We start from the raw sequence: 144,179 nt of genomic DNA, 5'->3' as shown, positions 1-144,179 counted from the left end.
TTTACTATAATTCTACAAGATGGCGCCACATTTTAACATTTGAAAATGATTTCTTTTATTCGTCGATTAAGTCGCACATACGAAACCTTTTTCCAAAGTTTTTTTACCTTCACATTTAATACTATTTTTATCTTTTAAACTTTTACGAATTTAAACGTTCAACATCATATAGAATACGTTAAAACAACCTGAATGTATGGCAGAAATATTCCATAAGAGCCTATTTCCTACAAGAGGAACACGGCGCACGAATCCCCCCCCCCCCCCCAAAAAAAAAAAGCTCAAAGACCTTCAGGCTCTAAAGAAGAGTAGAAAATACCCCCAAAAACATCCCCCCCCCCACCCAAATTTCCATTGCGCCGTCTGCACATAACGCCCTCCCTCCCTGGTGGGCACCCCTGAATAATGAATTTTCAGCTTTTTAGTATGGGATACAATTTTCCTAAATTTTTGAAGAAACCTTGCAAAAGCAATTAACAGTAGCGATGTTATTCTTTTTTTCCCAAAAGTAGAACTCCTTAAAAAATGGGAAGAAGAAAACGATATTTAGCTGAGAAAATTTTTAACTAAATTCTTTTTTTCACTTCCGTTAATTTTTCAAGCTGATTATAACACGCGCAAACGATGAAAAGGTAAACTCTAATTCGCAGATCCAACGAACTATAGGGGGCATTGCAGTCACTGTCTAATGGCGGACGAAAAAACTAAAACAAACGCACGTGGTAACGAAGAAAATGCTAATAAGCCTAGTAAATTTTGTTCGTATGCATGATTTTTTCGCTTCATTCTTTTTAAATTAATTTTCAAAGTCTTGTTGATATTCTGGCCCACGTAGAAAGAAATGAGAATTCAAGAAGCATTACTAAACGTCAAACTTTGATGCAAACTACGTAGTTCGTAGTTCTAAGCAGCCATCATTTTCACGATGTTGAATTCGATATTTATCAATTCTTGATAAAACTAAATAATAATTGTGGCCTGACAAGAATAACAAATAATGCTAGAAAATTTAATATGACATTACAAATTATTACCAAAAGAAGATGACACTTCTTTGCTTTGCTTGGCTAGCGCTTATTGTTTTGCATTTGTAGCTGAGTTATTTCTCTCGAATTCCCGAATCGGTTAATTTAAAATTTTTCTCTTTCGATGTTTCTAATTTCTGAGTTACGATTTAATTATGTCATGTTATGCAAATCATCTACAAAATTCTTACGGATATATGGTGATAGTTTTCTTTTCAGTTGATTGACCATTTTTTCTTTTTACTTATCGAATTCTGTAATCTTACTACCATTTTATTCCACTCATGATAAAAATTAAAAATGGTTTAACTAAAAACGCGAAATCTCGCCAAGGCTACTTTGCTCGCACAATACTAAAACTATAACCCTAAACAAATTTGGCGAAACCTTTCAGCTGAGAATAAAAGGAATAAAGTAAATTCTTTCTCGGTTAAACATTTTTCATTTTGTTCTACGATAATATATTCAAGAAAATATTTTGCATACTATCCATTCCAACTAAATGCTGCTGTAAAATATGGTTAGTTAAATTAATTTAAGATTAAAAAAAAATCATATTCTTACAAATTCATACAAAAGAATAAAACTTTTTAACTTGTATAACGTAATCCAAGTTTGTTAATCCAGAGTTTTCGCTTTCACCATTTCTCAATCAACTCATATTTTAGAAGGAAATAAGGAAAACTAACATTATTTTGAGAAGCTCGAGAATACTACTAAGGGACGAATTAATTTCTGTAGCTGAAAGCAAACTAAGACACATCGATTGCGTTAATAAATACTCAGAAAAAACTGCCTGCGTTTACGTCAACAGACACACGTGGAACGCAACGTGGCAATGTTTTAGTTTCTTCGGCAGTTTTGTAAATCACCGCAAGATAGCGTATTCGAGCGCTGGAGTTGCGAATTGTGTGAGGTGATTCGAGCTTCGTCACGCGAGGAAAAACTTAGTTTGAGAAATTTTTTAGGGGGTTCCCAATTATACCGAATTCGAAACGATGCTTGAACAGTAAGATCAATTTTATGCCATTCCTGTTTAAAATTGGAGAAAAGTAAGAACATTACCGGATTTTAGAAAACGCGCTTCTAGATACACATCTGCATGCTTCAAGCTTTGTTTTTGTCAAATTACATGAAAATCGATGGTTTTTAAAGGAATATGAAGTTGGTTAGAGAATCAGTAAAGTGGCATTTGGGAAGAGGCAAGAGAGGGATTTATCAGAACATTTTTATGTTGCGATAATCAATGCTAAAGTTGAGTTATAAGTCCGATTTCAAGCTCAATTCAAGATTAGAAACTTGTTGAAAATTCTTCAGTAATTGTGTATTTAAATGGATTGAAAATAAGTAAATACTCTCCTTCTTAGCTGCATGGATGGTAAGAGAAAGACCGTGAGACACGAAATGCAGCCACCTTCTCCTGGTAAATTCTGGGCTGTTAATGCAATAAAACATTGTTGTTTTACCAGCAAAGAGCTGCGCAATACACATTTATAGCTCAAAATGTTAAACTGGGCTATAAAAGAAGAAATACTGCTATGTCCAAAAAAAGCTTAACAGCCTTAGTGTTAAATCTGGTTGTTGTGTGTTTAGCGTTAAGGGAAGTTCCGCTGCTTAAGTTTAGCCTTGCTCTGAATTGAATGATAACGCAGACGATTTTAATCTGCAGACGAGTTTTATTTTGGCATGCATTTTTCATTCTGTTTTGTTTTAAGTCGCAATAAATGGTGGAACAAGGATGATGTGTGGTCAGTTGTCTTATTTTATTCATTATATCGCATAAATTTCATCACATCGCATAAATATGAACAACCCCGCATCTACCAGCACCTTTCCGCATAAAAATACAGTCCGCTATCGCAGCTATCGTACAAATTGGTCCGTCTTCGCAGCAGAACATTGATTATTTGCATCGCATTACAGAACTTCAAAACAGTTGTTCTCAGTAGAAAATGGCGAAAATAACTGCCTTAAACCGCCAAAAGGGCGCACTAAAAACGCAAGTAACTAAATTAGGACTATTCTTCGAGGACAAAGAATGGACATTTTCAAAAATTGAACTGGATATTAAACTTAAAGCCTTGAAAAGAATTCAAGAAAGTGCTTCAGAATTGCGTTCTCAGTATTATCAGCTAATTGAAAAAGATGAAGATTTGCCTCCAATTGAAAAGGATCTCGATGAATTAGAATTGAAAACTGAAGAATTAGAGGTAAGAATTTATACATTTCTTTCAACGCATGAAGAAAATAATTCTACCAATGAAAGTAAAAACAATGCATTAGTTAGATTACCGGAACTTTCGATTTCAAAGTTCGCAGGTAAAATTGAAGAATGGAACAATTTTAAAATGCAATTCAATAGTATAATTAATAGTAACAACCAATTATCAGATGTACACAAACTTCAATATTTACAATCTTGCTTAGTCGGTGAAGCAAAACATTTAATGTCAGCAGAAGACACTTACGACTCATTATTTAAAGCTTTAGAAGAAAGATATGAAAACGAAAGAATAATTGTAGAAACACACGTAAATTCTATTCTTAAGTATTCTAAAATTCAGCAACAATCTACTAAAGAACTTAGACATCTAATTGACACTATTAATAAAAATATTCGTGCCCTTCAAGTCCTCAAATATGAGAGAAATTATTTAAGTGATATTTTATTGATAAATATCATCTTAGAAAAACTAGACATAGAATCTCGCAAGCAATTTGAGCTAAACGCAAGCTCCAAAGAAGTTCCGAAATTGGAAGAGCTTCTATCATTTTTAGAAAAAAGGTGTCAAGTTTTGGACAATGTATCGAGGAATGTTTATCATAAAACCTCAAAAAATGTGTCAGAACAAAAATTTAACTCAAAATCGTTAATGATAAATAGTGATAAAAATTTGTGCATTTTATGTTCATCTCCCGATCATGCAATATTTAAATGTAAGCAGTTTTTACAGCTTAATATTCAAGAAAGATGGAACACAGTAAAGAGACATAATTTATGTACTAACTGTCTAAGCTATCAGCATCAACTTAATTCATGTAAATCCAAACATTTCTGTTTTACTTGTGGGAAAAGGCATAACAGCTTATTGCACAAAGTCAGAGAGACTACGAAACCCACACCTCCAGTCTTTGGATACAATTGAAAAATTGCAGTTCCCAGACAATGCCCCTGACAATGGTTCTCCCGCTGTCCAAGACGTTAGGACTTTCGCTGGCTATACTCCCTCAGCAGAGCGAAATGTGATTTTGTCAACTGCACTTGTTTCAGTTTTAGATGCTTCTGGAAATCCAGTTATTGGACGTGCTCTCCTAGATTGTGGTTCCCAAAGCAGCTTCACTACAGCTGCATTCGCTGATTTATTGAATTTAAGGAAAGAAAGGTTTCACGCGTCCGTTTCGGGCATCAATGGTAGTTCAGTGAAACTATTTTCAAAAATAAAAGCAGTAATTTCGAATGAAAATCGCACTTTTAATAGAAAATTAGATTTATTAATTCTTTCAAGAATTACTGATGTCATCCCATCCTATGTCATAAGTACAAAAAATATGACATTGCCTCCAGGCGTAATCCTAGCAGATCCGGGTTTTGGCACTCCAAATAAAATTGATTTATTAATTGGCGCAGAGTTGTTTTGGGAAATCATAAAAACTGGACAATTTCGAACCCCTTCACCGGATTTAAGATTTCAAGAGACAGTTTTTGGCTATATAGCTACTGGAACAAGCACAAGCGCATCCGAATTTAAATTTTGTGGTTTTGTTAAAGGTTTGGACTCTCTTGAACAAAGTATTCAGAAATTTTGGAACATTGAAAACGTGGAAGACGATAAACGCATCATTAGCGATGAAGCGAAATTTTGCGAAGAATATTTTACGTCAACGTATAATCGAGATAATGACGGTAGATTCATTGTTTCTATGCCTCTTAAAGAAGAACCTTCCTGCTTAGGAGATTCCAGAACAAATGCAGAACGAAGACTTGAAAGCCTTTGGAAGCAATTGAAAAACAAACCAACAATGATGCAATTATATCAAAACTTCATGCAAGAATACGAAGATTTAAATCACATGGAAGTTATCTCAGATGAAGATATCAAAGAAAAATCTTATTATCTGCCGCATCACGGAGTATATAAACCAGAAAATCAGACAACTCCATTACGTGTCGTCTTCAACGCATCGGCCGCAACAACTTCTGGAAAATCCCTTAACGATATTTTATTGAAAGGTGACGTCCGAGAAGATATTTTTGACATAATGGTCAGATTTCGCAAACATAAATACGCATTCATAGCCGATATTAAGAAGATGTACAGGCAAATTGGAATTCATCCATCTCAGCAAAATCTCCAAAGAATTTTGTGGAAAAAGACGGCAGAAGACCCTGTTCTCACATTTAAGTTAAAGACTGTAACATACGGGACATCAAGTGCCCCTTATTTAGCTATTAGAACACTTCAACAACTTGCATATGATGAAGCATCAAAATTTCCTCTTGCGTCTGCTGTAACTCTAAGTGATTTCTATATGGATGATGTGGTATCAGGAGCCTCAACCATTAAGGAATTTGAAGAGGTCCAAAAACAACTTTTGGAAATGTTTAAAACCAGTGGCATGTTTTTTCATAAATGGAGCTCAAATGTCAGCAATTCCATTTTTAATTCGGCTGGAGAAAATCATAGTTTTGACGAGAAATCGGAAAATGAGAAAAAAGCTTTAGGGATAAATTGGAACCCAACAGAAGACAAATTTTCCTTCAAGGTTTCCTTGAAACCCAGGATAAGTTACACCAAACGAGACGTTCTATCTGACATTGCAAAATTGTATGATCCTCTTGGCTTAATTGGCCCCATAATATGCAAGGCAAAAATCTTTATGCAAAGACTGTGGCTACTTAGACTAAAATGGGAAGACAAGTTACCAGATTCAATCGCAACCGAATGGCGTAATTTTGTGATATCCTTAAAGGAGATAGAAAATATTAAAGTGCAGCGTTACCTAGAAAATGAAGACGGTGACACATTAAAATTACACGGTTTCGCAGATGCTTCAGAAGCTGCTTACGGAGCAACTATTTATCTTCAGAGCATTTCTGAATCTCATGAAGTGTCCTCGCATCTAATATGTAGCAAATCTCGGGTAGCTCCACTGAAGAAAATGTCAATTGCCCGTTTAGAACTCTCCGCTTGTCACCTACTCGCAGAATTAACACAAAAAACCTTAAAATCTTTGAAAATGAATATCAAGGAAGTCATCTTGTGGTCAGATTCCACCATTGCACTTGCGTGGATCAAAACTCCTTCGCATCAATTAAAGACCTACGTTGGCAACAGAGTTTCTACCATTCAACAAATTACTGAAGCCTACCATTGGAAACATGTAGCATCCGAACAGAACCCTTCAGACTTGATCTCACGCGGAGCAAGCAGCTCTCAACTCTCATCTTTGTGGTTTAAGGGTCCAGAATTTCTACAACAAGACATGTCGGAAGAGAAAATGACAGAAACCTCTACAAATTATCTAGACTCTAACACCTATGAAATTGAACTCAAAAAGAATATTTGTTTGACATTAACGAAAGACACTTCGTTTATTGAGACAGTCCTAAATATTTCTAACAGTTTTTCTACAATTATTCGCACATTATGTTTTATTTTCAGATTTGCCAAGGGCCGAAGCAGCTCTAAGGGTCAGATAAGTATCCAAGAGTTGGAGCAGTCCACTAAATTCTTGATTAAATCTGTTCAAGAAGTGGAATTCACAGAAGAAATAGAACTGCTGAAGAAAAACGAATCAGTAGCTCGGAAAAGTAAACTTAAATTTTTAAATCCATTTCTAGATAAGGACTCAATTCTTAGAGTGGGAGGTAGGTTAAATAATTCCAACTTAAATTTTGATCATAAACATCCAATTATTTTACCTAAGAGCCATAAACTCACTTCAATAATTTTTGAATATTTCCATAAAAAGTACTTACATTTGGGTCCACAATCATTGCTGCATCATGTTCGCATGCAATATTGGCCAATTAATGGTAAAAGTACTGCACGAAAGATAGTTCATGAATGCATTACGTGTTTCAAAAATAAACCTGTTACTGCACAACAAATTATGGGTAATCTTCCATCTGAAAGGACCAACCCTAATTTTACATTTAATGTTGCGGGAGTTGACTTTTGTGGTCCGTTTGAAATTAAATACAAGAACCAAAGAAAGGGAATCTATTCCAAAATTTACTTAGCTTTATTTATTTGTTTGGCTACAAAAGCTATTCACATTGAATTAGTCACAGAGCTGACTTCAGAAGCTTTCATAGCTGCTCTAAAGCGTTTTTTTGCTCGCAGAGGGAAAAGTTCAACTATTATGTCAGATAATGCCGCTAATTTTAAAGGTGCAGATTCGGAGTTAAAAAGATGGTTATCACTTGTTACTAAGCAAAATAGCAGTTTTTCTAATTATTTAACTTCTGAATCAGTAATTTGGAAATTTATTCCTCCCAATTCCCCAAATTTTGGAGGTTTGTGGGAAGCTGGTGTTAAGTCGGTTAAATACCATTTGAAAAGAAATTTAAACAATGTTAGACTTACAATAGAAGAATTTTTGACTATCGTTATTCAAATAGAAGGCATATTAAATTCGCGTCCTTTAACTCCCTTGCCATCAGATTCTAATGAATACGAAGTTCTCACTCCAGACCATTTCTTAATCGGTCGTCCAATTAACGCAATTCCAGAGCCACAATTAATTGATACTAATGAAAACCACTTGTCAAGATGGCAAAAACTTACAAGGTACTCGCAATTGATATGGAAAAGTTGGCAAAGAGATTATCTAAATCATCTCCAAAACCGTACTAAGTGGTGTTTCAAACAAGGTAATATTCCTATTGGTACTATGGTTCTTCTTAAAGATGATAACTTACCCCCAGGTAAATGGACCTTGGGCAGAATTATACAGACTACACCTGGTTCAGATGGAAATATTAGGGTGGTCAAAGTAAAAACATCATCAAATATTTACACAAGAGGGATATCAAAGATATGTGTCCTGCCAGGACAAAAGGAGTGTTAACAATTTCTTTTGTGAAAAAACGCATCTCATATAATGTGACAATTATTGAAAATTCTTTCAATGCCGGGCGGAATGTTGTGTGTTTAGCGTTAAGGGAAGTTCCGCTGCTTAAGTTTAGCCTTGCTCTGAATTGAATGATAACGCAGACGATTTTAATCTGCAGACGAGTTTTATTTTGGCATGCATTTTTCATTCTGTTTTGTTTTAAGTCGCAATAAATGGTGGAACAAGGATGATGTGTGGTCAGTTGTCTTATTTTATTCATTATATCGCATAAATTTCATCACATCGCATAAATATGAACAACCCCGCATCTACCAGCACCTTTCCGCATAAAAATACAGTCCGCTATCGCAGCTATCGTACACTGGTATTCCAGAGGAGTTAGGATGACATAAATACATACACTGGTGTGCAAAAATTAAGGACGAAGTCGAAAAATTAGCATATCAGCTGAACGAAGAGGCAGAGCGGACAGAAAGACCAATCAGGAGATTAAGTAAGGTGATGTACGGTAGCACATGCGCAGATATGCAGGCAGACGTAATGGGGGAGTGTCTGAGTAGTATAAAGCATGTTGTCGGTGTAAGATCAGTATTTCTGGCGAAGAGATTGCACGCTGTATAGCAGTTAAAATCACACCGAGTTGCTTCCTCAGCGAGAAATGGCGAATAATCAATCTGTTAGACGACATCTGGATGCTTTTACACGAGGTCGAATCATTGGGAAGTTGGAGGAAGGCCGCAATGTGACAAGTGTGGCTGCAGAGTTCGGAATTGCTCACAGCATCGTTTCACGACTTTGGAGATAATTTCAAACTACAGGAACAGCTATCCGGGGGTTCAGTAGTGGTCGTCCACGAGGAACCACACCCGCATATGACCGGTATATTGTCTTACAGGCCAGAAGAAACAGACGGCAGACAGCGGGAGAAATCGCTAGACACACGACACAAGCGACTGGACGACCGATATCGCGTTTTACCGTGGCCAGAAGACTGCACGGTGGTGGTCTGTTTGCACGACGCCCTATACGGTGTGTACCCCTAACGCCTGCCCATCGGAGAAGGCGTTCTCTGTGGTGCCGGGAACACCGGAATTGGAGAGACAATGAATGGGGACGAGTACTCTTTACACATGAGAGCAGATTCAGTCTGAGTAGCGATTCTTATCGCATACTCATCTGGAGAGAGCGGAGAAGCGGCGATCATCCCTCAAACATCATTGAAAGGGACAGGTATGGAGGTCGCGGTGTTCTCGTTTGGGGAGGCATCATGCTTGGTAGTCGTACAGACCTTCACATCTTCGACGCAGGTTCAGTCAACGGAACCCGTTATTGTAACGAGAGTCTTCTTCCATATGTGCGTCTTTTTAGAGGCGCTATGGGTCCGCAGTTCCTTTTCATGGACGACAATGCACCATGTCATCGCACAGTAGCTGCCGAACAGCTCTTAGGGAGTGAGGATATTGAACGTATGGATTGGCCGGCACGATCTCCGGATCTCAATCCCATCGAGCATGTATGGTATTTTCTAGGCAGACGCTTAGCAGCTCATACCTTATTACCGCCAGTAACGATTCGGGAGCTTCGATTGGCGCTGCAAGACGAATGGGCAACAATGCCTCTACAACTCATTCACACCCTCATTCTCAGCATGGGCAGGGCCGGACTAACACTCCGTCAGTCCGTGCCCCGGCACGGAGCAAAAAATTTGAGGGGCGCAAAATTACCTAATCAAAGTAAGCAAGTATCGCAACTGAGTTTCTGTAAAAATAAAATTTAGGAAGGGGGGAAAAGAAAAAAAAATCAGCAAACAAAATCCTAAAAATGAAAATTATATAATTCATACATGACTAAACAGTTTTCAAAGTTTCTCCACAAAGTGAAGGGGGGAGCAGCGTTAAAAAAGGGTTGAAAAACGCTTCATAAAGCGATAGTGGGAAAACATCCATAAAAAAATCCATGTGCAAAACTGCTCATTTGTATTTATAAAAAATGTTTCTACAACATTTTTTTTTTAAATGCAAAAAAGAGTAACAGAAAGGCGCCTTTCATTCACAGATGAAGAGGGCGCACCGTAAAGCCTCCCGATCGTTTATTCTAAACTCAGTCGAATAATAATCAGTTGATCGGATCCTCGCTTGAAGGATTTTCGAAATTCAAAAGCGCAATTTCAATTTATCTTAAGAGGCACTAAGCAATAAGGGGCGGTTAGGGATCTCTCTCCAAAAATTTTCGAAATTGAAATCTAAAATTCACGATTTCAGAATTCAGACTATCTTTGGTAGTAACGCTAGGGAAAGAGGGGTGGTTCAGGGACTTTCATCGAGAATTGTTTCAAAATCGATTTCCTAAAAACGCCTTTCCTTAGACGTTTTTATATGATATCAATATCCCATTGTTACTCCAACGAATAATTAAACCTTCTTTTTAATTTCTTGCTGGGGAGGAGAGCTACAGGGCGCAACGATTTGAAGACTCTTATTTTCAGGCAGACGAGAAAAAAAAAAAAAAAAGAACGAGAGGGGAGCGTTGTTTGCTGCCCAATAAATTGTGCCTGTTGAAAGTTTTTGGTTCAAAGATTTTTTTTGAAATAAAGAAGATTTTCCCCACAACATTATTTGTTTTTTCTTAGTAACTTCGTTTTCCAAATACACGTTCTTTTCTTCTCTTGAGTAAGAGGCGCGGACCCCTGACACGTCAGGTTGTACCACTGCCTGGTGTCATCTAAAGTATTATTATCATCATTTATTTATTTTTTGGAGATACAAACATGGAAATTTTTTGTGTGTAAACTTAAACCAAATGACAATAACTACCCTTATTTAAATTTTTAAAAAGGAATTTGAGAGGGCCCAGGGTTCCTCTCTATTCTATACGCCCTTGGAATCATTCAAGAACGTCTAAATTTTTTTTAAATATAATTTCAATTTCAAAAAAGTCTTAGGGAAGCTCCTCTAGTCCCGTCATACTGGCATAAACAAAATTCGTCTAAAATTGGGTTTTTCGAGCTGAAATTTCCTGGGAGAGGATCCCCAAATCTCATCCCTTTACCTAACGTTGTCAAAGATGGCCCACAAACGCGTTTTTAGGCCTTCAATTTTGAATTTTTCCGGGATAGCCCTCTCAATAAAAATTTCGTTTTTTGAACTGAAATTTCGAATCGTCTAAAATTTTGCGTTCAGGATTTCAACTACGAAAAGTTCCAGGGAACAGTTTCCGAGCCCCTTTTCCTAACATCATCAATGCTAGTCTAAAATTACATTTTTGAAACTTCAAATTTCTAAGAGTTTTGTGGGAAAGTACCTGACTCCATTTCTCAGACAATCATAAATGATATGGCATACAACCGCATTTTAATGCTTCAATTTCTAAACATTTCCGGGGGAGTTTCCTAATATCATTGCACCCCAAAGATCGGCTAAAATTGCGTTTATGGAACGAATTAAAAAATTTCCGGGAAACAATCTCCGAACTCCCTATTTCCGTAAGAATAATTGCTCTTATGAGTGATATTGCTAGTTTTTTTTTTTCTGTATATATTAAGCAATTCACCTGATTTTTGTCCTTTATCAGATTAAGCTATATGATGAATATTAACTTGGTAACGCTTTAACTGTTTTTGAATAGTTGAAATATTCACAAAAAAATTTTTTCTAAATATTTTTTTTTAAATCCTCTTTACCAAACTTCTGTTAATCGTTTTTCGAAACGAAACATTTTCAGTCAAAATTATGATAAACATTTACATTTAATTATTCAGTTACCGCATACCATTTTTTGCATAGTTGTTAAAAAATGTAAAAATACTATCTCCATGTATTTGGGGGGGGAGGGGGGACAAAAGTCAATAGGGGCGCAGTTTTTCACCTTAGCACGGAGCAGTTCAAAAGCGAAATCCGGCCCTGGCATGGGCAGACGCTGTGAAACTTGCCTAGCAGTCGGGGGAGATCCTATCCCCTACTAAAGACCGGATGTTTCTTGCTGGACACCCATCACAGGGATATTTCTGCCTTCAGTCGCATTGCGCTCCATGCTACTTTTTCAATAAATCTCCTTTTTATCCCTCTGATTTCTCTTTTAGTAAGTGTTGCTTACATTACACATGTCCTTACGTATTGGGGATCTTACGGTATTAAATGTGTTGATTTGGAAAGCTTTTGTACAAAGTTATAACTGACGTTAAACTTGGTAATATCGTTATGAACATGTTTTTTTTGTGCATATAAATAAAAATGGCTAAGTAAAATGTTGTCAATGTCTAACAGGATCTTAGCAAGATATAACTGGTGTAAAAGTAGTAATTTCAATTTCTTCAAATTCGTTTTATTTAAGAATGTTCCAATTTCCACAATTTACGTGCTGTAAAAGTACTTATTTCCACGAGGTTTTAATTTTCGCTAATCCGGCGCAATCGCGAAAATTTGAACCTCACGAAATATGTTTTCTCCGTAGATTTTTCAACTTTCAGTTCTTTTCATAAAAAATTCTCGAAATATTCAGCTCGCAAAATCGCAGAACCTACATTTTCGAGAAAATTACAGTTCACAAAAATGTATTTTTACATTAGTAGGTGCCACAAGAGTTTTCTTGTCTTCTTATTTTTTGACTTTTTATTCTTTAGTATTCTTATTATTATTTTATTTATTATTAGAACACTTATTTATTATTAATTATAATTCTTATTATTATTGTTATTATTAATTATAATTCTTCGTCTTATTATTATTACTATTATTATCGTTACCATTTATAATTATTGTTTTTATTATTATTACTATTTATTATTGTTATTATCGTTGTGATTATTTTTATTTATTATTATGAATACAATTTTCCTTTTCCTGAAGAGTAGTTAGATTTGAGTAAGTTTATGTTCCCAGATTTTTTTTTTTTTTTTTTTTTCATTTACTTAAATATTATTATTTGAGACGCAATATTATTTCGTTTGCCAAATATAATCAAATGAACAATGGGGTCGCTTCCAAAATTTTAGAAGTATTTTTTTCTGAAAGAGCATGCTTAAAAACATAGTATCTGATCATTTTTTAAATAATTTATTTCAGTTTAATATTTAAAAAAAAATACTTAAATCGGTGCTCTTTTATTGTTTACACTTTTGTCGTGTGACATCACAAATGATGAAATGCCATTCAATGTTGCCATTCACAGAACAAAATATTCAATTCGCATCTTTACTCACGTGTATTAGCAACGACATGCTTGATAGAAAGCGTAGAGCGCAATTTTAATTCGCTTCTTGATTATCATAACGTGGAAACGCGATAGAAAGATGCGCCAAATTGCGTCATTTGTGACGTCAAAAGGCCACGCCTTGTTTGAATAATCGGACATTTTAAAAAATTAATTAAAAAAAAACTGTTGGGAAAATCAAAGTATTTCTGGGTCCATGTAATTTTTTTGTTTTTCTTATTCTATCCATTTCAATGACTAAAAATAGTACTTTTGACTGAAGGAAACCACCCCATTTAAAAATTATCTTGGTCCGGAGATCCGGAACTTTTACGATTTTTCTCATGGTATCCTAGTCGGCTATCTATAGTACGTATATTGATAGCAAGGACACTTCGGGGTTGCGCCTGTCTCCTGTGCACCCAAGAGTGCAGCCGCATTCCCTTAGGGAATGCCTTTTAAATTTTCATGGCAGAAATTTCCTCAAAATATAATTGCTGTTTTTTTTTTTTTTTTTTTTTTTGAAGCAGTTTTGGCAGTTTTGCTCTTGAAAAATGAACTGTATGAAGTAGTTGAAGCATATATGGATTTGAAAAACTCAGTAAGCAAGCGATTCTCAACCAATGGTCCGGCGGACCGGTACTGGTCCGTTGGAAGGTTTGACCGGCCATCGGAGGTTTTTGCTCGTTCAAGTTTTTTTTTTTTTTTTTAAAGTTATATTCAAAAAAAAGGTGGAGGACATAGTAATATTATCCTAATCTATCCGACACTTTCAACTTAAATTTTGTTATTACTTTATATGATTCTTTCGCTTCAAATCTTTATTTATTAATGTGTAACTGTAACAATAATTACTCATGTTTACATTTAAATATTGTTTTGTTACAGTTTTCCAATAACAAGAAAGATTCATTCTTTATTTGTTTAAGTATTTACTGTTTTTAAAAAAAATTCTCACTAGTCCACAACCTTTTTTACGTAGTTTTAATGTGTCACGATCTGTTTTTAATGCTTCACGAAAGAAAAGATGGGAGAAAACCTTACGGGTCTGTTTTTTAAGTTCGTAATGGTCCGCGAGTCGAAAATATGTTTTTTTCTTTTGCAAAAAAAGTAAAAATAAAAAACCAAATAAAAAAAATAAACAAGGAAGGAAGTTATAAAAAATATATATAACATATTTTGAAAAACCTCTCCGGCCCGCAAATTTTTTCAAAAAGTCTTGCCGGTCCGCGGGTAGAAAAAGGTTAGAAACGCTGCAATAAGAAACGGAAGAGTTTTGGTTGAAAAAATAAAAACGTATGTAAAAGGAGAAGAAGCTGAGAGAAAATAAGGAAAAGGAGCTAAAAACACTTAGATCTTTATCAAAACTGATAAACGGCACTTGAAAACGTAGTTGTGAACTCTGAGTGTTTATCCAGCAATGTGTGAAAACATGCAGAATGTATTCTGTCGTGGGGAAAAAAATTCCTTTTTACTCATTTTGGTGGAATTAAGAAAACTATTGTGAATCTTTCTTTTCATTCATAATTTTTATTTTATTTTTAATTTAATTTTATTTTTTATTGGCTGGTTCTTTTCAATAGCTAAGCGTATAGTTGCGGATGACAAGGAATCCGTTTGGGATACAACTCGACTACAGGCTGGGTGGCTATCCCTCCCTCAGAACGATGCTAACCTCCCTTCTCAAATGCTACGGAGCATTCCCACCGCCAAGAAAAAGCCTGTCCTTCCCAATGGGACCAAAAACCCTGTAAAATCAATCCTCAGTTGAATTTTCAATGACGCAGTCTGTAACATTACCTACCCTCCCCCCCCCCCCCCCACTCGTAGACACGTAGACACGCTTGACTAGAGGGGTATCCCAAAAGTACTGTCCGATCATCACTAGAAAAGCCACCGCCGTCAAGTCTGAGCCTGTCTATTACCATAGAAACGGACTTCATTTTCTAAAATAGTTAGCAGGAAGGCTTTTTGGCGCCATTTCGCCACTCGTCTGCTCGTTTTTGTGCAGTCGTTCGGGTTTTTTCCAACATTAAGCTTCCCTTGGGAAAATGAGACGTGCCTCGTTGCCATAGTAGTAGGCAGGCGCAGACATTTGGGCGGTGGCTTTTCTCGTGATGGTCGGACAGTACATACAACTCAGTTGAGGGGGGTACTAATCAAAACCACACTTGTCCAGTGTTAAAAAAACATGAGCTAGCAGTTGATTCAAATGTTACATGATACTTCTTGCAGGACAGTTAGTTAGTTAGTCTTGCAAGAGCTAGCTCACTTAAATTCTGTTTTAAAACTTAAGAGTCCAAAATCAAACGAAAACGCGTACATACGCTGGTTTCAATTAGAAAACATTATGTCCATTCAGCCAAAAGGAGGCCCCTATTTTGGAAACGTAACTTGGAGCTGATTTACGCTATCAAGCTTTGAACTTCTTGCTTTTGAGGTTACGGTGAAAGTGTAAATATTTTTATGTTCTTTATTCGTTCAAAAACAAGCATGTCCATTGAGATTTTAAATCAAAGAAAAACATGCCCATTAAATTCAAACAACTGAGGGCATGTCCTAATTTAAAAAAATAATTTATGGCTTTTCGGTCTTTTTATACCTGAAAGCATTCTCTTAAGAATATTAATGAGACTAAATCAATCTATATCCTCATAAAAATGATAGCCGATGATCGAGTAACCTGCGTGTTTCAGCAATGGAACTCGCGCCACGGCAAGATAATTTTGATAATATGTTTTGGTAGTGTTTAACATGCAGGGAAATGCTTTATTGCGACAAGGCTGAACTCGATCCGGTAACTTAACTGTTTTTCTTGTAAGACTATGTCATTTCAAAGGAATGAAGAAACGAAAAAATGGTTGAAAGTTAACGCTATCCACTGGAGTTGAGGGTTAATCCATTGGAGTTAGGGTTCAAATTTTAAGTATCAAAATATCACCAAACAGGCAATTGCTTCGTTGAAATGTAGAAGAGTAGAAGCAATATTCACTCGTCATACCTTGACGTGCGACTTTTTAGTTAATATATAAATACATTTTTCTATAAAATGCTATTCAGAAACACGTTTTTCTTGAATTCCTAAGACTCGTTTTAAATTAAAAATGTCCGGTTTTGATAGGTATCTCGTAAGTTCCCTTGAGCTAGAGTCTTGAACGGCAAGGAATCGTTTTGGTATACCACAACTCTATAGTGGAGTGGTATCCCCAACCAGTAGCGTAACGAGAAATTTTTTCGTGGGGGTACGGGGGATCATACAAAATTTTTCAAAATTAAAGGCCGAAAAGCACAATTTTAAACCATTGCATGTGTATTCAAACATAAAGTTTTTAGCCTCATGGAAGGCATGACCCCTATCCTCCCCTTGGCTACGCCACCATACCAAACGGATTTATTGCAACATAATGGCATAGGCTAGAGAATAAGGCCAGAATGGGGATGTTACAGTTCGATATACAGCATTTTTTGATCATTTCTTTCCCAATAAAACTTTGAGATTTGGCCGTCTTGCTATCCTTTTGCCGAAATAAAACTATCAAGAGATTCAATGATTGATGGACATTTTTATACAAAAAATAAGTCATTGAGCATAAAACAAACTTTTCAGTGGTTTCTGTTGTGCGTAAAGGAAGATTTTTTAAAAACATTTTAATCAAAAGTAAAATTTACAAAATTCATAATGCAATATATATTTAAACAACAAGATAAATATTTACAATACTTCTGGACTATACTCCAGCGCCGCCATGATTCCAGAACCCAATGTAATTGCACAAAATTTGCGAAAATGTCTTATGCCATCAGGACGATTATGACGTAATATTTCATAAAATACAATATACAACAATGAACCACAGGTCATGGCATTCAATGTCCCTGTAATGAGATATGGTATGTGTGTGACAGAATTTGAAGCGAACATTGAGATCAACACTCCAACTGGAGACATCATGGACAGAACTGCGACAAAAAGCACTATATGATGTAACTTTTCAGTGCCACCTAAAAGCTCGCAACCCACAACGAATGTAATTAAAAACTGCTGTGCGCATATCAGTAGCAGATCAATCCAACTTCGTGACGCTGAGGCAAAGAGTCCAGCTTTTATGCCTTGCATTATGGCTTGAAATGATAAAGAGAAAACAGTCACTACGCTGTCTCTAGGATACTTGTTATGAACAGGTACTCTTGTAGTTTTTACAACTGCAAGGGAACCGTCATTCGTAACTAATACAGTAGGTGGAATGATTGCGGCTTGGTTTGCAATAGCTTGGTCTGTAGCAGTCACGATGGTACCATAGTTTGGTAAGGGTTGAGCAATTATTGATGATCTAAGCAAGTCTTCTTTTGCAGCTAAAGTAGGATCAACTGATCTGAAAAGGAAAAAAATGCGCTCTTTATAGGGTCAGTCATTTAATTTCTGTATTTAAGAGTATATCAAACGAGTAAAAAAATAAACTTTCCTTTTATTTAATAAGAAATTTAATTAGAGAAAATGTTAATTCTTTTAAAAAATGTTTTGAAAAACTATTTCAATAAAAATTAAGAATGAAGTAAAAAAACAATAATAATTTCAGTAAAAAAATGCAATTTTTCTATCGAATCCGGAGTTTGGTTGTGGAATTACTCCGGTTTCATTTCCGGTTTATACCAAAAGAAACCAAACCCAGTGGCGCAACAGCAATGACATTCAAAGCCAACTAAGGAGTTTACTTTCAAAACGGATTATATCCAGTTTTATATTTTTTTTTGCAAAACATAAAAAACGTTTTACGCACAAACACTAACTGTTAGAATTTCGAATTTTTCACCATATTTTGGTTGAATAACAAGTGACTATTGCCATAAGTCTAGAAATGTTTCCTCAATTTTATCAGACTTAAATTGCCAATTTTATTCTGGATATATTCCTTTTTGGTGTAAAACAATGGATATCATCCCTTTTTCAAAAAAAAAAAAAAAAAAAAAACACGCATTTTCTAGTCTACTTTCAAAACGGATTGTATCCAGTTTTATATTTTTTTGGCAAAACGAAAAAACGTTTTACGCACAAACACTAACCGTTAGAATTTCAAATTTTTCACCATGATTTGGTAGAATAACAAGTACTATTGGCATAAGTCTAGGAGTTTTTACACAATTTTATCAGACCTAAATTGCCAATTTCATTTTGGATATATTCCTTGTTGGTGTAAAAGAGAGTATATCATCACTTCTGAAAAAAAAAAATAACACGCATTTTCTTCAGAAATAAACTTTAAAATTGGAACAAAATATTCAACAATCACAGTTTTTCAATTAATTACAATTTAATCATTAATTAATCACAATTTAATAGCAATATCATTTATTTAATATTAAATTAGTAATCCCAATTTGAGGCCGTTCAGACTTGCACAAGGCACAAGGTGCTGCGATCTCTTAATACGGACGGGTATCATGCTTGATTGGAAATGCTCAGTCAGTCCCCCGCTCCTTTATTTTATTTTTGAACTACTTTTGGAATAGAAGTGGCAAATTCAAATTTGGATATGTGCCCTTTTGACATGAAAGTGAATGAGTGGATACTGGCAAATAAGGGATAAGTTCCACTTTGCTGTAAAAGACCTGGCGAGAAATAAGGGGATAGATATACACCGTTTAGGTGGTAAAACCAATGTTTACGCATTTTTTAACAGTAGATATTAATTTCTTCGAGAAGAAAGAAATTCATGCGTCGATAGGGCTTATACTAGAAATTCTGAAAACGGGAAAAAAAAACGATTTTTTCCAAAAGTGGATATAATCCGTTTTGAAAGTAAACTCCTCAATGCCCGTCTCAGTTTTCCTCACCGAGGGCTCTGGGGTGCAAGGCAAATGTTCCGGTTAGATGGTCAGTCGAACGCAGAACCCCCAAGCTGTAGAAGTTTTTTATACAGGGTTTCTTATCTTAGGATGATTTTACTTATGTCCTTAAGTTTTCAATTCACGACTAAACTCTTAAACAAACTTGTTTGGTTGCACAATTTGAAAATTTAGACCCCAAACACCCACTGCTTGTGGATTCATTGCGAATAGCATTTGTTGTAGTTTACTGTTTTAAAATACTCTTCAGTTTTAACCCATCTTGAATGAGCTTAACATTTGAAAGCATATTAATGTCACAATGCTAGATTAAGAAAAAAAACTACAAATGATAGCAGAACATATCTTGAGCATGAATCTCTGAATGTTAGACTCAAAAAAATCAATATGTTAAACTTTTTATGTTCTGCAAGAAAAAAAAAATTTGCTTTGAATAATTGCGAAAAAACAAACCATCGTTCTCGAAGCTTTCCGTTCGTGATCATCAAAGAAGTCAAGTGATCCTTTCAGCAAGTCGTGTGCGTGTGGCTTTTTTTCGGGGGGGGGGGGGGGGGGAAGGAGAAAAGATCAACAAATAACATGATTCCTTTCCTTACGGATCGCACTCACTCGCCTTGTCCATCTCTTTATCGGTCGAGCTCCTTGTCCGGGATTACGAAGTATGTTTTGGGAAAGGGTATAAGGTCGCCACTAAGCTCTCACATTTTAACTGATATTTTGTAATGAAAGGGAAGAAATGATTTGTATAGTGTTGTCTTTCCTCCTACAGTAAGACAGAGTTACTGCATAAGTAAAAAATATTTAACAAAATTCTCTATCTTAAATTTCGCAGAGATAAGATCATCTTAAACCGACCCATGTATTTTAGATCAAATTTATATACCATATGCATTTATTTGCTTTTCTTTGTCGATATCATTCTTTTTTTTTTTCTTTCTCACATTATTTTGCTGTTTTTTTGCTTAGAGTCTCAGCTTCTTTTTATTCCAAAGATAAAATGATACTACGAATCTTAAAATATCCTTAAAGAAAACTTATCTTATATTCGATTACAAGATCAAGAACCGGATGCTTGAAAAAATATTTTTCACCGTTGGTTAGAATTCTAAAATAGAATTTACGTACATTTAGTGTTTATCACTGAATTTTTAAGAGCACTTTTCGAGAACTCTTTGTTTTTAAAAGGAGAAAAAACGATGATAAACGAGTGGTACAAAAATTTCTTAACGAAAAGTAAGCATCATTATTAATTGAAAAAGCAAATACCATGAATCATTACTTTTAAATAGAAAGGATACTTCAAATGAATGTCGGAGAAGTTACGTGTAGTTTCAATTACTTCTTAAGTGATACCACCGTCACAAGAGACATTCCAATGGTGTAGAAAGCAATTTCAAACTCATTACACATTTCTGCAGCAGTAACCAAGATTAACAACTTTAAAAAGCTAACGAACATAATGTTCAACGTCTTTGGCCGAGATATGTAACTCACCGCAAGACATGTTGCAGATTCCTGAATGAAAATTAACTAAGGAGATTAATAGAAATGCGTCTGTTGATGAACCTTGGATAGTTGTGGAATAGGAATGGCAAGCTATACCTCTGAAAATGTTTCGAAAAGCCCTTTAACTATGAAAGTACAAGGTAGACTTATAGATCAGGAACAAGGTTATCTGATTGAACGTTTAAAGAAGTAATCTTTACATTTTAAATAATCGAGAAATTGCTCTAAAATGCATAAACACCCTTTGTAACAAACATCTTGTAAGCATGGATAGAAGAGGAATTACAATTATCTTAAGCTCAAATGTTGCAGATGCAATGAATGAATTTTCGCGCTTCAACGAGACAGAACTCACATTTAATCAATTCAAACCAGTTTATTAATAATTGATTGAGTGGAGTTTTTGTTTTTGAATTGATGTTTCACCATTTATTCAACAACAAACAATAAAGATCAAATAATTCTTTAGATGTTGTTGCTGATGATAATACTGCTGTTGCTCATATAGCTTGATTAACCCAAGCTTCTTTCGTTTGGCGAAGTAAGAACTAAGGTTAAAGGCATCGGCTGCTCAGAACGTGAGGCACACATTTGGAAGGAGTCAGAGTTTTGACAGATAGCAGCACCACCTTCACAATTTAGGCATAGTTCTGAAGTAGACGCGGGAAGCGAAATTGACCACAGCACATTTTGACACACGGATTTAAAGAACATGTGCTTCTCACGTACTCGATTAAGTATTTGATGGCATCGAACTCTGAACCCGGAATATAATCGTTTAATATGGAAGGTTAATGATTGCAAGAATCAATTAAAAGTAGTGAGATCAATTAAGGGATATGATTAGGGTATTTTAAGTAAAAGACATTATGCGCATGTTTTCACGAGCTGTCCAGGACAAATATTAAAAGCTACTAAGATCAGTTGGGGTCTGGTAAAACATGGAGGGAATAAAGAAACCTTCCTAACCACACTTGTGTCGACTTTTCACAACTAAACTATTTGTGAATGACTGTTAAGCAACATAAAGAGACCATTCTGAGAGTTCTGGGCATTTCAGAACAACTTGGTAGATTCACCATTGTTTGACGGTAGCATTGGGAAAAAAGTTGTTTAGCAAAGTTTAGTGACCTTACATTTCACCCTCTAGCAGAAATACAAAAGTGAAATAAAAGTTCTTAACTACTACTTTAGTTTTAGCGTGTGAAGAGTTACTAAAAACATTGGTTTTAGTTTTCACTTTCTCGTCTATTTTCCTGTGCATGTTCACATGATTCCATACATGATGCTCTCTGTGTGTTCGAAACAACTAAGCTTGTCATACTTTCAGTATTTTTAAAATATCATGTACAAGTATGTTTGATTTTGATGCAAATTATACTTTTGTGGGAATTTAACCAATGTGGCGGTTGATTTAGTTTTTTATGAGGTTATCCCTTAAATGATTTTAGGTTACATTTAGCGAACGCATACGGTCCAAATGGGCCACAAATTGAATACCAGCTTATCAAGGCTTTTAAGCTTAGTGTGTGTGTCACGGTTTTCTAATTACATGTACTCGATAGAGAAAGAAACCACTGTTCCCATTTACGCCCTAGTCTATGGAATAAATGAAACTAAGCTAAGGCAAATGAAAATAGGATTTCCTGCGCTAACATGTATTCATAAAGTCAATCGTTCATGGAGTATAGTAGCCTTGGATGCATTTTACAATACTGTATCTCTCAATTCAACCAAGAGTTAGGCAAGGATCCAAAATTAAAACATTGAAAAATTTTTACCTGTTATCCAAACTGACAATAGAGAAGTTTAAAGCTGTTAGATGTCAAAGCTAAAAACATGGTTACCTGTGCATGCCTGACTGCTGAACAGCATCTATGACACCAGTTGGCTGTGCTTGTTCTTTTTCCATCCCGAACATTGTTTGCTCTGTTTTGACAGCTTTGTAAGTCTTACTACATTCCATATTTCTCTTGGTACAACTGCAAAATCTTTTGTGCAGAATACCCGCATGGAGACGTTTTGTGCTGCGAAAAGGGATGGTAAATTGCTGGAGGACTTCCATCACTACATATGCAGCAAAAAATCCGCAAAGCACAATGAATTCCGGCATCGGGAAATGTTCCTCGTGTTTATGATGATGCGAGAGTTTGATTGTTTCGTTTAGATTTGAATAGGAGATTTGACTTTCCTCTTGAACACCTGTAAGAATAGAAGTTGAAAGTTAACTTCTCAGCGGTAAATGAATACATTTCACACTTTGGAATGAGTCACTCAATTTCACTGGAAGAGTTTTCCAAAGTAAAGGAAATTCCGTTATTGAAGACGATTCTTTTATCGCTGGGTCAAAAACTGATGTTCAAAATTGACGAAAGTTTCGTCAATTTGACGAAACGTTTTCTCAAGCATTTTCAAGAGGTCATTTTGTCAAATACGGTGAAATTTTTATGCAATTTGAGCATATACGTTTCTGAGAGTGTTAGAACAAGATTTTAAATTCAAACATGGAAAAACTGCAGACACGTATTTTTGAGCTACAAGTTACCCGATTTTTAGTGTAAAAGATTTGAAGTTATGAGTAGAAAGACACACAGGAAAAATCTAAAGCTGAGATCTCAGACCTCTAGCGGGCAATGCTTAAAGGATTTGTTAAAAATAGTTCATTGAAAACAGAACGTAGTTTTTTTCTATATTTCTTTCCTTCATAAGCAGAAGTGCTTACGAATAAGGGATTTCTGGAACTCATTTTGGGGGACTTCGCATTTGGGAGGAGCTTTGTAGAAACTTATGGTATTGCGTTATAGTCCTTAAGGTGGGGGGACCCTTGTCATAAGTTCACATCTTCTGCATTAAGAAGGGGTTCCGTTCAAAATCAAATTACATGTTTGCAATTGAGCTTTACAACTTTATTATCGCCTTATTCCCAAAACATTTGAAGAATACTTTTATCAATTGCTGAAATTCAAAGAATAAAAAGACAAATTTATTCATCGACAATTTATTCAAAAAACTATGAATGTTCTAAGTTGAAAACAAAGAGTATTTATTCATTTTGTTAAAGCTTTAGGTACAACTTTTGAGTCAAAAATTTTTGCCAACATTCTTGTAAAATAATAATGATTTATAAACAACTGTCAACTTCTCACAATTCGGAAATGATTTGATCATGTCGAGTAAACTCAAAATTAAGATTAAAATAGTTGATTCTTTAAGGTTTTTGGATACATATTAAATTTTACCAAACTTTTTTTGAGTGCAACATTTTTATTGATTCAAAACTTTATGAAGGGAAATTGAACAGAAAGCACGATAATACTTGCATCAACTTTTGTTTTCCTTGCTTTTACAAATAATCTCGGATAATGTACGTGAGAAGTAACATGAGAAAATTACATCACATTCTTAAGAAATAATAAAATCATTCATAAAAAATATTTAAATGTCCTTAATAGATTTTAAAACTTGTGTAACAGCGCTTAAAATATAGAATGATTCGCTACTGTACTCACCATTGAAATCGTGAAAGAAAAAAGGTTTACGATAAATATTTTTAAACATTTGAATATACAGTTTTGTAAAGTTGAATAAACACTATTTTGCTTGAAAAATAAAATATGAAATAACAACAATTAATTGCGCAAAAATGCTGTTCTCTTTTGCTTTCTTCCTTCCCGTCTTACGTGTAGGTATCAAATTCATTCTTATTATGTTTATGCAAAATTTCGTTTTATTTTCGCGTTTATACTGAGTGAGTCACTCTACTGGCTAACAAAGCTAAACTACAATGCATCTGAAAGTAGCAAACTTCAACTCATTTAAGATTCCAAAGGCAAAATGGCTCATAATGCAATAGTAAAATCCTCAATATGTGACAGTAAAAGAAGATGGCTTCCTTCGAATGATCCCGATTACCTACCAACCTGTTTACTTCATTTGAGTTACCACATCAAATAATGGAGAAACACATTCAAACTTTTGATTGCGTTCGTCTACTTTCTGATAAGATACACTTTCTTTATAATGGTAGCTCAAACGGGTACTTTTTTGTAAGAATCGCTAATTATAAAAAGATGAAATCTTCACTGTCAAACAATAAGCATGTATTATATCCTAGCGTTCACGATGTTTTGCCTATACTGACTCACGCAATGTGTTCCTCCCCTTCCAAACGTGATCTCATATCGTACTACTTACTTTACCTCAACAAAACGCAAAATTACGTTTATTTATGTTTTGTTCAAGATTTTTAAATTATAGTACCTTCGATGAATAAGGTTTAATGAAAAATAAAGTGTAATTTTGCATTATCAAATCAGAGCTCATCAAATATCATATTAATTTAAGTTTACGAAAATTAAAATTTTTATAAAATTTGCAAACATAAATCTATCAAAATTACTTTTCCGGTTTTGGTTACTCTCAACAAAATTTTCCTTTATAAGTAAAGTTATACTTTTGTGCATTAAAGAAACGGGCATAAGCAATATTAATGAAGCATATAACTCGCATATAATATTTTTCATTTTTTGTGCTTCATTAATATGGTTAGTTCCTACTTAAAATTTCAATTGTAAATTTATGAAAGAGTGATGGTGTTCTGATGCAAATACTTGAAAAGAAAGGAAATTAAAAATATAAGTTATTGTTCCATCAACTGGGCTAACTTCGCACTTTGCGGGTAACATAGGCTTAGATGAAAGGAGATGAAAAGAGATTGTCTGTACTGTATTAGACATAGGAGAGTGATTATTAGTTATTCGTTTCAAGGTACTAATAGTCTAGTAACCTTATCGCCTGATGGGGCGACAAGGTTACTGGACCTTGCATCAAATCCGGTTGTTTTGACTTTTTGCTGACCTGTTTATGATGTTGGCCTAGTGATTAATCTTCGTTTGAGGTCTCGAGCGCCGAACGCAAACTTGTCATAAACCGAAAAGCTCATGAATTTTTCGACTTTACTTTAGTTTTTGACGATTTTAACCCGAAACGATTAATTTTCAATTACACTTACTTTTTAAAGAGACTTTGTTACTGTATGAATCTGGAGCTATCTAAGTAAAGTGTAGCCTAAAGTTTCGCGGTTTTTCCGATTTATGACAAGATTGCTTTCGGCACTCGAGGTCTCAAGGATTATTTATTGAACCAACATCATAAACAAATCAGTCAACAATCAAAACAACCATACTTGTTACAAAATCTGATGTATATCGTTATACTGAACTATAAGAGGGGGCGCGGAAGCACTGGCTTGACATTACTGGTATAGTTCTGATTTCGTTGTTGAGTCAATGTTCCCCGCAAAGGCCAAACTTACCCCAGTTGACGGTATCATTTGCAATAAGTCTCCGTTTGGTACGAATCGCTGATCAAGAAAATTACTTAATATTCTCACCGGCATGTTCCTCGAAAGAATATTCTTCATGCTGCTCAAAATCACGCCTCGACTTAGGCAAGAGATTCAAAAAACACGTAGAGATGAGAACTCCCCCTCCGAAATAGATGAGGAAGCTGACCACTCTGTATTTGCTTCCAGTGCTGTGTTGTTCGCAACCAGGAAAGCATCCGATTAGTCTCAGGCAAATTGAAGGAAGAGTCCCGAACAAAAGATTTCCAACCAATAAAACCAGAAGGATGATAGTTTGGACGGTGACAGTATCCATGTTTTCGATTCTGAGGCTGTAAAAAATAAATGAAAAGTCAATAAATAAACAAATTGTATTATCGCCAACCTCATTATTGTTGGCAATCGGAAAACTACAAAAATCAATTGTTTTAGATAAACAAGCCGCTAACAAAATTATAAACAAAAACAAACTTATTTTGACAACGCTTGATTTTAACAACCCTAATTTCTCTTGTTTTCAATCTGTTATTAAAAAGATGAGACCGTAGATGAATACAAACAATGGTGAAATGGACGACAAACTAAATTTAAAATAAAAATAAACGTTAAATGTGTTTGCTGTAAACAAAAAAAAAAACAAAAAAAACAAAAAACATAGCAGGGTCGATGCTAAGCTGGGTACATAATGATGTTCCTCGCTTACTTTGTAACATTCTTAATGCTGCCAAATTAGCTTTATTGAAACTGTTGGGCTCTAAAATAGCTACTAATTTTTTAAGCATTTTTACATAAATTATAATCCAATTTAAGAGTTTTTTCTGTTTCTGAAGATATACGGTTCACTGAAGCAACTGATGTTGCTTACTTTATTCATTTATTTTCAAATAATCTGACGTAATTTGAGGGAAACTTTCGTAAACTATATTTTTATTTCGCTTTTGTACCATTTGACAATTATTTGCTTATATTGGTTGCAAAATGTCATATTCTGAAGTTTTTGGATGTATCGTCGAGATTAACTGGATAAATCTCCGAGAGGGGACGTGTTTGAATTCGTGTCTTAAACGTGCAAGAGGTCAACGCGGAACCACTACGCCACCCATCAGACTCATTTTATGCCTTATTTTATTTATTTATTTATTTATTTATTTTTGCAATCAGCCGATACTCTCTATGAAGAAATAGGAAGTGTATCGAAACCTGAAAACAGGAACGTTTATCATTATGACATAATTCATTGCTCTTTTTTTTTTTTAAACGAAATGTGATTTTGCAGTTGATACATTATGTAATATATTGTGTAATAGGCATCCGTTCAGGGTCTGCGGAAGTTCTTGACTTATTTTAGGAATTCATAGAAAAGCAACAATAGCTATATGAATATGTGGTTTGCGAAAGATTAATTCACAGGTCCAAGAGTTTTTTATAACACGCTGAAGAGATCTTTAACTTGTCCCATGATCACGTTGTATGGCGGCTGAAAAGTTTTTGGATGTATCGTCGAGATTAACTGGATAAATCTCCGAGAGGGGACGTGTTTGAATTCGTGTCTTAAACGTGCAAGAGGTCAACGCGGAACCACTACGCCACCCATCAGACTCATTTTATGCCTTATTTTATTTATTTATTTATTTATTTATTTTTGCAATCAGCCGATACTCTCTATGAAGAAATAGGAAGTGTATCGAAACCTGAAAACAGGAACGTTTATCATTATGACATAATTCATTGCTCTTTTTTTTTTTAAACGAAATGTGATTTTGCAGTTGATACATTATGTAATATATTGTGTAATAGGCATCCGTTCAGGGTCTGCGGAAGTTCTTGACTTATTTTAGGAATTCATAGAAAAGCAACAATAGCTATATGAATATGTGGTTTGCGAAAGATTAATTCACAGGTCCAAGAGTTTTTTATAACACGCTGAAGAGATCTTTAACTTGTCCCATGATCACGTTGTATGGCGGCTGAAAAGTTTTTGGATGTATCGTCGAGATTAACTGGATAAATCTCCGAGAGGGGACGTGTTTGAATTCGTGTCTTAAACGTGCAAGAGGTCAACGCGGAACCACTACGCCACCCATCAGACTCATTTTATGCCTTATTTTATTTATTTATTTATTTATTTATTTTTGCAATCAGCCGATACTCTCTATGAAGAAATAGGAAGTGTATCGAAACCTGAAAACAGGAACGTTTATCATTATGACATAATTCATTGCTCTTTTTTTTTTTTTAAACGAAATGTGATTTTGCAGTTGATACATTATGTAATATATTGTGTAATAGGCATCCGTTCAGGGTCTGCGGAAGTTCTTGACTTATTTTAGGAATTCATAGAAAAGCAACAATAGCTATATGAATATGTGGTTTGCGAAAGATTAATTCACAGGTCCAAGAGTTTTTTATAACACGCTGAAGAGATCTTTAACTTGTCCCATGATCACGTTGTATGGCGGCTGAAAAGTTTTTGGATGTATCGTCGAGATTAACTGGATAAATCTCCGAGAGGGGACGTGTTTGAATTCGTGTCTTAAACGTGCAAGAGGTCAACGCGGAACCACTACGCCACCCATCAGACTCATTTTATGCCTTATTTTATTTATTTATTTATTTATTTATTTTTGCAATCAGCCGATACTCTCTATGAAGAAATAGGAAGTGTATCGAAACCTGAAAACAGGAACGTTTATCATTATGACATAATTCATTGCTCTTTTTTTTTTTTTAAACGAAATGTGATTTTGCAGTTGATACATTATGTAATATATTGTGTAATAGGCATCCGTTCAGGGTCTGCGGAAGTTCTTGACTTATTTTAGGAATTCATAGAAAAGCAACAATAGCTATATGAATATGTGGTTTGCGAAAGATTAATTCACAGGTCCAAGAGTTTTTTATAACACGCTGAAGAGATCTTTAACTTGTCCCATGATCACGTTGTATGGCGGCTGAAAAGTTTTTGGATGTATCGTCGAGATTAACTGGATAAATCTCCGAGAGGGGACGTGTTTGAATTCGTGTCTTAAACGTGCAAGAGGTCAACGCGGAACCACTACGCCACCCATCAGACTCATTTTATGCCTTATTTTATTTATTTATTTATTTATTTATTTTTGCAATCAGCCGATACTCTCTATGAAGAAATAGGAAGTGTATCGAAACCTGAAAACAGGAACGTTTATCATTATGACATAATTCATTGCTCTTTTTTTTTTTTTTTAAACGAAATGTGATTTTGCAGTTGATACATTATGTAATATATTGTGTAATAGGCATCCGTTCAGGGTCTGCGGAAGTTCTTGACTTATTTTAGGAATTCATAGAAAAGCAACAATAGCTATATGAATATGTGGTTTGCGAAAGATTAATTCACAGGTCCAAGAGTTTTTTATAACACGCTGAAGAGATCTTTAACTTGTCCCATGATCACGTTGTATGGCGGCTGAAAAGTTTTTGGATGTATCGTCGAGATTAACTGGATAAATCTCCGAGAGGGGACGTGTTTGAATTCGTGTCTTAAACGTGCAAGAGGTCAACGCGGAACCACTACGCCACCCATCAGACTCATTTTATGCCTTATTTTATTTATTTATTTATTTATTTATTTATTTTTGCAGCGTTTTGATTTTTAACACAAACGTTCTGTTCCTTGGTTTCATATAGATTTTACGACCATTCCACGGAAAATAATTATTTTGTCCCTCACGTGACTCTTCAAATATTTCATTAAAGTCATACCTTAAGAGAATAATGAACAAAATTGTGTTGTTTAACAAATTACAAATGTATGTGTAATTTTCTAAGCGAAAAATTTCATCATTACTTTTTGCAATTATCACTTTTTAATGAAATATATGAACCGTTAAGTGCGGGACAAAATGGCTGTTTTTTCGTGGAATGGCCCTTTAGCACGCTACAGGGTCATTCAAAAAGAACGGTGGGGTTTCATAAGGCTACAGATTTTGGAATATTGAACCTACAGCTCTCTCTAGTGGAGCTTGAATGAAAAAGCGATTTGTAAAGTTCCAATTGACTGCCACTAGATATCTCTGTGGATGTGTCCCGCCTGTCATTTGTTTTTAATTATTCAGTTGATCGAAATAGAGATATGGGGGGGGGACCCTGCTTGTCAAATCATTTAGCACTTTTCATATAGGCTCCCTAGGTCACCAGACCTGTCACTATGAGATTTATTTTCGTATGGGAATGTTTTAAGGATACTGTGTTCATAGCCCCTTTACGTGCTAATCTTGAAGAACTGAATAATTGGATCACAGCTGCGTTTGCTTCTGTCGCTACGTACCGTAAACGCGGGCTACTTTGGCCCTAGAGTCCTTCTTTGGCCCAAATTGAAAAAAAAAAGGTACATCGTTCTCTGTAAATCTTCAGGAAGCAATTTTGAAACTTATTTTCACGTTAGAGAAGAGCCTCAAAGACTCGGTAAAGTATACCAGCAGTTTGATGCTTCTAATCAAGGAACAACACTACCGTAAAACCGTACTATTTTAGACCAGTGTTGCAACTTTAGACCATTGAAGGAATCTAGTAGTATGTGCCATGTAGTGATTGTTGGAGCAAAGCTTAAATCTTTAAAAAATCTCAGTGGGTTTGCAAGTGTTATCCAGTGAAGTTCATGCTGTTTAACCCAAGCTCCAGTGTTATTATTCTCTTATCAACATTCATTTGTGTTGGGAGGTTTTTTGAAATTTTTGCTTCAACTCTCAAAATCTCCTTCGAAACCTATATTTGCCGATTGAATTCTCCGAAGGTAAGTTTATTATTTTATTACTTAGGTATCTAAGATGATTGAGCCTTATCGGCGAATACTGATATTGCTTTGTTTACTTGTCGTTTCGAAGTAAACAAAATACGGGAATTAGAGTTGCAACTTTAGACCACCCATTTTTACTATCGTTTGTCAATTTTTTATGAACAATTTTGTATTGTCTTGAACAGTTTTTTAGGTTTCGGGTTTTCTTTGGTTTTAGACATAAATCCAGGGAAAAGAAAGAAGATGGGCGCCGTCCTTAGATGAACTATTCGCATGAATTGATAAAAGAGGTGATCCAAGAAATCAGGAGCAACCAAATTTCAACAAAAAAGGCAAAAAAGGGCAAATTTTGGTGTTGGCCTCATTCCCCGATGTCATTTAGTACAAAAAAAAATATTGCGACAACGAAGAAACCTACCCAATTGGGAGAAAATTTGTATGAAGACCCTGTAAAACAATAAATAAATAAAATCCAGGAGTAGGTACCTACTATTTGCTTTTCATAGTATCTAACGTTTATACTCATATATCTGAATAAAATATTGCATTTTTCACAATTGATTTTATTTAAGATAACCTGAAATTGACTCAAAAAGTATAAAAAAATTTATAAATCGGAAAAAGTAAGTACATTTTTTAAATTAATTTTTGCAGTGTACAGTATTGGAACAGAACGATCTAAGCATCATAACTTTAGACCGGAGTGTTTTAGCGGTGCATATCAAGGAAAATATGAGTTGCTCAAAAGTTGTCACCACCATGTGCAAACTTTATACCGATATACAAAAAATTCCCCCTCCCTTTGTGTTTAATTTAGATTTTTTTTTTTCGAAGCATTACCCTACAACTAAGATGCATGGTAGTGTATGGTTAAATTCTCAACCTTTTTTGGCAAAGAATAATGAAAATATGAAGAAAAATACACATAAAGTGGTCTAAAGTTGTAAATTTTTACGGTACGGGTTTTGTGTTTTTTGTGCTAACATGTGTCTTTATAATCTCTCAGACTTTTATCTGTAAAGCAGTTCTATAACTGCTAAGAGTTTGTTAAATGCTTATTTATGAACACTATTTGATACTTTATGTAGCAGCATGGCTGTACTTCTCATTTCTGTTAAGGTTTTTATTTAAAGTTTCACAATAACAACATATCTCCTTAGCCTAAATATTACGACCTACTTTGGCCCAGCATAAAAACTTGAAAAACTCCGTCAGGGAGTTTTGGAAAAGTAAATAAAAACTAAAAGTAAAACTCTAAACAGGAAAAACACACAAAAAAAAAAACACACACACACACAAGAATTATCAACAGCAGATGAAGATATCGATTACAGACTCAAATACATAGGGCTCAGTTACATCGCTTTTACTATAGAAGATGAACAGGAAGTAAAAGTTACAGGAGTTTTAGAAAACGTTGACCCAGTTGTATCTACTTCTTACAAATTTCGTTAAATTTGTTGGAAAATTTACGAAATTTTATTATTGTAGAATCGAATAAGCTGATGCTTTTCCATGGATGTTTCCAGCTGTCCATGTGAGAAGAAGGAACTGATGTTAAGAGCACGGAAAGTACCAAAAAGTTTTGAAAGTGACCGGAAATTTAGGATACTTTGTTCTACAAAAACAAAAATGTGTGATTCAAATTGTCAACGAAATAAAAAAAATAGTATTTTTATTTCAAATAAACAGTTCTTCCTGTGAACACAAGCCTTTCTTTGGCTCTAGTTAGTTCTACAATAATTTTAAGTACGGAAAACCACTTTTGGCCAAAGTATCCAAAACGTAAGGGTAACATTGCTCCAAATTAAAAACAATTTAAAAGGGCAGTAATACTTTTAAACAAAGTGATGAGCATTAAAAAAAATTAATTAAACGAACTCTAGCTGTGTAAAACAGGTTTACACAGCTTGGAAATATGAATAATTACAAAATTATTGAGAATAAGATGAGAAAAGTAACAAAATGTGAGCCAAAGTAGCCCGCGTTTACGGTACATGTAACAACGTGTATGACCGGAGTTTGAATCTAAATGTGGGTGCCGGGAGTGGCATATAGGAGACTTTGTGAATGATTTCAGTAAAGTAAAAAGTTGTGTTTTATACTATGTTTATTCGTAAAAACATACACGTTTGAAACCAACACCATCATTTTTGAACCATTCTGTGCTTTTGTTAGGAGCAACGAGCTAAAGGTATTGCAGATGAGTTAAAAACGTTTATATTTTGAAAAGATTAATTTTTGTTTTTGGCGAAAGTGTTTTCTTGACCTTAGAAAAACACTTCAGCATGAAAAATCAACGAGTTTTTTATGCATAATGGGTGAAAAATTCAGTGATTTTTTTTTTTAAGTAAAATGTTAGATTAATCTAAATGGGTAAAAAAAAATTACAATTTCAACTAAATATGACCATTGCCATACAAAGAATTTAATTTGTTTGTCACAGAAATTAAAAAGTTTTAAGAGTTTGTCTACATAAATAAGGTTAGATGAACATCATTAAGACATTATAAAATGTGTTACAATTAGAAAAAAAACCTTTTAAAGTAGCAATTGCGGAAAAGATTTTAACGAACTACATGAAGAGAAAAAAAATCTTGTGGTTTTTTTCTCTTTTTTTTTTTTTTCTTTCTTTCCTTTTTTTTTTTTTTTTTTTTTTTTGAATTTACGGCAAGATCTCAGAATAGAAATAAGAAACTACGATACTTAGATAACATCAGTTCATTTCCGCAACTTAGCTTGTTATCTAACAAGTTTCTTTCTACGATGTTTCAAAGTTTTTATCTCAAATACTTCAAGTCACTTTAAATATGGAACGTCTCGTAATTTTTACTGTTACGTTGATATTCGTTTTCGCTGGATCTTTGCGAGGAAACTTGAATAAATGACACTTGATATTAGTTTTACCACCTTGTGAGTATAATATAGTAATAGTATTAAATGGTAGCTGGTTCAATGACACATTGTAAAATTTAAAACATACTATCTGAAATTCTTTTTTTTTCTAAGAAACAGTTCAATTCATGGTAGAAATTCTTTACCCTTACGAACAGACACGTTACATATTGCTTCAAAATTTGCATGAATGATTTGTATCCAAGTGGAGGAAAAAAATGTTAAATTTAAGTCATTGAAAATTTAACACTTGTATATAATCATGGATCTAATTTGTCCTACGCCCGGACTTCTAATTTATCTCAGCTCCTGGATCATAATCTATCCTAGATTCTGCAGTTTACTCTATCATACTTCTTAACATTAAATCTAGCCCAGATCCTCGATCAAAATCTATCCTAGTTCCTGAATCTTAAACTATCCTTGATTCTGGTATCTAATATTTTCTAGGTCCGAGATATCAGCCTATTTTAATAGCATCCTGAAATAGGAATCCTGAGAAAATCCATTCCAGAATTTCTATCATGGACTCGCCAAAAGGGTATGAATCCAATGCCTATCTTCAGATTTAAAACTCTCGCAAAAAAAAAAAAAAAAAACGTTTGGCACTGTTTGCAGAGTTGAAACTATTAAAAAGAAATAACTCGTTGCTGAATCTTTAGCTATGAGGATGTAATTTCCACACATCATGTGGCTGGTACGTTTTCAGATTAAGATTTTAAGAAAAAACTTCGACACAAAAGTTAACAAGTTGATCACATGTTGTTTATTTATTTTTCCTAAAACTTGAATAACGCTGCTTCAATGTCATACATAAAGCATAAATTTTATCCTGCATCCAAGAAAACCTAACCTAAATACAAATACACAAGATTATTGCCGACAGATAAAATATTTAATCCCTTGACATACTTTGACAGCTTGGAGACGTCAAAGAGTATAAAATTGCAGTTGAAATTAATGACTTCTCTAAGATATCAGTCTACAGTGACACTTGAAATGAACGAAATTTCAAAGAATCAACAATGGCTACCGAAATTAATAACGTGTCAGAGCACTTGAATTCACAATAATCGGAGATTACAATAGCACTTAAAATAAAGGACGTCTCTAAGGCGTCAGTCTATAATGGCACTTGAAATGAATGATGTCTCGGAGGCGTCAGTCTACAGTGGCATTTGAAGTGATTGAAATCTTGAAGGAGTCAGTCTACACTGGTTCTTGAAATAAAGGACGTCTCGGAGGCGTCAGTCAACAATGGCACTTGAAATGAATGACGTCTTGGAGTCGTCAGTCTATAATGGCACTTAAAATGAATGACGCCTCGGATTCGTCAGTCTACAGTGGCATTTGAAGTGATTGAAATCTTGAAGGCGTCCGTCTACACTGGTTCTTGAAATAAAGGACGTCTCGGAGGCGTCAGTCTACAATGGCACTTGAAATGAATGACGTCTTGGAGTCGTCAGTCTATAATCGCACTTGAAATGAATGACGTCTCGGAGGCGTCGTTTAAGTTATTGTAAAATTGTGATTTCATTTGTGTTGATAAGTAAATGACGATGAATCACTAATCTCAAGAACTACTGAATTATATTGCGTAGATATTCAAATTATTTTTTTTATCTCGGATCGGATAGATCAAAAATGATTTCAAACCCTAGACAATGTTTGGAAGGTTAACTAAGTAATAGGATCAAAATATTTTCGGAAGTAAAGAACCTGTTTAAATAACCAGAAAAGTTCACTGAATAAATAATCAGTAAAAGATCTCTGACGTTTCACATTGTTAACTCAAACGCTTACTTTCGTATCAAGGAAGATAAACTGTTTGAATTAGTGTTGATATAATTTTTCCTTTCGTTTTAGTGCTGACTTCGGGGTTAACGAATTTGTCAGGACTGATAATGTTTTATTCCGATTATATCCTCATTTTCGAAATCCAAAGTTTTTTTAATTAGTATTATTATTTAAATACGGTTCAAGAGAATAAATCTACAAAATTTCGTTTATTTCCACAGAAATTAAACTGCAATTGATTCAGGTTTTTCCGACTGAAATTGTTGACTTATTTCAGTTTGCTGGAAAAATAATTAGTAATTTTTGCAGAGCAAACAAATAATGCAGAAAAAAGAAATAATAAATATTCGGAATTCTAGTGCATGAAGTTCGGTAAATTTTCTTGCGTCTTAAAAGTGTAACTGACATTGAGTTTAGTCGGAAAAATAACCGATTTGTTTCAGTATGCTTCTAACTAATGATTACTTTTTTGGTGTAGGAAAATTATGTACGAAAATTTAGGGCAAAGTGAAATTGTTAAGATAACTTATCTTTTTCAAAGTGAACAAATTGGAACTTTATTTTGAAAATTACAGTACATAAAGAGAGAACTATGTATTTTATAATAGAACTTGCATTGAACCATCATTTTTTATTTTTGGCAATCAATTAGTACCTTCAAAAAAAGGTGGACATTTTCCACTTTTTTTTTCTTTTCTTTATTTTTCAGGGGGCAAAGTGAAAATTGAAATAAAAACAACTAACAAACTAGCTATTTTATGCATTTGAAAATGTTTGCTTATTTATTCTGGATTATTTTTATTTGGTTATCCATATAGCCACTGGCTATAACAGAGAATAGGGCAGCTGCACCTAATATTCAGGGATAAGTGGAGACTGTTCCTTTAATGAATAATGTTTCAATAAATGAGAGGTTTTATGCAAATTGGTGATTTCGTCGCATGAAGATACTATCTTCCACTCGTTTTAAAAAAAACTTTGCCAATTGAGTCCCAATTTGATTAATGTTTTCAAATACCGCACAAAAAAACATTTGCACAAAAACAGGTTTGAGTGTATTTTTCTTCTCAAAGCGAGGCACTCACCTCTACTGGTTGAAATAAAAAAGACTTACGTTTCGACCTAATTTGTATTTAATAAAACAAGACCAAAAATCAACAAGTAAAAATAAGAATTTATGTGTTCTTTTTATCCCTGGAAGAAAGATTTGCTTATATTATTTTGTGTTCATTTGAAATAAAAAGGAAACTCTTGAAAACCTTTCCTACAACTACTTTGGAGAGAAAAACCTTTTCTAGGAGTGCATGAAAGACAGGGAAATATATAGAAAATATATTCATAACAATAATACACACAAGTTCGCATGATTCACATCCATCTGTTAGGGTATATTTAACAAATATAGTCACTGTTGGCTAACTAGATCTTTCAGAAAACCGGACATTTTGGCATTCTGAAGTTGTCTTTGCAGAGAACGGGGCAGGCCATTTGAAAACGGTATTATACCATTTAAAGGGACGTATGGTAACCTTATCTGTGAACAACATGTTATTGTGGATAAAGAATAAATATTTTTGTGCTGAAAATTAAATAAAATCAATTAACCAACGTTTTGAAGCACAAAAATTGCAAATTACTTTAGACACGTGTTTCGGTGTCACAAGGAACACCTTTTTCAGTACTAAGAAGTGTGAGCTTCTGCATGAAAATTCACTCATCTTTCCCAGGATAAATTTTCATCCTGAAGCTCACACTTCTTTGCATTGAAAAAGTTGTTCCTTGTAACACCGAAACACGTTTCTGCAGTAATTTGCAATTTTTGTGCTTCAAAACGTTGTTTAATCGATTGATTTAATGGTATTGTGAGTTAGTTTGTGAATCAAAATTGATTGATATTTGTAGAACTCAATACTAAATTCAAGCAATATTGAATCAATGCAAAGCAACTTAATTTTTATCAAACTTAATTTCCTCTAATATTTGAAAGGTACATTTTTTTTTTCATGAACATAATGAAAATATACTCACATGTTTATGACGCTGACGCATTTGTTCTTGGCGCTAAATTTCTACCCAATAGCAACACATCTTCATCAGACATCTTTCCCCTGTAAGAAAGGTTTGCGAAGTAGCAAAGCCATGTGACAAAAGTATGATAACAGCTCACGGAAACAGCCTTGAAGTTTGGTCTGGCAATTTAAAATAGATAAAACTGATGACGTTGTATCAAACTTAATTATTTATCGTCTGGTCTGAACACGCATTAGAAAAGAAATATTTTTGGTCGAATAAAATATTTACTTGCATTTTACCTTCTAAAAAGATACTTTTGATTATTTCATTGGGAAGTATTTTATCTTATGCCAAAAATCTATGAAGAAAGTCAATAGCGAGCTATTGTAGCACGTGATTGAAATCCAAAACGTATACCCGTGGGGGAAGGGCAAAAGGGGAGGAGTGTCATGGCACGGATTGCGTCATAAAACTTTTTTTTTTGGAGAGAGAAAATTTTATAGAGCTTTTGATCCCTCATTTGGGGGGTTATAGTTCCTGGGGTGCTCCATAGTATTTGTAGGGGATACACCATCGCCTTTGGAAGATTGCCACCCCTACTTACAGAAACTCTGATGCATTAACATTTCAATTACTCGCGCAATCTTTAGTGAAGAAGAATTTATTTGAATTTTAGAAGCAATGAAATTATTACAATACAGGTGTCTCAGAAATTAATACGAGGTAGAGTTTCAGATTGTTGCAAAGATTTTTTTTTTTTTTTCAAACTTAAAATTTTGCAATCAGTTTATATTTTTTTCCAAGTTGGGGAATGTGGGGCAAAGTGAAATAGCGGGGCAAAGTAAAATGGTGAAATATTTACTCTGCTTTTAGCGCCACCTATCTGGTAATATTTCAACTATGTAGGTACACATGTAGTCTATTCCAATCAGGAAAAAATTATCTCGGAAGATCGAAGCATATGATAATACAAGCAATTTTCAAAAATTGATACCCAAATTGTAATGTTTTGTCGCAAGACAAAAATTATTTTTTGTATTATAAAATGATAAAGTTCTGGGTATTCACATTTTAAATATTAATTGAGACCTACTAATATTAGGGGCAGTATTTATTTAGTTAGTATTAAGCTTATTTGTGTTTTGAATATTTTGCAATTAGTGAAGGGTATCCGGGGCAAAGTGGATGATTGGGAAAAGAGAAATATTTCATTTCGTTTACTCGTTCAATCATTTACTAAATCACTAGAGTATTCATTTATTAATGAATTTATTTACATTCCTTTATTTAATAATTTACTTATTTTCCTACTCATTCACTACTTTATTCACCATTCAGATCACTCATTTATTTTTCTTCATTTATTAATTAATAAATTTATTTGTTTATTCGTTTATTGTTTCGTTATCTTTTAGTTTATTCATTCATCTTTTTACTTATTTAGTCCTTTGATCAAAAGTATTTTTGACACTCGAATAGAAATTATTTCTTTAGAAAAATATTTCATTTTTCACTTTGCCCCATGAAAAAAAATGGACATTTTCCACCTTTTTTTTTTTTTTTGAAGGCACAAACTTATAAAATAAAAAATAATGTTTCAATGCAAGTTTTGTTTTAAAATACATTGTTCTTTATTTATGTGCTGCAATTTTTCAAAACAAATTTCCAATTTGTTCATTTTCAAAAAGTTAAGTCATCTTAACCATTTTACTTTATCCCACATTCCCTTGCATAAGAAAAATCGCTTTAAAATTATTGAAATCTTATCGGGTCAAAACGTTTATAAGGCTCGATTTAAACAAATAGCTTATTTTTTTTAAAAAAAAAATTTATTAAAAAAAAAAAACAGATTTTGACATAGTTTTATTTGAGCCAACATTCTGAAAAACTCATTACATCGAAGATAGGGGAATGTGGGACGAATTAAAATAGTGGGAAAAAGTGAAATGGTAAAATAGTTTCAGTTTTCAAAACATAACTAGCTCTAATCATCATGGAAAATAATAGTATAAATCGTTTTCAAAATTTGGTACCCACATTGTACTATTTTGTGGTTCATCAAAAATACTTCATTAGTTAATTCATTTACAGTCCTTCATTCAATAATTCACTTATTTATTAATTAATGTACTTATTTTCATATTCATTTGCTATTTTATTCACCCATTCATTTTTCACTCATTTTTTGCTGTCCTCGTGTTGGCTTGGTATGGTTGCGAAGTATTGTTACAGCTGTCTAAACAGGTCGATAAGTTTCTGAAAAGAGGGAAGAAATCATCAGAATTTTCACACATACTTTTCCAGATAACCATTATTAGATTATTTACCATAATCTCCGAACTTGCTATTGCTTTTTTGATATCTTGCATCATAACTTTCTAATGCAGTTAATAACTTGCTCAGTCGATGGCATAAATAATTATAATTTTGAAACTGCACCCTCGTGACTTTAAGGCTTTTTTGAATTGAAAAAAAAAATCTGAATCTCAGAGCCAGAAGGACGTAAGTGGCAGTATGGTAGTTTCACAGGAGAAGAAAAAACTTTTTTTTTTTTTTTTTGCCGCATGCAGAAGGATGGAAAGCGCGCTCTTTTACCCTGGTAAAAAATTGAAAAAGAATTACGTTTACATTATTCGATGAGGAATGGGCTTATACATACATACAAGGCATTAATAAGCGGAAAATCGCAATTTTTGAACTTATGTCAGTCTAGCTTTGAGGTACAGAATTTACAGTTTCGTTTCACCGTTGAAAGTTCAAATTTGATACACATGTTACACTTTACTTACATTTGAGACGAAAACTGACCCTAGATATCATAATAAACATTTCACGGCGGGTATTTAGGAAGCATCAACACGCTCCCTGAATTAAGCAGCTTTGCTCAGATTTCGTTCTTTGAAAGCTACATCCGATGTGCAGACGATTATGAAATCGAAATATTTTTACGTTTTTAGATCCATTGAAAGAAAAGCATATTAAATGAAATAAGTTTGATAAATTCCTTTCAGTGGAGGATTTATTATAGCTTTGTTTATTCCAGAATTAACGTACAATATTTTTTTGAAAATCGAAAGCAATTCTAATACACTAAAGTCATGCATAGTAGTTGACTTTTGCCAATGGGGGAAAGTGTTGTACCTTATGACGTTTGTACCTTAGGACACTGCTAATTTCTAAGAATCTATTTTTAGCGGTCAAGTTTTTGTAATCTCTAACAGTAACCTTTACTACTAAATGGTGTCATAGTAAAAATCAGCATCAAATGTGTAGAATTGACGATTTTGAGAGAGAAAGAAAATTTCATGAATCTAAAGTAAATATTTTCTTTATTTTTATTTCATTTTCTGTCTTTGTATTTGTAAATTTAATCAAATTATTTTTTGTATAAAAGAGAAGTATTTTAAATATTTTGCTCATGAGAAAATGATGATAGTGCATCTAGATTGACCATTATTTTGGTTTTTCTTAAACCACGTGATGACTGTACCTTGGTGCAGACAAACATTTTGTACCTTAGAACACATTCCAAGGTACAGCATATGCATGGTTTTTAATAATTAAGATATGTTTAGGAACATGGAACAATGTTCTAATCTCATGTAGTCTTTCAAACAAATTTAACGTTAGATAATAATTCATAATTCATTATTTATAATTAATAATTAATTATTCACGATTTAATTCACTACCATGAAAGAAATATTTTTGTTGTTTTCTGCTGCAAAATTGGTTCAAGTATAAGGCTGTATACATGAACCAAATTTGTATCATGAAATTTTTCCCATAGTACAACAGGATGTGTCCTAAGGTGCAATAGGGTGTTGTATCTTGGGACAGCTTGGAACTTTTACTTTAAATGGCTGGCAATATTTTATTTTCAAACTGTCTGAATTTTAAAAGATATATTGCATAGAAGTATGTTATGGTATTTTAATGTGAGTTTTGGATTTTAAATTTGATTCAAATAATTGACATTAAAAATTAAAATATGAAAAGTGTCCTAAGGTACAAGACTCCCCTCTACAGTTTTGTTTTTTCAGGCAATAATTTTATTAACATTTTTAAAGCAAAATAACTTAAAAGAGTAAAACCTTACGCACTGTTGCAACATTTTAAGGCTAACTTTCTCAGAGCGAGACATCGTTAAAAAAATATTTGTTGAAAAAATGATTTTGTTTTTTCCTCAGAATTTCCAGTTTTAGAAACAAGACGATCAACATTGCTTACTTCAGTTACAAACGAAAAAGTGACAAATCTTTAAAATGTAAAATAACTGCAAGAATAGCATAAATAATTTGACAGAAAATTTAGTGCATAATGTTCTGGAACTACGTCTCAGATAAGACAGAAATGGATAACTTTTTCTGGTAAAAAAGATATAAAGAAAAATGTTCAAAAAGAGTAGAACAGACTGCATCATAAAATTTAGTACTTCATTTACAATTTAAGTAAACAAATTAAGTAGTAAAGTTCAAATATGATACTGAGTTTAGTATTTGTTCTGGATTGTTTTTTATGCTATCTTTTGACCGATAAGGAACCAGGTGCCTTATCTCTAAAAACGCTTGAAAGTGTTTGTTGATTCAGACATCACAAACTTTGTTTGTTTTTTAAGTTGATGTCCTTATTTTTCGTAATGCTCTTCTTATTGTTGGAGCTACATTATTTAAAAAAAAACAAATTTTTATTATTTTAATTTCATCTCTTGTAGTGGAACGGGGGGCAAAGTGAAACGGCTTTAGTGAAATGGCTAAAAAAAAACTTACTTTTTTCAAAATGATCAACTAGAAAATTTGTTGTGAAAATTAGAGTGCATAAAGAAAGAATGAATGTTTTTTTTTCATAAAACTTGCAGTGAAACTTTTTTTAATACTTGGCAATAAATTTGAAAATAGTGGTTTTTTTTTTCAAGTGACAAAGTGAAAGTAAAATAGTTTTCTTATTATATATTTTTTATTTTATTATTGAAAATATTTTTGGTCAAATAAATGAGTTAATAAAAGAGTAAATGAATTGCTAATGGAGCAATAAACGAATAAAAAAGATAACATTACTTTACTGATACTGATACACGAGAAAAATAAATGAGTGAATAAAATAATGAATGACTAAGAAAAAGAGTCAATGACTGAATGAATAAGTGATTATTAAATGAAGGAATCTAAACTAATTAGTTAATAAATTAAAACGTATGTACTTTCATAAATGATTGAATAAATAATCAAAAGGAATCATTTCATGTTGTTCCGCCAGCTTTTGAACAAAACATTTGAAAAAAAAAAAAAGCTTATTTTTCAATAAATGAATACTGCACCGAATATTATTAGGCCTCAATTAGTATTTAAAATGTTGATTTCGAGAACTTTATCACTTTATAACAAAAACACTTTTAGACTTGCAACAAAATCTTCCAATATGAGTATCAATTATTTAAAATTTCTTGTATGATCAATAATAAAATTGTTTCTATTATGTGTTTTCATCTTCAGAGGATTTTTTTTTTCCTGACCGGAATAGACTAACCTCAGGTGTTGTACATTTTCAAAATATTACCAGATAGGTAGCACTAGAAACTGAGTAAATATTTTACATCTTCACTTTGCCCCGCATTCCCCTACTACTGCAATATGTTTCGATAAAATCCTCATAATCCTTGACACAAATAAAGAGTATTAAATTGTAATGCCAGAGTGCGTCCGAGAGAATCCGTTTCTACTCAATACAAAATTAGCAATGACTGTATTTTTATATTGAGTGTTTTTGTAGTTTTATGAATGGTATCGATCAGTAAATGAGGTTTTAAGTGCAATTTTACTTTCAAAAATTTATAACATAGTTTAAAACTTGACCATTTGGCACATGCGGATGAAAACATTTTAAATGATTAATGCACACTGCTTGACAATTGCTAAAGGACAATTACGTTTTTTTAAAATAGTTATGAATACACAATGATTAAAGAAACTGAACTAAGTACATAGTTAGTGGGGAGGATGTGCCTTTATGACAAGTACAAAATAGTACAGATATTACTGTATCGATGAAGTAAAAATTTAAAAAAAAATCCTACTTTGATGATTTTCAAACAACCACAAAATATTGATCTAAGTCAGAATGAGACATGAGTACCTTAGTATGATGTGTGGTTACCACGGACACTAGTTCATATTTTGCATCTGTTTTCTATACTCCCCATTAAACTATCAAGGAGTGCTTGGGGGATATTTTCCCACTCCTCTCTCGAGGCGGATTTGAGTTCTTGTACAATTCTGGGAGGGACAGTTCTTGACGCAACACGTCTACAAAGAGTATCCCAGGCATGTTCAATTGAATTTAAGTATAACTTATCTGCAATGCTTTTGTGACGTAACGCTTCCCTGATAAAAGATGTGAAGCGGTGTTCTGCCATTGTGCGTGATGTCTGCCCACACCATCACGCCTGGGCCGTACCGATCACGTTCACAGACAAATTTTTGTGCATAACGTGTTCCACGCTCTCTCCACAGCAGTTGGTGACCAGAATCACCTGTCACACTGAAACAAAATTCGTCGGAGAACATCGCTCAAGACCAATTTTGACGATCCCAAACAAAATGTTCCTTACAGCAACGTAATCTCTCTCGACGATGGCGTGGTTGAAGAGCGATACAACGTACGGGCTTCCGTACTTGCAAACCAACATTATTTAATCGCCGTGAGATGATTCTTGCAGAAACATGCATACCGGTAGGGGTTGCAACATTTACAGCTATTTGTCGAAAAGTGAAATTTCTGTTCTTTTTTGCCACGAGAGCTACATAGCGATTCTCCGAAGGGTGTGGTGTTGCAAAAACGACCCCCGGCATGCTTTCGAAAAGCATTTCCACCTTTAGCGGCCTTCTTTAATTGCGAGATGACACTTTTTGATACACCCGTTGCAGCAGCTACAGTAGTGACATTTGACCTGCTTCCAGTAGTGCAACCGCTCGTCCACGATTGTAGGTACTCAAATGATGTCTTGCTGACATTTTAATCTTAAATATTTCAACAACCAAACAGAATTTCAGGGGAAAAACTTTTCCAACATCCAGCACTATTTTTCTTCAACACCAAACAGCATAAATTTTCGTACGAATCTTGAGCTTGTACGCACTGTCTTTTATACAGTTAACGAGCCTTGATCTACCACGCCATCTGAACTTGAATTTTTTTCCATTGGCCAGCTGTCTGAGGCCCAAATTTGCATAAATCACTTATTCCTTAGCAATTGTCAAGCAGTGTATATAGGGTCAATTGGGGCAAAAGGAAACTATTTCAGTTATAAGGTTAGATCCTTTCCCTTCTTTTGGATGAATTGAGACATAAAACTCGGTATGAAAATGTTTCTTGTGCGACTGTTTGCAAATGAAATCGTGTTTCTTTTTATTCCAGCGTGTTTTCTTTTACCTACTAGGGGATAAGTCGAAAGACGCCATTTATTTCCCCATATGATTGATGTAGGTGTATTGTATAATCGCAATAGGATGTACACAATCAGTTTAAGAAGTTCTGTCACAGAATTGCAAACAAGTACCAAGCATTACACCAAGCCTGCAATTCTTACAAAGCCACGGATCCATACTTACGCTCTCTCAGGGAGAGCTTAATGTATCTGGGCGGTCTGTAATCGAAGTGTAGCATTTGAATACCGCAATCAAAGTGTACATTTTAATAAATACGCTCAGTTAATATTTAAACTGACAGCTAAAAATGTTTTTCACAACAGTGAAAAGTCTGCATTCAAGCCAATTGTAGCGATTCAAGAAAATTTTTGATGACGATACTTGATTTTCAGAGGAAATTAATGAAAACCTGTGAAATCCCGGAACATTCCACGGAAATAATCAGTTATGTTTCAGAATTTTTTTACCGTGTTCATATTGATTTTATGGGGAATGTATTCTACTCCGGAAGGTTTTATTCTTATAAAAGTATTATTTGTTTATCCATTACCAACTAGGCAAAGTTGACAGCACTGGTAATAAAACGACAAAAAAAAAAAAAAAAATGTTTCAATACTCTTTTTTTTCATAAAGGAGGTAATTTGATACCTTTGCTAACAAATAAACACATACATGAAATACACCGCTAGCTCAGTCAATTCCAGCCGAGGCTGCAGTTTCGTGCTTATTAGCACTCATCATAGGACTAACTGAGCTGGAGGTGGAAAACCTCTTAAGGAAGCCAAGAGTGCCATACAAACTGGTAGCTAACATAGAATTAGCACTGACCAGACGAGTGACCGAAACAATGGTTCGGTTCAACTCGAATATTGCGGGCAAGGCAGTTATATTCAGTAAGTTACCGCCCTATAGCCAGGGCTAAGGCAGAAATACATGAAATACACCGCCAGCTCAGTCAATTCCAGCCGAGGAATGCAGTTTCGTGCTTATTAGCGGTAACTTACTGAATATAACTGCCTTGCCTGCAATATTCGAGTTGAACCGAACCATTGTTTCGGTCACTAGTCTGGTCAGTGCTAATTATATGTTAGCTACCAGTTTGTTTGGCACTCTTGGCTTCCTTAAGAGGTTTTCCACCTCCAGCTCAGTTAGTCCTATTCCGCGCTGATGAGTGCTAATAAGCACGAAATTGCAGTCCTCGGCTGGAATTGACTGAGCTGGCGGTGTATTTCATGTATTTCTGCCTTAGCTCTGGCTATAGGGCGGTAACTTACTGAAAATAAACACATACTTTCATTTTAAAGTATTAAAATTTTAAAGAAAAAAATGTAATTGGTCACAGATTTTACTGAATAAAAATGCTGCATTATTGAAGGACGAAGAAACCGAACTTATGCAATGTTTTGACCGCTGCAAAACATATTCGAAATTATTACATAACGCTTTATTTTTTTATTATTCTACTTCAGCAATCAAGAATCCATAAATCTTGATACGAATCGCCTGATAAAGACGATGAAAGGTACTATAGTCGAACGAAATTTTTCAGGAAAATTCGAGTTACATAGAGTTGAAGTAGAAGTGTTGTTTATTAACATGAGCGGGATCTAGAAAATCGCTTGCCTCTTGCGATGTCTTAAGGTTATCGAAACTTACTAAAATAAAGATTTCGTGAAGTGTTGAATAGAATGTACGGTGCAAAAGATTTCATTCAATTTGACCTTAACCTTAACGATTGCATAATTGAACACTTAAACATTCAACTGCTATAAATATTCAAGCACTTATTAACGTTAAAAAACTAAAAGATTTTCATTCAAGACAGAAAACATTACTGAAAACATAACGAATTGCACAATACTGTAAGTATCCCAGACATAATGTACACATATTTCACTTCATCATTTTATTTTTATTAATTTTTTTTAGACTATCTTTTACGTTTCACATTTAAAGTTATGTTTTAATTCCCGCAATCGGAACTTCTCGAAGTTCTTCGATTGTAACATTTGTCGATTTTACCATTCGTAGAAAACATTGTGTTACATTTTAGAAGGTTTCCCAACGCAGGGTTTCCCCCACACGCTAAAAGGTCCATGACAAGTAGGTGTCAATAAATATTTAAAATGTTAATAAAAAGAACTTTATCATTTAATAATAACAGAAATAAGTTTTGACTTAAACAAAATACTAAAATATGCGTGTCAAATTTTAAAAATTACTTTGGGCAATTGTTTCTTGGCTGGAATAGACTACATGTGAAGCAACATACAGTCGGACCTCCATACATCGAAGTAGCAAATTTCCGAAAAAAAATTCTATATATGGAAAGGATCTTATTTTATCATAAAAGTATCCTAAAGCATTTATATAAAGCTAATTTCCGTGTATGAAACTCAATTTATAATTTATACGAGCATCGGATTAAATGAAAGTTAATGATTATAAAATTAACAGAAATTACATTTTTACGCCAACATACATCTTCAAATGCTTCGGCAATTCAACTTGATCGCAACATTAGGGGATTTTCTTTTTAACAATATGATCGAGAGAAAAGTAAATAATCAATCTACTTAACTTGAATGAATTTTACTGAAGCTAAGAAGACACTAGGAATGATAATCAACAGACAAAAGGGATAACTTGAAACTGATTTTACAGTGTTGCTGGTTACAACTTAGATTTGAAATAAACTTGAGAGAATTTAAGATCTTCAGAACGGAACAACGATTTAACTACACACCCTTCAATCCCAGATTCCATATGATTTCCGTAGCAACGTTTAGTGAACGTAATTTTCTCCTCTAACCTTCATTTTTTATGAGACAAACAGTCTAAAGTGGAAAAAAAGATCAACTAATGTCTCGAAAAAAATTTCGGTATATAGAGATTTTTTCGATATATAGAAACAATTTTCTATATAATGAACATAAAAATTTGCTTTGATTTCGAAAAATAGAAAATTTCGATATGTGGAAGTTCGATATATGGAGGTTCGACTGTAATTAAAATATTACTAGATAGTGGAGGTGGGCAATGTCGTTCTTTTTGATGATCCGTTCATCAGAGAATCGTTTATTCTTTTGAACCTTTCATTTAACTCGTTCATTTGAACGTTTTCGTTCATTTAAAAAAGTTGCAGGCAATCTCTCTGCACGATGTACTCACGTACATTTGAAATGTTTCATTCGATCAGTAATATTCTTAGAAGGAAAAATAACTAAAATGATCTAAAAGAAAATATGCCAATGAAGAATGAATCAAAGAAACTTGATTCCTTGCCGAATGGTAAGATATGTTTTCCTACAGGGTTGGCAAGTTTTTGCCACGGGTGGAAAACACCATGGAAAAAACCGCGGCTTTTTCCACTTGGCAAAAATAGGATTTAGCCAGTTTTTGCCCATGTGGCAAAAATATAATTGACTGACTACTTAAAGACGGAGTTTTTCAATTTTATTTCCTCTGCAAGTTAATAAATAAACTTTAATCAAGTTTTAATTTTTGTTAATTTGTTTTCTGGTTAAAAAAGTTTATTATTTAATTTGTTTTGAATTTTAAAAGTTAAATACTTTGAAAACTTTTTTTCAAAATTATTTTTGAAATTGAGAAAAATAGGTCGCTGGTCCAATGGACCAGTAGCTACAAAATTTCACTGGTTTGTACAGTCAGACATTAACAGACCCTGTGAGCTGAGAATAAGTACATAAGAATTTAGGGAAAATTAGTGATTTTCCAAACTTTAAGTACTCCGGTCCGTGATCTCCCTGGGAGCTGAATTTTTGTATATGTACTCAATGGCCCCCCAAGAATATGTGTACAAAAAATCATTACCATAGCCCGCCGGGGGACTGTGACAGAACCCCGGGAAGGTACAATTTGGGGGGTAAAAACGAGGGGGAGGATGACGGGGGTCAAATGGCGCATCAGTAGTGCCCAAGGAATGTGTATGCGAAATTTGAGATTGATTCGTGTTTTCGCCTGGGCTGTAGTCCTGTCAAAGAAAGCGAAAACTTTATTGAACAGCGATTCTCTAACTTAAATTCCTCCTCCCCCTGATAGTCCAGGGGATTATATTTTGGTTTACGTCGTCAGGGGCCATTAGAGGTTGAGTACATCAAAAATCAACTCCGGGGGTCTTCATAGGGCTGAGATACACAGAGGTGAAAACCCCCAGAAAACCCCAACTTGTTCTGTCCTGTAAACTGTACTTAGTCTCGTTTATTTTCTTTCGTCTTTCTTGGTGGTGGATTTGCTTTTGTTGGCTGTAGGCATTTGGTTTTCTTGGCGGCCGGAACGCTCCCGCGTCCCATGATTAGCACTTACTATAATGATTTTTATAAAGTTCTAAGTTTGGATCAAGATTTAAAGTTAATTTTGTTTTGATGACAGCAGGTGTAAAGTTTTTTTTTTTTTTTTGTTAATAATCCATCTTTTGCATCATCCCCAAATACATTTTATGTGGATTCACTGGCCAATTGTACATACAATACGTTCAACGATCTGAGTGTAAAATGGGATTTTTTTTAAATGCTAATTTTTGCAATTGTTTAGTTTCGACTTTGAGTCGACGTCCCCGTTTTAGATAATTTCTCCCTAATAAGCTACAGTCAACAAACGATGAATTCCATACTGACACCCTAAAAAAGTTGAAGTTAAAATAAGTAAATGGACAAGTAAACAACAACAAATCATAACATTCTATTCCAACATGGAAAATATGAACTGTTCCTTTTTGTGAAAGAATTTTTTTTTAAATAATTTTGAATTGATATTGCAGAAGTTACTTCAAAATAATTAAGGATAGATCATTTACACTTGCTATCGCTATTCACGTGGATAACATTTGATGGGGTTACGTCGAGATAAAAGGAAAACAATTCCAAAAGTAACAGCCACTATCGAGGTTTTGTCATTTATTTATTTTTCATTTGTCACAAGAGATAGGGAAAACGTTTTATCACCCTTTGCGGTTTGACCTTTTAAAAATAACGGTTAGATGATTTATGAACGAGGGAAATTCTTTATGTGGTTTAAAAGCAGACTCGGATCTACGTACCAATAAGTCGATTTTTTTTTTTTTTTTTCTTTTTTCGAAACTGATGTACTTAAACTTTTATTGCACAAAATGTATTTCTGATGATAAAGTAAAATTTAAGCAAAATCAGTAATTTAAAAATATTATTCGGAAACAGCAGTGAATATTAGTTAAGTACTAGACGCCTTCGGCGCCCGCCTTGACCTCGCGGCTCGTGCAACCTGCCTCCGGCAGATTGGTGTACACCGCCGCCGGCGGTGCACTTTGCCCCTTCTTACCAAATGTGACGGTACATTAATTTGTGAGCAGTGCATTACTTTTCAGCACAGCGAATTCTCTGGCGTTAGGATGAATGATAGATGCATACTAAGATTTATGCACGTCGCTTTTTATTTTTTACTTCCTTTTACAAAAAAGGAAGTATTGTATTCGCGAAAAAATTTTCACTCAAAAATCGGCCTTAATTTCCATTTTGCTCACCCCCGAACGAATGTTGAGTTTATTTTTCAACCCGACCACACGTGGATATATACCTAGGAACGTACAGACACCAGAAATATGCTTTTTTTTTTGACGATCCCCGAGTTAATTACGAGTTTTCTTGTGACGTCTGTATGTACGTATGTGCGTATTTATGTCGCATAACTCAAGAACGGTAAGTCCTAGAGGGTTGAAATTTGGTACGTAGACTCCTAGTGGGGTCTAGTTGTGCACCTCTCTTTTTGGTTGCACTCGGATGCTCCAAAGGGGGTCTTTTGCCCCTTTTTGGGGGGAAATCATTGTTAATTTCGACGTAAACTCAAGTGGTGTTATAATATGGCGGACACTTGGCGATATATCGCCAGTCTTTTGGTTGCCAAGTTTTGTCGCCAACTTGGCGACAAATTTGGCGATTTAAATTTTTTTTTTTTTTAATCTGGTTTCAATTTGGCCACTGTTGGTGATATTTAGAGAGTAAACTATTGAATCATATTAAAACTGCCAATAATGAGAAAATGACATTAAATCGGAGTAAAAGGAAGTCATGTGATGCACACATAAGCTTGTTTAGATTAAAACTATCTCATTAAGAGCGACTAAAATCTGCATTTCAGAAAATTTTCAAAACCGACTTGAAAGTTGAATTCTGAAACTGGGTCTATAAATTTCTGCTAATTTGTTGCAGATTTTTCGTGTGCATTTATAAAAGTGCCTAATTGAGGGGGGGAAATGTAAGTATAAGTAAGAAAAAATGTAAGTGATTTGAAAAATTTTAAGTTTAATTAAAAATTGCTAAAGTTACTGCTTCCAAACTCATAATAGTTTAGGTGCCTCAAAATTTTTAAGGAATAGTCTTACATTTTGAACCTTATGCAAAATAAGGAAATTCAACGAGTTCTTTATCCTTTAGTTTGAGCCTTCATTTTTCTTGGCAAGTCCAGAGGTTTAAGTTGCATTCCCACATTTCCAGCAGGCTTAAGTTACTATTTATTCAATTCACTTAAGATTTTCTGGAGCCACAGTCATGGCAAGTGTTATTTATTTTTTTTATTACTATAATTTTATTTTAATTTAAGTTTTTGGTACTATGAGTACAGTGAAACCTCCCTTAACGGACACTCCCGAACAACGGACACCTCTAATTAACGGACATTTTTGCAAGTCCCAGTCCCTCAATATAGGCCATTCCGTGTAATTCACTCTGAATAATGGACACTCCGAATAACGGACAGTTATTTCACAAAAATTTTTCCTTGCGATCGTAGTGCTTCCGGTTTTTTTTCTTTTCACAGAATATCTTAGTAACTGCTTGCCTTACAAAGCTTTTCATCCTCCACAACTGATGTTCCACCCCCACCCCCGTCATTTCCTTATCACTGTTTCTTGGGATTAAAAGGGTGGTAATGGGCAGAGGCAGCGATTGGGGCTTAAAAGTTGGGGGCAGAAAAAAAAAGAACTAAAAGGCATGGTACTTTTTGAGAGCAGCAAAAAATGAAAAAGAAAAAAAAGTCATAATTTTGTAATGGCTAGTTTTGAGAGTATTGAAGCAGATAAGTGAAAACTGATGTCAGCCTAACAATTAACGTACGTTTTTCTGAAGATTTTAATGAATTTTGTACACAATAACTATTCAAAAGTTAAGATAAAAAAGAAGAAACTGGGCGCTTTTTCGAAGTGGGGCTCTCGGGAGATGCAATTGAGCAGACCGGCGCCGGTAGTAGTCGGCTTTTGGCGCCGTGGTTTCGTTGGGTTGTTTAATTTTTAGATGTGAAAAAGATTTGCCCACATTCAAGGTCATATTGCCAATTGTCAATCATGCAATAGTGATACTCGAGATAAAATAAATAAATTAACCATAAAAAGTGTGTGTGGAGGGGGAGGGGGGTTGTTCTGCCGAATCGCCGCCGTTGGTAATGCAAAAAAGAGATGTCAAACTGTTTTAACTGATTACTTTAATTGATTAAATGCTTTTTAAGTGCTGTCAGTATACCTTTATTAAGAAAAAACAGATTAGTTACACTTGACGTAAAATGTAGTAAACCTTTCGCAATTGTTTCGATTGTGTTCTACAAAGGGAACAACAGCCCATTTTGAAAAAGGTAAATTAAGTAGTTCCTCCTAAGAGCGGACACCTCCCAATAACGGACAAAACTTCTAGTCCCTTGACTGTCCGCTATTCGGAGGTTTCACTGTATATAGTTTTAAGTAGTGATATACAGGGTGTCTCAAAAGGTCGTTTACAAACTTAACATGCTGGTCTGTCATATCATGATGAACAAGATTTACATAGGAACATGTGTTCGCAAACGCAATGCTGGCGCACTCCATGCACACAAAGTCAGACACTAACGGATGCACAACATGTCACATATCTATTATACAAAGACGGTTTTATACAACATTTTAGTCTTTTAGGAAAGCTTAAAGCAGTTGCTAAAATTTGAGTCCTGCCAGCTCTCATAATCACGTTGCAACGACAACGCAGCGATCAGAGAAATCTTGTCAGAATGGATCGTTATTACGACGGTCGGTACTTCGTTCGTTGCGACGGTGTCTGACAGTTAAAGGCAGCAAATTTCAACAACAGCTATAAGCCTTCCTTGAAAACTAAAATGTTGTGTAAAATCGTCTTTGTGTAATAAATATGCGACATGTTCTGCATCCGTTAGTGCCTGACTTGGTGTGCGTAGTGCGCCAGCATTGGGCTTGCGAACGTATGTTACTATGTAAATCTTGTTCATCATGATATGGCAGACCAGCATGTTAAGTTTGTAAACGACCTTTTGGGACACCCTGTATAGTTAGTCAGACAAAGGGGCCTTGGAAAGAGAATTGCTTCAGGCTCCGAACCTGTAAATGCGCAACTGAGAAAGGTTATAATTTTAGTAACTTCGACGTACTAACTACACTGGTGTGAAAATATTAAGGACGAGACGGTTTTTTCAATATAACTTTGTACAAAAGCTTTCCAAATCAACACATTTAATACCGTAAGATCCCCAATAGGTAAGGACATGTGTAATGTAAGCAACACTTACTAAAAGAGAAATCAGAGGGATAAAAAGAAGCTTTATTGAAAAAGTAGCATGGAGCGTAATGCGACTGAAGGCCGAAACACCCCTGTGGTGGGTCTCCAGCAAGAAACATCCGGTCTTTAGTAGGGGATATGATCTCCCCCGACTGCTAGGCAGGTTTCACAGCGTCTGCCCATGCTGAGAATGAGGGTGTCAATGAGTTGTTGAGGCATTGCTGCCCATATTCGTCTTGCAGCGCCAATCGAAGCTCCTGAATCGTTACTGGTGGTAAGGTACGAGCTGCCAAGCGTCTGCCTAGAAAATCCCATACATGCTCGATGGGATTGAGATCCGGAGATCGTGCCGGCCAATCCATACGTTCAAGATCCTCACTCTCTAAGAGCAGTTCGGCAGCTACTGTGCGATGACATGGTGCATTGTCGTCCATGAAAAGGAACTGCGGACCCATAGCGCCTCTAAAAAGACGCACATATGGAAGAAGAATTTCGTTATAATAACGGGTATCGTTGACTGAACCTACGTCGAAGATGTGAAGGTCTGTACGACTACCGAGCATGATGCCTCCCCAAACGAGAACACCGCGACCTCCATACCTGTCCCTTTCAATGATGTTCGAGGGATGATTGCGGCTTCCCCGCTCTCTCCAGATGAGTATGCGATGAGAATTGCTACTCAGACTGAATCTGCTCTCATCTGTAAAGAGTACTCATCCCCATTCATTGTCTCTCCAATTCCGCTGTTCCCGGCACCACAGAGAACGCCTTCTCCGATGGGCAGGCGATAAAGGTACACACCGTATAGGGCGTCGTGCAAACAGACCACCACCGTGCAGTCTTCTAGCCACGGTAAAACGCGATATCGGTCGTCCAGTCGCCTGTGTCGTGTGTCTAGCGATTTCTCCCGCTGTCTGCCGCCTGTTTCTTCTGGCCTGTAAGACAGTATACCGGACATCTGCGGGTATGGTTCCTCGTGGACGACCACTACTGAACCCCCGGATGCATTTAAGCATACGGTACTCGAGTTTGGACATGTGAATAACACGCGCTCTTCATTGGTCGAATCGTCTGTCAATCAATGGGCTTTCGCGCCGCTGCCGCTGAAACGCGCGCCATTTTGTTCTGAGACGGCCGATATGGATTCGCTCTCGTTCTCCATGAAAATAAAAAGCGATTATCTACCTGCTAAGTTTCACAATATTATTGTAGAAAATCATGAAAAGATCTTAATAAGAAGCAATGTCACGTCCACGGTGGACATAGATACTTGGGTCCAAGAATTTGGAAAGAAAACAAATACTAAGTGGAACACGAGAAATTCATGCCCATCAGGTCAAAAGTTCGTTTGCTGGTAAGTTTATTTTTTTTTCCTTCGCCCTTTTTTTACAATACTTAATTTAACTTTGAATACCTTGATTTTTTTCTTTTTTTAAACATGTTATGAACTTTCAAACTAAATTGTGCAGCTATGTTTTCTATAGATTTGTATCGTTAATAAATGATTAAAAAACAATTATTTATGGATAATTTATATATATATATATATATATATATATATATATATATATATATATATATTTCAAAGTAAATTTTGATTAATTAAACTGTTGTACTACAGAGTGATGTATTCCAGGATTTATTAGTACAAAACTTGCCATTGGTGTTAAAATATTTTAAATTATTGTTGAATCCACCAATTGCAAAATGTTTTAATTGAAAAAGGGAAACACAGCTAAACATCAAAAATATGTATAAAATTTCTTATAATATGAAATTATAACAGAAAAAGGAGTTCTTTTTTATATTTAAACAATTGTGGTGATTAGTTGCTTATGCTTGACTAAAAAAAAATGTTCCTATGAAAATAATTATCATGATAATAATAATAACTTAGCTTGCTGTTTTAAAGCCTTATTAAGAGAGATTAATTTTCGTTAGGATGGTTACAAGTTATCTGTGGTTGCGTACCTTTTTTTTTTTCCAAAGCTTAACTAAACCAGAATTTAATTTAAAAAAACGTGCTCATTTGTGTCAAATCACAGGATTTCAGAAAACACATACCCAAGGGTGGCTACCAACTACCTTTTTTTTTGGGGGGGGGGGGGGGGGGAGTGGAGGATGATAGTGACAGAGTTTTGACCAAAAACAATTTTTTAAACTGCTTAGGTGTCAATAAAAAGCACCAAATGAGCTAGCAATAAGGCACCAAATAACTTTACGAATGAATTTCATGAACAATTTAAAAAAAAAGGTTTCAACCTTAACAACTGAAGATAATTAATGAATTGAAACAATTATTGTAATTGTTCACACTTTCTTCATAAAATATTTCAACACAAGGGATCGATAGTATTGTGGTCAATTGGAGGGGGGGGGCATGCCCTATATCCTCTACTGTAGCCGCCCCCGCGGATACAAAACGCGGATGCACACAAGCCCCTACTAGCACACAATGATGACACAATTCTAGCTTTAAATCAGCGTTAAAGTTTGTGACAGCGTGGAACAGAAATTAAATATACTATAAATCATATGTCTAGCAAACTATTCTACATAACTTTTCTGAGCTATTTTGCAGGCCTTTAAATCATCGTCTTTTTAATGTCTCTTTTAAGTTTGCTTCTAGTTATTGCATCACTCGAGTTTCAGTTCGTATAACGATTCATAGTAACGTTAGAAAACAATTATAATAAGATTATTTTCTAGCAAACTTCACTTTAGCAATGATTGAACAATAAGATAAAAATGAATATTCTTAATGATCCAATCCATGCGTAAAACAAAACGCCACTTATGCATAAAATTCATTAAAGAAAAAGGTAATGAAGAACCATACTCGAATCGCAAGCAACAGAAATCCACAATGTAAACAACAAAATAGTCGCCTCTCAAACATAACCTTCTTTTTAAAATCAGAACAAAATTGCGGCCACTATGCTTTGGAGAAACATAAAAAGATAGCAAAACAAATTTATTTCTCAACAAAACAATTTATTTCTCAAAAATGAAAAATAAACAGCTAATAACACGATGTTTACATTCGGACTTAACGTTCTCAGTTCACTTCCAGCGAAAGCCCATTGATTGACAGACGATTCGACCAATGAAGAGCGCGTGTTATTCACATGTCCAAATTCGAGTACCGTATGCTTAAATGCCCCACGGATAGCTGTTCCTGTAGTTTGAAATGGTCTCCAAAGTCGTGAAACGATGCTGTAAGCAATTCCGAACTCTGCAGCCACACTTGTCACACTGCGGCCTTCCTCCAACTTCCCAATGATTCGACCTCGGGTAAAAGCATCCAGATGTCGTCTAACAGATTGATTATTCGCCATTTCTCGCTGAGGCAGCAACTCGGTGTGATTTTAACTGCTATACGGCGTGCAATCTCTTTGCCAGAAATACTGATCTTACACCAACAACATGCTTTGTACTACTCAGACACTCCCTCATTACGTCTGCCTGCATATCTGCGCATATGCTACCGTACATCACCTTACTTAATCTCCTGATTGGTCTTTCTGTCCGCTCTGCCTCTTCGTTCAGCTGATATGCTAATTTTTCGACTTCGTCCTTAATTTTTGCCCACCAGTGTATAATGGAGTCACTTCAAGAGAAGCGCAGATGCTCAAAGTAGGAATAATTTTTTGTTACGTATATGTAACAAAATCGTATTTCAATGTTTGGTAAGATTCAGGAATACTATTTTCGTCCACCATTTTTAGTGAATTTTCCGGGATTTCAGGTAAGTAATTAATAAAATGAAGCAGAATAGTTATTTTTTGAATTTTATTTTGTAATTAGTTTTTTGACTTAAATCCCAGTTTTAACTGATCAATTTCAACTAATAATGTTATTATTCTACTTTATAAGTGAACGTTCCCTTTTCTTAATTACAGTTCGTAGTTAAACCAATTTCGTGCAGGAAAAGAAGCAAAAAAAAAAAAAAAAAAAAAAGTGTAAGGGGAAGATAAAATGAAAGTTTAAATTATTTTTTAAAAAGTCCAACATCTTATAAGGTTAGCCAATGAATTGTTAGTTTCATCCTTTCGGTACGAGAGAGAGAAAACAACCCTTTTTTTTAAACTTCTGACAGGATTTAAAACATTCCAAACTTTCCCAAAAGGTCCTAGAAAACTAGTGAAAACATCTTTAAGTCGAGCGAAAATCCAAATTACATAAAACGTTAAAACAAATGAAATTAAAATTAATTTAAATGTAAAAATTAATAAATAATTAAAAACAGTTAAAACAAGGGGGAAATATAAACCAGCAAATTGCTAAAACATTTGTCTAAATTGCAAAAAATACGAAGCTAAGTAAAGCAGATTCCTTTAACCGAATGCCTTTAACCAAGTAAAGCAGATTCCTAGAATGTGGAAGATATCCAGAAAATCAAGATCTTAAGTGCAGATCTAGCTATGAAATTTTTTCAATCTATGCGATGTGAGACTTATATACTCACTGTTTTTGCGCACACACATCGCTTTTACGTAAAATGAAAAATAAAACGACTTTTTGGGTTAAAAAAAGTAAACTTTCATGTAAAATGGGTAATGAATTTTAAATAAGCAGTATTAAAAAAATTCAAACTTCCCTTGAAGCACTTAGATAATTTATCAAATTACTTGAAGATAAAAAAATGAAAAAGAACAAAAATGAAAACATTTAACAAATAAATTCTGAAGTTAAGTAGAAAAATAGAAGCAGTTAAAACAAACCCATAATTTAAATTTTGGCCTGTAGTAGTAAAAATTAATTCAAAAACAGTATCTGGAAATAATCAAATTTACTAGTAATAACAAAATTATTAGAGTTTGTAGTCAAAGAAATGCTTAACTTTTTAAAGTTATATCATTCTTCATATAAATGATACATAATGCTTAATATGTTGAGAAGAGTAAAATCTGCTTAACTCATTGCCTTGAATGAACGCGAATGATTTGTAACTATGGCGATGAAAATCTCTCCCCTTAATAAAAATTAAAACAACGAGTTAGCTTATTCTAGCCATCATGGCAATCTGAAAAATCAGAGTAACATCAACTTTGAATCAAGTGGAGAAGAAAAGCAATTTCTGATTGCTAAAGAAAAAGTGACATAAATTGTGGACAGTCCCAAATTTGATATAGAAGGAGACCAAAAATTTATTTATAGTTTTTATTGTAAAAAACAAAATGTTGTAAAGACTAAAGTATAAATAAGTTTATTTACAGAGTCTTTTAGTGTACAGTCAAGTCTGTATAATACTCATACATTTACCAAATCGTTTCAGTAAATAATTTCCTGTTTAGATGTGAGGAAACAATTCTATAAGCAGGAGTAAACGTTTCATTAATCTTAATAATTTCATTTTTTGTATTTTTCACAGCTTTGTTTACGAGGACAAAAAAAAAAACATATCAAAGGTACAAAAACAATATAATACATAACATGAAACGTAAATGAACACATTATGCATTTTTTTCATGAAAAGCAATGCATATTTGTTTTTTTTTTTTTTCTTTTTTTGTTGGTTTGTTTATATTTACTAGTTTTATTTGCCTATTTTTCCATTTTATGTATGGTGTGTCTCTGATAAGTTGACCTTAAGAATGTTTACTCCTTTTGGAGGGTAAGAAAGAAGAGTAGGGTAACAGCACCAGTAACAGACAGTAGTAAGTTTGTATTTAAATAATAAGAATTTTATGCAGGTAAAACTGATGTTGCTGCAACCCATGAATATGGTGCAACCATCTGGTGTTTATCAGAGTGAATTTCATGAGAAAGCTGGTATTTACAAGGCAGTGGTGGAAGGTTATGAACAGCCACCACGAGGTCTGCTGGTGTTTCATGTTCATTTGAATTTAATAAGGTTTTAGATCCAAAAATAAAGAACTTTTGCACATTTTGAAGAGAAAAAGGGATTCATGTCCATTACTCATCCCTTCCTCATCCTATCTGTTACTGGGTATCATCAGAATTGTCAGTGTCTGTTACTAGGTGTTGGACCTTGTTTCAAACTTGAGCAAATAAAAATAGAATTAACTGATTCAGAGGACTCTGAAGCAGCCAAACGTTAGGAGAGTAGGAGAGATGTTGTTGCATGAGAGAAAAATAGTTTTAAAAGTCTAAATACATAAAAAGGCTCAGAAAATTGAGTTAACCTGAGAGCAATGTCTTGAGCATGTCTGTTACTGGTGTCATTACTCTATAATTACAGCTGAGTTGTGTTGGATTGCTTTCGTGGTAGTTTTGAAAAAGTATTCTGAATCAAAAACGCTCCAATAACATGCTCGTTTTTCACCAAATTCCTTCTTTTCAGAGATAAACATTGTGAAGGTCATAGCACAACTCACCAGAGCCATACTATACTTATTTTTCCATTATATATACATGTTTAGAAGTCAGTTGCATCAAATGCAATGAATGAATTTGAGCTTAGAAAAGGAGAATTTAATTAAAAGTTGAATCTGAAAAAATATCAAAACTGCATTTTAAATTCAGCATTATAAACAATTTAGAACAACATTGCCATTCAAAAGAATTTCGAACAACATCACGTGGAATATGTCATTCAAATTGAGTCATGTTTATTATTATTATTATTATTATTTATTATTAAAAAAATAAATGAACTTAACAGAAAGAGTCAAAAGTGACAAAATAAATAAATAAATAAAAGGTAAAGGCTCTTTAAAAGTAAATGAAATTTTGAAATCAATTCTTTATTTCCGATTTAATGAGATAAATATGCCAAAAATAGAATACAGGAGATGAGAAAAATAAATACTGCAATTTTCAGTCTTATGTCAAATCTAGTTTTATGCTTAAACTTTAAAGCTATTCTTCTTATTTTGTGACGTTTTATCTTGGCAATGTTTTACAAGTAAGAAAATTATTTCCCAATTTGAACTAAAACTATTTTATTTTGTAGTTCACAGGTTACGGTTGCTATCATTAAATTAAGCACAAGTGAAAAGCGCTATGTAAAATTATTACTTATAACAATAATTTTCCATTTTTTAAAGGATTTTTTTAAAAAATTTTTAACACTTTAGTACTGGAACTTTTTTCATCTGATCTATATTGTACAGTTTTTATTTAAAATTCTTGCAACCTTTCTTTTTTAATGTAGGAAAAAATAAGATACTGTGTTTATAGTATAGTACTTATTACAACTTTCGATTAATAATAAAGCAAAAGGTTATAGACATTTTTTTACAATAATGAACTGATAAGCTCTATTTTGATGAGTTCCAATTTCCTTTGAAACAGTTGCTTAATCAATGAGCAGGAACGCATGAAATAATAAGTGATAAAACACTTGTAACAACTAGAGACAAAAAAGTATTTAAAAAAATGATTTTGGTGTCTTACAGAAAATTAGCCTTGTAGAAATTTGATAAGTTTGTGAAAATTTTGTAACAGTATTTTTACAAATTCACCAGTTGTAAAAAACATTTCTAAAACATGAAAATGTGTCAAATTTTAATGAAAATAAGTATAAGGTAATGTATAAATTTATAAAGCATTTAACTGTTTTAGGAACTATAGAAAAACAAAACATCAAAGGCGAATATACAATTGAATTCAAATAGCAGATCAGCAAAAATTCCTAACTTATTTTAAAAACAAAATATATTTTTAAAAGGTTGTAGCAAAAAACGCTTCGTAGAAAAAGAACTAGCAGACAATTTTGTACTGATCAAAATATTTCACAAAAAGAATTTAAAACAAGATCGGTTAACTTTTTTGTTCTTGGCATAAATTTGCGCTGAAATTTTTTTTACAGTGAAAACATAAAAAATTCAATGTTCATCACAGTGTGAAAATACATAAATGTACATCACTATTAAAGTACAATTTCAGAAAACCTATAAAATTATTTTTGAAATAATTTTTATCGAACTAAACTTTTGAAAACTTATTTCTTATTTACAGTTAAACTGACTGAAAAAAAAATCAATTTTAGTATAAAAATTAGAAACACAAAAGAAGTTCTCAGAAGAAAATCAATCAGTTAAAATTTAAAAAGGAACATTCAATTAAAATTTGGTGCGAAAATAAATGTTATAAGTTTAATTTAAAAAAAAACATATGAAAACTAGTACAATCATTTTTGGTAATTATACTGTATTTGGCTCCAACGTTTGTACTTAAAAGTATTTTAATTCGATGTGAAATTATTTAGATATAATTATAATGAATGTACAAAACGTATACTTAGTTCTCTTCTATAATCTATCTAGCACTTATTGGTTCCACCAAAAAAAAAAAAAAAAAACTTCAGCTTTCATTATTGAATGTATCACAATCTAAACTTTATTTTTTAATTGATGATAGCCATTATTCTTGACTATAAATTTTAAATGCATTTTAACACACTGTAGAATATTGCTCTTACTGATGCAGTAATGCAATAATCTAAACTCCATCATAAATAAGCCTTTGATTTTTTTCAATACAAATTTAGCCTCCTTTATTAAGACTTGTTGCTTAATATTTCAATCTTTTGGAGACATGAGTATTTTTCAATAACTTGTAGTTATAAAAATGTTTTGCATCACAAAAAACTTTTCTAAGATAAATATAGTTCAGTGTAAATTTATAATATTCTGAATGTTCATTGCCCAACATACATGTATGATCCAAAAAACACACAGATGGATGAGAAACAGAAAAGTATTTTTTCTTGCTTATCGAAGCATTCAAAAATATTAGCGTAAGAAGTATGTTCTTTGTCATTAAGAAAAAAAAATGAGCAAGAACTATTGCAGTCAGAGCAATGTAAATATTTTTTGCTTAAAATTATAATCCTACACTCAGGCTAAATTTTTAAAACAATAGTGCATTGGTCACGAAATCACATTCTATGTTCTGCTTCAAGCTACCAATTAGGGTAATGGCACAAGTAACAGACAAGAGTCCAGTAACAGACAGTCATTGGGTTTAAATAATAAGATTTTTAGGTGAGTAAAACTAATGTTGCTGTGGCCCATGAATACGGTGCAACCATCTAGTGTTATCAGAGTGAATTTTGTGAGCCAGTTGGTATTTACAAGGCAGTGGTGGAAGGTTATGAACAACCACCACGAGGTCTGCCTGTGTTTCATGCTTATTTGAATTTTATAAGGTTTTAGATCTAAAAATAAAGAACTTTTGCACATTTTGAAGAGAAAAGGGAGTTCTGTCCATTACCCATCCTTTCCTCATCCTATCATCTGGGGTATCATCACTGGGTATCATCAGAATTGTCGGTATTTGTTACTGGGGGTCGGATTTTTTTTTTTGAAATCGAACAAATAAAAATAGAATTAATTAATTCAGAGAATGCAAAAGCAGCAAAACGTTAGATAAGATGTAATGTCATAAGAGAAAAATAGTTTAGAAAATCTAAATACACATTAAAATGCTCAGAAAAATGAGTTAACCTGAGAGCAATGTCTTAAGTACGTCTGTTACTGGTGCTGTTACCCTACAGTTTTTTTTTTTTTTCAAGAAAAACAATAATTCAGCAATTTTGTACTGTAGTTGCGATACAAGTAAAGAGTCAAAGCAATCAATTTTTTTCCTACCAAAGAATTTTACCTCTTTCATCTTTCTATTTATTATAAATTCCTTATCTATATTTGATTTTTAAGTTCTCTCATGATTTTTTACTACCATTACAAATAAAATAAATTTAAAGCATGCAAACTATAAAATTAAAAGAAGGTTGATTTAGATACTGGCTTTCATTTAATTAAATTAAAATAATAAATCTAATATTACCAGAAAACTTTGAGAATGTATGTAGAAAAACTACACAAGAAATTGAAAATACATATATATGTGTGAAGACTTTGTAGGCACTTAATCTTGCACTCTTGTGAGCAAGATGTTAACAAAAAGATATCATCATAAGTACATTCAGCCTATCTAAATATGAAATATTTTAAAATTCAGTTTTTATTTATGTATATGCACAGAATAAGAACACATTTCTTAAACTTCTCGGCAAATAAAATTAAATCTAACATTCAAATCTAAGACAGTATAATACATTTATTTATAAACTAAAATCTAGGGAAAGACAAATTCCTCTCTTCTATACAGTACATTAAAAGTAAATGCACAAACTATATAGGATTTGAAGACCCGAAATAGTCACATTACAAGATCTGCTTTGTTTTCATCCATTTGCTTTTATAATCTATGTTCATGCAAAATTAAATTTCATTGTATTTTTCTGTCTCTCTATTTGAAAGTATTACAATAACCTTCTAAATCTATTCCTGTCACTATGATAAAAGCAAAACCAGAGGAAATTATGCTAATGATACAACCAATGTTCAAAGATTTAGTTAAAATTAGGCTTAAAAATTTTACAATCTTCAGTTCTGATAAAATATGTAACTGTTATTACAATTGTAAAAGATACATTTATGTTTTTCCAAGGGTATGTAAACAGATGTTTTAGACATTAGACAACTTTTTCTACAATTACCAAAAGGTCCATTAAAGAAGCAGTTTTATGGTAGCAGTTTTAATGAGATATGAAGATAGATATATTAAAATGCGAACAATTACAGTTGTATTGTTCATTTAGTAATAAGCTCATTAATGATAAATGAACAATTAGGGTTCTGTTCATGAAAGTTTAAACATAAATCGCAATACATTTGATATGCAGTAGACTTCAATATATTGTCTCCAATGTGGTTGGAGCAACCCAGTTCAGCAAAATTCGGGTTAAAGAGGAGAATGAAAAATAAATGAACAAATAAAATGCCTTTTGTAAAACTGCATTCAATAGTCAACCAATCATTGAAAAAAGCCTTTCTCAAGTGATTGCGTTTTTTTAAAAAAAGCCTTTTGCGCATCATTAGAAAGAATGTTTTAAAAAAAACTTTCTTTACAGAAAGGTGGAACGGAGGAAAGGTGGAAGAAAAGAACTTCAACAACTTGCTTTATTTCTCCACTTCTTTTAAGCAGCACATCGATATAAGAAGCTAAAGACATGCCACATAGCATGCTGCTATTTCCAATGCATTAACTCTTTTTCTTTGAGTGATGAAACAGGGTTTTTGGGAGCCTCATAAGCAATCCTTTTATCACTATCAATATTATTTCTTAATGTCTTTAGAGGGACACCCTTTATTGAACTAGTTAAGTGCTTTCCGTTTTTAAATTTATTTTGTAATAGAAACCTTTGAAAATTTCAATTTAAAAAAATCGATTTTTGTTCTACAATTAACCACAGCCAATTAAAGCAGAGATCCGGAAAAACGGAGACCAATTAATCAAGAGTCTACTGCAATCAAATAATTTTGAAGTAAATGGGGTACTCTTTCTCTAAAAATGCACAATCATACAATTATATTTTTAAAAAAACCTGATATACTGAATTTAAATATAACTTATAAGTTTTGTTGCAGGCCTTAAAACATTCTGAAAACATATGCGTAGAAGTTCCTTAATTACAAACTAAAAAATAATAGATATTAAAATTCTCGACTACCTTTTTAAAAAGTGCTCTGACTTGATGTAACTAAAACAACTCTATGTTTGCCTTCCATAATACAGCAATCACTGTGAGGTTAAAAATGCATACCAGTGGTTCAGTAAATAATAGGTGTTCATATTTTCCTAACAGAAGATATTTTTAATTTAATACCAAGAGTAATCTTTGTCAAATTTTAAGAAGTATGAAGACAAAATAACCTCTCATTTCTTCACTGAAAACTTGACCTACAGTAGGCTAATTTTTTGTAGTTTGGGGGAAATACTATCTGTTGAAATATTTTTTTTTACTGCGACCATGATGAAAATGTAATGTAAATTGGTTTCAAACCACCTTCACTTTTAGTGAACACATATCCCTACATTTAGATCAAGTAATTACACTGGTTCCAAGTAACTTAGGTACCTAAGTCAAAATGCAAAAATTTAGCAGACAAATTAAAACAATATTTTTTCTGTAAATAAAACTAAACGTAAGAGCCAAGGAACAACTTTCCTACAAAATACATCGGAATTGAATGTGTCAAAACTATTTTCATAGCATTAAACCTGCATCCTCACTTGCCTTAACCTCCAATCTATCCTATATCCATTTCCACAGACGGATATAACAAATGGTTTATTTAAAAAGATCAAAATATATGTAAGCAATTTTTTATTGCATGTTATTACAAAACAACCTGTGGCAAAAAAATGAAGAATATTTTGGCTATTATATCATCTTAAAAAGCAATCAAGTCCAGTGAATTAGATGAGAAAGTATAATATGAACAAATTTATATTTATAATGCTACTATTTACACAAAAAAAAAAAAATGTAAACTAAAATATTATAAATGAAAAATGAGGCATTGAAAGTTGAAAATTTTTAAATAATTTTTTACATTTTAATTGTTTAAATAATACAAAATTATTCACAAACTTAGTGTATGTTTAAAATCTGACATTTTTTTTTACTTTCTTAAACCCTGTCAGAATATTAAATTTAACAATAATGTTAGCTTTTCTAAGATTTTTGTCACATTAACATAGAAACATCACTATATTCAGAAAATAATTTTGCTATTCCAATGAAGGAAATAATGTTCAAAAAAGGTACACCTAAATAGGGATGAGTTGACTGAAACACTAAAGAAATATATTTTAGCTAGATAAAAATAAAGAAATATGTAAATAAAATGTAAAAAATATCTGCTATAAGATAAGTACTTAATATATACTTTCAAAAATATAAAATATCAAAAATTAAATGAGATAATAAAGGAAATACTAGATAAAACAAAAAAACAAGAAATAACATTATACATAAAACATTTTAAACAACACATACAAAAAAATAAATAAATAAAAAAAAAAAAAGAAAGAAAGAAAAAAGAAAAAATATTTGAAATGGTGAATGACTAGGCACTTTGTTTTGATTAAACTGATACTTCCAAAAAGAAGAAGAAAGAAGCAGAGTTTAAAGAAAGAATAAGAAATATAGTATAAAAAAAGAAAACAGCACAGGATCCAATTAACATCTAATTTTTAAAAATAATGTTAGGAGATAGAACATTGTTAGTAGATCACCTATTACCAAAAAAATATTTGTATATGATGCTCTACAAATTGTAAAATTTTATACAATAAATTATTAATTTGATGCAAATGAGGAGTTTACTTTCAAAACGGATTATATCCACTTTCGGAAAACATGAGATAACAAAAAAAAAAAAAAAAGATTCGATCTCAATAACGTTTTTTTTCAAAAAAGAAATAAATTTCATATTCTTATAATATTTTAGTTAACTTATCACATTTACTGTTCCAATCAATATAATTACTCAGGGTTATTTCTATTAAACAGTAAAAAATGTTTACTGTTACAAAAGTTATCACATAATGCTTAAAACAAAGTAGTAAATAAATATTTGGCTTAAAACAAACATGATTGCTGAACTTTTAAAACACTATGAATTGTCATAGGAAATGTGTTTCAAATTCAATTTCACGATACATTAGCATGAAATTTAAGGTCATGTTTTTACATAGGAAAGAAAATACGGAACATTCATTTTCAACTGCAATTAACGAGCAGTATGTTGGCACCTTAAAATCTATGAGTTTGATAGTATGCATGATAAAACCTGTACAATGATATAAGCAATCATTTTTGAGCACCAAGTTTTATTGAAGTCCAAAACATTTACCACAAAAGTCAGTACATCAATTTCTTTACATATAGAAAACATACCACACTATTCCAAAACCATAACTGGATGATAATCATCTTTCGGTCAAATGACAAAATAGTATGTTTGAAGCCTTTTCTCTATAAAACTGCTCTATATCTTTGGAATATTTGTATTATAACATTTAATCACAGCTTTTCTTTTAGAGGATGTTTTTCGGGAGAACTTGTAACAAGATGGCTTGTTACTGGTGCTGATGTGGCAGCCTGGTTTTTCTTTACAGGAGAATTAGCTGGACTGGATTTCTTTTCTACGGGTTCTTCAAGCTCCCCAATGCTTGTCTGAACTAATGGTGTTTCTAACTCGGGATATTGAGCCATTCTTGTTCTCAAAAGATAAGCATATGTGCGATACCTTGTAAGCTAAGACAAAAATTCATTTTTCAATTACTTCTTTGAAACTTCAAAAACAAAAAACACAAGAAAATAAAAACTAAATAAAAAATAAAGGAAAAAATAAAAATTGGTAATTGTGATTCCATGTTATCATAGCATGAATTTAAAAAAAATAATGGCTTCTTTTTCAAAATACACAAATTAGTAAAATAGATTTGACATCATAAAAACAACTTTTTTGGGTTAAACCTAATCAACATCTTTTTTGAATGTAACATAACATCAAAATATAATTACAAAAAAATGATTAAATTATGCAATCAATAATTGAATGGGTCACTAGAAGAAGAATATACAGTAGAATCTCTATCTGAACACTCCCTAATGTGAAGAATCCGATATTCTGAACACATTTTGATGGGCCTGGCCAAACTCCATAGAGTTAACATAGCCTGACCTCTCTGTACTCTGATCACCTTATAATATGAATACCCCAGTATTATGAACGCTATTTTCAATCCCCTTCAATTATTACCTCTCTATATACCGATCATGTTCACAATCAGTACTCGGGAATTCCTATGAATCAAATTGGGCAGCCTGAAATACATTCATAATTTTATCACACTGATGGAAGGGCATTAAGGGGAATATGAAGAGAGGAAGGATAAAAATTATCTTTCCAGATATTACTGCATCACATGAAATCATTCAGCTGAGCAAAAAGTGCCTGAAGTTTCTGCCAATGAACCATATTTTAAGAATCCAACCATTTTGAATATGACTACCTTGAAGCAAAATGCGGCTGAGAATCACCAGGAAATATTTCAGCTTGGATGATAACAGATACCTTGATTGAGAAAAGACAATGCAAAAACAAATTAAAAATTACTCTTTTTACTTCCTTTTACAAAAAAGGAAGAATTGTATCCACAAAAAAATTTTCACTCAAAAATCGACCTTAATTTCCATTTTGCTCACCACCGAATGAATGCTGACTACCAAACGGCACGACCTTGAGGGTCACGGATTTGGACAAAATTCTAAATATAGGTTTATTCCAACTAGATATGAGCCCAGGTATAGCGGTTTGACTGCATAGGCCCTAGGTCGTCTGCAGCGGGGGTCCAAAGTTGATAATTTGGACCCAGAAATGCAATAGAATTTCCTTTAAAATTACCATTTTTATCGCTTTTTCTACTGTTGTACTGCAGAATGAGCCTTTTGCATGCTTATCATTGAATTATTTAAGTTGAATACTAGTTTTAATAAGCGGTTCTCAAATTCAAATTGACTCCTACTTTTAATTTCAATAACTTGAATGCCAAAATAACATATTAACAGGATATTTATCGTTTGCAAATGAAACTAATTATTTTCATTTTATATTAATCGTTTTCTAGTAACAAGTATTTATCGTTTGCTAATAAAAACATTTAATTTAACTGGATATTTATTATCTGCTACCAAAGATATCCCACATTGATAAGCAAAAAATTGGAGAAGAGAAAACACTCTGATTTATTTCACATGGCACACAAAAGAACAAAAATACAAGATTGTTTCGACTTTTCAACTAACTTAGATCATGTCCATAAATAAATACGTGTCCTCCCTTATACTCAATTTACTAACAAAAGATGAAATAGATGTTGGGAGATCGAACCTAATGTCGAGTTAAGAAATTCCAATGGAAACGCCATTGCATTTCTGGGGCCAAACTAGCAACTTTGGGCCCTCATTGCAGAGAAACTAGGGCCTATGTAGTCAAACCGCTTTACATGCACTCATATCTAGTGAGAATGGACCTATAGCTAGAATTTTATCGAAATTCGTGACCCTCAAGGTCGTGCCGTTTGGTCGTGAGTTTTTTTTAGACTCGATCACACGTGGATAAGTGCTCAAGAATATATAGACACACGAAATATCCATGTTGACGATTCCCGAGTTAATTACAAGGAGGTTTCTCGTGACGTATGTATTGGTGTATGCATGTGAGTACGTGTGTATGTATGTCGCATTACTCAACAACGGTATGTCCTAGAAAGTTGAAATTTGGTAAGTACACTCCTAGTGGGGTCTAGTTGTGCACCTCCCCTTTTAGTTGCATTCAGGTGCTGCTTCTAAAGGGGTCTTTTGTAGCTTTTTGGGGGAAAATCATTGTTAATTATGATGTAAAATCAAGAGGTGTTATAATTTGTCAGACACATGGCGATATATACCCAGTCTTTTGGTTGCCAACTTGGTGACAAATTTGGCGATTTTTTTTTTTAATTTGGTTTCAATTTGGGCACTGTTGGTGATATTTAGAGAGTAAATTATTGAATCACATTAAAATTGCCAATAATGGGGAAATGACATTAAATTGGAGTAAAAGGAAGTCATGTGATGCACACATCAGCTCGTTTTTTCTGGTACCAATAGCTATATTGGAATATTTTATTGTTAAATGTTGTAAAACTTTTTAAATTAAAAAAAGGAAGAAAGAAATGCAAGAGCTTAGGTCCTAGTGAGTTGAATCAGACATTGCATTATAGCCACCAATCCAAAATTCAGCACCTCTATCTCAGTAACTGTGGTAGCTCATTAGGCAAAGTACTGAACATCATCCATAAACGATATACAAGCATTACCCAGTCTCCCTCTATAACGAACACCCTCCTAATCTGGATACTTTTGTTCGGTCCCATGAGTGTTCAGAATAGAGAGAGTCCACTGTATCTTCATTAATATTTAGTCCTTCTTGTCCTAGAAGGACATATGTTAAAAATTAAAAATATTTTTTTTAATTAGTAACATTATGCCTTTCTTCTAGGGACCCATTCAATTATTATATGTTCCAAAGGATCATATAAATCTGAAACTACAATTTTAAACTGCAAACATAGTGGTGCCTTGGAAGTAAAGTTTCTTTTTCACTGGTAACAGCTTAGTACAGAAGAAAATCAACTACACGGAATGTTTGAGACCATTGTCTTACAAGACATCTGAGTTTTCCAGTTTTCTTGATCGTAAAAAAAACTTTGTTCGCAATTGTTTATAAACCCAAATTACCATAATAAATAGTAATGAATTTTAAAATATGAAGAAAACAGTTCAAAAATATTTAAAAATTTTGAAACATAAAAAAAAAAGTTAAAGAAAGAGCCATTGTGCTATTAAATCTAATTTCATTTCTTTTGCTAGTTAAGAGAATAGAAAGGCAAAATTCAAGGCATTCCTTCAAGAAAAAGATTGAAAGGAAGGAAACTTTACAGCATCTTTTATTTCCTAATGCAAAACTCTTAAAATACAGGAAATTTGGAAGTTGACTGAAGGATTTTTAAGCTAAAAAACAGGAAAAGCACAATTCTCATAAGTAGGGCTCCCCCCCCCCCATTTCTAATGATAAATAAGGAAAAGTAGGACAAAAAATAGACAAGTAAATGTATCAATGTAAGCTAACTTAGGCTTGTTAGTAACAAATAAAAATTCTTTTAACACATTGTACACATCTCATTAAAAAATTCATAAATCAATTCTTTATTTAACTTATACAAAATTTAACTTATTTGTTTCTTAATAATTTGTTAAATATTATATGCTTATTTTCAATGCTCTCATTTGTTGAATTCATTTTCAATGGGAGTGTAAAAGTTGTGCAGCTCAACTACTCTAAGAGCACAGCTATGATGTGGTACCCTACTAATAATGTCTTCACAATGCATGTTTTCAAACAATCATTGTTAGGAAAAAAAGACAATGTTTAATTCATTTTTTTAAATCTTGCTTTGATGAGGGGGGATTCATAAATAATACTAAGATTAGAAAATCTAATAGGGAGTCCTGCTCTAATATATCTGTTTGAATTATGAAACACATAATTACTTTCAGTACCATAACCTCCACATTAAGGGAACAACATTTATAATAAAACAAAATTGCCTTGAAAACTCAGGGAAAATGATATTGAGGAACTTGTGCATGAATTGCATTTTTTCCCCTTTTTGAATGTACAATATAGTTGCAATATTTTATATCAATGATATAGAGATTATGTAATGCCAGATTATTTCTTTAATCAGTTACAAATACAAATGTTACAACAGCAACAGGCTCTGTCAATTTATTAGTACCCAATGAAGATCAATGGCCCTCTTAAAGCTATCCACCACCTTGCTCATTACCACCTCTTCAGGTAAGCTGTTCCAAGTGCCCACAACCCTACTAAAGTAGTAGTTTCTCTTAATTTCTCAGGTTTGCCTGAGATTTGAATAGCTTAAAACAATGACCCCTCATCCTGCTTTCCGTGCAAAAATGTAACCAATTAACATCTTTCATTTTGATAAATTTAAACAACTGAATCATGTCCCTTCGGACTCTCCTTTGCTTCAGGCTATATATATTAAGCACATTAAGTCTAAGATCATAATCTAAATCTGAAAGTCCCCTTTCTAGTCTAGTTACCCTTCTTTAAATCCTTTCCAATACAGAAATATATTTCCTGAGATAAGGAGACCAAAATTGAACAGCATACTCCAAGTTGAGGTCTTACTAAATTTCTATATAAAGGCAGAAGAACCTTCTTAGATTTGTTTGAAATAGATCTATTGATAAACCCAAGCATTATGATGGCTTTGTTACTTGCAATGCTGCACTGCTGACTAAACTTGAAGTACTGATTTATTAAGATAACATTTTCTGCCTGACTAATGACTAAACCCTGTAAACAATAATTCATATGCTTATTTCCATGACCTAAGTGTAGAACTTGACATTTTCCTACATTAATTGACATACCCCACTTATCCGCCCACTTAGTAATATGATCTAAATCCTCTTGGTGCTGTTTTGCTTGTGAATGGTTTTTGCCAAAACCATTCACGCTTCTGGAAATATTTTCATTGATGTCATTCATAAAAATAATCAAGAGAGGCCCTAAAACTGAACCCTGAGGAACCCTGCTTAAAACATCATTTCATTAAGAGTGATTTCCCCTCACAACTACTCTTTGCTTCCTTTCAGTCAGCCAATTTCTAACCCAAAGTAAAGTTTTTCCTCCTATTCCTATATCAGCTAATTTGCCGAGAAAAGCAACATGTGGTACCTTATCATCCACCCTTATTATAATTACATAGCTTTCAGAAAAATTTAATCAACAGACATTTTAAGTTTATTTTAACAATAACTATTACTTCATTTTGAAGATGTGCTTCCTTTTCCACATATTCATGAGCAAATCTCGATTTAGTTGCTTTTTCTGGAGTCTTTGTAAGAAGCTCTTCATATTCTTTTTCAAGCCAAACTATTCTGGTTTCATGATCTTGTAACTGTTCTCTCTGAAAAAACAGTACAGGTTAAAAAATAATCTTTTGCTCTTTCATATTTGACAATACATTTTGATTAAAATTCTGTACATTTGTAAAAAATAACTCCAATAATATTTTGAAAATTTTAACCTAATATCACTTCAAAACCGCATACCTTTATTGTGAACTAAAAATGATTCCACCAGAATTTAAAAAAAACTGTATACTTTATCTACGATTTTTTTTCAGAGAAAATCAAATAAAAAGATTGGCATTTAAAATATGACATTTTGTAAAGTACTGCTATTGATTAATTTACAAAGATTTGAGAGTTTTACACCATTTTAATCAATATAGAAACTTTTCAGTGATCAAATTTAGATAAAACCCAATAGCATATAAATTGATAAGTTTTAGCAATCAATATTTGTTCTTAAGCTGAATGACGATCAAGAAAAAAAAGAAACAAAGAAAAGTCTAACATTTTTTTTAAAACAATCTGCGTAACTAACATATTACCATATGATGGCTTTGTTATAATAATATATAAATAAACATATATATTAATTTAATAAACATATTTATTAATTTAATTCTTTAATTGTCTTCCAGGACAATAAATGCTTTATTAAAGTAAGAAACATAGTACAGTACTAATGAACCAAGAACTAATTAATGAGTTTAACTTTACTGAAATGATGTCACACATTCTATTGTATGTAGAATATTTTGACAATTAGATTTTAAACAAAAATACAGACCCAAAAGAACATTAATATAGCCTAAGCATGATTAAAAATCAAACTAAAGAACAACTAGAACATTTTGTTAGAATATCAAGAACTTGAAATTGAATGCAAAAGTAGTTATTGCATATAAAAAAGTTGAATGTGCAAGACTACAGAGACTTCATGAAAGAAAGACAAGACTTTTCTATTTCTTAAAATATAGGGGAAACTGATGGTACTTGAGGTATAACCAATTCTGTGGTATACTGAGGCGTGGCGTAACAAAGTTCTACTGTATTTGCTTTCTGCCCAGCAATAGCATAACATGTTAATGTACTACTAACACAGATATTGTAAAAGTCAACACATAAGATATGATTAAAAAATATATATCATTCATTCATAATAATAATTCATGAAGAACATATAAACATAGCTGCAATGTACAGTTTATACTGATTTCCCAATTATTGACTAATTTTATAATTTAATAGGAGAAGAGAAGAAACAAGCCATAATATTTTATTCTTGTAACTATGAACCTGAATGACATAGACTTTTATCATCCTCTTTAAAAAAAATGGAGAGTGTCAGATATGAGAAATTCAACTGTGGGAAGTTAATTGTTATAAATAAAAATTTGGAGGCATTAAATATTGTTAGTTAAAAAAAATAATGAAGAAATAAAAATTTACTTGCAGCGTTGAGTTTATGAAAAAAAAAAACTTTTAAGTTCTCAAATTTATTAAGTTAATAAATGACAAAATTATAAAATTCAGCTTTGTTTAAATTGAAAATTGCAGACAGAATTTTAAAATTACACAGGGTGCGGCAAAAAAATTAGGACAAAGTTTGCATCATTGAGTGGAAGTAAACTAATATCGTTTTAATAAGTGTCTATATTTATTTTTGTCCTTCACTTTATTAGAAAATAATTTACAATATAACTCTCAGTTTATGTATTGCTTTTCGGTTTCCTTACAACTTTAAGCAAAAGGTCTACTTTTGTAAAGTTGTTTAACCTAGGAGAACGACAGTTCCTTTGCTTGTTGTGAATCGGCAAACAGTATTTGATGCAGTATGCCATTTCAAGTGGCTTGGAAATGATAATCTACATCCAATAAGTGTACAAAAACAAGCAGTGAACATTTCCGTTGATCATCAGGTCATCCAAAAATGAGTTCAAGAAATCCTTGGGTTTCCACAAGAGAAGTCTTTCGCGAGGCGGGGTAATTTTTGACCGATAAGTCCGACTACAGGCAAAAACAGAGCTCGGACAAAAACTATACGAATTCTAAAGTTCCTTTTCTGGAAAAAAAAAAATGTGCTACTCCAAAGAAGTCATAAAGGGTTGAGTCGGCGCTGGAAGAGATACCTTTCACTGATTTACCATTCAACCAACTCATAATCCCCAATAGGATACGATTTGGTCTGAAGACACTCCAAGCACCTCAGAAAATATTAAACATCGCCAAATTCATAAGTCAGGCTTGGTCTGTTAAAGATTCAGCACTAGGGGCAAAAACTTTCTGTTTTTTTGTGTATTAGGGTCCTAAAATGAATCAAAAAGTGTACCAGAAGGGCATTTTAGCAGCTGTTGTACTTCTGTGGTCCTAACAGCACTTTAGCAGTGTAGACTGGACATTTCTATTAGACTCCACACCAGTTCATATGGTCAAACAGAAGGGTGATGCAAGGCGCATTGTTTTTGACATGATATCACCTGTAGAGTAAAAGTTCTACTCGCTAGATCTCAATCCCATTTACTATACTGTATTGCCTATTTTAGAGTCAAAGATCTACCCTAAACTACACAAAAGTTTGTATTCTCTAAACCAATTGCTTTAGAGGAAATAGGACTGATTAAAGGTAAACAACTTGCAGCCCTTGGCTGAAAATTTCAACAAGCAGTTGCACCTTCGTATCGCTGCAAAAGACGGTCAGTCTGAAACCAATTAAAGTTATTAATTGCTAAAGGTATACTCATATTATAATTTTTTTGCATTTTGTTAATTCATTTATTTTTAATAAAATTATAAGGAAAATTGCTTGTCCCGGTTTTTTCGCTGCACCCTATATACACTTAAATGATATTTTTAAGTTTTTAAAATATTTTCTGAAATTGTTTTTAAAAAACATCTGAACTCGACTTTTTCTGAATAAACAGATGCCTACCAAAAGAAGTTAAGAAAAATGGTTACATTACCAAGTTGAGTTTTGTGTGGCTAACAGGAAGTAAAGGCCTCTGGAATTTTCGTTGGCATCCAACACCACTGGGCAATGGAGGAGATGATAAGCTAGCTGCAACAAGATTTATTGTATCTACCCAACTCACAAGTTCTTTGGAATCACTAATAAAAGACATTTTAAGCAAAAAATATTAATTTTGTTTCCAAAAAATTCCATTTTTACATCAATAAAAAACAAAACATTCAAATACAAATACAAATGTGATGACCAGCAACACGCTCTTGGCCTAGCAAGGCTGGTCCTAGTCAATTTATTAGTCCCCAATGAAGATCAGTGGTCCTCTTAAAGCTATCCGCCCCTTTGCTCATTACCACCTCTTCCGGTAAGCTGTTCCAAGTGCCCACAACCCTAGTAAAGTAGTAGTTTTTCCTTATTTCCAGGTTAGCCTGAGATTTGAATAGCTTAAAACAATGACCCCCTCGTCTTGCAACTATACTCAAACTACATCAAACAAAATTTAAAAAATCCACATTGGTTTGTTTACTGTCGTATAAGTAATATTATTGCTTTTGTTTTAATGAACTTGATGAGAAATTATGAATTTAAATTCAAGCAAATAATTTCCTAGGAATATTTCATGCGTTGTAATGTCATGGTTGAAGCTTGTCGGCACACTTAATTATGAATGGTAAAAAATTTATCCCATCAAAAGTAATTCAAGTCTCGCTTCCACCATAAAAAGTAGTGAGTTATCAAAAAAAACCAAGTCAGTTGGTTTAGTTTTTATTTTGGAAAACACCTCTTTAACAACCTTCTACTTCTAAGGAGCATCGTCATTTTACGGGGTTACCATTTTCTTTTTTGTCTCTCTTACTTATTCTTTAATGCAAAAATGACAGACTCAACTGATTAGTGAAAAATTTCTTTTTTACGGCAAGAGTCTGGTCATCTGTTGGTAATTAATTAGCAACAATGGAAAGAAGCTCTAAAACTATACCATGTGACTGAAATTTGAAAATGTTTCAGTTTTTCCTTTCATACATGTTGAATACTAGCTGAATTAAAAATTTGAAGCTCATGTGACCAGTAGAAGTACCTTAGAATTTTGATTTTTTTTTTCTTTTCATTTCTCAGTGATAAATCTCATGAACAGAAATTCATGGGGGCAATAATTTGTAATGACCAATAATTCATAAATCATTGGTATAAATGGAATGAAATCTGCAAACATGGCTTGATATTGCATGTCCTTTTAGTCATTAAAAATCAGGTTTTTAGCTTTACCCACAACAAAGTTACAAGGGGGTCAAAAGTGCCATGAATTGCTTCGAAAAAAGGATGGTACGGCTGACTTTTGTTTTAACTGTATTTGTCTTGCTTCTGCTCAACTTGGCGAGTGCACAGCCGTGCCCCACAAAAGGGGCATACTTGTGGAACTTTTCATAAATTTAACCAAATAAAATTCATAAAATATGGTATTTATAAATTTTAACGTATCTTTTTACAATATAACTCCTTTCTGAAAAACTCCTTCTGCATTCATGCTATTTTGTATCTCATTTTAAACAGGGAGTCAATCAGTCTGGGGGTACACTGTAAAACAGTTTATATGCCTTCACTTCGGCATAATATATTGCTTTCTAATACAACTGGTTCTCGATTTAACAACTTTGAAGGGATCACAAAAATCATCCATAGGTAGAATGTGTCCTTAAACAGAATTTATCTAAAACTATAGCAGAACGCTCGGGAAAATGAAAAGTTGTTGTTAAATAAAGTAAGTTGTTAAATAAAACGTTGTTAAACAGAGAGCTAACTGTATACATTTAAATAAATTGCTGTAATGTAGTAATTTATAAATAAAACGGTTATCATTCATGCATCAAATATAATCATTTTAAAATTTAAAATTAGTTATACAAAATACAAATACAAAAGTGACGACCAACAACAGGCTCTGGGCCCAGCTAGACTGGTCTTAGTCAAATTACAATCCCCAGTGAAGATCAATGGCCCTCTTAAAACTATCCACTCCCTTGCTCATTACCACCTCTTCCGGTAAACTGTTCCAAGGTTCCACTACCCTGCTAAAATAATAATTTTTCCTAACATCCATGTTAGCCTGAGATTTAAATAGCTTAAAACAATGACCCCTTGTCCTGTTTTCAGTGCTAAACTTCAACCCCGTAACATCTTTCATTTTAATAAATTTAAACAACTGAATCATGTCCCCTCGGTCTCTTCTTTGCTCAAGACTGTACATTTTTAGCCTTCTAAGCCTGGAATCATAGTCTAAGTGAGAAAGTCCATTTATTAGCCTTGTAGCTCGCCTTTGAACCCTTTCCAATACATTAATGTCTTTCTTAAGGCTGCTCTTCAGTAGGAAAGAAAAACGATCTCGCTTGAAAATGGGCCTTTTCTTTAAACGAAAGCAGTGTACATCAGTGAAATGATTGACACTTCAACAACCAATAGAACGAACGGTGACCGATGAAAGTGTGGATCATGTGACCTGTCACATTTTGCAGGGGGACAGACCGGACGCTCCCCCTGCTGTGCAAGTCAAGGGAGGTATAGCTGTCGGCGAAATGAAACCGCAGCTTTTTACAGACCCTTCCAAGGAAATTCTAGTTCTTTCCCTCTTGAGTCTTGACTACATAGGTAAAAGGCGCGGAATTTTACATTGTCGCGCATTTTGCAATCCTACTTGTGATATTAATTTATTTGTATTCGCGCTAAAATTAATTTTGAAACGAAATTTTTTTCCCCCTATTAATATGGTTTCAGATCTCATCTAGGAAAAATTAACGAATGAATGAATATTTGCAATAAATAAATTCATAAATTCGTTTTATTTTTAGAAAAATGTTCGTTATTGAAAATTGATGATTTCAAAAAAGGAAGGAAAAAAAAGATAGCCTGCATGACCACACTGAATTTTAACGAAATGAACTCTAAATTCTAACCAAAAAATTTTCTTTAAAAATGGATGATCCTACTTAATATATTTGAAAAATCAAGTGCCGAATAAAAGTGGGGATTAAAAATACCAGTTATCGGTTGGCGAAATTGTTTCGCTTCCGCTGCCTGTTTGCCACTCTCCCCAACCCCATCCGAGTTGTCAGAAAACATTCTTCTTAAAAATGAAACTAGATCCTCTTTGCATAGTTAATACTTGATTGTACAATTAACATTAATGCCACTAATTAGTTACATTAACCTTTATTTGAACTGATAATATTTATATTTTAATGGTAAATTAAATGCTACTTTGTTGGTTAGTTACCTGTTTTACAAATGGAGTGGCGACTACAAAAAATGTGGCTACTATAATTGCCTTTACTCACCACTGGTGACCAGAAAATTCCCCCAATCTTTATCTTTGAATCCTTTTCTTTTTGAAAAAATATTTATTTATTTATCTAATTACTATATGCAGATGAGAAGGCTACGAGAGCATTTCTCAAGGGGTTGTTATGGTGAAAATTCTTTCAAATTGAGCATAACGGCAAAGTCGCGGACGGCAACGGAGAAGGATTTCCTGAATTTGAAAAATTAAAGATTTTTCTGTGATCTTTGTTTGTATGCAGGGGTGCTCACCCTGCTCCAAACTCAAAGGCACAAATCACCCCTTCACCCACTCTCAAGGTTTGTAAACTATCTTACACTGAAATTTTGGAATAAAGCTAAACCTAGCACTTTTAGAGTCTCAAATTCTCAGTTACTAAATTCGGCAAAATACATGAGGTATTACATACACTATATGACCAAAAGTATTGGGACACTTTCAAAAATTCACAATTTTATGTATTTCTCGAGAAATAAAAGACCAATTGCTCTCTGCTCTGTAATTTTTTCACATGAAAAGCATACTCCAGACGTCAAATCCAATCACAATTAAGTCTGCTATTCATTTAGGGGACCAGCAACAAAATATACCTTCTTATCACGAATCACTCTGTAACGATGGCAGGAAAGTGTTGCCAGTTTGCGAACGACCCCTTACCATTCGTCGCATATCCTAGAGTTATAGAAATTCGGCTCATTAGATCGCTGATAACTTTTGAAATTTTAAAGAAATTGCGGTGTAATTTTTTTCATGGATTGTAGGAAGTATCTGAGCTTTGGATTATGAACGTTATAAATTGCTATCTTCGGTGCATGCACAGTGAAAAATTAATTGCTTTAATTGTTCATATTTCATCAATTTTTCCATATTTTAACTTCAAATTTTATTATTATGTCTCTCTAAAATGCTGTCAAATATTCTAAAAGTTTAGTAACATTCGACGAAATACTCTGCGTGATATGAGGCGAAAACCTTCAAAAAAAATTGCATTTTTGAAAGAAATGCTTATATTTCCATGGGTATAAGAGATACTTTCACATAAATACAAAAATAAGTTTTTGATAGATTTTTAACTCATTTCTGAAAATTATAGCTTATTCCCAGCAATTTACAATGAAAAATGATCAAAAAACCTTTTTTTTTATTTCCTCAATTTGTTGTTGGTCCCTAAATGAATAGCAGACTTAATTTTCATTGGAAAATGACAACTAGAGTATACATTTTATGCGAAGCAAATTATAGAGCAATTGGTCTATTATTTCTCGAAAAATTCCTAAAAATGTGAATTTTTGAAAGTGTCCCAATACTTTTGGTCATATAGTGTATATAGTGCTTCTGCTTCAACACATTGAGTTTTTATTAAAATTTTCTAATAAGTCTTGTGAGTATCTGATCCTTGTTAGTTGGCATGTAATAAATATTAAGGGTTGTCCTTTTTCTCAGGAGGTACAAAAATATTACCTAGATATATATCTGCCTGAAAAAAAAAAATCTCGAAATACTTAGGTGAAAAAAATCTCAACGCCTCGCTCTGTCAGATTTTAAAGTTTTTATCGCTCTGCCTCGTTTTCATGCATCTTGCATTTAATAAATCAATAATAAAAAATAAAAAAAAAGGACAAGAAACAGATTTGCAGGAAATACATAAAGTTACGAGAAAAATGAAAATGAACAGCTTACATTTAGGAAAGCAATTATAAGTACAAGTAAGGGTATTTCACAATTAAAAAAAAAAAAAAAGAAAAGAAAAACGAAGACAAACTTTTTTTTTAAAGTTCTGTGTTACGCACTTCTGTGCAGAAAAATTATAGTATCGTGTCTTCAGTCACAGAATAAAATGAATGTTCTAATCAAATGATTATTAGTAATTTTATCATTCGTACTGAACAAAAATCTTTTTTGAGATCCCACATTTTCTATTCTATTGACTCCTAGTAATATGTAAATACAGCGAGAGAACGGATTTAGCTTCTTGTTTAAGAGAGGGAACCATTTCTATATTTAATTAATATGATCTTTATCGTAAGCATACTATTTACTCAGAAATACTCCCTATTTTTCCAAAAAACTCTTTGGGGGCTATGCCTTTTAATTTTCTCGAAAATAAAATTTTCAAAATGCAGTTTTAAACCATCTCTGGTAGTATTTGGAAAATGGGAGTTCGGAAGCATTCCCCGAAATTTTTCGAAATAGTCTAAAAACGCAGTCTTAGTGTGTGTGTGGGGGGGGGGGAGGCAAAAAATTTCAAAGTGTTATAAACATGATTGTAGGCCATCTTTAGTAACGTTTCGGGACATGCAGGTTTTTGAAATCAAAGTTCCAAAAATGCAATTTTAGAAAACTTTTTTTTTATGGTCAAAGAAGGACTTTTCGCAAACTCCCTTCCCGAAATTTTTCGAAATTAAAGTCATAAAAACGAAATTTAAGACGATTTTTAATGATGTTTTTTTTAAGGGAGGAGGAGGGGGGTGCTTATCTGACCTGAAAACCATAAATGCCCGTAATTAATTTTTTCTACATTGTATTAAAATACTGATCTAGCTTCTGAGAATGAAAATAGAAAGCAGTGAAAACTTGTAACCCCTATTTTATATTGTTCACACCTTAAGGCCGAAAATGTCATAAAAACTAATACATACAATGCTTAATAATTCTAGCATGGTGTGTTTTTTACATTAACCGAATCATATTAAATTACTAATATATTTTTCATGATTTCCTATGTATTTAATGAGTATGTTGGTGTACGGAATGTTTTCCGCAACTGAATAAATGTTTTTGAAAAGTATTTTTATTCTCCAAAAATACAGCTTCCAAATTCTTAAAAAGATAAATTAAAAAAAAAAAAAAAAAAAAACTATTTCTATTGTGAAAAGTTTCTGAAGACATCAGAAAGCCTTCTATATTTTTGTTTTCTTATCAATCTTAAATGTCGGTATTAGTAATCTGGAAATTTTGTATTTGGATGAAATTTTGTTTTTAATTTCATCCACATTGATGTTTTTTTTTCCTGAAATGTAATTTTACACCCTCCTCCCCTTTTAAAAGTAAAATCTACTTAAGTTAAACCTTGAATGAACACAAACAATTAGTAACCATGGCGACGAAAATTTGACTTCTTAGTAAATATTAAAACAACGAGTTAGAGTTATTCTTGTCATCATGACAATCTGAAAAATCAGAGCAACATCAGCTTTGGTCAAGTAAAGATAATAAGCATTCGTAATTGCTCAAAAAAAAAAAAAAAACTTATTTTTTTCTGGAAGAATAAATATTGTCCTGAATTTTAGTTGTTTTCCAAAAATGATAGCGCTGTTGGAGAAATAATATTTAAGCAAACGTACTTAAAAAAATATAAAACATGTTTTTTAATTGTAAAGACTATCTGTACAAGCTTGATTTGCTGTGAAAAGTATGGAATAGCACAAGTACATGATTTTTTGATTTAAACACTCAAAACTTGTAGTTAATCACAATATCGATTTATTTAAGCTATTTGCAAAACAGTTAATTAAAAATAAGTATTTTAACTTTTTTTCTTTTCATTGTTTCCGGCAATAAATAAAAACTTGAGGTAAAACGCAGGAATTATGACACAAAATGTAAGCTAGGAAATATTCTTTAATAAAAATAAAATTAGCTACAATTCGCATTGCTGCACTGGAAAATAAAAATTATGCTATTTTGTTTCTCTGTAATGTTTTAAAAACTGTATAATACCGTACATGTCTTAAAATAAGGAGTAATATTGCGACCGCATAAGAAACGTTTCACGATTTTTTTTTGGGGTCAAATTATGCATCGTTTTCTTCCTTAGGAAGTTTTCTAAAGAGAAATACAGTTAAATCCTATTACAACGTATACTAATGCAACGAAATACTTGTTTCAACCAAATAAATTTCTAGTCCCGATTCTGAAATTCGATGAATTTTACTGTATATTATGAATTACATGTTCAATGTGTATCTACCTTCTAAAGAAATTTGACGAGTCTGGCTCTTAAAGACACAAATAATTTTCAAAAACGTTTGTTGAGCTGTGGAAAGCACTTTATGTGTGTACATTTGTAGTAACATAAAACACATGTAAAACAATGCAAAATACCTAGTATCTGGAATCTGGAATATGATTTACAAATACAAAAGTGACGACCAGCAACAGGCTCTGGGCCCAGCTATATTGATTCTAGTCAATTTATAATCCCTGGTGAAGATCAATGGCCCTCTTAAAACTATCTACTCCCTTGCTCATTACCACCTCTTCCGGTAAACTGTTCTAAGGTTCCACTACCCTGCTATAATAATAATTTTTCCTAATATTCATGTTAGCCTGAGATTTGAATAGCTTAAAACAATGACCCCTTGTCCTGTTTTCAGTGCTAAACTTCAGCCCCGTAACATCTTTCATTTTAATAAATTTAAACAACTGAATCATGTCCCCTCGGTTTCTTCTTTGCTCAAGACTGCACATTTTTAACCTTCTGAGCCTGGAATCATAGTCTAAGTGAGAAAGTCCATTTATTAGCCTTGTAGCTCGCCTTTGAACCCTTTCCAATACATTGTCTTTCTTAAGATAAGGAGACCAAAACTGAACAGCATACTCCAAATGAGGTCATACCAAATTTCTATATAAGGACAGAAGAACTTCTTTAGATTTGTTTGAAATAGATCTATTGATAAACCCAAGCATCTTATTGGCCTTGTTACTAGCAATGCTGCACTGTTGGCTGAACTTTAAATCCTGACTTATTAAGACCCCCAGATCAGTAACTTTGTCTGCCTGACTAATGACTGAACCTTGCAAATAATAACTTGTACACTTATTTCCATGCCCTAAATGTAGCACTTGACATTTCCCAACATTAACAGCCATACCCATTTATCAGCCCACTCCGTAATATGATCTAGATCCTCTTGCAGTTGTTTTGCTTGTTCTTCATTATCTACAGTCCCCATAACTTTTACATCATCAGCAAAACAATTCATGTTCCCAGAAATATTTTTGTGAATATCTTTCATAAAAACAATGAAGAAAACAAGCCCTAACACTGATCCTTGAGGAACCCTGCTTAAAACCTCACTCCAATTAGAATAATTTCCCCTTACAACTACCCTTTGTTTCCTTCCGGTCAGCCAGTTTTTTACCCAAATGAAAGTTTTCCCTCCTATTCCTATATCACATAATTTGCTAAGTAGAGCAACATGCGGTACCTTATCGAAAGCTTTTTGAAAATCAATGTAAACAACATCTACAGGCTTCTTATTGTCCAAAGCTATGGTAACTTTGTCATAGAAATGTAATAAATTAGTTGCACAAGATTTGCCTTTCCTGAAACCGTACTGAAAACTAGTCAATAGATTATTAGTCTCTAGAAAGTTTACTATCTTAATTTTTATCAATGTTTCAAAAATTTTGCAAACCACCGAAGTTAGTCTCACAGGTCTATAATTTCCCGCACTCCCTTTAGACCCTTTCTTGGAGAGCGGTGTAATGTTAGCCAGCTTCCAGTCCTCTGGCACTGTCCCCGAATTATAAGAAGCATTGAAAATATTTACGATTACATCTGCTAATTCTTCCGCACATTCAACTAAAATTTTTGGATAAATATTATCTGATCTCAGAGCCATAGTCTCTTTAATTTTTTTCAAATGAAGTAAAACTGCATCCCTGGAAAATACAAAGTCCTTAAACTGTACTATAGCTTGTGTCTTGTTGGTGTCAACTGTTAGGATACAGTCATCATTAAAAACACTCGAAAAAAAGTTATTAAGAACATTAGCAATATCACTATCGTCCTGAATTAAAAGTCCGTGCTCATCAACCAGTGGCCCAATATGACTATTTCGAACTTTCCCCGAATTAGCATATGCAAAAAACTTCTTGGGATTCCTGTTTATGTTATCTGCCAGTCTTTGCTCCAACTCTCTTTTCTGAATCTGTACCAAATACTTAAATTTTCGCCTTACCTTACAATATTGGAGCCTATCTGCAATGTGACCAGTTTCTCTAAACCTATGAAAAGCAGCTTGCTTGTAATTTAGAGCGTCTTTAGTTTCCGTGGAGAACCACATTGGCCAAATTTTAGTGATGATACCCTTTCTCCTAAAAGAAACATAATCCCCAACCATTTTCGCTAGCTTTTCCTTCAACTCTGTCCACTGAAGATTCACATCGCTATTGTCCAATCCAGAAGAAAAAACTGCTTTCAAACTCTGCCTAAGTGCCACAAAATCAGTATTTCTGAAATTAGGCACAAACCTAAAATTCTCTACTTTGTGCGTATCAAATTTAATCTCAAACCTAATACTGTTGTGGTCACTGTCTCCAATGTGTTCCCCTACACATAACCCCTGAACAGAACCTTCCATATCACAGAAAACTAGATCCAAAATCACGTCCTGTCGAGTACCCTGAGTTACAATTTGATCTAAAAAATAGTCACCAATTACTTTCAAAAATTCCTCTTCTCTGCTATTACTGTGGTAAAAATTATTCCAATCAATTCCTGGAAAATTAAAATCTCCCATTATAATGACTGACCTTTGCTTGAAATGTCACTAATAATACTAAACATCTGTTCATCTTGACCCTGGCTTAAGTTGGGTGGCCTATAAATGTTCACTAAACGTAGTTTATTGCCCTTATTGTTCATCAACTCCAGCCAAATCATATCAATCTCATTAGGTTTATCATTAATTACCAATTCATTGCAAGTTAAAGTGTCTCTGACATAAAATAAAACTCCACCACTTCTTTTACCTACTCTATCTTGTCTAAACAAATTATACCCAGCAATAGACAATAAATAAACCATCATCATTTTCGGTAGCCCATGTCTCGGTAACTCCAATAATATCCAACCTCTTGTCTATTGTTATGCTTTTCAATTCTTCCATCTTGTTCCTAATACTACGAGCATTTGTATAAAAAACCTTAAGTAAGCCCATCTTACCTTTATTTAATGCTGAGCGATTATTTGAATCCCAACTGTTAAAATATTTTCTCTTACTAGCCACCCTATTTCTGTTTCTACTAAAATCCCAATAGTTAGTACCCATTCGAATTCTGCTCCTTAAAGCATGCCCCCCATTCCAACTTAGTTTTTTGATTCTGAATCCTCTAAAACCAAACCACTAACCATTTTGACCCCTGTAGAGCTCAGATGCAGGCCATCCCTAGCAATCCAATCATGTTTACATTTACTCCACACATCAATAAACCTGATACTACGCTTAACGCAAATTTCCTTCAGTACCAGGTTCATACACCTAGCCTGTTGGTTTAAACAACTCCTATGCACTCCATATCTGGGAAGCAAACCAACCACTTGGACATTTGCCGAACAGTTGGTTGCTTTGTCCAACAGGGAATCCCATTCCTTAGTAAACTCATTGTTGTTACTATGGCCTACATCGCTAGTTCCCACCCACAAAGTAACTACATCCTCTTTATTAAATACCCCCTTCTTTTCAGCAACCCTATTTACATCTCTCATCCGAGCCCCTGACAAACAACATCTAGCCACCTTACGTCTAACTCTGCCTATTGAGTTTCCCACCTCACGCACCATTGAATCTTTCAAAATTATACCCTTTGTTTCCCAGTCTGTTGCCTCAGCAATAACTTTCCCCTTTACCTGTGGAATTTTCCCACTATCTAACACACAGCTAATACCCACCTCCTTTTTACTAACTTCCTCCTTTACCTCTGGAATATTCCCAATATCTAACACACAGCTGATGCCCACCTCCTTTTTACTAACTTCCCCCTTTCCCTCTGGAGTGTTTACCCTATCGACACTCCTACAGCCTAATGCTAACTCACCCTCCAATGTAAGCATCCTAACTCTGATTTCTGAGAGTTCAATACAGTTAGTGCAAATGAAATACTTCTCAGACTCCTCCTTCCCCTTAAACAAGCAGAACATCTGACATAGGTCAAGAAATCCACTTGTCCCCTTTACCACTTTTAACCTCCTTCATTATGCATATAACCCCCATTCTAGCTCAAAATGATACACTAAAAAGTCAATACAAAAATGCAAAATTGAAGAAGTAAAACTAATTATTAGAATTCGAAAGCATTGGAAGTAAAAGGTACAAAATCCTAAGACAAGCAGTAAATTAAAACAAAACAAGTTACACACTTAACAGAGCACTCAGGCTTAACAACAAGAAATCAGCACATTTTAGGCTTAGCTACAAAGAATAGAAAAACACTTTAAGAAAGCAAGTAAATCAAAAATAAGACTTAAAAGCACAAAAATATTTAATTATATGATAAAATACAATAAAAATACTGAAACTAAAGCAGTAAAATAAACAATTACAGTAAAGAATCACTTATCTCAGGAGCAGCAAAATATCACCCGAGCAACACTAGCGCCCTCTACCGGCGAATTATATGCACAAACATGTCATTTTATAATATTTTTGTTCATATAATTTAACAAACTTTTACAAAGTATTTTAAAAAGTGTTTTTCTGGAGTTCCTAGTAAAGAGGTTGAATTTAATTCTTAAAGAAGGCATAATACTTTAATCAGTTTCTGAATTTTTATCTGATGTAGTTGTTCAAAAATTCGGTTTATCTTCAAAATTAGAAAGTGATTCTAACAATGCTTACCTGGTTTGGAATAAATACACCGCATGATCTGCAGTGTGTAATCTAAACACATACTGTTTCTTTGTGTAATCAATAGCTTTTTCTGCATAAGCATGATGTATTCTGATGGAGTTATGAAGGCTATCATATAATTGATTTTTTCTAAATCCATGTTCATCCTATCAAACAAATTTAAAAATTTCAGAAGCTAAGGTATTCACTGTATTTTACCAAAAAATTTAATAGAAAAAAACAACAAACATTACATTTGAAAAATCGGCTAAAGAATGCTACAACATACATTCCATTTTACCTTATGAAGATATAAAACTAAATCCCTTAAGGTGGCATACAACATTTTCCAACTTCTTTTTCCCAATGGAGCTGTAAAAAATATAAGTACATTTTAATAATTTAATTTTTAATGGATTTTTCTAATATGTCAAACAAATTTCTGATCATCTTACATGGTACCAAGTTCTGAGTTAAAACAATTCTGAAGTTATTTTAATATTGGTATTCAAATATAATTTTACCATAAAAGGCTGAATATACTTTTGTGTACAATATCTTCTTTATCTTGCTAATTTTATGATGATATAATTAAATTTAAACAAGACTTAGGGTTTTACTTTTAGCTATATTAAGAGCATGTTGGAGAGTTGTAACAATTATTATAAGCATTTTCCAGTAAAAGCAAGAGTAGTTAAGCAATTTATGAAAGTAATTTAAGTTTCTAATCGAAATGAAAACAATAAGTGCTAAATTTGAAAACTTCACTTCAACTTTTAATTGGAGTTTTGAACTCAATGCTGCTCACTGCCGATTGCCTTAGTTTCAGAAATACACTCAATGCCGATTGCCTTATGTTAAGAAATACAGTGAAACTTCTAACAAATGTGACTGCTATACAGCATATTCCTCTTTACCCAACAATTTTCCCATACACCAATTTTCTCTGCAAACAAATCAATGTTAAATGAGACCAGCAGCCCTCTTTAAACAACTAGTCTTGTCTCTTATCAGAAAAATGTCTTGTTATTTTCCACTTTGTGTATTAATACATAATCAACTGAAATTTCTAAACAAAGGGGTTGGAATATTTTCAACCTTGATTGAGTCCCAGAAAGAGTCCATTTGCTTGCATTGTTCAGCAGATCAAGCTTCAGTTAACAAATCAACTTAATTGTGTCAAATTCAGAGAGCATGCAAGTCTGTTATTTTCAAATTTAATAACTAGTATAAGATGAAATACTGAAATGATATATATTAAAAAGAAAACAAATATAATTGCTGATCAGTCTTGGTCTCCTCATCTCAAGAAAGATATTTCTTCATTCAAGGTTTTAAAGAATAGCTACTAGGCTATTAATGAAGTTTCATATTTTGATTATGATACCAGGCATAAAAGGCTTCATATCTATAGCCTGGAGCAAAGGAGAGTCAGAGAGGACATGACTCAGTTGTTTAAATTTTTCAAAATGAAAGTTGTTCAGGGGTTAAATTTGTACATCAAAAGCAGGATGATGGGTCATTGTTTTAGATTATTGAAATCTCAGATAACCTGGAAATTAGGAAAAATTACTACTTTAGTAGGGTTGTGTGCACTTGGAACAGCTTACTGGAAGAGTTGTGATGAGCAAGGGAGTAGATAGCTTTAAGAGGGCCATTGAGCATCAATGGGGACTAATAAATTGACTGGGACCAGCCTAGATGGGTCCATGGCCTGTTGCTAGTTGTCACAATTGTATTTGTATAAATCAGGGATTTTATTCATGATAACAGTACATTATATAAAAGCAATAAAGATGAACGATAATAATCACAATAAAGAAAATTCATTGCTGAAATTTATTGGATTATGATGATACAAAAAATCACTAACTTTTCTTCCCACTAGGATCCATGCAGCACTTTCGCATAACATATCCTTTCTTGTACTCTGTAGCACAATTAGGATTAGGCACCTAGGCAAAATATATATATATATATATATATATATGAAATTCATCTTAATATTAAAAAAATATATTATTCAATTTAAAAAATACAACAAAAAATGTGGACGCCACTTAACTTCCTTATATGTGTCATTCATTCTAAAATTCATCTATTTCTATATTTTTAAAATGCATATTTGTTTACTAAATGTCTTTAGCTGAAGATTTTATTGCCTGTTTAAAACAACAGATGCAAGAAGCTTTAATAGAGTTAAATACCACTATTGTTAATAATAGAAAGTTAATAGTATAAAAGCAAAACAAAGCAGTTTTTGAAAGATAAATATCTAATCTAATGACTAATAGTAGCTGAAAACTTGTATTTATTTTTTTTCCAGGGAAAAACTTGCAAAGGATGTTATATAATAAGTCATTTACAAGAGTCAAGTCATTTACATCAGTTTCACAATTCATAAGACATACACCTGTTAAAGAACGGGTTATTCTCACAAAAAGCAGGGTCATCTGGTATTTATTCCAAAAAAATAATGATTTAAAAATATGGATTGACATAACCATTAAAAAAACTGAAATACTACATTAAAATTGTAAATTGAGTAAAAAAAATCAATTTATTCGTAAAAGCTTGTCCTAACATAAAAATTAGTCAGGTCTGTGTAGTCATTTTTCATGGCTTCTCTAATTTTCAACATTATACTGACTTTAAAAAAAAAACTTTAAATAACTTCAATAAATATTATTTTGGATTGAGAATGTATTTAAAAAATCGGATTCAAAACAAAAACTATATTACAAACGTTACTATACTCTAACTTCAAAATAATTGCCTTTATCTGGAGTAATAAGTCACGTCTGTGGACTGAACTAAAAGTATCAATAAATTCATGCGGATGCAGCACATATATTGTAAAGCATTCATTTAAAAGCTTTGAATTAAGGAGAGAGATGAAAATCTGTTTCAAAATTTCATTTGCTTAACTATTTTTATGTTTGAAAACCAGAACAGCGGGGTGGGGGGGGGGGGGTGATAACAATACTTTACTTCTGCCCAATTGTGCAGTTTATAGTGAATTGCATGACATAGGTCGGCGTTATAAAGGTATTCTATATATGTTTTTATTTAAAAAAATACTAGACACAGTGAAAATATTTTTTTTTTAATATAAAATTCCCTTACTGCACTTCACAATTTGGAGCTGAAACCAGGGTGGCGACAGGAACTGTGAAAAAAAGTTCCCTGACTTTTCCCTGATTAGGTTCACCAAATTTCCCTGATTTACGTTACCAATGATAATGTTTTCTTTCTTTGCTCTACTTGAAATCCATTGTATGTTTGTATAAAATGCAGTATTTTAAACGTTTTAAGTTGTGTAAAGTTGTTGAACTAAAGATATTTTTAAAAGATGCTACTTTTTTAATAAAATGGTTTTAAGAACATATCAAGTCAATTTTTTTGGGAAAAAACCCCCTACAAAACAGTATATTAAATTTTTCTACATGGAAAGATTATAGAAAATTATAAAAAAAAAAAACTTTACTTCCAGAAACCACTTAGCATAAGAATTTTAAGAAACTAAACATTAAAATTACTCTTAAAAACATGTGTATTTATGATAGAACTAAAAAGTAATTGAAATTATTTTGAACTAAGTTTTCAAGCAGTATAATAATTGTTGCAAGAATAACAAGCAATAGTGAAAGAATTGAAGTAATGTAGTTGTTCTTATATAACTGACATATTTATACAAAACAGATGAAACCATTTGACATCCATTCATAGGGAGCTTTTCTCTAATCAAGAACATAGGTTTTAATGAATGACTACAGCATTTTAACAATGAAAAAATTAAGATATTTACTTAAGTACACAAGTTAACTCTATTTCAAATGATTTCAGTATGTAACTAAAAAAATCTTAGATTGCTTTTGTAACAAACAACTTTGAAATGCAAGAAAAAACTAGTATGTTGTGGCCATCACGAAACTTTCTTCTATATTTTTCCTTTTTCTGATCCCTCCCCATGCTTGACGAGGAAGCAATATTCCTAACAGAAACAAAATTACACATGCAAAAACTTGACGACCATCCCAATGTCTGAATTATTGTAAAAACAAAACAAAGAGCGAAAATTGAAAGTTACTTTAAAAGCCTTACTTGATTTAATTACAAATATTTTATTTATTAACAAACATTAGTGGCAACAGTTAAAAATTTTAAATCATTGAGATAATATTTCCGATCATTTCCATACAATTACTAGTATGTTGTGGCCATCACGAAACTTTCTTCTATATTTTTCCTTTTTCTGATCCCTCCTCATGCTTGACGAGGAAGCAATATTCCTAACAAAAACAAAATTACACATGCAAAAACTTGACGACCATCCCAATGTCTGAATTTTTGTAATAACAAAACAAAGAGCAAAAATTGAAAGTTACTTTAAAAGCCTTACTTCAATTATTTACAAATATTTTATTTATTAACAAACATAAGATGGAAACAGTTAAAAATTTTAAATCATTGAGATAATATTCCCGATCATTTCCATACAATTAAAATCACGAGAAATACGCAGACGACAATCTATTACGATTTATCTTTCTTATTGTTGCATTAATAAAACTATTTTTATTCAAAAAAAAAAAAAAAAATCAACACCTCTTGGAGCGATTGGAGTCAAAATTGAACCAAAGCCTGTTTACGTATGGATTCACATATATTCCAAATTTCAACCAGAACGTAGCATTACTTCTTGAGATAGGGCACTCACAATGGAAAAAAAGAACGAGCGATTGCGCTACCCCCCTTTTAGCTGTTGACACCAAAATAAAATCAGCTCTTATATCCACTAAGGGCTACTTGTCAAAAAAATTTTGTTTGATTCCGTTCGTTATTTCTTGAGATACAGCAGTCACAATTGACGATAAAAAACGTTCTATAACTCAACCCCCGTTTGAGCTATTGACACCAAAATTGAATCAGCACCTGCTCCTGTTAGGGGCAACATATGGACCAAATTTTGTTTGATTCCGCCAGTTACTTCCTGAGGAATAGCAAGCACGCGTAACTCAAAAAACGTCCCATTGCTCCACCCCCCTTGGAGGAATTCGCGCCAAAAACTAATGGGCACAAGTTCACATAGGGGCACATATGTGTACCAAATTTCGGTCAATTTCATGGGGTAGTTTTTGCTGTAGAGCGGCCACAAAAAACTGGTCACACACAGACGTGACATACACACATACATACACACACACAGACAGACATTTTCCAAAAATAGTCGAAATGGACTCAGCACACCTCAAAACGTTCGAATCCGTCAAAATTCGAAATTCGAAAATTTGCACGAATCCAATACTTTCTTCTATATATTAGATATAGAAGAAAGTAAAAATCAATTAGTTAATTTCAAAATATATAAAAGAAGAATACAACTTGGTTATAAAATTAAAGAATCCCTTAAGTCTGAAGAAAAGAAAACCTTTATAATCTGCGGTGACAACAAATAGTATAACAGCAAAAAACAAAGTTTTTTAAATTGAAAGTTCAATTTTAGCAAGTAAATTAAAAATGCGAAGAAGTAATAACTTTTAAGGTTTTAAGGTCTTAATTCAAAAACCAAAGATTTCTTCTTGAAATCGTGATTACAGTGCACTAATTACTTCGAGACAATGGAATAAAGGCAAAGGAATGAAGGCTTCCTCTTTGCCTGTGTGGTTGTTTATATTACGTAGCATTGAAAGCGTATAAGGAAATTTCAAGCTAGGTAAAATAAACAACCTAACAGACACAGAAGCAATCTTAGGAAGTTCATCCTGTGGTTAATAAGTAAGATTCAATACTTTGACGTTTAGTAAAAGAGATGCACAAATATGCGGCAGTGTATAATCGCACGTCATTTATTTTACTTTTTTTTAAACAGATAATTGGCAGAAAATGCGTAGGGAATTAGAGTACTTAGTTTTGTAAAGCAAAAAAGAATTTTTTTCTTCATAAAATCAATTTTCCCTGATTTTTTGTTATTTTTTCAAAATTCCCTGATATTTCCCTGACTTTTCCCTGATCAATAAAGTTTCCTGACTTTTCCCTGATCTGTCGCCACCCTGTAAAACGCTTTCCTGGTACTCAAAAAATGCTACTTTTAACGCTCATGAAATTCAAAACTTTTTTTGAAAAACAATCACAATGTAAATCTTATAGTTATTAATAAAGCAAGTGAAGTGTTATTGAGTCTATAATTACCACAACAAGAAAAGAGACAAGAGAAAAGTGGGGGAATTTATTGGTAAAAGTAAGGAATAGACATTTGAGGCAGTGAAAAGCAAAGGGATGTAAGTGGACATTTTCAAGTTTCGAATAAAATGTTTTTAAAGATGCGGTCCTAGGAAGACTCTCATATTTAAAAACATCTAAATCATGCTGTACAGCAGAACGTAACAGGGCTATTAGTACTATACACCGTTTATGGGACCCGAGCCTGTCCTCTGCCTACCCTACAATGCAGTAAAGACTACTGCAAGGAACCTTCTTATGGATGAATCATATGGCCTGTGGCTTCAGTCCGACTCTCAAAGACAGGCCAAGACTCTGAACCAGCAGCTTCCCTGGCTTAGATCCAATGAAGTGCTTAATTTGAGTAGAAATGAGATCAAGAAGTCTGTTGGGTTACTAACTGGACACTACTCTCTTAATAGGCATCGTAATCTGATGGGTGTTACCGACAATCCTTCGTGTAGAGGATGTCATATGGGTGATGAAAGCTCAATTCATGTGCTATGTGAATGTGACTTCTACTTTGAGCAAAGGTTTTGAGCACTTGGGATACCACAATGTAGATCCCTGGGAACTGCCTGGAATTTCGGTTATTGCTGAAATTTATTTCTGTTACTAGGCTCCTTTAGTAGTCTAAGAGGGGATAGTACAATAGACCTGAGGTCTCAGTGCTCGCGCTAGTTTCAAGCACCCCCCTTTTCACTTCATTAGTACTATGTCTTGCACCAATACAGAAGAGAGATTTACATACCATTTGTACAGGTTATCTCCAACTTTTTATATTTTTACACTTACATTCCTTTGCTTCCCACTGCCTGATATGCAAAAGAAAAGACCACTTTCTAACATTGGACTTGAATATTTACATGAAAAATATTGTTAACTATGAAAACAAGTTCTAAGTATCATTGTATAGTAAAAAAGAAAATTGCATGCTATAATATATAAGTGAGTAAAATACATAAATACTGCAAGTAACTTAATAAAACCACTTTGAAAACCAGCAAACAGTTATAACAGATACTAGTTTTCAACTAATAATTTGTGCCAATTAGCAAATGTACAAGATACAATTTGCGCTACTTGACACAATATACACAGAAAAAAGTTCTTTCCATTTCTGGGGGGAGGGAAAGGGAAGGGGGGGGGGGGAGCTATTTCACACATACATAAAACTCATAATACCTCTAAAAATGGGTTATGGCCAATAAAATTCTGTCGATAGTCCATTTGATGAAGATTTCTCTTTCGAATGATTCTTCTTTTCATCCTCCTGATCACTGAAAAAAAATTATTGTGCATTAATTCTCAGTGACATATTAAGTGCATCAAAAGTTCAAGTTTCATTCTGAAACAAACTGTATATAAATAGATAAATTAATAAATAAAAAAATTACTCAGTTCAAAATTTGCATTATTTTTTATTAGACTATATAAATAAGGCATTTTAATGACAATGCTATTGTTGTAGATTTTCAATCAGAAATTGAGAAGAATTATTCTGAATGTAAAAAAAAAAATATGCATCTGTTCAACCACACACATGTTAAAAATAAAATTGAAGTTATAACTCAAAAACAGTTGAATTTTGCTCCAAGTAATAAAACTAGATATGATTTTTTTAACACCATCAAAAGTTTTCAAAAAATACGTAACTTTATTTATTAAAATATTCATTTAATATAATAAAATAAAAATTTCTCATGAAATAATTGGAAGATTAAAAAAAAGAAGAAATCATTTGGAAATTCTTGCAACTGAACATATATTTCACCTACTCAAAAATCGTCTGAAACAAAGGCAGACCGTAATAGGTTCAAAAATATCAGCTATGCAATGTTCTGAAATGTGTGTGGTTGTGTGTGATAGTATTCCCTCATTTACCATTTTTTTTTCTTAAGAAGAAGAAATCATAAAAGAATGTGTAATGCATTTTAAAATGAACTGCTACAAAAAAATAAATAAATAAAGCTTGAAAAAATAAATAACATAATAAAATAAAAGAAAAATTGAAAAAAAAAAAGAAAAAAAAAATAAGTAGGATTTTGAAATGAGGGAAATGCGTGTCTGTTAGTCTGTCTGACCCCCCTAATAATTTTTGAGAGAATACTTCTACTGAAACTAACCTTTTTTACAATATTTCTCATCCTATAAGGAACATTGCTTTGCGTACTGTTTTCTGTATTGTATATTTACACTAAAAAGGTCATGAATTACAATTTTACTGGAAATAACATAAACAACTATGGATAGCTAGATACTGTTACTCAACACTTTCACAGCAAAAGTATGAATTTTCTTTAAGGATGCAAAAAGATTATGCATGAAAATTTGAAGATACAGTGCTGCAAACTAAAAGGAAGAACAAAAAGCTGAAAAAGACTTTTGATTTGCAAAATTTTTTTTTTTTTTTTTTTTTTTTAAGTTTTAGATTTAAAATTGCAGAAAACGTTATAACAGAATTTTTTTTTATAAAAATACTATTATATGCTCTTTAAATGTCAATTGCAATAAAAAATTTTAACTTCTAAAAAAAAAAGTTAAAAGGAAATTAGTTTTTCGAGCTCAAAACTGTAAGAAAGTTGTACTTTTACACACACACACACGCACACAAAATAATAATAATAATTCTAGTAATAAGAATGTAAATAAGAATTAAAAATTGTGTTTAAACATGCAAATCGATATGATTGACTACATTTATTGAAAGACCCCAATAGAAATGAAGCAAACATTTGTACACTTGAGTGAAATATTTTGAACAGTCAGTTATCAAGCTACAAAACTTATATAATGGCATTATATAACAGTCAAAGAATATCTTTTTTAAATAATTTATTAATTGGTTCTGATATTTTTACCATGTGAAAGAAATAATTTCTTACCAAGTAGTACAAGTCAAGTGTGTACCATGATTACTTATATTTTTTTAAGACAGTTGAAATTCCAGATTTAAGTGTTAGAATCGAGTAAAAGTAAAATATTCAACAATGTTTTTGAGGAGAATACTGACAAAGCTGAATTTAATTCCTTAGCCCTGGCTGCAGGGCGGTAACTTACTGAAGTTTACTAGTGTTTTTAAGCAAAGTACAATTCATCACATCAAAGTTGATATCAGATATCAAAAAACACTAGGGGACATACAAAAAGAAATCTAAAAGTGTAACAATATGTTTTTAATTGTAAAATGAGAAAATATAGCTTGTAAAAGACTAACAAACATTATTAAAGTTGGAATTGTGTTGTTTTTTGTTTTTCAAAAACTTTTTTTTTTCTGTAAGAACATGGGGGTGAGTTACTTTTATTTTTAATTTTGATTTATTTTCTTTCTTAAAAAAATAATCTCAAAAAATGTTCAGTTTTTTTTTTTTTTTCCAATTTCGCTGCTGACGTCACGAGTGAACAACTTGCTAGAGTTACCAGTATAAAGTTTCAGGACATTGCCAAACTTCGCCAAATAAATATTTTATTTCAGTTACAATTCTTGTTCTGCCAATAATTGCTCGCAGTGAAAAATCCCCAAAAAAGCAATGTCTAAAAGACAACCGCATGTTCGGATTCAAGATGGATTTCTTCACTTGTGATGTCACACAATGAAACATTTTGTTTAGAAATTTGACATTGAAAAAAAAAATTAAAAATTAAATGTTGGGAAAATAAAAGTATTTTCTGGTTCTATTTTTTTTTTCTTTTTCTTTTTTTTGTTTGTTGTTGCTGGCTCATTCTACCAATTTCAGTGACTAAAAGTAGTACGTTTGATATAAGGAAACAATCCCATTGTAGAAAAAAATGAAGTACTTACGTTGCCCATTCTAAGGGATGAGATTTAATTGAATGATAAAGAGCTTTCAACACATCTCTAGGAAAATTTTCTCCATCATTTAGTTCTGCTAAATTTTCAATAAATTCACCACAAACCATTTTTCTTCTTAAATTCTAAAAAAAAATGCAAGATTCCATTTTAGTAAAAAGTAACTGACAAAAACATAGAAATCACAAAAAACTATATGAAACAGAAAAAGTACAATTATTTTCTGCACTACAAACTTGACTTTGGAAGAAGTTGCAATTGATTGTAAAAAACACAAATGAATTCTCAATTTCATTAATTTGAGAGATCAATTTCAACATGTGACACAATTTTATGGAACATTTTTTTTTTTCAACATTAAATTTACAACTTAGTAATTATAAAACGTTATTCCGTTATTCCTTTTTACACAGCTATATTTTAAGAAAGTTTCATTTGGAACACGGGTGCAATACACCATAAAGAATTATACATCCAGTAAGATAAAATACATGGCAAATTAATTTTGGTAAACAATATTATTAAAACTATGTCTGCAGCTTTAAAAAATTTTATTCTTTCCCATCAAAACAAGCTAATGAGTAAGAGTAATAATGATAATAATGATCATTAATTATGTGAAACTAACTTTCATACAGCTAAACAACTTCTTGAAATTTACATTGCTTTTCAAATATTTTGCTTTTATTTCTGAAAAAGTAATAATATTTTTCTTTACAAAAAAAAAAAAAAAAAATCCTTTGAGCCCTCAAGAGCAAAAATGGTGTAAGTCATTTTTTTTTTTTAATAATTTGTATTTATGTCATTGTGAATGACCAAAGTGGGAGAATGTTGACTTTCACTGGTGATTCACCTGAAATATTCAGACTTTCGCAGATGTCTTTGGTACATGTACTTTAATGTTGATAATCATTACTAGGTTTCAGACTTTGAAAGTAACAATACACCATCAGAAATTAATTTTAAACTCCTTTTACTTCATGCAATAGAGATGCAAGGAAACCAATGATTTGTAGATAGACAGCAATCATAAAATGGGCCATGGCCATTTAAAGAGTTGAGAAAGAGGAAATAACTAAATTGTACATGTTAATAAGGAGTTTATTACCCAGTTCCCCCCCCCCCAAGAGCAAGGGCAAACCCTCTTAAATATTGCGAAGACCCCTCTCTATCCCCCCCAATAGCAAGAGCCCCCCCCCCCCAAAGTGAAAAAACACCTCAAAACACCCCACTCTTACAAAAAAAAAAAAAAAAAAATCAATGGTGCAGTCTGCACATGACACCTCCTGCCCCCCCCCCAGGTGGGCACCTCTGCATTACTGAGAATGAAATTGAAAGTAGATTACAAAAATCACAAAAGTTATCGATACAATCGTTTTGAATCAAGGGCAACTTGTTACTCTTGAAAAATTGATGCTTTCTAAAGGTAATAAATAATGTATGTGAAGAAGGATGTTTAAAATATTCATTAAATTTAATATTTTTAAAATCTTTTTAAAAATTGTATAATTTTAGTTTTAGGTAGATTTAATTCAATGATTTTCACATTAATATTAAATTTGAATACAATCTTCATGACAATTTTAAATACAAACCAATACATATGCATGATAAAAATACTTCAAAAGTATTTTAAAATATTGAGTATTTCTATGATTGACATTAAAGACAACATTTAGATCTACAACAATATCAATAAAAATAAAATTTAAAAAGGGATTTTTTTTTTCAGAGTTTAAATAAATGTGTTTTACAAAAAATTAACAATTGTTTTATAAAAATTAAGTTTACCTCTCCATGTAAATCAGAATTTAAAAGCATAAGGGCACAAGTTAGTGTATGAACAGCATCTGGAAAAAAGAAAATTAATTAATAAACATGAAAAAAGGTTTCAAAGTGCAAGCAGGTCTTGAATGGCTCATTCTTCAAAAAAGTGTAACCTTTCTGTCCCATGCCTTTTACAATAAAAACTTTAAGGAACAATTCATTTAACAATGATTTTTAATATAATCAAAAATGTATCTATTTAAACCTGTCAACAAATTTTTAATAATAATTTTTATTTTAGTATATTTTTAGTTCATAACAGGTGAATTCTCACCTCCGTGGCATGTCACACACGTTGTGTGACTGTTTATGTTGCTTAATAACTTGTTTAATTAAAAGTATATACTTATTTATTTATTATTCCTTTCGCAAGTGTCTCAAATACTAATTGTTCAAGTACATTTAATTTTTTAATATTGTGTTTTAGTTCATTTTAGTAGGACAAGGAGTCATGTCACACAACAAATTCTCACCTCCATTACCTAAACACAAAATGCCATTCCTCATTAACACGTGACAGTTATGACATCAAATTTTATTTTCCATGATGATACAAGGGAGCCCCCTTGTTTATTTTCAGCCTTAGTTGAAGTTGTGAGATTTTTGTCGAAAACTAAGAAGACAGAGTTTGCTTTAAAAACTTAGTTTGGTTATTCTGACTTCTCACCTCTGTGAACTTGAATTTTAGGGATGTAAATTAATGTAAAAAAAAAGTGAACATGTTTTCATATACTTAACATGTGCAGATTGTAGTAACGAAGAAAAAAAAAATTCCCTGAAAAATGTATCTATTAGGCCTATATTAATGGAAAATTCCTCACCTCAGTGAATCTCACCTCTGTGACAGACCTTATCAATGTCATTATTTCTGAGATGAAAATAAATGATGGAGAAGTACATCAATTACAGGCATTCTACCAAAATGATAAATTGCCAGTATATCCTCAAATTTACTAAATATTATATTTTAACATACATTTGAAAATACTAACTAAGCCGTACTTTAATTAAGAGAGCTTAATATTAGATTCATACTAATCATTAAAATAGCTGATTGTTTGCACAATTAACAAAATTACTACTTTGATATTAAATTGGCCTCGATTTTTAAATATTAAAAGTTTCTTCTTTTTTATTTCCGTAAACAAGGCATTTTTTTTTTTATTTATGAGAAAAGTAATTGGAACTTAGCTGGGTCATCGTTTATGGTTACTTCTAGTATGTATCACTTTCATGTAGGAATGAAAAAAAAAAGTTTCGAAATTGAAAAATATTTGCGTTCAAAAGTTACATTTTCTGGAGAATGACCCATACCTAATGATATAGTTATAGAGGCATTTTAAATATTAATATATTTTAGTACAAACTAGCTTTCTTTTTTTAAAGAATGTAATGTGCAAGAACATTTATAATTATGTCATGCTGAATAAATTTAATTTATTAAAAATAACACAAACTAAGGAATAAAGAGATTAATTCTACACAACTAATATACTCATCACCATTGGTCCCAGGTTATCCATAGTATTACTTCTAGTCAGTGTTAAGTTGATGTACAGGATAAATGAAAAGTATTATACACCAAGTATAAACCCGAGTTATTTAAGAAAACATAAAGCATAGCTTTTCCTATATATGCAGATTTGAAAGCTCTCCAGAACAAGAAATATATAACGCATCAATGCACACCTTGTAAAAGGCATTACCATTTGTTCTTTTAATTGCACATATAATTCCATAATTTTTCTAAAATATAATCCGCACATTATATCATTTAGTTACTGACAAGAATTTGTGTAAAATAATTATGTTACTCATCTCACAAGAAGAACACTTGAAATATCTGTCTCAGAAAAACTTTCAATTCCCTTTATTGTCTTTTTAATATCATTTCCTTTTATCAAAGTTGATGTGGGTAAATTATGTTAAATAATTTTCATGCATACATATATTTCCCAGTGGGTACTTGGCCCCTTGTAAAACGTTTTTCCCCTCCAGTCACCACATTCCGTTAAACTCTCACCAGGGTAGGTACGGTGGTCATTGATAGAGTTAAAGAAAAGAAAAGACATCACCATCTTTAGAATCGGTCATAACAACTGCGTAGACATTTAAAGTAGCCATGTAGTGTGTAGTAAGCTCAGTAGACATTTCACTAAAACACATGACGGCAATGCGGCAGCCGTATTTAAATAAAAAAAAAAAAATTAGTCCTTTCTCTTTAATTATTTTTTCAGCACCATGTAAAACCTTACTTTGATGATAGTTAACCCAAAAGCAGTTCAAACCAACATTCACCAACATGTACGCATGTAGTCTGACTGACAGGATTTAGTTTCAAAAAATAAACTAGTTTCCGGGACCTTATTGAAGTGTCCAGAAGCAAATATTTTTGCAGCAGTCAGCGACACTGATTAAAAAGTTAATAGTCTATAAGACAAATCATCACAAAGGAGTACTTGAAAATCAAATGAATTATACTGTATGGATTTCTTTATTATATTCTACACAAAGAAGCTAACCAACTGAACCAATACCAGAGTACTGCCAATTTAGCGCTTTGTCTTCACTACTTTTATTATTATGATTACTTTTTACTTCTACTTTTTTCTATCTGCGTCATTCTGAACTGTATTTTTCTATTTCAAATTAGATGGATTCAAGAAAAAAAATTAATAGAAAAAGTCTTTCAACTTAGAAAAAGTCTGCAGACCTCAAAAATCTACGACATGCTTCACAGTTCGCTCAATTTCTGCTACCAAGTGTAAGTGTAGAGGGTAATGTCCTTCTTTCTTGTTATGTTTTTAAATTAAAAACTGTCAGTGTCTCAGGATTTAAATTTAATTAGTGAAAATGAAAGAATACATTCTGAATTAGTATAATAGTAAAAACATTAACATTGACAAATAAAACTAACATAGCATGTTATTGTATCAAAATTCACCTTGAGATTTGAAACAGTTCGGATTGCAATCAAGAAAACGTTTAGAAAAATGAACAAGAACTCTTTCTCTTTCTTGTGTTTCTCCCACAAGACAAAATTGATTCAAAAATTTTCTAAGAGCAACATCTAAACCATCTCCAATGAAATCAAAGAACTTTAGATACTCTTCTGCCACTGCTTTACTAAATTCATTGCTGTAAAAAAGAATGGAGAAAAAAATTATACATAAACAATTTAACGAAGATAAAAACAGTGCATGAAAATGTAGTCCCAACTAGTAAAATTCACACTAAATCTTCAAATGTCTACAATTTACGAAAAGCAAAAAAAAAAAACAAAACTAGAAAAAATATTTTTTCACTGAAATGCATTTCTACTAAAATAAAAAGAAAAGAAAGTTAAAAGCATTATAACTAGTCATTTACCTTCACAAGATGTAAAACAAAAAAGAAAGCATTTGATGCTAAATACGCATGTCAGTATAATGGATACTGAAGGGGCGTTCGAGTGAACATTCAGTAAAACAACTTGGAGCCAACTGGGATCTTATGAACGATATTTCGATTGTCCATCGATATAGCTCATATCTATTATATTAGCATTTTCAAAATCTGGAACCCCTATAAAATTCATAGACCTTATTACGGATTAATTAGTCTCATAAAATTAACGTGAGATAAATTTCAAGTATTAATAATAATTAGGTTTGAGTATGTTTTTCCCAGGAAATCTTTTTGCATCTTTTGGAATTAATGGTTTTGCGGAAAATATCAGGAATTCAAAAAAAAAAAAAAAAAAAAAAAAACATTTTATTGAAAGAATGAGCTAATGAAAATTTTTAAATAAAATAATAGAACCGACTTCAAAACTGCAGCTGGAATTTCTCTAAGTAGTAAAAAGTAATTCCATTCTTTGAACAGCTTCTATACTACTTTTAAACATAATTTTTGAAGTTGGTGCAAAAATGATAGGAAAAATGATGTGTAACCATTTTTCGTTCACATTTTTCATGAAAACTAGTCAAAATTCGAACGAAACATTTATATCGATACACAGATCTGTTATTATTAATGTAATGATTGCGGATTCTATTTAAGAACCTGGATCCATAAAAATTTACATTTGTAGTTGAAATATGGTGGTTAAGTATAATTGTATCAACTGTTTCTGCACCAACTTCAAAAATTATTTTTAAAAGTAGTATTGATGCTGTTCAAAGGATGAACTTATTTTTTACTGTTTACAGCAATTTCCAGCTGCAATTTTGAAGTTGATTATGTTTTTTTATTTAAAGATTTGTATTTCATTCTTTTTAGTGTAAATGTATTTTAAAAATAGTATGTCACCATTACGAGACTTCACCCTATTTTTCATACAAATCCGGAAAATTAAAAATTTTAAACAACTGGCACTAAAAACAATTATTTATCACAAATACCAGAGACTTAGAGGTCTACACACGAGAGACAGACAGATCTGAAGCTTATTCATTGTGAGTTTTTTTTTTTTTTTAATACCCTACTCAACATCAAAAAATCTGTAAGTGAACAATAAATCACCCCTTTTCCCATCCTTAGGGTAGGAATTTATTTTTCATAACTATATGGCACCAACTTCTGGGCATGGCACCAACCCTATATGGCACCAACCCTTTCCCAAAAAAAAAAATCAAAATCGGACTATTCTATAAAAAGTTATGCGTAGTCATACATAAATAAAATGTGAGTGAACAAGAAATCACTCCTATTTTCCCTCCCTTGGGGTAGGATTTTTTTTTTCCAAATTTATATGGGACCAACTTAGAGGTATTCGCTTTCCAATAAAAAAAAGAATGATCAAAACCGGAGAATTCTGTAAAAAGTTATTCTTGGTCATACATAATATATATATATATATATATATATATATATATATATATATATATATATATATATATATATATATATATATATATATATATATATATATATATATATATATATATGGTTTGACTTGAGAACCTCCTCCGTTTTTTCGTCGGTTAAAAAGTAAAATTTCAGAATGAAATAAAAGTTTTAAAACAACTTTATTTTGAAGTCATGAATTTCGATGCAACATTACTGCAGGCATTTTTAAATTTGTGAAACTAAACAAAAAAGAAGTTGAAAGTTTCAAGAATTGTTTTTTTTTTTTTAAATTTCTTATTATAAATTAATGCTGAAAAAAAAGGGTTATTCATAAAGCAAAAAGGCAACCACAATCAAGTTAATATTACTGTATCAGTTAAAACTGTTTCGTAGATAAGTGAACATTTTTATTCAATTTTCGCATCACTTTAATAAACTTACATTTATCACTAAAAAACACAAATTTCAAGAGCGACAATTATTAGTATTATCATAATTATTTAAACAATTGGTAGGAGTACTCTTTTTGAGAACTGCTACAACATCGACACGGCATTTCCACATCAACCCACATTTCACTGTAAATTGAGCTTTCCCACGATAGTATTTCTGTTGCAGTGAAACGGCGCTTCAGAACACCAAACAACTTTTGCATCGATCTTTGTTTTTGGAACCCAGACAGGTACAATTTAAAATATTTTTTTTTTTTTTTTGGGGGGGGGGGGGCTTTTTTTCTCTATTTTTTTTAAATTTACTAATAAAAATTATTAAATCAACCAATAGTAACAATTTCAATATAATTTAGTGGCAACAATATTTAAATGCAACGCAAGTAATTACTATTGTATTTCGTATCTATAAGTAAATACTGTATATGTTTGAAAAACACATAAACACAAAATATAGTTTTTAAAAAAAAAACAAGACACGCGCTTTCGTGTTAAATGTGACCACACTCCAGTGTTTCCCAAAACATAATTATGAGTTTTTTTCTAAAATTGTGAAGTGAGTGGAAAGTTTAACGCAGTGGTTGAGAATCCTGCACTACAGTAAAAGAAAATGACCTTTGGGCAAGCTGAATACTCCTGCTAATCCAACGTCATTGAGCGCATATTTGCCATGGGTTAGACTTCTCATATATAACTAGCTCCACCAAGAGCTGTAGTTGTTAAAAAATGTTCGGGAGAATACACTTTTTTAAAGGGTAAATGTCATGGTTGACGAATTTTTGTTTGGTCAAAAAAGCTCAGTTTAGGTTATTTATGCCACCTTTGAGTCACACAGAAGATGTAACTTTTTTTTCAAATAAGATGGCTTGAAATAAATTTACTTTTATATTTGGATTATTCATTCGATAATAAACAAATATTTTGGGGGACCACGCGGTCAACCCCCAAAACTAAAGCAAAGGCTTCACAGAAGAATCTAACGTTCTCAATAATTAACCTTCCAAAAAGAAAAAAACATGCGTAGGAGAAATGAAGCTCATGTGACACGAAGCATATGTGAACATGGTATGTTTTACCAGTATAACATCAAGCAAAAAATCTTGAAAATTTCTCAAGTAACGGCAGTACTAATCCAACCTCTTAATCAAACTTTCAAAACAATGAGCCAATTTATGTTTCTGCGGTGACAACTTCGTTTTAGCAAGTGCTGTACTTAATTTTATCATTGTCTTCTTCATGTGAAACATATTTTAAACTAATTAATAAGAAGCTAAACTTACTTTTTGGAGTCGGGTAAATGTATGACAATGTTTAATTTTTTTTTTTTTTTTTGTTAAATTAAGAATTCTTTATCCTTGCAAGTTCTTCTAAGGTACATGATGGGGCACTAGGGGCACAGTGGAATAGTTCCCATATCCTTTCCGTAATTAATATTAGTGTAGAATATTATAAGTATTAGAAAAATGTGTAAAATATTTTTCATGTTAATTTTTCGTAATCATTTCGTAAATTAATTGTTCATTACAATTATTATTACAAAAAAAAACATTTATTTATTTTATTTTTTTCATTTTAATATATTTCTTTTCTTTTTTTTATTAAATAGTTGGTCAACAATTCAGTGTTAATAATATTTACAGGAAAAAAAAACACAAAATATTTTCACTTAATCAAAAACTGCAGTTTAAAGTTATTTTAAATATAGGGCATATGTAAAAGTATGAATACAGATAGGGAGTTAATACTTTAGTTCAATTCAACTTCGTTGGTGAATATGGCTTCCTATGTAGTAACTTCTTATGGCAGTAACATGTTAGTAACTTTCTTTCTATCCTTCTTATCTGTTTCTGTCTCACTGAAGCTTAAACTACTTTTACATGTGTTTGATTTCAATATCTCCGCGAAGCTTTACTTTGGCCGTTGCCAGAGGAAAAAAAATAACGATCTCAATAACAACAACAGTAATAATAATGATGATGATTGAAAATCAGAGAGTAACTGTTACCACAAGTTTGGCCCCTCGGATAAAAATTGAAGCGTTCATTAAACGCGACACTTCTCCAAACAGAGCCGACTGTATGTAAGCATTCATCCTACTCTTATATCAATGTTGTCCTTACGTGTATAGAATTTCGTTTCATTCTCACAATTCCTTCCAGGTACGATGTTTTTTGTTTTTTGTTATGCAGTGTATATTTATCTTATGCTGTTTCACTTACTGTTAATTATAGTTGAGTCCTGATAATCGGACAGCTGGCATTTATAGGAGCCCAAAAGCATCAACTCAGGGAATAACTTGAATTAACAAATTAAGAGTACATAAAAAAAAAAAAAAAACTGGAACACTACAGTTAAATACAGTATTTACCGAACTTAGCATGAATTTGTTAGTTTTAAAAAAATTTCAAATTTTACAATATTTCAAAACTACTTAGCATATGAAAAAAGTATTATTTTCTTAACTGTAAACAACACATTACAAAAAAAAAAAAAATCAAATTTTATAATATTTTAAAATTTTATCTATTTTGCATATGAATAAAGTATTATTTTCTTCACTGTGAACAACACATTACAAAAAAAAAAAAAAAAAAAAAGTCGAAAGTGATAATATTAAAACACATATAACACAGAAAATCCAAAAAAAGTTTAATCCGAACAGGCAAAAAAAAAAAGTATCGCAAATAATCGGAAATTCTCGAAATGAAGTGGAGTTCAGCAAATTTTCTCAATACTTTTAGAGAATTATCCAGTTTTTCCATGAACAGCCTACAAATTGCTCCGCAGTAACAGTCGGCCCAACTATTCACATTTAACTTCTAGTTGGATATCACTACATTCCAAAACGTGAGTTGTTGCCCACACTATTCCTAATTTCTAATCGAAGCACAGACTTCAACTTTTCTAAATTGCCAAGAAACTTCGTCATTATGAGAAAGTTTATTTTTTTACTGACCGGATTCTTTACGGAAGAAGTCTAAAAGAGAAAGAAAGAGCTAAAGACTAAGAAGTGGAAGATATTTCTGAAGTGGACAAATTTCACAACCGTTTATGGCTATTCTAACTCTTTTGTAAAAGGGTAATAAAATATATATATTAGGGTGGTCCAAAATTTCGAAGGTGAAAATTTTTTGAGTCCTACCCTCCCATTTTGTTCCAATGTATTAAAAAATAAAACAGACAAATTTTGAAAACATTTCGATAATATTTAAAGGTAGCTCAACGCAGATAAAGTTTTCATCATTGCTGAATAGAACGCGTACGACACACGACCATTGACCTCACTAAGGTAAAGTACAATTGCTATTTTTATTAACAAGAAAACAATTGCTTTATAAAATTGCTATTTTATATAGAAACTTAACAATAGCCATTATGAAAATACTTTTGTAAATACAAGTAAATACATAAAATCTATTCCTTTAACAGTCGTAATCGAATAAATTTTCAAATTGTTGCTGCATATGTTGGTATTCTTAATTGTTTTGGTTTTGATTTCACCAAAGTTGGAATGACAGTTTGCACTTATTTTTGAAATGCATATGTCTCTTTACTTTAAAATAACTGAGCATGGCAAATACATCAATTAGACCAAAATCAGAGGTTTATCTTCTTAGTTCAACCGTAAGTGAGCTGACAGGTAGTAAACTACCTTCAATTCGTATGGCATTGGGTATGTTTCTTTATAACCATATTGAATTAAAGAAAACCGTAAGAGAATCTTCAAGAAGTACAATAGAAGAAATAACAAAATTTTGGCAGAAAGTCAGAATACCCGTACAAAGACCCCAAAACTATCAGCCCAAGTTAGAAAAACTTTATTAACAATGGAAGTTATTGAAAAAACAAAAACAGAAGTACAATGACACAAAAAAATAAAGAAGGTAAGCTTTTCAGGACTGGGGTCTAACTGACAAGGTTTCAGCAATGTGTTTGATGCAATGAGCGTCAATATCGGGGAAAGCAAGGGTACCCGTGCTTTACTAGAGCAAAAACTAAAGAAAAGGTTACTATATTTTCCATGTCGACATCACATTATGGAATTAATTATTGGTGCGGTTTAATAAATGTTTGGGTTTTTCTTCCGCACCAGACATACCTCTTTTTAAACAATTCCAGGCCTACTGGGAATTCATAGACAAAGACATCATAGGCATCAACAATAAAGACATTTTAGCAAAAGTTACAGATGTAAAGGATGATAACAATAGTATTTGCTGAAAGATTACTACATGAAGCGAGAGATGATTATCGAGAATGTCTTGAACGATGCTTAATATTTCTCATTAAAGTTCCTCCACATGGTATCAAATTTGTAGCACCTGGGGCTATGGATCATGCTAGATGGATGTCCAAAATGTTGTATTGTTTCAAAATATGGATGTTTAGCTGTCAATTTACCATCACATCAATAGAAGAAAAAGGGTTGCAAAAAAAAAAGCATATTTGTTGTACTTGTGTATTTAAAGGCTTGGATAACTGCTTCTATGCCTTAAAATGCACCGTGTAACGATTTTAAAGAAATCTTTATTGAAGTATAAAAAGATGGATGAAGACATAAGCAAAACTGCAATGCAGAAATTTGCCAATCACTTGTGGTATTTGTCAGAAGAGCTCGTGGCATTAGCCCTTTTTGCCAATAAAATGCCACAGTGCATTAAAAGACAGATGGTGAAGGCGATGAATGAAGTAAACGAGAAAAATAATGTGGTGAAGCACCCTAAGATTTTGCTAAAAAATTTTATGGATATGAAATTTGAAGAACTTGTGACAAAGGAGTCAATTTCATTTTTTCAAAGTATGGGTTTACCTGATACCTTCATTCACGTAGATCCAGAAATCTGGGAGCTTCAGTAGGATTTTAAGAAAGCAAAAAGGATTATTCAAGGAATTTCAGTGGTTAATGATAATGCTGAAAGGGAGCCCTTATAAAAGAGTTTAATGAAAAAATGACACGCAATGATGAACAATTCCAATTCTTGTTGCAAGTTGTCGCAGAACACTGACGAGCTTATCCCGGATGTAAAAAACAGAGTTTGTAATGTGTACTAAGGAAAGTCATAAACATAACTGTTGAAATATTATTATTATGTAACTATTTTTAACTTACAAAATGCTGGCAATTTTAATTAAATAAATTATATACTTTTCCTAGCGTCAATTTTATTTCTATCTGCATTTATGGAATAAAATGGTAAAACGCGGAACTTTGAAGCTGTTGAGCTACCTCTAAATGTTAAAATTATGAGCTCAAACTTCACAATAATTATTTTTTACTGACATTGAACAAAATGAGGGGGTAGGACCAATAAAAATCAGGAATTTTTTAAAAAGGGCATTTTTTGGACCACCCTAATATACAGTAAACTCCCGGTTATCCGCGGAATTGGGTGGCACAAGTGCCGCGGATAATAAAAATCGCGGATAACCGCAAAAATAATAAAATGGGGGACAAATCAGGTAAAAATTGTCCTATCTCAAATTCTTAACTGTATTGATGCATAGCACTTTCTGCAAACAGTGAAAATATATACGGAGTACAGTACAAATGTTTTGTATTTTTGAACAACCGAACTCAACAAACAAGTGTATGTACGATGAAGAACGCACAAAAAAAAAAAAAAATAATAATAATAATAAAATTAAATCAAATCAATCAATCAAGCAAAAACAACTGAGTGTAAATTTACAATTTTCAAAAAAAAAAAAAAAAAAACAGCCACTGGTTTTCGTTTTTTTACTGCGAAAATACATGTTCGTGATTGCTGATTGATTCGCGGATAATCCGCCCCGCGGATAAACCGCTCGCGGATAATCGGGAGTCTACTGTATATATATATATATATATATATATATATATATATATATATATACACACACACACACAGTATACTCTCAATATCTCGAAAATCTTGATGTGACGACAAATTATTTTTCCCCTCGATTTGGCGTATTTATCTAATGTTATTTTTCATTTTTATGTTCTACTTATCTTCATACTTATGTTTCATTCTTAAGAGTTTTTAATCAAAACCTTGTTATGTCGAATATGTTTCAAAGTCAAATATTATTTTTCGAAAAAACCGTAGTTCATTGTATTGAAGCAACCCGAGGAATGTTTCCAAAAATTTCTCGCACTCTTCATTATTTCTCTCAGGGGTTGGAAATGATTCGGAGAAGCTTATCTACTGTCACTTTCATTCTAAAGCCCGGGAGTGTCAGAAAATTTAAGTCCTAGAAACCCAAAAAATTTACCTAAAACTTTTGTGCGGCATCTATCCCAGAATCCAGAATTCCGGATGATTTACCCTAAAAATATTAACACGTAAACATCAAAAGTTGTCCTTCTCCTTTTTGGTACAAATTGTAAGATGATGGGAATTTGGGAATGAAATATAAATGATTCGAGCATTATCGTGTCGTATATGTGTACAAAACAGCAGTTTCTTAATATTAAATTTTACTTTTCTAATTCTAATTTTAAATGAAATTTTCACATAAACTTATTAAAACTTATTAATTTGGAGACAGAATATCTAAGCACGTTTTGAATTTTAATAGCTATAGAAAGTTTTTTTTTTAATTTTTTTTTTTTAAGTTTTTGAACGTAAGACGGTTTTTGTTTGAAATTTAGAAGTCCATTAGAGCGCCCATAATTAGCACTTACAAAGTAAGAAACCCAAGAAATTGTTTTTAATTGCTTTGAAAAGAGAAAGGTTCGAAAATGTTTTCTTTCATCTCGATGACCTTTGATAAACAAAAGTGACACACTTAACAACATTGAACAGAAGAATGCAAAAACAAAACAATATTTAAGAAATACAGAATGAATAAAAACTTACTTTTTAGACAAATGTCTTGAAACGTCCGTTTTCTTGAAACCTTCCAGACCATAAAGGCGTTTGGCTAATCGAACAGCTGATGGTAAATCTACAGCTTTGGGACTGTAATGAAAACTGTGGAGGCTCTCAATGTCGGATTCATCATCAGTGGGGGGAGACTCACATCGTTGAGCAGGAGGTTCAAAGTCATCTATGTACTTATCTTCGATGGCTGCTAACGATTCCTCGTCGCAGCTTTCTGTGAGTTCATGGTAAGACACGTCTCCGAAGGTATCCTCTGAACACTGAGATGTTGGACTCTCCACACTGATATCATCTGCTGCTTTAGGCACGGATAACGAGCTGCTGCGGGATGTCGGCGATCGATCAGGAGCTAGAGCCTGCAAAACAGGTTGAGGCTTATGATTCTCGCGCATTCCGCTAGCTAGATTCAGTTCGATGTGAGGTGGCACTTGTTTAACTGTCCTACTTAATGCTTTCGTTTTATTCGTGATATCTTGGAAGATTTCAGCAACGTTGTCCTTCTTCTCGATGTCCCGAATCCACTCTTCGTCCAAGTTGATTTCCGAGCCAGGCGAAAGACTGCCGTCCGGAGAACCTAAATCGGAATCGGTCGCACGGGACAGATCAGTCGCATCGTCCAAACTGCTGATGGCAGATATTTGCTCACTCGTGCATTCACAGTCCCCACTACCGTCGCTATCCCTTCGAATAGTTGTTGAAGAATCAGAAGGGATTATTTCTGAACCAGATGATTCACTCAAAGTTTCAGAATGAGCAGGCCTCGGGTCTGGCATGTCAGTCAGTTTTATGCTTATCTTTACAGGCGAAGTAGTCTCACTAGAACTGGGAGACAACTCGCTTTTCGAGTTCATTGGCTCGTCGGGGCTTTTGGATCTGGATGATATCCCACAAGAGCATGAATATGTGCCGCAACAATCTTCGACACCGATCTCGTTGTAAACTTCATCTGCTTTGGTGTCTAACAAAGTGTCTAGAGACGAAGCTAATTCATCCTCGATATCTATATTTACAGTGGTTAGAGATGATTTCTGTAAGTGATCCTCACTCCTAGAAGTCCTAACGAAACTAGTTGAGTAACTAAAAGGCATCTTTTTCTCGATAATGGGACTGTGAAATGACGACAGTTCTTTTTTAAACTGCTTTCCTCTCATCCTCTCAGTCTCCTCTGGACTTGCAGGGGTCGAGTGACAGCCCGTACTAAAGAAATCAAACCTGTCGTTTTTGGAACACATTTTAGAAGACTGAGAGGAATCCGAGTTCAAACTGATGTACAATTCATTAGGCATCACGAAAGGCTTTTTGTTTGGGCACGTTTTATGAGAGCAAAAAATATCTTTCTCGCAGTCAATTTTGTGGTTATCACTGCATGGCACAGGAGAAACAGAAGAATCTGAATTTTTTTCATTTTCTAAATTTTTTAAGTCAGCTAATGGTTGCTTGAGATTACTATCTTTAATAATAACACGGCTATCATAACGTTCCATGACCTGCACTGTTAAAAGTAAATGCAGATCTGAGACCACCTCCTAGGTTCTGCCGATGTTAATAGCACATGATGACCAGATGATAGTGCATTAACCAGTATCATCAACATCTTACATGAGATACAGATTTTGGATCGATTTGGGATTCGTTTCATCTTGATGCATTGAGACCTATTTATAACCATACACAGCATTATTTAAAACAATAACATAACAGAAAAATTATATGAAATTTATACAGACATAAAGCAATAGAAATGAGACATTTTATAAGAAGCATGAAAAGAAGTTATGTTTTAGGTAGTAAATAATGGATTTTTGGAACTTTACAAATTTCGAAAGTAAGCCAAGTTTTAGAGAGGATTTCCTCTTTTCAAGTCATCAACTTAAAAGCTTTTTTTTCCATCACACACTTGGTTTTTTTTTTTTTTTCGTTAACAATGTTAGTCTTTCGCTTTTTCTCCCACAAATATAAAGGAAAAAGAAACAAAAGAATTGAATAAAAGTATCAAAATAGGATTAATCTTTGAAAAACCCTAGAAACGCCCCTCCCCTCCCCCAAAAAGCAATAATAATCTTATCAACAGTTTATCAGTTTAATAAATAATTTCAAACCAAAATAGTAGGTTCATGAAGTGGAAAGATACGCGTCTATCGCTCTACCTATTCCTCCTTACATAACATTTTTTTTTTGTTGAAGGTATTATCTTTTTCAAACATAACCCTTTTAATTCTTAAAATGTTTACCAAGACATCTTCGTTCCGTAATTATGATTTTGACTTGAAAAAAAGATTGTTGACTTACTATTATTATTATTATCATTATTACTGCTGTTGTTGTTGTTGAACATTTAAACAAGGCTCTACAAAGAAAATTAAATTCCTTCTAAAGTTTGATTCAAGAGTCGAATTCGCTTAGATCAGATTTAACACAAAGAACTTTTGAGGTAGAGACAGATAATATAAATAAAGGGATTTGTTTGATATTTGATTATTTCACAGCTAGTTTTTGAACAGCTTAAAATGGCGGCAGCTATTATGAAAAGTTTTAAAATGTATATTTTTAGTGCCTAAAATCTTCATATTTAAAAATTCAAACGTGCTTTTAATCATGATTAAGAGCAAGTTAATTTTGTGAAAGGTATACAAATTCGTGTTTTCATACACTATTCATTATTATTAAATTCATTTTATGTATGAAGGATGTGTCTAACACATGTGTATTTTATTTTACCCCTTAATTTCTAAGAATTTTAAGGTTAGAAAATGCTTACGCTCAAGTTCCTTCAACATATTAAAAAAACATCTACATTACTTAGATGATCATTAAAAAATGGTTTTAAAACAGCAAATGAGTTAAGATGGTGGATGACTAATGATAATTAAAAGGTTTGAATATAGTGTGAGTTACATTAAACGTTTTAAATACTATTTAAAATAAATACATAAAATAGTAAATCAAATAGAAGTTTGAAGTGAGATAATCAAAAAAGTTCATCAATAAACTTGTAAAAGGGCAGATCATGATTTTAGGATGCGAGTAGAAACTGTTACGTTTTTTTCTATAGAACTATAAAAGAAGGGGGGGGGGGGAATTGGAAGAATCTACTTACGAAAATTACCACATTGCTTGGAATCGATACCACTTTTCATAGACCGTAAAGCAATCACCTAAAGGAAATAAAAAAACATTTCTAAATGACAGAGAAATTATATTTTGAAGTAATCATTTAGAATAAAACATTTGAGAAATGACAGAGCATTTTATTAGGAACATATGAAAATAACATGAAGTAAAAGTTAAACACAAAAAACGTTAACTTTCACAAATTCGCTATTAATTGCAAACAGGGTTTTTTGGGAGAACGGGAAACTTCTAGTTGAATACAAAAGAAGTGAGCTTTTAGATCTAAAGTCACCCGACAAAAGTACGTATCTGCAATTTATTGCAACTTTGTGCAATTATATTTGCAATTTACCATTTAATTGTCAGCGAAAAAGTATTCTTTTCTTTCTTATTAAATAACATATTTTGTTGTTTTGATTTTTGCGCAATTCCTTTGACTTCAGTTTTTTTTTTTTTTTTTTTGCTATCATTAGGTTCGTCATTTCGGTTCAATGCACAATTTTATAGGGAAAAAACATGCCCTCTTCTATGTAAATACATTAATTTCTCAAAACCCGGTGAGAAGGGGGACAACTGACCAGCCTGCCCTCATAAATTACGGGCCTGGCTATAAATTTGAATCTCATTCCGGTAACAAAGAACGAAAAAAAAAAAGATAATTTGAACAACATCTAATTCAAAGGATTACGAACTTGTATGAAACATTTGTGATCGATTTTTTTTCCTATCATTTCGTGACACATTTTAAAGCACTGGACTGAACGTCGAACATGTTTTCAATAAAATTTTCAATCAATATCATCAAAATGAAACGTCACTTTACTCTTCGAAACATTGCTTTAAGCGCAAAAAACACTTATTTCTGACGCATGAACTACGAAACAATAAAATTTTACGCAGAAGGATAAGATGCAAGTTCTTCGTGGTCATTTTGTAGTGCGTGAGATAAGTCATCTCGCAAAACGTTCTCCATTTGTAATTCTGTTTAGCAATCTTTATTGACTTATAAAAGTCAAGTTCAAAATTGACTGCACTAGTCACACGTCTAACATAAAGTTTAAGGAAGTAAAATAATGCGGATCCCACAGAAAGAAACCGTAAAGAATTTCGATTTTGTGCGTTAAAAATGGTCTTGATTGAATGTACAGTAATAGTTTTTTCTGTATCTTTATTTCTAAAAAATATAACGAAATATGTTTCAAATGGTGAGTACAGTGGACGCCGGTTAATTTAATTAGCTGCTCATTGAATCAACCGCTTTAATGAATCAAATCATCAAAAACAGAAAAAAATCCAGCTTTATTGAATTAGCCGCTTTATTGAATCAGCCGCTTAATTGAATCAGTCGCTTTATTGAATCAACCGCTTTATGGAATCAAAACTGTTTAGAAAAAACGCCATTCATTTTTGCGGCGGATACTGTATAAGATCTTAATAATACAGAAAAAAAAATGTTTAAAATGAATTTGAATTCTAAAAGTTTGAATTCAAATTTTGTTTTTCGTAATCACGAGTTGCGACAGGACCCTACTCATTGGAGTTATTGTTTCTAGAAACGGCTCCTATCCCCCCAAGCCTGCCTCTCCTCCTAGAAGGTTACGTGTGCAAGTGTTGTGCGCGTGTATGTGTAGGCGCATGCGTGCATGTGTACGCTTGTGTGCGTGCGTAGAGATGTGATGTGTGTATGCACGTAGGCGTCTATGTTATGTGTGAAAAGGCGTTTGTGTGTATGTGGGAGAGTGTATTGACGCCACCCCTGCCGAGACCGGTAGGTGGTAGTGCTGCAGAGGCCCATGGTCCAAGCTGAAAAAGGAACCACAACGCCAATGGTGGTCAAGTGAGAACAATAAGCAATCGTGATTGCTCAAAAAGAGTTAGTATTTAGATAATAGAAAGTAAGGTATAAGATTGAACAATTGAATTACTTTTTAAATCACACGTTATAGAATTTCTATGCAACGAAAAGTTAACCTTTAGGGTAGCACAGATCAGCATGAAATGCATTAATATAATGATCATGATAAAAGATAAGTGTTTGACATCTACGGCAAATTAAAGTTACTTTAGACACAAAAATAATACATCATCAAAGCAAAATTCATTTATTAAATGGAGCAGAACTTGTTCTTCAAGCATTTTAAGAGGGAAAATTTGACTAGTACTAACTATCCCAAACAATGAAACAAATATTATCTTAAAAGAAATCATCTGCAAAAATTCATAAATATAGATAAGTAAAATTGAATTAGCCGTACTAGTTTACTTTCACGTGCTTTTGTATTTAACAAAATAAATAAATAATTATTTAGTATTTATTTTATACTTTATTATTTTAATTTGCTTCATTTTACTTATTCATTTATCTTTTATTTTTCTCCGTGAACGGGAAGTCATTTGAGACAGCTTTTAAAAGGTGTATAAAATACTATTTCTTCCATTTTCTCTTTATATTAAAAAATATTAAGGTCAAAGAAAATTTTGAAAGGAAGTCTGTGGCGTGCCTGCGTCCAGGAGATCCCATAGCACCTACAGCCTTGAAATTTTGTACAAAATTACTTCGAGTCCCGGTGGTTTGCACTTGGGGTTTTGCTTTTTATTTAAAATTCGAATTAGTTTTTTTGTAATTAATTTTTTAAGCTCAAATTTCGCGTAAATTGCCTATCATTGCCTATTAAAGGGGTGAAAATTACATGCACATATTAATATTATATATCGTTGGAAAGGGTAGAAATTTCCGCGTTCTACGCAATTTGTTTCAATGCTCTAACTTAAATACAGCGGGAGTTATTTGCGTTTTTAGCTCGAACTTTTTTAGGCTTAGCTAAAATTTAGGCACTTTTTTCTTCATTAAATCTATCAGTAAAAAGTGAAGGAATCGTCTAACAGTTTTCCCTTTGACACCACTCGAAAGCGCGGCTTTTTTTACTCCAGATGTAACTCGATCTATGGTCGAAAAACTTAGCTTCTATCTCCAAAGAAAAAAGTTACAAGCAGTTTTAATCAAGTTCGAAAAATCTCATTTTCATTCAAATTATTGATGTTTTATTTGGCGTTGCCATAGTTACTCCGTTTCGATTGTTTCTTTCTTCTTTCTTATTCACAAATTTTAAGGGCTTCGATTTTAACGGAAAATTTTAGGCTCAACTCAATTCAAGTCCCGAGCTAAAGAGCACAACATATTGCTAGAGACCACGAATATGGAAGCGACTTTTCAAATGTCCACAACTGCAGTTTTGCAATACTCAGGAACCTCTTAGCCCTTATCGCTTTGCAAGTTGGTACAAATCATTTTGATACCCGGGGAAGGGGGCTTTTTATTCCAAAGGGAGCTCATAATGCGTTTTTAGTATGTTTCTCTCTAATTGACGATTTAAATACGACGATTTGCAAATCAAATAAGATTGTGAAGCAATCTTCGGGGGTTGGTGAGCGTTAGCGAGAAGGAGGCAGAGCCCTCTAGTGCATACTGAAATTAAGTAGAAATCACTTTTGAAAACAAGGAAATTCTAGCACAAGAAAAAAAATCTGCTTTCTCTTAGACCATCTTGTTCTTTTAGGACCTTTATAGAAGTTTATTACAGAATTTTAAAAACAACGTCATTACTTTTATGAATTTTCTAGATTTGATCATCTAATTATTTTAGGACCTTTATAGAAGTTTATTACAGAATTTTAAAAACAACGTCATAACTTTTAAGAATTTTATTCTAGATTTGCATCAATCTGAATGGTGATTAAAATTTAATCTCCTTGATCTTTTCTTTACTAATAATAAAGCTGAAAGTATGTCTGGATCTCTGTCTAGATCTCTCTTTGTGAGGATCTATGTAACGCGCGTAGCGCCTAGATCGTTAGGTCGATTTTCAAGAAATTTGGCACAGAATAGTTTATAACATGGTGGCGTGCACCTCAAAGCGATTTTCAAAAATTCGATTTTGTTCATTTTCTATTCCAATTTTAAGAACTTTTCACCGAGTAAATTATCATAACGTGGGAGAGTAAATTACCAAATTATCATAACGTGGATCCGTAACATGGGTAAGCATAGAAAATTGGCGAGAAATTCATCATCCATTATTTGTAAATATGCAGGTGAACCAAATGACCTTTTAATTTTCTACTACGGGCAAAGTCGTGCGGGTACCACACTAGTGAAAATATAAAATAGAACAGTTGGTTTTAAGAACTGTGGAAGAAAGATCAATTTTGATTGGCGAGTTCAAGTCAAAAAATTATGTCGGATATGGAAAATTAAAAGATTAAACGCAATGAATGTATACCAACATATATATTTATAACTACAATGGTAAATTTACCCTTTTGTGAGTTATTCTCAAAATTTCTCATGCATTAAAAATATGAGAATGTTGCGTTTCTTTGATGGATAAGTAAGAACAATAAAGCATTCTTAGAGATTTTTCTATGTTAATTCTACAGGATTTCTAAAAAAAAGTTTTGAATAAAAAAGTTGGTAGCTTAGGTAAAAAAGAATCACTCTATTAAAAAGGAATTAAAAAAAAAAACTACTGCCGTTATCATATTACTGTATCATATCTGGAAACAAAATTTTAATAATGACAGAAAAATTCAGTTGATGAATGCGATTTATCATCAAATAGTTTTAATCTTTATTTTTGTTCAAACTGAAGCAGGAATTATTAAATAACACCCGCAGAAAAAAGTTAGAGCTTTTCCACTTACCTAATTAACAAGTCGCGAAGCAAGTCACTCTTAAAATAATATAGCGCCATTCGATTAATTACAACGAGAAATGTAAATTTATTTAAAAAGGTTCAGTTATAAAAATAACAAATTGTTCTCAACTGCTGCTGAAAATCCATTTTTCGACAGATATTTTTGCACAGAAAAACACAAATTTGGTATTATTTTAGTTAAGTTTGAAATGAAAAAAAAAAATTAACACTGCACATATATAAATTATACGTCGAAGTTTTCAAATAGTGCAAAACCATTTAAAAGTAGTCTTAACTTTTTCAATACCGTATTTGTTCTTCCCTCAGGATAGTTGCTTTTCTTCAAGATTTATGAGAATTTTATTACGACCCCCTTATTTCCGAAAGTCGTAAGCTATCTTTCTTTCTCTCTCCTTCTTGAAGGCATTTTGATTGTGCATTTATTTTAGGAAGGATATTTTCAACCGGTATGACTTTTAAATTTAGTACTGCAGAAATAACTGGAAGAGAGCAATGTATTTGCTAGTAAAGTGTCTCGCTTATCCTTTTTTTTCTCCACAAAATTCAACTTTCATGAAACTATAAATCATTTACATTACACAGTTTTAAAGGATCAAATTTGAAATATGTTTTTATAGAACGACTCAGTATTGAAAAAACTATACTGTCCCTCTAAAGAAAAGAAAAAAAAAAAAAGATTATGTCTTGCTTACAAAAAGAGAAAAGGCTGCCACGCAGAAAACTTATTGGTTAGTGAAGTTATTAATCATGAAAAACAGAAAAAAAATAAAGTGCTTATATGAACATAAAATAAATCTACATCGTTTATCATAAGAACACCAATATATAGATGTACGGATTTTTATGAGAAATCTCCCTCCTCCCTGCAAAAAATTTTGTTTCCACTCGTGGCCATTATACACATAAAGAAAAACGGAGATTGTAATGAAACACAAAAGTTTGTTTGGACGAATCGGGACACGTTGGTCTGTTTTCTTAGTCTCCCTTTTTTTTTCTTTTAAATCATACTAAAAACTTAAGTGAGCAGTTTCATTAACTACCATAAGTTTCATTAAATATTTCTCATCATTCCAGACTTTTTTTTGAAAATACCCAACTCATTAACTCTTTTAGATTAATTTTCCAAAGAACCTTGTAAAGTGGACGAACGTGCTCCATGCCTAGGGTACGTTGATCCGCCTCATGGGACAAATTGGACCCCAATACGCAAACAACTTCTGACAATATTTATAAGGAAATAAACGTTAGTTAATTAAAATTAACAAAATATGTGTAGAATGATATCTGTGAACATAAAAATCTGCTACCACCGGAGCAGACACTGGGTACTGGTAGAATGAGACATGTGTCACTTTTATGCACCGTTGCATCATCAATATTTTCTGAGGAGTGAGGCATTTTTTTAAATTTATTTATTTGTTATTATTTTTATTTTATTTTACTTTTTTTATTTATTTATTTTTTTTACGTCTCATAAAACGAATTTCACAATGCAATTCATCAATTTTTTAAGTAACTAATCCCACATAACGTACTTTTGCTAGTTTGTTCGCATATTTTGCCACTACGCGCAGACCAGCTTTTACTTCGTTGCTGCTAATACCAGAATCATCTATATTTTCGGGAAGAACAGCAGTGAACTAGGGTCTTCACCAACTTCACTGCTGCTAATACTTCATTTGTTTCCGCTAAATGTTCTAAAATTTTAGTTTTAGTGATCTTCTATAAGTGAACCGGCGTCTCTGGGTTCCTTGTGTGAAAAAATGTTATCATACTTTTCTTCCTCTACGACACAAAATAATGAAATTCCAAATAATTGTGAACTAAAAGAACCTACTTTTGAAGATAAATTCAATTTACTGATCCAATCTTGATGAAAACAGCTTACAAAAAAAATCAATGTGCAGGCTTCTGAAAATTACTTAGCACTGCTAAAACTAATTTCTAAAATAAAATATGATCATTATAACTGTACCGTGTGATTTCACTTTTAGATTCATAGGGCTATAGGAGCCGTTTGTTGATCAAAAGTTAAAATAAAAAGTATTAGTAGCAGTAAAATAATTGAGACCGGTCCAACATACCCTTAGGTTCAACGAGCCTGGACTCTACCTTAACGTTTATTTACAAAAGTTGCATTTATATTAAGAGTAGTTTGGCATATTTAATACTTTAAAACGCAGCTAAGAGCATGCGAATAGGAAAAAACATATCTTACATTAGTTAGATTTTACTTATGATAGGAAAAATGTATCTCAAATTTGAAAACATATTTTTGAAAAGAAATGCGTACCAGTTAATCAACAAAAATAACTTCAAGCATACGTTCATCCTAAAAATATGCGAGTAAAACATAATACCAATAAATTACGGATCGCATGACAAAGGATACAAACATGAAGAAAAAAAAAGTTATTGGCTTGTTAACTTCAAAAGAACTTTTTCGGGAAATTAGGCTAAAAACGGATTTATACTAAACGCACGATTTATCCGGAAGATACAAAGTAACAAAATAGAACACTTGAGATAAAATACCGTAGACAAGTTGAAACTTCATTTATCGAAAATTATTGAAAGCTATTATAACCCAATGTATACCCCCCCGTTGTCTGAATGGAAATTTCCACAAAGGTGGCTCCTGATAATATATTTTGGCAACTGGTGAGGGCCGTTGCCACAGTAACTACATAAAAAACATGATAACACAAATTCCCAGCCAATATTTTTAATAAATTATGTATGCGAGCGAACTTAATGACATTTAGAGGTGAGCATTTGAGATAAGATTTTGGAAAATTATAAATTATTGAGGATGGAGGAGAGGGGAAAAATAAATATGTAATAAAATGTATCTATCAATTTATTAAGGATAACTAAGGACAATTTTGCCTATAGTCCAATGCTCTTTCATTGAGGCAGTGATTGAACTTTTATTATATTTTATTTCTATATTAATTATCCAAAGAACAATTATCAAGGCTCTAGTCCAAAAACCTACAGGAGGCCAAAAAAGGAGGGGGGGGGGCCGAAGATTAAGGAAAAAATTAATTAATAATGAAACAAGATAAATAAAAACTAAAGTCTTTTTTTTTTATATATTTATCAAAAAAAGGAGAAATGGCCTAAATATTTGCTGAAAAAATATAGAAAAAGGCCCCGCAATCTCGAAATTGTTAATGAGTTCTGACTGGAATTTGGAATAAATACTCTTGCATTATGAAATAAGATTCAAAACACTGTTTAAACTTCATCGTTAAAACATAAAAAATTTTTATTAATAATCCTATTTATTTACGAATTACTGAAATATAAGCGGAGAGTTTGTGATTCTAGCTACAAAATAATAATAATAATAATCTTACTACTATTATATATGCGAAAGTTTGTCTGTATGGATGTATGGATGTATGGATGTTTGTTACTCTTTCACGCAAAAACTACTCAATGGATTTTGATGAAACTTTACAATAATATAGCTCATGCATCAGAATAACACATAGGGTAGTTTTCGTTCCATTATTGGGGGCAAAACCCTCTTAGGGGGGCAATAAAACACAATTTTCGTATAAATTCTCTAACATGGGGATGAAAAAATACTTGCACATATTAACATTATATGTCCATCGAAAGCTCTGATTTTTCTGCTGAAGATGGTACCTGTTCGAAATTTCTAAGTAGAATGAAAAACGAGTTACGAGCTTTTTAGTGCTATGTTCGAAGGCTTTCCTCAACTCAACACAATATTTAGTGTATCATCTCAACTCCCTGTCGATAGCGACTATTGTTGTATTGTTGACTATCTTTGCTTTTCGTGACTGTTTAAGGCTTTTCTCAAGTCAAATCTTACAGTAAGATTTTTGCACGAGATTGGCAAATAATACATGGATTTGGTTGATTATTTTCCATTTGAATGCAACTTTGAGGCAATTAATGGGGTTTTTTTTATTTATTTGTATTGAATGGATATTTAATTGATCAGCAGGAATCTAGCCAAACTTTTTTTGTGGAATCATTTTAATAGCTAAGGCATTTGGTATTTTTTTCAACTGTCGCTCTTTTGACTATGCAATACTGTTTCTCGGTTTTCACCATGTAACCAAATATCGCCAATTCTTTAATATTTCTTTCTTTAATTTTGTTAACACGTAAAATAATTCGCCAACTAAATTAAGCGAATCCATAAAGAGCACAAACACTTCCATTAATTTGTCTTCGCACACACTTTCAAACAATTGCCAAATTTTTACTGTTTATTGGAAACATTTCGAGTAGCATCATTTTATAATCACCAGAAGTATCTCTGTATTTGGCGACTCTATTTCTTCGATGAAAATTAGTAACACACAGATTTACAAAGCAGGGAGGAGGAGTCTCATTTAAGGTATCCCAAAACGATTAACGCAAATTTAATAACATTTTAAATCGCAGTAAGGGATTACGGGCAGCTACACTTTTTAAAAGTTTGTACTTCAATAGCAATATAAAAAAGGTTTTAGACTATGTTAAAAAAGAAAGAAAAAAAGATAAATCTTTTTAAACAAGTGAAGTTTAATTTTATATTTTCGAAATTCCTCAAATTTGTACATGCTTAAATATCGTTTTTTCATTTCTAAAAGAGTACTATTTTGTTCTTCATACTTATTGCCATTTTACTTTTATGGGTAAGGAAGAAGCTCTTTTTTTAATCACGTCAAAGCGGTGTGTTTTGAGTTATTTTAGTTACAGCAGAGAACGAATAAATTTAGCGATTGTTTCTCATAATTACTACAGACCCAGGCAACGCCGGATATTTTTGCTACGTACAATTATCTGGTAACTAAACAAAGTCATGAAATAGAGTCTGCCCTCTACCCCCCAGTTACCGTCGAAGAAAGATTCATTTTTGGCCAGAAACGGCCAAATACATGCAAAACATTTTCTTTATAGCATCTTCTGTTCGGAATTAAAAATCGTATCTTATGAATATAGATTAACCAAACATTTTACGCAGTTTCATAAACTTGGCAAATCTCTGCCGAATGTATGGTACTGTGGTCCTTTGGCGATAAATAATGGATTAGGATTTATTATTTTACATCTTAACGTTGCTTTTAATTGCAAGAAATATAAAATGACATTTTAAAAACGTATTTGATAGGCAGAGTTATGATATCGTGTTCGAGACGAGTGTTCAAAAATTTTGGCGCTACAGCCATTACAAAAGTTGCATTAAAATGTAAAAATTCCGCCAAATTAATTTTGGTAAAAAGATCATTAAGTACTATGAGATATTACAGTTAAAATTAATCCGCCAAATTAGTGAAACAACACTTTTAAATAACATTAAAACTAATATTAAAATTTAAATTAATCCACCAAGTCCATTTTTTATCTCCATTCTTACCAGGCGACCACTTTAGTGCATTGGCGAATTATTTAAAACTTTTATGAAACTTTTCATTTTCTTTTTTCTTTTTTGTGTGTGTATTTTTAAGGGTTAATGATGCTAATTAGGATTTTGGAGAATTAATGTCCCTATTTTAATGGCGACAATGGAGAATATTGTTCTTTTCTTTCTTTTATTTTGTTTTTGCTTTTTATTTGTTTTTTATCCTATGGGACCTGCGCTGAACTGATGAAGATTTTTGGAAATAATCATAACTGAGAAAATCAGAGGGAAATGTTATTTGAAAACGCTGATAGAGACCATTCTAATAGAGACTTTTGGGAATTTTTCTCTTTGCGAAATGAGAAGTTTTTTGTACTATTGTCCTCATTTAAATGGGATCTTTAAAAAAAAAAAAAAAAACAGTTGTGCTTACTCTGATTTTAATGGTATTTTTACTCTGAACTTTTTCGTATTGTAATCAGGACCGTTTACGTTATTTAGAAACAGTTGATTTCCTTCCGCTGGGGATTTTAAAGGTTTGATGTTCTGACTCTAAAGGGACAATATTAGAATCAGGATTTGTAGTAATTGTTGACCCTTTTTTGGGACGATTTCTACGATAAGAAGTTATACATTATACAATATTTAGATTTCCGGTGTAGCGCTGGATGTTATATATTTGACGGAGATCGGAATTACAAGGGAACTGTTTCACTTTATTTAAGAATAGTTGACCTCACTTTTTGAGAATTACCAAAACTAACTTTTCTACAATTCCTGAAGGTTTTCAAGATTTATTTTGTGTGATTTTTTGAGTGTCTTCCAAGATTCGCCGACATTTCATTTACCACCCTTCCCAATGATTTTCAGTTTTAATCATACCTTTTGATATATTTAAGGGGGCAGGCAATTTGAAATGTCAACCAAACTAGAGAAAAACAATTTTTGGTAACTATTTGACCTCTGCCTGTAATGACCATTAACTTGAATCAATTGAAAAAAACTACATCAACGTGAGCGAAGCCGCGGGTAAAAGCTAGTAATAGTAATAAATAAATAGGTAGATTAACGAAATATATGGTAATTGCAACATACAGGAAAGACATAGCCACAAGGATTGCATAAAAACCGTTAAAAGTAAACGAAACACTAGAACAATGGAAAATGGTATAGATGAAAATGAGGGACTGGAAATTTTAATATATATATATATATTTAGACCTCTAATGTTTAAGAACCACTAAAGCAAATGTTAATGGCTACGATTAATGAAAAGCTAATGGTTTTAATGCCAAAAAATATTTAATATTTTGAAGTGCATGGCTGCAAAAGTAGGTATTTCCAAACGAAAAAAAAAAATCAAAGGAAAAGTTCACGTATCTGCAAAATATATGAGGTACGATAATTTTCTTGTTTTTTTTTTTTCTCTTCTTTTTTTTTTTTTTTAAATAACCATTTAGAAGTAAAACGAGTGAAAAAATAACACTTTTGAAACTTTCTGACTATCTCAGGTCACATAAGCATTTCAATATCTTTGAAAAAAAATAGAAACGCATTTGCGAAAAAACTGGAGGTACCTATACTTTTGCAGCTGTACGCTTTATGTTATTTAACTAAATCTAAACATACGTGTTGAGACGTTCAATTTGAAGAGAACATTCTGAAGTGTTAAAGCAAAAGGGAGAAAACTCCTATTATAGGGATTTGTCGGTAATGTTAGGGAACAGGTATTTGCCAATCGCAGTAGTTTCGATCCGTATTTCTCTCCGTACTATCGAATGAAAGAGTCGTTTCAAGCACCTACAATATATATTATCAAATACTTCTACAATAATAGCATACCTTACACTATCGACTAATTAAAATTCGATTGCAATTAGCGAGATATATATATTATCAGAAGAGTGGAATGGCAATTTTATCTTTCTTCCATGTTCTGAATGCGAAGTAGAAAATTGCAAAACATTGCCCAATTTTTAATATAACATTCTTTTATTGATTGAAGAAACATGAACGTAAGTAAAAACTTCAGGTAATCACAAAATTAATTTTTGCAATTACTGAGAAAGTAAAAGTAACAATATTGTTTTCGTATTTGAAAGATATAATCTTACCCCTCATTTATCTGATACAGTTTTCTCTAAAATTCCAACGCTTCACAATCATACTTGGACACATTTTTTTTCTTCTCCGAATGTTCTAAACTAATTATCATAACCATAATATATCGTAACCAAAAACCTTTTCAGAAATTACAACAGAACACTAATTAAGTTCAATAAATTACAACTCGCATAGTTTTAGAAGTTTTCGCATTGTTTGCTGAAATGCAGGCACGAAATAACAGGACGATATTCCATTAAATCAAGTTCATTATGTTCAAAGCTAATTAATTACAGCTTTTCTACGTTATTATTAAATGTTATTCAAATTTAAACAAATGCTTTGATAGTCATGTTTTTAGAAATGCACAATTTCTGTTAAACACGCAAATCATAAATGAAAAATAGCGTTATCCTAAAACTTTGATACATACAGTGTGTGTCGAAATGATAGGTCCATCCGTAAAATCAAAAATTATGTTGGTAAAAAAGGATTTATTGTGTACAAAGTACTATTTTATAAACTAAATAGTTTCATTCAATGTAAAATAATACATGAAGAATAGACAAATAATAGGAATAATGTGTTACACAAAATTTACACGAAACAGCTGTTCCAAAAAGATAGGTCTATTGAGCCAAACATCAAATTAATGTTGAATTAATAAGAAATTTTTGCACCTTTTTTCTGAATAAGCTCATAAATCCTATTCGGCATAGTTTCTACAAATTTTTGCATATAATTTGTCTCGATTTTCGACCATTCGGTGGAAATAGCCTTTTTCAAGTCTGCAATACTGTTGTACTGCATTCCGCCTGCATTCACCGCTCTTGCGAGTATACCCCACATGTTTTCTATCGGATTCAGGTTGGGGCTGCAAGGTGGCCAATCGATGACATGGACACCATTATCCAGAAACCATTCGAAAGTGGACTTTGCAGTGTGCACAGGAGCATTATCATTTTAGAACATGAAGAATGGGGCCCCAATGTATTCTGATTGTGGAAGAAAATATTGTTCAAGCAACTGTTGATAGCCTGCAGCATTCAAACGATTGTCTACAAATGCTAAATCAGTTTTTCCAGCACCTCCGAATCCGGCTCATACCATAACGGAACCACCACCAGCTTACCTCTTCGAGAACATCCGTCTACCGTTAAGCACGTCGTGCCAGTGATACTGCCAGCCATCTGGACCATCCAAGTTGAATTTCTTTTTATCACTGAATATCACACGGTGCCAATCTTGTTTCCAGGTCATCACTTCCTTTGCGAAATTCAATCTCTTTTCTTTGTGCTTTTTAGTCAATTTTGGAGCCGCTTTCCTCTTCATGTAAACTAAATTGGCTAACTTCTTTACTACTCTACGGACTGTAGATTTTGATATTGGAGGGTTTTGTTGTCTGCGTAAAGTGGATAAGCTTATATTTCCTGATTTTAAGTACTTTAGGATAGTCCTTCTTTATCGGGCTGTCACTTTTGATGGGCGGCCGCCGGACAGATGATTTTTTACTGCCATAAGCAGTTCTAAGTCGCAAAAAATTGTTTACAACATTATGCGATCGATTTAAAAGCAAGCATATTTTTCTATTCGATTTTCCACACTTTTTAAATGCTTCAATTTCCCCTTTAGTCGGGGGGCTACGGGGAAAGAAACTGCAAATTGTGATAAAATTATGAAACTCGGCATGATTGTAGACATTGTATAAACAAAAATTTTAGGAAGGGGAGGCATTCCAAAATCTCCCCCCCCCCCCCTCAAACCCCCTGGCGGCCATTTTTGGTCCAAAACCAAAAACGGGTATTCTTTTTAAATTTTCGTTATTATAATTTTTTAAATCATTGGTTGTGTCACTCCATCGATGTTTATTACATTTTTAACCATTTAAAACTCCAAAAAATGTCTAATTTCAGAAATAACTTCAGAAAAAGTGGTTTAAAAAAAATCGATATTTTTAAATTGTGAGTTCCCTGAAGTGAATTTTTCCCCCCATAACAGAACTACAGGTTTCTGAATTTGAAGATACATTACACTGGTATTATATCAAAGTAGGGTCCCAGTTATCCGATCTCTAATTGCCCGAACTGTCCAATTATCCGGTCATGATGACCCCCGTTTTAAATGATTTAGCACGCATCATTGAAACTAATTGCGAAGGGTATAGGAGAATAAGGACTTGAAGAAAAAAAGGGAGAAATTAATTTCAAGACAACATAATTCTAATAGAAAGAAATTTAAAGTTGAATTTTAAATTTCTGTTCATTATTATTATTACTATTGTTGCTGTTGTTAATTCTCCGTCACCCAATTGATCATCAGTAAGCTTTTTCTCATTTTATAATATATATATATATATATATATATATATATATATATATATATACACACTGGTGTCCAAAAGTTAAGCATAATTGTTATTTATGTGAGTAATGTGAGAAATATACATCGAAATAGGGGGAAACGTGATATGCGAGTGCAACACGGTTACAAAATAAGGAAACTACTCAAAAAACGGTGACATTTACTTTTATCATCCCAAAAAATAGTTTAAATGAAAATTAGGCATATGAGGAGTTTACTCTTTGCACAAAAATTTTTCTTTAAAAGATGATGCTGAAGTTCAATAGTGTGTATGGCCACCTCTGATTGCCAGGCACGTTGCACAACGATTACTCATACTTTCTATGAGGTGGTGGATGAGTTGTGGGCTTAAACAGTTCCAAGCATGCTGGAGAGCTCTTTTTAGCTCCGGAGCGGAGCTTGGCGGGGGCGAACGGGCTGTAAGTTGTCTCCCGAGCATATCCCAGACATGCTCGATAGAGTTCAGATCAGGGGAGTTAGCAGGCCACGTCATTCGCTGGATATTTTCTGATTCGAGGAAGTCATCGACCACAGCTGTTCGGTGACATGGTGCGTTATCGTCCATGAATATGAACTCAGGACCAACAGCACCTCGAAACAAGCGAACATAAGGCTCAAGAACCTCGTCTCTGTATCTTTGACCAGTGACTGAGCCTGTCTCAAAAATATGGAGATCGGTGCGGCCATCCAACATAATGCCCGCCCACACCATTACTCCTGCTGACGCAAAGTGATGTCTTTCTCTTATGTTTTGCGGTTGGAAACGAGTCCCCTTTTCTCTCCAGATTGTTACCTGACGAGAATCACTCTGTAAAGTAAAGCGGGACTCATCACTGAACATCACATTAGCCCACTGTCCCAGACTCCAATGTCGATGTTGCAAACTCCAGTTTAAACGAGCGCGTTTATGCGCTGATGTGAGAGGAATGCAAACTGCTGGTCTTCTGGCATACAGACCGACATGATTGAGTCTCCTGTAAACAGTTTGCCTCGAAATTGTTATTCCTGTGACGGCACTGAGTGCCGAACCCAGTTCTCTGGCACAGCTGTCCCTATGACGTCGTGCAGAAATTGCCAGAAAACGATCTTGGCTTGCGGTTGTGACTCTTGGTCGACCTGGTACTGGTCGGCGGGTAACATCTCCCGTATTTGAAAACCTCTGTCACAGTCTCGAGATTACACGCTGAGGCACATTAAGAACACGGGACACTTCAGTTTGTGATCATCCAGATTCTAGCATTCCAACGATTCTTCTTTTCGCAAACATGTCCAATTGGCGTCTTTGTGCCATTATTAGTTCTGTTTCACCAGATCCAATGTTTCTTGGTACAGCAATTGCATGAAACGCGCCTGAACTCTCTAAAGCGTGGGAGCTGTTTTATCCACATTCCGAAACGCGCACCTAATTCGCGCATGACACCATCGACTATACTATTTTGCATAAACATATTGTTTCTTCTTCAACCAATGAATCTCCGTAAGTAACTTTATATAATTTTAAGAAAATTTACAGATTTTTCTCGCATTTTATGAATAATGCTTAACTTTTGGACACCAGTGTATATATAAACAATTTTAAGTTTTGAAGCACCGTGTTAAAGCTGGTGTTTTTAAAATTAAAGTTTATTAGATCGAAGATTTCAACCAACTTTAGTATCTTTACTGAAACTTTGAAGGAGTTGATTTTGTGTGTGTGTGTGTTCTTTCATTTTATTGCTATAAGCTATACATATACTTTGATAACTATGCAGGATGGTTACCAGTTTTTATTCAAAATAATTTTCTTCAGCCCACAAACCTTCCAGACGTACACAAAGCCTTTGAAAAAAGAACGTTTGTTGTAAAAAAGACAATGAACGTGTTTTCTGTAACTGGATCGGACCATGCTTAGCAAAACAATGCGATAGTGAAAGGAGATGATGGGGCTACTGGTCTTTCACAGATCCAACTGCGTTAAGAAGATGGATGTTGGCTGGTCTTCAAATTATCGATTTAATTACAGTTACCTCTGCTGATTTAAAGAAACGCTGTGTAAGCGAAATGAAATGTTAAGTTTCTAAAGCATGTTTTCAGGAAAAGTCTTGAAGAGAAATAGCTAAACATGAAAATCCATTTTTAGAGTCATCGAAAGAGTTGTTCTCATTGGAGACGAATGTAGCAGTAGACGAAGAATGTGTGGAGCAACTGATGAAGATTGGGCAAGTTGAAGATAAAAAACAGTGCAACAAATTTATAGAGAAAAGAGTTGTGACTCAAAAGTATCCTTAAGTTCACTGGCAGAAAAACAATAACTTTTTAACATTCCATTTTTCCAGAAAAATCAGTAAGTCTGCTCTTTTACTGAAAAGATTAATATCCGATACAAAATCGTTTTCAAAGCTTTTCATTATTTCAATACCGTAAATTTCAACCTAGTTGAATTTCTCCTCTATGAAAATCAACCTCACCCTACATCGATTTCAATAAATGGAGCTCTTTGAACGGGAAATAAGTCTGATCAATAGCATTCCTGCACAATGAGTTAAACAACTCGAGAGAAGAACAAAACGAGTTAAGATGGTATGATGAAGATGCAAATGATGAATGCTAAATAAATGCAATGGAGATACATTGTGACGCCATTGTCTATGATGGTTCTTTCATCGTTCACATAAAACGACCTAGGGCAGAAAATTTTTCGGTGGAGTATCTGCATTCTTTTCAGGATACAACAAGACATATAAGAGGAATAAGAGAAAATGGTTTGCTTTCTATGAACTGGTAGTTTCTACGAAACGCAGATAACACAGAATTGTTTTCCATGATTGCACTAACTATATGATCTTATGTTTGTTCTTAATGATGTGACACTGATTTTCATTGAATAAGACATCTCTAGTGACATAAAATCACGAGGAAGCAAATTTCTGGATCTTCGTTCATGTTTTGCATACTGCAATAAGAGGACACAGGAGCATATTCGTTGAAATTGTTGACAACGATGCTTCCATCAGCTGTACAAAAAAGGGGATAGAGAAGATTTTGGAGCTGGAAAACACTTTCGACTTATACTAGTTCAAGACTTAGCGTACAAATTTGGTCAGCAAAAATCAGTTGTTCTAAGAGAATTTCACTCATTCTCAGCGGAACTCTCATGGTTACCTTTTTTCTAGCAGGTCGGAAAAAAGTGACGATATGGGAATGATGAAAAGACTATCCTGATGTTATTGGTGTATTTTCATATATATATATATATATATATATATATATATATCCTATCTTAAATAAAATGCACAATTAATTAAAAATTTCAAATATCTTAGCGATTCATTAGTCTTTGCTACAACTCGTCTGCATGCAACTTGCCGTCCGTAAATGAAGCTGGAAACTGTTTTTCCACCAGCGAACAGTGATCAATGAATAACTTACCACCCACAGCTGAAGCCCTAAGGCAAGTTATTTAGTGCTTATCAAGGTGGACATCAGTGGGGCAGTATGTCCAAAAATTTAGCCTTAACTTCAATTTATGATTGGGGTTTTACAGCAACTGATGAAAAGCACGTTCTTATTTGTTTGAGTTTGTCCAAAGTTTCAAGTTCTTGCTGAAAGCGAATTTACGTTATGCAAGTTTAAAAAAAAAAAAAAAAAAAAAAAAAAACTGCTCTCAAATAACTTGTGGGTGCTTCAAAAATGGACTTATCTAAACACCTATGTGCAAATACTGCAATGGAAAATGTTATGTACTTGTGTAAATTACTTGTAAATTCAAACGTTTTAAATTGCCTTCGATAAAATCGTTGTATGCATCACTTAATCAGATTTGTGCCGCAATCTAGTTGTAGTTTTTGTAACAGTGAATTATATTTCAATAAATAACAATTTCATTAATAGTAAAAATATTGCTAGCTTTATTAACATAGCACTTAACTTCTTATTGTAGTAATTAAATATTTCTTCCTCTTACATCGTTTAAAACATAGAACAAACGCCTCAAATCGTCTAATGAGAAAAAACATGAAACTTGTTTTAAAGCGTTTAATAATAATAAAGATTGGAGTTCTGTAAAAACAACGTCCGTGCCCCCTCCCCCTTATTTCAAGTGCACATATGACTGATAAAACTGCAGAATGTGAGTGAAATTTCCAAAAAATTACTTCATTTCCAAGTGTTTGAAGTTTTTTTTTTTTTTTTCATTGATAATAAAAATTGATTTTGTTTTAACTAATCAAAGTGCTGTATTTATTCTTAAACAACATTCAATTGCTTGTTTCAAGTTTTGAAAAATTACTAGCTTTGTTTATGGTTTTTAATTTCTAGTTTTATTCTTAGTTTTGCAATCAATTTTTAATAGTAAACTTTAAAAACATAGGTTCGGAGTTTCTGATGTTTCGGATTTCTGGGGTTCGGTATCCGAAACCGATTATCGGTAAATGAATTGATTTTCTGTAACAAAGTGCTTTAAAATGCATAAAAAAAATATTTCTCAAACGGCCACTCAAGAAATGTTAAAGACTTTGATTAGTTAAATTTTTGTTTAAAAATATCAAATTTTTAAAATTAATTTTAAAATTAGGAGGTTTAGAGATATTTTGATGACTTTTTACGCTTTAGTAAGTATAATAGAACTCCCAAAAGAAGATACAATGGGTATTTTTCAAAAAATAAAAAAGAAAAGTAGTTTTGGATTTTTGACCAAAAATGGCTGCAAGGGGGGGTTTTGAGTTTCCTCCCCTTCCAAAAATGTGTGTTAGTACATTGTCTACCTGCATGCCAAGTTTCATGATTTTATCACAAAATGCAGTTTTCGGCTATATTTTCTTTCATAGCCCCTCTTACTACTTGCTCAACCAGCGAAAGACTGCAACGACGGCGACGACCCATTTCGTTTGCTTACAACGTGATGCTTAAATCTGTTTAAATACCTCTACAGCAGCCAGCATAATCTCGCAGTAAGACTAGGCAACGAGATTTATGCAATTTTTTTGAAAATAAACGTGGTTAGAGCAAACTTTCTGAAGGTGGACCTATCTTTTTGAAACGGCCTAAAAAGTAAAATTTGCATAAAATAAAAAGGAATTATTTATTTTTACGATATTTTTTCATAAATAGTTATCAATGTTTAACTGATGCATCTAAGTATATACATATAAGCATTTTTTCCCCTGCAGATTTTATTTGACTGTTACAGGAAAGAGTTTATAAAACTTTTTTTTTTCAATCTAACTCACCCGTAATAAAATTTTGAAAAATAAATAACCCAAAAGTACTAGTAAATCATTTTCAAAATATACAAAAAAAAAAAAACCTATTTTCTTTACTCTGTTTGTTTTCTCGTACACCTGTCATAACCATCACAAATTTCAATCTTTCAAATTATATCAAAGTTTACGTTCCAGCATTTTTTAAAAATATGTTCGGAGAAAGGTGACAGAAAAATCTTTTTTTAATAAAGCTTCCGCAAACAGCGCCTTGAATATCCAAAATGTATAACAGGGAAAAAATTCATTTTGAAAATAATTGACACTTGACATGATATATTCTCAGATACAAAAATATCACATTAACATAGGAAATGCCTGATGAATGTAGTTCCAAGTTACTTGAAACATATATATGTATAAATAAATAAATCTATACATATACAATGTAACTCGATTTAACGATTGTCAAAGGACCGGAAAAAGTTATCGTTAACTCGAGGAGCATAGACATTTAATACAGAAAAATCCGGACCAATGAAATGTATCATTAAATTGAGGAAATCGTTAAATCGGTTATCGTTAAATCGAAGTTATAATGTGTATACAAAACTAATAAACATAAAGCATAAACCATAGCGCTGAAGGAAAAAAAAAAAAAAGAAATCAACACACACGTAGAAGCAGAGCAACAAAATTCGACGCTAATGTAATTCTCCAACATTTTCTAACCCAACTACTCTTCTTTTTTTTCAGTTAAAAGTTTTACTGCTAATTTGTTGAAGTTTAATTATGAATCAATAATAAAATTTAAAAACAAGAATTTGTATTTTAATTTACAATAAGACTTTTACTAGGTACAGAGATAAAATTGAAGAAGTCTCATTAATTAATTAGTGAAAACGTTGAATTCGATTTGCTGTTTTTTTCTGTATTTGTTTTTCAGGTTACAACTTGCAGACATTCTCTGAATTCGAAAATCCCACGTTAGGTCAATCAAAAAAAGTAAGTTTTTGACCTCATCATTTCTGATTTCAATAAAAATTTTGCATGAAGGTTACATATGAGAAGAATGCCAATTTTTAGATTTCTATTTTGAAAATTGTTCAAAATTTAGGTCTGCGGAAAAAAAAGCCACTAACATAGCGCCAGATTTGGTAGTCTGCGGAATGATCTGTTGGGACAGCTCTTAGTGCTTTTGCAAAGTGCTTTGATGGCTTGCTCATGATACGTTGACAAAATTAAGCCAGTGGACCTACACATGAAATCCAGCTATCTAGGTGTTATTTATGAGCAAGAAAGCCCTCGGTTACGTTTTTCACAACTCTCACAACATTGTCCTCAAAGATATAACGTTCTTCCCTTGCTAGACAGGTCACTAGAATACTGTTTCAGCAGGAATATGTTTCACCCACGTTGGGAACAGTAGTGATCACAAGTCACTACTGTCATTACTTTACTGCCCTTACTAAACTATCAACTTTAGTCATCGCAAAATGTCGACAAACTGATTGATGATCAGTTGTAACAGTTGTGGCCGTGCGTTTTTCTGGGTGTATTATTTTTTTATGAAAGAGAGTATACAGTGAAATTCCGTTACAACGAATACCAATACAACGAAATTTCCGTTTCAACGAAAAACATTTTCAGTCCCAATATAACTTCCATTACATTATTTGAATTCCATTACAACGAAATTCCTGTTACAACGAACAAAATTTTCGGTCCCTTGAGGTTCGTTGTAAAGGGATTTCACTGTATTTAATACAAACCAAAGAGTAGAGCATAAAGGGGGAGGGGATATCAAAATTTATATTCTTAACCATTAATAGGCAATCATAAATTGAGTCAGTGAGAAGCAAAGGATGTGCCAAAATTAAAAATGTGGAGATAACCAGAACAAATGATAGGTGAACCTCTCCTCTGTCTTGGGGCAAGATATTACTTATAGTCCTGGGTCGGCACTGCTATAGAGCATGATTTTGAAAAACTTTTGAATGAAAACCTAACTAGGATCTAAACTTCAAACGCGGTTTTCTCAAAGCTTTAAATAGGCCACTTTTCTCTGCTTCTCATTGCCACAATTTTAATACCTCGTTTTCCTACAATTGGTACACTACAGTTATTAATGAAAGGAGAAAACAAACATGGACTACTATATAACCACTTAATTTAAACTATGCAACAGGTGGCAATGATGTCCAAGGTTAATTATACCAGTCATTAGGGAAAGTGCTCATGCATCAAATATAATCAGTTAATGGCAGATGCGCGTTCTAGGCTGCGCAACCATGCGTGTACAAAATTAAATAATTTACTTGCTTCATTACTTAGAAACGAAGTTATGATAGAACATAGATACAACTTCAGTTACTAATTCTCGCTGTTGATTACAGTAATAAGTAAATAAACAGCCTCTGTAATTTTCTCTCAAAAGGTAATTGGCTAGAGCTTTGAGTAAAAATAAGCACCATAGAGTTAAAAAATATGTTTGTAAAATCACAACGTAAAACATACTACACAAGCATTTTCTGCTTAAAATTATCCGTTACCCGTTACCCTAACCCTAAAATAATATGCTAACAAGACATAAAAACAATACGTTTTCCGAATTTTCTCGTTCAACCTGTGAGTAAAAGAAAAAATATTTATTTATTGGTAAAAAAATAATGCATTTAAAGATTTCACTTTCGTAGTCAAAGTATATAAATAACGATCCAAAGCGAATCGTTCCGTGCTACAACCGTAAGAGATTCATTAAAGAAAACGCAGAACACACCAGCTAGTACATACATACAAATTGAATATGGGAAGGCTGCCGTCAGTGAACCGGTTCCATAACTAGACCACGAAAATATTTCCCGTAAAAGAGTTTGTGCAGAAGCGTAATCAGTTTTAGTACCTTCCTTTGTGTGAAAACAGTCAACTGCAGAGTCGTCAAGTAGCTGAAATTATTTCAACATATTGTTAATCGGTCAGAAAAGATTTTTACCATTATCTTACTAATTATTGAGATTTTCATCTAGTTATAACATGCTTTGAATATCACTGATCAATAAAACGTGAACATTGCCTTAAAAGGGTGCCTTTTCAAGTATAATTCCCTATATTTCAGGTTTCATCATGATTCGTCACTGCAGTAACACTCATAAGAATATTCGAAATGACGCAGCTGCTATCATTGGACTGCTAGGTGTTTTCATGAATGGACCACCTGACAAAGTGGTTCATTTATGGAAAATCTCAAATATTGTTGTAACTTCAGCTCAATTACCTTTGAAAATTGCTCAATTGTTTTAAAATAAATATGATAATGAAAATAATAATCTCAGTAATTCATGAAAACTTATACTTCATTATAATTTCACGCCAAAATTTTTTATATAATTGATTAAAAATCTAAAAAATAATAATACAGTTTCAAATACTTTTGCTGTTCCAGAAAAATGCAAAAATTAGTAAAATATGGCCAGTGAACAAGTGCGAGCATGTAACGTCCTATAGTTGCTTACAGAAATGGTGGCATGGATTGTAAGGAAGTCTGCCGACAATATATTGGGTCCTGAAAGCAACTTTAAACAGTCGGATGGAAGATAAAAACCGGTTTGTTGTTACCTAAGTCACTTATTAGAAATTTAGGAGATAAGCCCTCCAAGATAGGAATATGATTAGTGAATCATATTTTGAAACTAGAGAAGACGCTTTTAGACTTACTTCGGATAAATTGAGGGAATTGGTCTTTTAAGAGGCTGAGAAAAATAATATGTGCCACAGATTAAATTAAGACAAAACGTCTGTTAGTACTATATTCTCTGATAGTTCGAGACTTAAGCTTCTGGTTTCAGTAATAAAATTGTCAATAAGTTCTCTGACATTTTAGAGAGCAAGTACAATCTTGCGTCGAACGATAATTTTCAAAATCGATTTAACAAAATTCTCAACAGTTCAAAAGAGGTTGAAAAGATATTAGCTAAGAACAGTGTTGCAAAGGTTGGGAAAATATCAGGTGGTGAACGAGGTGTGATGACAACAGCTGTGTGCTGTCTGAGTGCTGGTGTTTTTTTGAGTTTCTCTTATCCGAAAATAAAACATTTTAGATAGTAAATCTATTTTTCTTAACTTCTTGTTATTTTTAGTGTTTATTGATCACCTGATATAAATACTTGTAAGTTACGCATTGATTTTTACTTTCTTCTATATCTAATATATAGAAGAAAGTACTGGATTCGTGCAAATTTTCGAATTTCGAATTTTGACGGATTCGAACGTTTTCAGGAGTGCCGAGTCCATTTCGACTATTTTTGGAAAATGTCTTTCTGTCTGTGTATGCGTATGTGTGTATGTATGTGTGTCCGTGTGTATGTGTGTGTGTGTGTGTGTGTGTCTCGTCTGTGTGTGACCAGTTTTTTGTGGCCGCTCTACAGCAAAAACTACCGCATGAAATCGAACGAAATTTGGTACATATATGTACCCCTATGTGAACTTGTGCCCATTGGTTTTTGGAGCGAATTCCTCGAAGGGGGGTGGAGCAATGGGACGTTTTTTGAGTTACGCTTGCTTGCTATTCCTCAGGAAGTAACAGGCGGAATCAAACAAAATTTGGTCCATATGTTGCTCCTAACAGGAACAGGTGCTGGTTCAATTTTAGTGTCAATAGCTCAAACGGGGGTTAGCTGATTTTATTTTGGTGTCAACAACTGAAAATGGGGTGGCACAATGCATATCGACCGATCCCAAGCGGTAATTCTGTAATCCACGCTATGGCTTGGCTTCTTCCATGCTCGATAGATGGCGCCACTACTCTTTCATGATTTTTTTTTTTGCTTTCTTTTCAAAAATGTCTTGTGTCTTTTGAAGTTTTAACCATGGATAGCTTACCATCCGGCTTTACTTATTCAAATATTAATATTACAAACGATCAAAACGAAAATTTAACTTACAGAGTAAAAGAAATCACTGATAAAAATGCTGCAAATGAAAGTTTTAAATTTTTTTTTCTTAATTTAATTGCGGATAATCCCGAAAAAAAAAAAAAGATGTTATTAAAAGGACAGAACAACCGATTTAAATTATTGAAATTTAAGAAAAATTTGAAAATTCATGTGCCTAAAGGTTTAACGTTGTAATTAATAATTTAACCAACGGTCTAATTGATACAACTATATCAATTAGATAACATTATATGCAGTATTCGGGGGGGGGGGGGGAGTACATATATATATAGTGTGAAATGTAAGTCAGAACAGCTCTTTTACAAAAGTACTCCAATAGGCTTTCTAATTTATTTATTTATTTATTTTTTGCAAAACACATAACTTAAATATGCTTGTTAATTTTATACACAGAACTGGTTACATCAACCGATTCCGATCCGCCAATATCAACTAATTCCGATCCGCCGGTCGAAATGCGATCCGAAAACTGCTGGAAACGACAGTCCGTTTTGGAAAATTATAGGCAATTTTTTACTTTAACTTTTTGATCGCCAGAAAAAAAGTCTTTGTTCAGTAGAAATATTTTTCTAAACAATCGAGACCGAACCCCATTCGGATAATTAGAACCAAAAAATGTTCTATTTAAAAAAAATAATTGAGTATATGTGATGTTACTTAGTTGTAAAATATTTTATTGAAAATGAAATAATAAAGTAAAATTGCAAAATTAAGAAATAATTATTTGAAAATGGGACTGATATTACACCAAAAAAATATAATTTAAGAATGAATAAATAGAAAAATGAAATAAAAAAGAATTATAAAAAAAAAATTGTAAACAAATTTTCAGAACTTATAAAAATTCTCCCCGAAATTCAAAAAATCCCCCCTGGAATCTGAAGTAACGGGGGACATTCCCCTCCTAGAAATTGAACCCTATTTCAAACCCTGTTATATATACATTTAATTGAAAGTAACTTGACTTTGTATTGTGATTGTCAATTTAGTAGTGCATCCTGTATGCTTTGAAGGACTATCCCCAGAAACTATTCTGTCTGTCATGCACACAGCGATAGCTGATTTTGTATTTATTAAATCTCCCTGATTTCGGATATGTTGCTGCAACACGCCAAGTACTTTTTGTATCTTCACTGCGTTGCTGTAACCAGTTCTGTGTATAAAATTAACAAGCATATTTAAGGGTCATTCCATAGAAATGTCAACCTCAACCTCAGAAAATTTTTTTCCACAAAGCTTTAATTGTGACCTATCATTTCGTTCAGCATACTTTCTAGTACATAAATCCAATAACAGTTTGCAAAAATTTCATTCGGTGTTTTTCTTCTGGCTCTAAACGTGCATGGTTGTAGAAAAGGCTTAGCATGTGCAAAAAACATGCGTCTACGTTTTCTTGTGTAATGTAAAAATTTTTGCAAATTTTCAAAAGAACTATGTTTATTCCAATTGAATAGATATTGGACCAATAAAATTGACGGTTCTTTTTGCATACATTATAAGATAAGTCTTTTAATTAGTTTGGTTATTTAACTGAAAATATTTACGTTACGTTAGTCACGAAAATGTGCTATTTTCTGCTTAAAAACTAAACCAGATGATTGAACCAAACACCACTTTTTATTTTCTTACATCTGTGTCATATCTACTTAAAAAGTGTAAAATATTTATTTTAGTGTCAGTAGATATAAAATAATTAGTGTGATTAACGTAACATTTGAGCTGTGACTAACGTATCATTTTTAAAATGACTGCTAATGTTTAAAACTTATTTAATTTAATGTAAATTTTCATGAATAATTTTGAATATGTAGGCATTCTATATTGATTAAAAATATAAAGGGTGAAAAATGCCAGTAATATTACATTGTAGATCTTCTGTTTACTTAGAAAAATACTTTTTTAAAGGTCTTTATAAAGGTACTTCCAAGTTAAAGAATTATTTTAAAAGAAAAAAGGTGAGTAAAGCAAAATGAGTACTCTGCTGACTGTGCATTCAACACAAGAATCCAAGCTTAAGAATTAAGATAATAGAAATACATTCTTAACAAATTAGAACGTCTCTATTTTTTAGAAAATACATCTCCACCTATTATTAAAATGAACTAATGGCTGTTCTTTGGAAAACATTTGAAGATGTTACATGATACAGTGACAATAAGCGATGCTGCCATATATTTCAGAAAATGCAAGAATGATCATTTAGAAATTCAAATATTTGCGGTGATATCTGGAATTAAAATACATTCTGCAAAAACGTTCAAATATTTTTTTTTCAATATTATATTTTAATTCAAAAGGATGCACACTATTCGTTCGATGAATCAGTAAACCTTAAAAAATAATATGTCATTGAAAAGTACTACGGAGTTTCTTATAACGATAAGTAGTATGTCAGCAGAATACTAGAATTCAGTGAATCTACTAACTTGCAAAAAGTTAATTTTTTAAAAGAGAGATATTTAGGATTTAATTAGCCCAAGAATGATGTTATTCAGTTTGTAAAAGCAGTTTTTTTAATTTGTTTATATTTTTTTTCGCACATTCAAATTGAGTTAATTGAACTGAATCCTTCCATTCAATTTCTTACACTAATATAGAAAATAAATAAAGAAAGAACCATTATACAACACAAAGAAGGTTCCTAAAAAGTGTAAAAGTAATCTAAGAGCAAGAAATTAATTATAAAAAGTTTTTTATATGTATTCATTGCTTGTTATTCGATGGTTACGTTAGTCACGTTACGTTAGTCACACACAGTTTTTCGGAAAAGTACCATTTAGTGCCAAAAAAGATTCGTCTGTAACAAATCTGTAGTACGATTTTAAAAATAGATTGTTTGCCTCTTACAAATATATCGGCCAATTTTAAATGTCTGCGTAACTTTCAGAAAAATTGGCCTCGTAACATAAGCATTGTTTCTCAGGGTTGCAAAAATGTTACGTTAGTCACGATGCCTTTTTTGGTGAAAAAACGCATGCCAGCGCTTATTTTGCTTCAAATTCTTAGTGGAAATGAAAAATAGTCACCTTGTAAATTTTAAATCTGCATATTAAACCAAAACACATTTATTTTTACTCCCAGTGTCTGTAAAAAGAGTTTGAAAATCAGCTGCGAATGTTACGTTAGTCACTATGGAATGACCCTTAAGTTAATTCTGTATAAGCCAATCAAAAGAGAAGTTAAATCAAATTTTTATTAAAACACAAATACAATCTAAAAAATTTTTAACCAAAAAAGGCCCAACATAGCAATTAAGTAAAGAACATGTAAGTACTGGTGGGAAAAACAACAAAACTTAAAGAACAAACTAAACAGAAAATTAATTTTAAAAAATGCTACAAAACATGGGTAAATAAAACTAAGGGTGAATGTGTCCCCCCCCCCCCAAAAGGAAGCGATCACAGTCCCCCCCCCCCACCACCAAAAAAAAAATCATTGCCATATATATATATATGTGCGTGTCTTTGTGTTTTTCAAAAAAAATAATAAATAAATAAAAAACTAGAAAGCCTATTGGAGTACTTTTGTAAAAGAGCTGTTCTGACTTACATTTCACACTATATACATGTACTCCCCCCCCCCGAATACTGCATATAATGTTATCTAATTGATATAGTTGTATCAATTAGACCGTTGATTAAATTATTAATTACAACGTTAAACCTTTAGGCACATGAATTTTCACATTTTTTTTAAATTCCAATAATTTAAATCGGCTGCTCTGTCCCTTTAATAACATCTTTTTTTTTCGGGATTATCTGCAATTAAATTAAGAAAAAAAAATTTTAAACTTACATTTGCAGCATTTTCATCAGTGATTTCTTTTACTCTGTAAGTTAAATTTTCGTTTTGATCGTTTGTAATATTAATATTTGAATAAGTAAAGCCGGATGGTAAGCTATCCATGGTTAAAACTTCAAAAGACACAAGACATTTTTAAAACGAAAGCAAAAAAAAAATTCATGAAAAAGTAGTGGCGCCATCTATTGAGCATGGAAGAAACCAAGCCATAGCGTGGATTACAGAATTACCGCTTGGGAACGGTCAATATGCTGGCACAATCGAACGTTCTTTTTTCCCATTGTGTGTGCCCGATCTCAAGAAGTAGTGCTACGTTTTGGATGAAATTTGGAATAAATGTGAATCCATATGTAAACAGGCTTTGGTTCAATTTTGGCGCTAATCGCTCCAAGAGGTGCTGATATTTTATTTTTTGCTAGTAAAAATAGCTTTATTAATGCAACAATAAGAAAGATAAATCGTAATAAACTGTCGTCTGCGTATTTCTCGTGATTTTAATTGCATGGAAATGATCAGAAATTCGGAACTCCAGCGCTCGAATACGCTACCTTGCGGTGATTTATAAAACTGCGAATGCAACTAAAACATTGCCACGTTGCGCTCCACGTGTATCTGTTGACGTAAACGCGGTCAGTTTGTTCTGAGTAACGCATTCAACATGTCTAAGAAGGCCTTCAACAACAGAAATTAATTCGTCCCTTAGTAGTATTCTCGAGCTTCTCAAAATAATGTTAATTTTCCTTATTTCTTTCAAAAAAGTATTAAATGGTGGAAGCGTAAACAAGAAAACTCTGGATTAACAAAATTGGATAACGTTATACCAGGTAAAATTTTTTATTGTTTTGTATGAATTTGTAAGAATATGAGTTTTTTTTAATCTTAAATTAATTTAACTAATCATGTTTTACAGCAGCATTTAGTTGGAATG

At 32.7% G+C, this 144,179-nt stretch overlaps 3 protein-coding genes across 3 annotated transcripts; 1 reads left to right on the top strand and 2 right to left on the bottom strand.

Annotated features, from left to right (window-relative positions):
* The first annotated feature begins 2,977 nt into the window (after nucleotides 1-2,977).
* On the top strand, nucleotides 2,978-8,099 carry LOC129216539 (uncharacterized). The gene is made up of 3 exons (XM_054850754.1): nucleotides 2,978-3,962; nucleotides 4,102-4,408; nucleotides 4,532-8,099. Exons 1-3 carry the CDS (start codon nucleotides 2,978-2,980, stop codon nucleotides 8,097-8,099), a joined length of 4,860 nt encoding a protein of 1,619 aa, XP_054706729.1.
* An 8,826-nt stretch (nucleotides 8,100-16,925) lies between these two features.
* On the bottom strand, nucleotides 16,926-37,585 carry LOC129217335 (zinc transporter ZIP1-like). The gene is made up of 4 exons (XM_054851619.1): nucleotides 37,481-37,585; nucleotides 26,035-26,318; nucleotides 22,490-22,844; nucleotides 16,926-17,665 (listed from the first exon to the last, which is right to left on the bottom strand). Exons 2-4 carry the CDS (start codon nucleotides 26,300-26,302, stop codon nucleotides 17,005-17,007), a joined length of 1,284 nt encoding a protein of 427 aa, XP_054707594.1. The 5' UTR covers nucleotides 26,303-26,318; nucleotides 37,481-37,585; the 3' UTR covers nucleotides 16,926-17,004.
* Nucleotides 37,586-66,838: 29,253 nt separating this feature from the next.
* LOC129216034 (PH and SEC7 domain-containing protein-like) lies at nucleotides 66,839-112,520 on the bottom strand. Its single transcript, XM_054850180.1, is given in 12 exon segments — nucleotides 66,839-67,515; nucleotides 72,663-72,806; nucleotides 75,711-75,855; nucleotides 87,668-87,825; nucleotides 87,960-88,030; nucleotides 89,532-89,613; nucleotides 95,066-95,110; nucleotides 95,112-95,160; nucleotides 97,683-97,816; nucleotides 99,483-99,541; nucleotides 102,463-102,656; nucleotides 111,640-112,520. Coding segments are annotated over 12 exon segments (2,190 nt in total). The 5' UTR covers nucleotides 112,515-112,520; the 3' UTR covers nucleotides 66,839-67,281.
* Between the last annotated feature and the right edge of the window lie 31,659 nt (nucleotides 112,521-144,179).

The sequence above is a fragment of the Uloborus diversus genome, chromosome 2 (assembly GCF_026930045.1).
Source record: "Uloborus diversus isolate 005 chromosome 2, Udiv.v.3.1, whole genome shotgun sequence".
Taxonomy (NCBI): Eukaryota; Metazoa; Arthropoda; class Arachnida; order Araneae; family Uloboridae; genus Uloborus; species Uloborus diversus.
Note: the sequence above shows the minus strand (reverse complement) of the source record. Positions and strands in the feature narration are given on the sequence as shown.

What these genes read in the sequence shown, in the direction of transcription:
- LOC129217335 (XM_054851619.1), bottom strand. Translation starts at nt 26,302, where the DNA reads ATGGATACTGTCACCGTCCAAACTATCATCCTTCTGGTTTTATTGGTT. An exon ending in TTCTTTCGAGGAACATGCCG is followed by an intron (nt 22,845 to 26,034) that starts GTGAGAATATTA and finishes CTATTCTTACAG; the next exon opens with GTGTTCAAGAGGAAAGTCAA. An exon ending in CAGCAGTCAGGCATGCACAG is followed by an intron (nt 17,666 to 22,489) that starts GTAACCATGTTT and finishes TTTCCTTTTCAG; the next exon opens with ATCAGTTGATCCTACTTTAG.
- LOC129216539 (XM_054850754.1), top strand. Translation starts at nt 2,978, where the DNA reads ATGGCGAAAATAACTGCCTTAAACCGCCAAAAGGGCGCACTAAAAACG. An exon ending in CGATCATGCAATATTTAAAT is followed by an intron (nt 3,963 to 4,101) that starts GTAAGCAGTTTT and finishes TTGTGGGAAAAG; the next exon opens with GCATAACAGCTTATTGCACA. An exon ending in TTGAATTTAAGGAAAGAAAG is followed by an intron (nt 4,409 to 4,531) that starts GTTTCACGCGTC and finishes AATTCTTTCAAG; the next exon opens with AATTACTGATGTCATCCCAT.